This window comes from Haliotis rufescens, unplaced genomic scaffold (genome assembly GCF_023055435.1).
Source record: "Haliotis rufescens isolate VD_foot unplaced genomic scaffold, xgHalRufe1.0.p SCAF_4, whole genome shotgun sequence".
In the NCBI taxonomy this organism is placed as follows: Eukaryota; Metazoa; Mollusca; class Gastropoda; order Lepetellida; family Haliotidae; genus Haliotis; species Haliotis rufescens.
This window is the reverse complement of record NW_025964112.1, coordinates 18,000,058-18,144,236: the sequence shown is the minus strand read 5'-3', so window position 1 is coordinate 18,144,236 and position 144,179 is coordinate 18,000,058. Positions and strand designations below refer to the sequence as shown.

The 144,179-nt window shown below is 38.7% G+C and overlaps 3 protein-coding genes across 4 annotated transcripts; 1 reads left to right on the top strand and 2 right to left on the bottom strand.

The window, feature by feature from the left end:
• Nucleotides 1-38,779: 38,779 nt before the first annotated feature.
• Nucleotides 38,780-91,964, bottom strand: LOC124149249 (protein PTHB1-like). Its single transcript, XM_046520707.2, has 24 exons — nt 91,664-91,964; nt 89,388-89,510; nt 88,689-88,848; nt 87,181-87,245; nt 86,757-86,870; nt 86,334-86,508; nt 83,081-83,159; nt 80,397-80,484; nt 79,703-79,798; nt 78,840-78,969; nt 77,584-77,765; nt 75,086-75,162; nt 74,415-74,471; nt 74,119-74,221; nt 73,328-73,432; nt 72,616-72,756; nt 71,663-71,758; nt 70,679-70,845; nt 68,712-68,864; nt 67,392-67,574; nt 62,101-62,290; nt 61,261-61,491; nt 60,632-60,764; nt 38,780-42,790 (listed from the first exon to the last, which is right to left on the bottom strand). Exons 2-23 carry the CDS (start codon nt 89,497-89,499, stop codon nt 60,643-60,645), a joined length of 2,826 nt encoding a protein of 941 aa, XP_046376663.1. The 5' UTR covers nt 89,500-89,510; nt 91,664-91,964; the 3' UTR covers nt 38,780-42,790; nt 60,632-60,642.
• A 1,190-nt stretch (nt 91,965-93,154) lies between these two features.
• LOC124149248 (endoplasmic reticulum resident protein 44-like) lies at nt 93,155-121,200 on the top strand. The gene is made up of 13 exons (XM_046520705.2): nt 93,155-93,309; nt 102,706-102,769; nt 103,604-103,643; nt 106,494-106,563; nt 109,735-109,780; nt 111,014-111,198; nt 111,668-111,783; nt 112,743-112,800; nt 113,556-113,672; nt 114,417-114,528; nt 114,787-114,934; nt 116,106-116,217; nt 117,327-121,200. The coding sequence occupies exons 1-13, from the start codon at nt 93,253-93,255 to the stop codon at nt 117,474-117,476; spliced, it is 1,275 nt and encodes a 424-aa protein (XP_046376661.1). The 5' UTR covers nt 93,155-93,252; the 3' UTR covers nt 117,477-121,200.
• Nucleotides 121,201-122,853: 1,653 nt separating this feature from the next.
• LOC124149247 (glyoxal reductase-like) lies at nt 122,854-142,497 on the bottom strand. Of its 2 annotated transcripts, none has more exons than XM_046520704.2 (7): nt 142,434-142,497; nt 132,496-132,700; nt 129,522-129,650; nt 128,725-128,832; nt 127,767-127,985; nt 126,112-126,259; nt 122,854-123,425 (listed from the first exon to the last, which is right to left on the bottom strand). In XM_046520704.2, exons 2-7 carry the CDS (start codon nt 132,693-132,695, stop codon nt 123,366-123,368), a joined length of 864 nt encoding a protein of 287 aa, XP_046376660.2. In that variant the 5' UTR covers nt 132,696-132,700; nt 142,434-142,497; the 3' UTR covers nt 122,854-123,365. The 2 variants fall into 2 exon arrangements, with proteins under 2 accessions (XP_046376660.2, XP_046376659.2); XM_046520703.2 differs by lacking the exon at nt 142,434-142,497 and adding an exon at nt 136,220-136,336.
• Nucleotides 142,498-144,179: the final 1,682 nt, after the last annotated feature.

Below are 144,179 nucleotides of genomic sequence, written 5' to 3'. Positions count from 1 at the left end.
ACAAGCTTTGAATGAATGAAATCTGGTAGACATTCAGCACGCCACATGTTTTAAAACAGCACATCAATAACAAACATGGTTTCAAGATTATTCAAGAAGTTTTCATTTATACCTTACATATTCTAACTAAATTTTTTAATTACGCCCAGTGTGTTATTACGGGTGTGTAAGTTAGGTTCAACTCCGACTAAAGCTGTGTTTTGACTAAATCCACGAGCACGTTTATCAAGCCGAGGGCAAGCCAACAGGGGCAGCACATTGGTGCTGATAGACTACTGATCATGAATGGGATTAAACTGGAATTCAAACCAGAAGAATGCGGATCCTTGCAACTAAGGGACATAACTCTAACGATCTGAACCCCTTGAGTCAGTGGGGACACTCATGAATCCTTCAAAGAATAGACATGTTTAAGGAATTTGAAAACGAATGACTAATCTGCCCAAAACATCCTCAGGTACTTGATGGAGGTTGTTATTAGTAGACTACGTATAGAAAGTTCCATAATGTCTAGCACATAGCTTATCAACATGCGGTTGGTGAGTCACCGTCCAGTGGCGTGTTGCACAGCATGACCCATCCTATCTTCTTAGCCACAGCCCTTGCCATCAGCAACCATTACTTATCAATATCTGGCCATATATCACTTCAACAAGCAAGAATCAAAAAGAGATTGCCCAGAGTGCGGGCGGTAATCTTCCGAGGTCGTTAACTTCAGATGGCTGTTTCTTTCATGAAAGTCTTCTCTGTCAACAAAACTAAAAGTTAATTTACGCGCATTGCTGTCCTCCGTCGGTTGTACACGTTATACGTGGCGGCTGCGTGGATGCTGCGTGGATGCTTGGCGGCTGCGTGGGGCAGTCGCTGTATCGTCCTATTATATCTACACGATATCGTTACAAAGCAATAGTACGATATGGCGATATTGCGATACAACCACAAACGAAATCGCCATAACACGCAATTAGAAACGACATGACGATATATCGACATCACGACCATTTCGCTTTATCGTCATTTCGTGTTGCTTTGTCGTTGATTGTTAAGCTATTTCGTGTATCGTAGTATAACTATAATATATCCCAATGACGAAATATTGTATCGTATTATCGCTTTGCCGTTATATCGTGTGGACGATATATCGATGGCCCTTCTCAGCCACCATATATATGAAGGTTTTGGGGAAGTTGGCGTCAAAGGAATGTGACTACATATCATTACACCTGGAAATAAATCAGGCACTACTTACTGCATATTACCATATGAAATAGCCTTTCATAGCAACTGTATGTTAATTTTCTTATGAAATCATTTGTTTTTGTTTTGTAACTGTCGCTCGTTATTTGATCTGCTGTTTCTACTTCATATGATATTGAAGTAGTTCTTGTGTCCGTCTGGCGAAACTTACTTTCTTGTTCCAGTGTTTCAACATGTGTCAGTAGTATCTTAAACATGTTGAAACACGTGCTCACCATGATACGTAGATAGGATGACGATACACGGAGGTTCGGAATATATGGAAATGAAAGAAGGGTTGTGTTCTATTCCTTGTGTGTGTAAATGTAAGGTGATCGGAAGTAAGGCTACACACAAAAGTTACGGATTGAAAGTTATAGACTGGATTAGGTTCAACACCCACTCACCAACCTCTCCCTCTCTCTCTCTCTCTCTCCCTCTCTCTCTCTCCCTCTCTTTCTCTCAATTAGCTGAAATATACATGGGTTCGCACACCCTCAAGCATAGTGTACACCAGACAAGGCCGTGTACTTTTTAATCCGTCCCCGTCAACAGGTCTCTGTCTCTGTACCGAAAGCCCGCCTCCATCGCCGGGGATTACGGGGGTGTAGGGTGAACGCGGGTCGGGCGTGACCCACACAGCCAACCGTGTCCAGTCGGCCCTTGTTTTACAAAGTCCATCGGAGACCGCGCGTCGCGTGTGGCAGTAGGCTTCAACACTGATTAGACAGCCCACTTAAGGTCACTTACCCTTATGTTAAGTGACCAGATGACTAGTGGACAGACTGGACAAAAGTGACCACTCAACCCTCTGACCTTAGATGGTCGACGCTAGGTTGTGCAAACACTCACTTAATGTCAAAACCTCTCAGCTCCGAGGAGGGGGCTTTAAAAAGGAGAGAGGACGAACTCCATACAGCCACATCCCTCAGTGTCTTTGACATTACATAGGGGCCGCAACGTCAGACACACAGTCTCCGATGATGTCTGTGTGTATGTTTGAGTGTGTTCTGTATATGTGAACGTCTGTTCTTGTCATATTGACTGTCTATCGCGTCGTTTCTCCATACATCACACCAACCGCAAAGGTTAAAGTATGATTATAAAGTAGCTCCTTCGTCATCACAATGAAGTAAACATATTACACTCTGACATACCTGCATTTAAAAACATCAAAAGTCATTCAAGGAAATGAAAAGTAACGATACTATCACAAACTGCTAATTATCTCAGGCAAGTTGGACATATGAAAATGCGGCGAAAATAATTAACTGCAGCTCATTAACAGTTTTTCAATCCTTTTACGTAATGGACAGACGATAAACAGTACCATTATTCATACTATTTATGTCAGTTGTCAACCTTTATTCTCACAGAACCAGTCAGTGGCACAAGAGCAAATATTATACAGTTAACTACGGTTATAACGAACTAAAAGGGATCAATAATTTTAATTCGTTAAAACCGTAGTTCGTTATAAGGATATATACAGCATACATACAGCAAATGGACGGGACCCCAAAACAGTTCGTTATATCAGTCAGTTCGTTATAAGGGTGTTCGTTATAAAGGTAGTTTACTGTATATTGATAAATTACATAAAACACATGACAAGATGGTATATAACTAGTTCCTATTTACAGTACCAAGTATCAATTTAGAAATTTAGACATTTGTTCAGTAGATATTAATTTCTGTGAAAGTAAACGTTTGTATAGTTACAAAAAAGCTGGGCACAAATAATAAGATTGATCTAAATATGTTGATAATTCATTCTCGAAGGTGTTCCATTCATGAAATTCGTCTCCAGCTAGTGAATTGCAGAGATGGCACATTCTATGCTTCCATGACAGATCACACCATCTGCTAGATGATTATGATTTATTATTATTGTGATGTTCTAAATTTAAGAAGGGGATATGAAATACATTTTGGGAGAAGTAAGTTTATTTCGAAGGATGGCACTTTGTACAGGACGAATAGAACATTACCTCAGGGCTTGGCTGTCAAAAACTATTCCATGACTTGAAAAACTAATCTTTCAATGTATTTTTTTATATTCTTGTTTCAAACCATGACGTTTTAAAGTCCTTGGGGTTATGGCACACTTCTCACTGGGCACAGAACGGGTGTTGTTAAAGTGATGGTGACTTGTTGCATGTAAAGTAAGTTGATAAGCTGATACTCAGTTCTATCCTGAAAGCTCCATCCATCCATCCATCCATCCATCCATCCATCCATCCATTCATTCATCAAATTATTCATTACATGTTAACTTTGCTAATGTCAATACTTTTAAGTATTTATTGAAAGGACAAAATGCTCGTTAAAATATCGATGTAGAAAGATTGTTGTTGCCTGTGCTAAAGAGGAATAATAGTATAAGGTTATTTTATGAAACGACAACTGGCATTACCAAACACATTCTCAAAAACTCTTGTTGACGCTAAGCAATGCCACCTCACTTAATCACGGACCTACGAAAGTCAGTTGCTCAATTTACGAGTTTGTTTCTTCTACAAAGGCAAAAACGAATGATATTTGTCGGCCATAACAAAAATAGCCCGGAGATAACCATAAATAAATGGTTAAGAAAGAACAGTTTGCCATATACAATCTTATCCCACTACCATTATGTTTGCATTCGCCCAAAGCCCTTTGTCACATGACGTTACGATGGATTTTCGACATAAAATGTGATCGACATCATTCGACATGGACACACTGATATATATACAGGGCGGGTTATATACAACTTTCTTTACCTCATCTGCCCGTAGCAAACAGGTCGGATAAATCAAAGACGAGTGATACATCTTCTATGACGGCGTACGTCAGGGTGATACTCTTTGTCGGACTTGATTAGCATTAATCGCACGTTTCTCTTTGAACGAACGCGAGACATATTTTATTACTGCAGATCTGTGACACCGCTAGTGAGGGCTGTAATTAAGGCTGAAATATATGCCAGTCTACTGAACGTGCGAAAATTCAAAAATGTTATTTTACATGCTTATACACAGCCATATTGTCTAGACCTAAATCAATTCCTTTTAACTGAAACATAACTTTATGGCCTATGATACAGTCATCGAGTCTAGACTATATACATCTATGTCAAACAATAGTATGAATGGTACTGGCAAAGAGAAAACTGTAATCTGTACATGGTTTTCATGCAATGATTTATGGACATAATGATGTTTGATATTGATGAAATTAAAAAATAACGGAAATATGATATTGATTAATGTTTTTGAAATGCACAAGGTTAATAAATGCAATAAGATATAGATTAAGTGCAGTTGTATGCCACCTTTAGCAATGTTCCAACAATATGACACCGGGCGACGCTATCAACGCGCTTCACACATTGTACCCATGTGAAAATCAAGCATAGGCCTTCGGCGTGATGAGTTTACACTTTATCAACTAGACTACCCTACCGACCCTGCAAGATATGGGCCCCACGAAAACCCGGGTAAGAATTTGTCTTCAGCAACCCATGCTTGTCGAAAGAGGCGACTAACGGGATCGGGTGGTCAGGCTCGCTGACTTGGTTGATGCATGTCATCGTATCTCAAGGGCGTAGATTGATGCTCATGATGTTAATCGCTGTATGTCTGGTTCAGACTCTGGTTATAGACCGCCGCAATATAGCCGGAATATTGCTAAGTGCGGCGTTAAACAACAAACAAATAAAATTAACTGTAAGATCAAGAGATGACACTGTTGATACAGTCACAATAAACACAATACATGAAACATTACAAATTAGCAGTGTGTTTGGCCGTACGATGTAGTTAAAGGAGTAAGTCATAAAAAATATTATATCAAATATCCCGATCAAAAGGGTAGTAAGTACTACAATGAAGGTGTACACATTTCTCTCACACTTGCTGAACAGCAACAGCAGCATGTAAAGTTAACAATACCTAACTGACAAAGCAGAGGTTTATGTTAACAGGAGGATATGTGATTCAACAATTATGAATCCATGTGATGATTTCCTCACACAGATAAAATTACAATAAGGTGTAAGTGTGTGGTGTTGGTATCTAATAGCCCTTAACTTATGAAAATAATGAATTAGTATTTTTCATACACACAATATCACTTAGTGCAATGACATGTTGTGACAGGATGAAAAATCTTACAAGAGATGTAAATATATATTTTCATGACAAATAATCCATTTACACATATCGTGAACTAATCTGATTTCAGACAGTAGATTATCTCCCTGGTCAATGTGGCTAGACCATTAACATTAATGCCAGAAAGCGAAAAGAAAGGTATTTTAAAAATATTCTTAAAACCTGCCAGTTATTAAATACCATCCGTCGAAACCAATTTCGTTGGGTGCAAAAGTCGATACAGAGCTGAAAAACACATAATGGGCCACTAAAATTTAACGAAGGCAAGAGGTGCCCTCGAAAAGGGTTAACACATTCCTTGTTAAATGTTCACTATGGCAAGGAAATGTAACATTTCTATCCATGAATGTCCAATTGAAAGAAGAAAATCACCTAAATGGACCACTGAAAATCAGCGATGACACCAGGTGCTTACGAAAAGGGTTAAAACACTCCTTGTAAAATGTTCTTATGGCAAGGAAATGTAACATTTCTATCCATGAATGTCCAATTGAAAGAAGAAAATCACCTAAATGGACCACTGAAAATCAGCGATGACACCAGGTGCTTACGAAAAGGGTTAAAACACTCCTTGTAAAATGTTCTTATGGCAAGGAAATGTAACATTTCTATCCATGAATGTCCAATTGAAAGAAGAAAATCACCTAAATGGACCACTGAAAATCAGCGATGACACCAGGTGCTTACGAAAAGGGTTAAAACATTCCTTGTATAATGTTCTTATGGCAAGGAAATGTAACATTTCTATCCATGAATGTCCAATTGAAAGAAGAAAATCACACAAATTGACCACTGAAAATCAGCGATGACACCAGGTGCTTACGAAAAGGGTTAAAACATTCCTTGTAAAATGTTCTTATGGCAAGGAAATGTAACATTTCTATCCATGAATGTCCAATTGAAAGAAGAATAGGGGGACGATGTGTCAGGGTGTCCTGACAAATAAATGAGTTATTTCACCTCAGACATAAAACAGGAACACATGGATGAAGAAACCAAACTTCATCAGTAACAATTATGTCATGCAGATCAGCAGTTCCTTATCCACACAAATCTAGTTCACGTTTTGTTTTAAAAACACACAAAAACCGGAATAATATCACGTAAGCGCGACCTTACTGCTGCGAATCAAGTCTCTCGGTGGGATATTTCCGCGTTCCTGTGTTATGGCTTCATAATTGTGGCATGGAGATTATGTTTATTACAGGTACTCTGTCACAGGTGTTTATGATGACATAAATATGCTTCTCACCTGCATACACTAAAAGATGCTGTGACGTAAGTATTTGACGTTAGGTGAATCTTATGACACAAGAATATAATGCTTTTTGTCATATTTAATAATTCATTTCATTGTTCTATGGGCGGCTGCAAGGTGTTGTTGGAACCAGCATTTATACTTATGTATCATTTATGAGGGAAACGCAACATATAGAGAAAGAACTTAATAAAACACGTGTTGAGATGTCATTGGTGTATAAAGACGTCTGTATTCATCATGTAATACAACACGGTACAAATACATATGTATGTGAGATGTTTCAATTGATTGTAGTTTATCCAAACAGTACATTTTGTATTCATAAAGCATAACCACATCTGACGTTTACACTTGTATTTAAGTTTGTTATACGAGGAAAACATGAGTTTATTTGCATTATTACATGCTTTTGCAATTCCTTACTCGTTACAATATAAGGCATTGGAACATTTTCTGACATGGATACCCTGAATGTTGTTACGCGGACAATGGATCACAAAAGTGTTACAAAACTGAGGACATCGCGAAAGGGTAAGAAGTAGACCTGAAACGTTACTTTTTACAACTTCTTTATTGTTTGTTACAGTGCAATTGGGGGCACGGGTGCCCAGTCGTCTGAGGCGCCGCGATTCGCTGTGCAGAGTTGCATCCCTTAGGCACACCAGAAACCTATGATTGTGGGTTCGAATCCCGGTTCGCCCCGATTATGGTTCTAGGTTTGTCAGCACCATCCCCGTCCTCGTGGGTTTTACCGAAGTGGTAAACATCTTAAACCTGCATCACTTCGGGCTTTCCTCCCACATTAAGCTGACAAGCCGCGATACAACCGGAGTACTGTTAAAAGCGGCGTTAAACCCAACCCACTCACTCACTCACCACAATGCAATTACCGTACGAAGGGGTAACACTTGGAACTAGAACGTCGTTACAAGCAATATAGCAGTTGTATCCATGAAAGGTTTCACGTCCTCATATTTTTCCAATTTGTAAATGCCAATGAAGGACTAGACAAAAATCTACTTTGCCAATGTTAGGTACCTTTAGGATCTCATGCACACTGTGAAAATGTGTTAGAATGTGAACATTTGATGTGTTCTACCTAAACCCGTTAAGCGTCTAAAAAAATGAAATGAGCTATCGTCTCTCAGCCTAAACATCATCTAAACACAACATCACCATAATCTAAACATGCTTAGAATTTATACATTTTTAACATGTTTAGAATTTAATCATGGTTAATGTTTAAACATGTTAAGAATTTAAACATGCTTAAAGTTATAATATCAAATATAGTGCATACCATTGTGCAGTAAGTCAAAAATGGATTATATGAATTGTGTATGTTGAAAATAGATGTGCAAAAATCAGATTCACAGGCACCTGCAAAACACAATACGACCAGGACTTACAAAGAACTTGGGACAATATCAACAACAAAATGTACAAATAAACCAAGCTCGGTTAATGGTGGCTGGGGAAATTTACATTTCCGACGACAAGAGTCTCGTAGCACAGGTGGTAGTGTGAAGGACTAGTAATCAGTAAGTTGCAGGTTCGTATCCCGCCGAGTTTTGAAAAGTGTTGTATTTATAAATGTGTGTTCATACACATTATAGCTGTTAAACACAATCCTAAACATATTTAGTTAACATTTCATAGGTATTGGACATGGAACGTGTACAGGTTTGAGCGTAAGATCTAAACACATTTTCATAGTGCAGATGATGCAAATAAGCATATTTAAATAATTATTAAACTTTACTGTACATATTGGATAAATTAATGCTTATGATACCCACAGACACTCACATGAATTTTAATGGTAAGGGACTTAGCTTTGCCACTTTGTCGTATTGAGGCGGATTTTACAATTCTCAATTAATGTACCGTGTCATTTTTTCCCGATACCTAAGGAATGTATAATAAGTAATAATATGGTGAGTACCGCGACATTACAGGAATATATACCCTTTTCATTATGCGAGTGAGTGAGTGAGTTAATATTTAACGTCACATCGGCAATATTTCAGCCATATCGTGACGAGAATTAATACATTAATAACAAGTAAGTATATATAATTTATAAAAAAAACTGTCAGCAAAGGACAGTACAATAACTGGAACATCACAGAGTGTATTAAAACTAGTTGAGGAACATATAAAAGCAATAAGAATTAACAACACAATATAAAAATGGGCTAGAGATCGTCAGTAACTAAAGGGAGAACACCATACCAGGGACCATGGGGACTTACAGTGTCTTTGCTTCCTGCATGGACCCTGGCTGGATTTATATCAGTCCTTCAGTCACTGGCGATAGTTTACCAGTTAAGCCTTAGATTAAAATGACAAAAATACTACGTTTTAAAATTCTGGTATGCATAACAATACATTGAATGATGTGGGACTTACATACCCTCTTAGGGGGACAATAATTTTACGCTACTTCAACCCCCCTCGAGGGTACAGCCACTAACAATCTAAGTTATATATTAGCACTACCAATATATAAAAACATATGAGGTACATCAAAATTTATGTATTAAATCAATTTCCTTTAAAAAGTGCAATACTAAATGAGAATTAACTTGACTAAAAAGGTCCTTGACTCATTATGCGAGGAGTAGTGGGGTAGACTAGGGGTTAAAGCGCTTGCTTGTCACGCCGAAGGTCCGTGTTGGATTCTCCACATAGGTACAATGTGAGAAGCCCATTTCTGGTGTCCACCGCCGTGATATTGCTGAAATATTGCTAACAGCCGCGTCAACCCTACTCACCCGGTGGTGAGTACAGTTATGAAGCGTGGGTATGAATACGTTACATAATGTTGAAAGTGAAACAATTTCATATAACATGGAATAGTTCCACAATAACCTAGAAGAATCTGTGCCTATCCATCACAAGGCTATTCACCAACACTCTTACGGTCATGTAGACGTACCCTGCTACATATGTGCCCATCCGTTTAGAAACTACTCAAATTTGGCACCGAACGTTCACCAGGCGAGACAGGAATAGGATTAGATGGGCGGAATTGTCATGAGCAAGCAACATATTTACTTGTTTAAAACACATATATTTCATAACTTGACTGGATCGACTAACAAGCCTCTCATGGCTTACCTTAAAGCTGTTACAGTCCAGGACGCATTGTCTTTCTTTATGTCAAGCAATATTCCAGCAGTACCAGCCTTTGATGTCTACATTTCAAACTTTTTAGGTACAATAAAGCTCTAGAGTTGTTTCTACTGAGACTTTTATAGAGCGTCATGCTATTCTTGCTCGAAAGTTGTTTAGTCAAGGTTACAACATTCATCAACAAATGATTATGGTCGACATGTGTAAGACAGTTTGATTGGTATTCTAGGAGTTGGCAAATAATTAAGAAAAACGTACAATTTAAAGGATAACAACTTCTGGTTTATTGCACACCGTTATCAAGTTTATAACTCCAGCTTTATAACGGTGTAAGAATCTACATCGAAACGTCGCAATAAACCAGACTTTGTTATCCATAAAGTTGTACGTTTTTCTTAAAGTGCAGGACATTTCCAAATTTGACGCATCAGTGACGAAAATGATGTCAGATGCAATTCCCAATTTTGACTTATACTATATGTTCCGGTGTTTTTTAGGTGAACAATTGACTGTTTGTTTGTGACGGGGGCCACCGGTGGGCCATCGCTATTTAACAGTAATTCATAATGCATATAGTCAGAAGGGTACAATGGCTTAAAGTCTAAATTTCTCATGATTGTGAACATGTTTTGTCGCTGTTATAACTAAGTCAAGGTACTCAAACAGAATAGGAGGATCAACGAAATCATCTAGTTAAACCTTCTTCAAAGTACAGTAAACTACGGTTATAACGAACTCGAAGGGACCACTAATTTTAGTTCGTAATAACCGTAGTTCGTTATAAGCATATATACAGCGTTTATACAACAAATGGTCAGGACTAAAAATAGGTTCGTTATATCGGTCAGTTCGTTATAAGCGTGTTTGTTATAAACGTAGTTTACTGTATATGATATATTGTCAGCATTTATATTATGTGGTCCACAAACAGGGGTGATTGAGTTTGGTTTAACCCCGCTTTGAACAGTATTTCAGTTATGTTAACTATCAGAAAAAAAATAACACTTGTTTGATATGTTGGTCATGTTGATGAATGGATTCCTAAATATATCTGTTAATCTCAGCGCTGACTTGAGAATGTGTTTGTTCAGTGTGTAGGTCGCGTTTACAATGCCATAAAGTATTGTATATATAGTCTTCAGGAGAAAAACAGTGTTCTCATTGCACTTTATTCTGGACAAACACAAATGAATTGGAAGGGGTCTTCGTAGCAATATACGTATTTGACTCGCATAGTCCTTGTCTGTTTATTGTGATAATAAAATATGCGATGTCAACATTTGCAAAAGTAGACAAGTATTTGAACAAGACAAGGAGAACGACCCTAAATACATATGAAACATGTCTTGACACTGAGAACAAGACTCTATCCTAACAGTAAGTGAGTTGGGGTTTCATGCTGCTTTGAACAACTTACCTGTATCTTTGGTGAAAATAGAAACGTCATATACCTAATGGAATCCAAACAAAATAGACTTCCGACTTCCCTTTAGAATGTCAGCATTAATATTATGTGGTCAACTAACAGGGTGAGTGAGTGAGCTTGGTTAAACCCCGTCTTGAACAATATTCCAGTTATGTCACAGCCTCAGCTAACAGGAAACTACCCACCGGTGTCATCCGTCACAAACACATGATAAGGTAAGTCAATAGTTCACATGAAAAACAACAACAGGGGAACCTATGGTACAAGTCAAAATAGGGAATTGCATCGGATATCATTTTCGTCACTGATTTGGAAATTTGGAAATGTCCTCCACATTCTCCCATAAATCGTTTTGACAGCTTTGTTAGGGCATTGAATGTTGTAAACCTGATCAAACAACGTTTTGTTGAAACTAATGCTCCAGTCAATTACGCAACTCTGCAAATAAATGCTAATGGTTTTATCACAAATGCATGGATACGTTCCTATGAACTTCACCTCGTGTGTTAATGCACCATGCATATAGGATGATCCTCGCGTTTCGTCGTTGAAAAGAAGTATACAGATGTTCATATGACGTTAAACACCAAGCAGAGACCCTGCTTGCATAGAGACGTGAATGTGATGCTACCTCAAATAAGGAATTGACAGATATACTTTATACACCAGCTAGGATATAGTCCACACCATAATGGGAACAACAATATATACCTATTAATGTATATCTATTCAATCATTCAATAAATATAATATATTTACATGACAAAAATGAAATAACATGTTCTTTTATTTATGTGAAAGCTTGCATGTTATGTATACAGTACACTTATCTTTACTTGAGGGGTAAAATGAATTAGGAGTATATTTCTCTCCTTGAACCAGAGTCGTATCTTTCAAATTTAAGATATAAACACCTCCGCAATACCTTTATACGTTTTAGACTTGGTATAAGTGACCTTAAGATGAATAAAGGAAGATATTGAAAAGTCCTTAAAATTTACCCCTTCTGTAACCTTGGTGTTGAAGACAATGTTATGTTCTTCTGCCTGGTATATAACAAAATATGAATGGGATATCTACACGCCTGGTCGTATTCATTTATGTCTACTAATAACTTAGAATGTTCGCTGTCAACCAAAAAGTATAGCATTCAACTACAAGTATCTATATACCTTCAAACAACATTTATGTTACGTCAGTTGTTGCTGTTGTCTAAATTGATACTCTGTACAATTCAATATATGTTACTATTACTGTATATGGGCCAATGACCTTTCATACAATAAACCATTGAATTGAATTGAACAGTATATTTACATTAAACTTCAAAATGTAACAAGACATGATATATGAAATAGCGTGGTTTCTGAACTAAAATGTTAAACATGTATTGGCTTACGTGTAACAAGGAATACCAGTCATGCCACTTTTGCCGTATCTTGACAATATAAACATGTTCACTGCAACAAACAATACAATACAATACAACGAACCCTTTCATTGCCTAAACAATCCCTATCAATACCAAACAACAAAATTTCAACAAAGAAATAATGTCCCATAAAACTGTTTGTTGCTATTCATGTTAACTTTATTAAAACCATTTAAAATGCAACGCTGAACTCTATATCATGAACATCTAAAGCGACTTGATAGCCATCTGACGGATTTAATGGTATGCTAATCTCGTTAAATGCCACTCGCGAGCATCTAAATTTCTCAAATTAGAGAAAGGTTAATTCTAGAAGATGAAGGCAATGAAGATAGATCGAAACTGTCAACTAACTATGCGATCCGTTTCAATTTTGATGAAAACCACGACGGCCCTGAGAGAAGGAACCCCCCTAAATCCTTAAATCTCCATTTAGAGTTCTAGGACTGTAATTATGAGCTTAGGAAGACAATAAACCAGGTGACGTTTAGGCAGCTTTTACAGCTGATAGTGGCGGCTGATTGTTGTGTTACTGTATCACTACGCGGGGCTATTTTTTCAACATTAGACAGCCGGAAAATGAACACTCTTAGAAAAAGTTACATTATATTACTAACAGGGATATAATGGAAGAACGAAATTAGAGAAAAGGTCTATATTAAAAGGAAATACCAACTGTCAGTTGCCGAAATGGCTATGTCTTGTTGGGGAAGGTGTGGGTTTATGGCTATTCATCTTTAATCCTTTTTCATTGTACGGCTATGTCGAGAGAAGGGCTGGTGAATTCAAAACCTTAAAGTGACAGCCGGTTGCTGTTGAAATGAGTTGCTATTTGTGCATTAGCCTATACTTGCCTCGTTACTTTTAATCCGATTGATGCTTTCAGCTGCTAACAAGTGTCCTTTTGGTCAGCTAGGCGATGATAATTGAGTGTCTCAACCTGACTTTTACAGCCTTGTCCACCTGTTGGGGCGTGGTAACCACTTTTGATCAGTTTGATGACAGGGTAGTCTATTTTATCATTTCATCATCATCATCATCATCATCATCATCATCATCATCACCGTCGTCGTCGTCATCATGATGTAATATGTCATCGTCATCATCGTCAGCAGAAGCAGCTTCATCGTCAGTATTATCCTAATGTGGGATGTAGAATCTTTACTTGTATGCTTCTTGTAAAACATTTTTTAATAACAAATGATGAAGGTCGAAAATTTGGTTCTATTGCTTTCGCTGCAAGCCTTATCCTTTTCGCTACACACACCCTTACGTCTCGGTGTAATGACGTCATCACATACATACGTTATACGTTATCCGTATGGGGCAGTGTTCAGTTGTTTCTCTTAACAGGTCTCTTCTATTTAACTTGCGATAAGGCAAAAGTCGCCTCAACGTAGTACAAGCTTTCCCTGGGAAGTAGAAATTACCGGAGAATAGAGAAGTTTGAATATACTTCCCAACATGCATAGGAATACTGAGATGCATGTCTGAAAGCCTTCCTCGTTTAACCACTATCTATCTAAACTTTGGCAAGAGGGATGTCTTCAAATTTCCTACAGTCAACTTTCCCTTTATGTCGAGCAATATTCCAGCAGCTCCCGTCTTTGGTGTCGCAACTTTTGGGGTCCAGTCGAGCATGCTCATTCTTCGAAGATTTCAAAGGACGTCATACGAATCTTACTCAAAAGTTGTTTAGTCAGTCTTAAAGCATTCAAGACCTTAGTGAGGCTTTTAAAACTGTTTAAGGTAGACATGTGGGGAACACTTGACCTGTCATTGCACGTATTTGTGACGCGTGCCATCGTTGAGACAGAATACACCAGGCACCTTTTCGCGAACACCCGTTATCATCAGCAGTATTTGATAGCGACTCATAAACACATGCTCATGATAAACTCGAAATCATACAATGGACTGCTTTCAGCAGAGATTTCTTATCATTATGAAAAGGGCTTTCTCGCTCGTATTCCAAATAATAAGTAATTTCTTAAATGCATCACAAAATAATATTAATATCCCTATCCAAACATGAGCAGCAAATAGCAAATATATTCAGTTTGATTCTATGTATGCAAAAAAAGCAGTTTATTTACCCAAACATACTTAAGACGTGCTGTAAATTTAACAATCAAAACAACTTTACACAATTGAAAAATAGTATTTTTTATTTACAACTGCGTTGACATTATGCTATTCTCATAAATTTTATTTGAAATTAATTTGACATGAGAAAGCCACTCACGCCCTTAAAACAATAAAAAGCAGGTAATCATGTCATTATCAACTCAAGAATGACAAAATTTGATTAATTTCATAATTAATCGCCTTGTCTGGAAGCTAGTACCATGATGCAGGTTGCGTGCGACGGAGACAGCGATTGGAGACATTGTTTACCTGGAGACAATTTGATTATAGCCTGCAGGTTTTGTACATGAATGTATGAATGGGTTCAGCATAGCGCTCTGTCTCGCTGACTTTGAGCTCACGTTCAGAAAAAGAATCACGTCGCCCTGACGACTAGCTCCGTGTATTCGAAGGCACGGGAAGCGTCAGTCAGACTAGGTGTTGTGGTTTATGGCTGTACGTACACTGTTCTAGACTTCACCCGCGCCTCAGAAAATATGGCCTCCCAGCGTAAAGACATCGGCATATAAAGTTTTTGGGTATGTTATAGACATTGGGGCTCCAACGTGGTTTATTTTGACTATTTCAAACGTCAACACGTCTCGATAACAAGATGTTTCGTTTTTCATTTATTTTTATCAAACAGGAGTATTTGGTCTTATTATGAACGTTGTTGTTTGACATGTCACGTGATTGTTGTTTATGAGAGAGAAGTCATGAATATTAACTGATAAGACGTTTAGTGTGGAATATGTCATTTCACTATGATACTATCATTTTGAAATCATGTGTGGCCTTTGTCGGGTACGTGAACGTCATCTACTATAAATTAACGAAGTGTATTTAAAAAAACCCAATTACTATGATAACACTGTGGGCGTTATACCGGGGGTGAACTGTAAACATTGGTAAACTACCTTTTCGTTTCACTGTACCTTCACAAGTCTTTCATTTTCTTTCGCAAAATGTTCCGCAGGAATGACGCGAAATGACTGCTGAACCACCTCATGACGATCACAGTGCAGCTGCAATGTTCCGCAAGACCGCCCGAGAAGCGGAAGGTCCGGGGTTCGATCCCCGGCCGCGTCATACCAGAAGACGTTAAAAGATGGTACTTGTTGTTACCCTGTTTGGCGCTTGGCATTAAGGGGCTAAAACAAGGACTGGTCGGCTCGGAGTCAGTATACTGTGTCTGAGTGGGGTATTCATGTTAAACTGCGGTATGGTATCTCAGTGGGCTAGCCCTATAAATCGGCATCAGCCCGGACTAGTACAAGTAGCGTGGTACTCATACACGTGCATGCACGTCGCTATATAAGTGCAATAATCTTGGACGCGACGTTAAATCCCATTTCACCTCACGCAATGTTCCGCGAGACCAACTGGGCTTCCGAAGAGAAGAGATTATTCATTGAGTTTTTACAATATGTCCATCGCATTATTCAACAGATATTTTTCAAAACCAATGACTTAATTTATGCAACAATGGTTTTGAAGAACTGACTAGTATGATAAATATTGTCCCATATTTAGTGTCATACAGGTTGAAGGAGCAGACCGTTTTCTTTAGTGGTAGTTGAAAAAACATGAAGGAATTCACAAGTAAGATAAATAGACGAGATCTAGCGGTTAGTTTCGTTTGGTGATAATTATGTATGGCGACTACCACTAGTCGTGTTGGAATGACATTGTACCCCGACGACTTAGATGGATACAATCATCGGACATAGTTGCTCCGGGTCTGACTACTTTTCACATGTCACTAACTCAATCACTCACTCACCCATCCGTCCACTCATTCCTGAGATTGTACACCTCAACACTAAACTCAACACTCCTTCTCATCCACCGCAAGTCCTGCAGATATACCACAGAAACTAACAATAATGTTGTAATGATACTGGAGAAACTATGCAATATTGTTATCGTACTGCCCCAAAACTTATGCAATAACGTTGTCATATTACCGCAGAAACTATGCAATACTGTGTCGTGTTACCGCAGAGGCTATGTAATGCTGTTATCGTATTACCGCATAGACTACGCAATAATGTTATCATATTTTCTCAGAAACTATGCAATAATGTTATCGTTTTTTCTCAGAAACGGTGCTATAATGTTGTCGTATTACCGCATAAACAATACAATAAGGTAATCGTATTTTCTTAGAAACTATGCAATACTGTTATCGTATTACCGCATAAACTATGCAATAATGTGATCGTATTTTCTCAGAAACTATGCAATACTGTCGCAAGCTCCGACGTACATACAGTTTGGCCCTCACTCTATGAAGGTTCATACTCCAATGAACTCACACAAAGTGAAGGTCAATTCTTAAATAATTAACTGTTTCAAATCATGCCCCCACAGCACAGACACGATGAATTTTAGAGTATGAGCAAGCAATAATATTGAGACAAGTGTATGTACAATCCAGTAAGAGCTTCATCTAGGATTGTCGGCGCCTCGCTGTTTTATGGGTGGAGATATCGGGGATAACTCCACACTATATTGTCTTTGGCATGTTGACAATAAATATTTGGCTCATCGAGCATTAGACCATATTTCATATGGCAATTAGGTATTAATTATGTTTGATATAGTTCATCGATTCCTGACCATGATTTATTGTTCAATCAGCGGGTTGCTGACGTATTCAAAATGCGTCCATGAGTCCATGAGTCCTAATTTATTGATATTGCATAAGGATATATATGTACTTAAATCAGTTATGATATTGTACTTATATTGAGTAATTTGTCACTCTTAGCTCATGTATCGTTTAATAAGTTTTGAAAACATGTTATCTATGACCATCCATTTCACAAATTTGAAATTTCACTTTTTTAGAAAACCTGTTCGTCGTTAAAATTGAAAACCCCAACGCCAGATAAATACGTCTCGAATATCTGCCGATACGGATTCCACTGGACGTAAAAGGCAAATTAGCTTTGAAAATCATATTAGTGAACTACTGAACATCAGTGATGACAGTAGGTGTTCTGATGGAAAATAGAGAGGTTTTGGCAGTTATCGCGCTGTGCTTCTCAGATGTTACAAAATGAAACAAACAAACAAAATGAAAAAGAAGTACATGAACGCATCTGCTTTAGCCATCGCGTATTGCTAATACCCTGTGTTGCGAGGGGGCACGGGTGGCCCAGTCGTCTAAGGCGACGCGATTCGCTGTGCAGAGTTGCGTCCCTTGGGCACACCAGAAACCTATGATTGTGGGTTCGAATCCCGGTTCGCCCCATTATGTTTCTAGGTTTGTCAGCACCATACCCGTGCTCGTGGGTTTCACCGAAGTGGTAAACGTCTAAGACCTGCATCACTTCGGGCTCTCCTCCCACATGAAGCTGACACGCCGTGATATAACTTGAATAATGTTAAAAGCGGGCGTTAAACCCAACTCATTCACTCACTGTGTTGCGAAATATGACATTTGACGAACGGTGTGCAAGTCAATGATCAGCTGACATGCCCATAACATTGCGCCTTTACATGTGTATGCCGAACACGTTTTAATTATAAATTATAAATCTCTTAAAATTATGGTGTGAAATAACATATATTGTCATTGTCACAAAAACTTATTATTTGAAATAACGAAAATACAATCATTATGAAAGCATTGTCATAAAGTTTTCATTTGATTAATTATTTACATATTTTATATTTGTAAAATTCATGAAATGCAAATTGTTCTCAGGATGTGGGAAAATATATTACTTAATAATTACCATAAAAGTAAATTTACAACATGTCTTGAATATGTATGGTTTTTGAAACGCCTTTTGTCTCGCTTTGTTAAGTCTGGCGATTAATATTTTGTAATTCATCTTAAAGACGAAGCATTTCGAAAAGTGTAAATTTGTGTTCACATAACCATTTGGGTAAATTTCCATAACATGGCCATCTAAAAATATATCAGAGTGTAACCTTTTCAATGAAAACATTATATATAAAAACTCTTTTGTGATTTACAAAATACTTATCACGTGGTAGATGTGAAAGATCAAAATGAAATTAAATTAATGACAATAGAAATACGATCTGTTATCTGACAAGAACTGGGTTGTACTTTGAAACTCAAAATAACAATAAATAATTAGAACAAGTTATGGTCGAAAGAAACATTTTATGGTACATGAAAATGCTATTAAGTAGCATTAAGATACACAAAACCATTTGCACCAATCTCTTCAACACGGTTATCAGATACAAAACGACAAAAGTAATTTCTGATTTAACAAGCCTGATGCCTCGTGATTATTAATGTAAACAGACGGAGTAATAACTTTCAAATCTGAAGCTTTCAGACACTTATGAGAGATCGTTTTTTAAGAACGAGACTAAAAGTTCAACTGTCAACTTGAAGACAACCTCTCATCGCTATGACTACAGCACAGAGTGAAACAGAGGGCCTGAGACGCGTGTAACTTGTGTCTATAGATCTATCATGAATAATCTGACTTTAATAACTCAAGTCGGACGCTACAAGTAGCCTTGGTGGCGCTTTTGCCAGACTATATTGTTTGGCATTGTAGCTTGTCGAGACGTCATTTTGTATGAACAGACTTTAACTGCCCATGCGCAGATTTGTCGCTGCCGGGGATTATAAAAAAGGAATGCATTGTGAAACGGCTTAAAGGGATAAGAAGAATGATATATATAAGCCTTTAAGCTCCATTTGACTTGGCATTTCAAATCGGTGACACTTTTGCATATTATATATATTAAATGTGAGTTCTCGTTTTGACATGCTATTCTCTAAGGGGTTTTTAAAGTTGAATTTAATTCAAATTATATCTGTTATAAATGTAGTTTTCCTTAAATGAGATTTCATCGCCGGGATGTGTCCAGGGAATTGGTATGTTACATAAAGGTATGCCTCGGGCTGCTGAAGTTGAGCGCGTGTGTTAGACCCAGTTTAATAAAGTATTTACCATACCATGAAATCGGTGAAGAAAACAAAATGTGCTATCTTCGTGTTACAGTCTAACACCGTATATAACAAAAAGAAGCCGAATTCCTCCCATGCCAGTCAAACGTTAAAAAATTTGAAGGCATATCAAATGAAGTTTTTGCCCATCCCCGTGAGTAAATGGCACCCCCAATAGCAGGTTCGCGGACCGTTCCGGCAGTCTACATGCACGTTGGAAACATATTCAGAACCGTATATACACAAAATAACAAGCTTCACTGCTGTGCGTTCTACACGATCGCCAATATCCTAAGAGGGCGGGAAAGCCGCGATTATATTGGTATATAGTTCTGCTATTGGGACTGTAAATCATCCAGTGTGGCTGGACAAACAAGAGGTCGATAGCATCAGTAACCACGGCATCAGGATGCGATGACCATCACAGAGTGTAACCGCATGACAATCAAACCTCATATATATATATATATATATATATATATATATATATATATATATATATATATATATATATATATATATATATATAATCATACCTGCTATGTAGACGGTCTCTAAATGTACGAGCTAACACATGCTCATATGTTAAATTAAAAGTGAATAAAACGACACGTGGACACCATATGACTTACACATTTCCGTGTGGTGTACAAAATCTTTACACTTTTATTTTGGGATGACATTGTCAAACTTATGTGACTATATTATCATATATGTATAAAACCTATTGTTTTATACATATATGATAATACAGTCATATATATATATATATATATATATATATATATATATTTAGAGACCGTCTCATAATGATTTATATGTAAAGTAACTTGTTACGTATACCAAAGTCGTCTAAGGCGTCGCGATCCGCTATGCAGAGTTGCGTCCCTTAGGCACACCAGAAACCTATGATTGTGGGTTCGAATCCCGGTTTGCCCCAATTATGTTTCTAGGTTTGACAGCACCATACCCGTGTTCGGTGGTTTCACCGAAGTGGTAAACGTCTAAGACCTGCAACACTTCGGGCTTTCCTCCCACATAAAGCTGACACGCCGTGATATAACTTGAATAATGTTAAAAGCGGCATTAAACCCAACTCACTCACTCACCGCCTAAAATCACCAAACTCCAAATGTGCACGGCAAGCAGTTGCCATTATTAAATGAATGATTCATATGGTAATGTTTTTACGAACCTATGCAAACTCCGGTCCGATCACCAACACAGGCCATCCAACATTATCGACCGGACTTTAACATTTAAACACCCGCTAATCTGTAACTCCCAAGTGATTTTATGCGATACAATACTGTACCCCCAAGTACTATTCAACTCACGTTCATCAACAAGTGCTCAAGTCAAAAAAAACTTTCCAAACAAATGTTATTTTAAGTTAATGTCATCCTCATCCAAACACACCTAATAATTGTTAAACAGATGCACTGCCTCTACGGAGCCGCTCACTGACTCCAGCTCGCCCTCGGGGATCAGGCGTGATCCGTTGCTGTAGACGTAGTTGGATACACTTGTCGTCGCAGTCGTAACCCGTAGTCAAAGAGTTGTAAATAATCCCCGAAATAAACAAAGTCAACAAACAAATGTCGAAGCCGCTCTTTAAAGTCCCGTGTGCATCTGGCGATAGGTGAGGGTGAAGTTACGTAATTAGCAAACGCGGTTAGCAGACTTGAGAACAAGGAAAAACTTTACCGTATTTAACCCTTAAATAATGGTTAGTGATTGTAAATAGAATTTAAATGGTGACACCTTGCTTCCTTTTGTTTAATTTCTATCTATCAGTGGCCTGTCTGGTTCAGACCCGATTTCTTTTACGGATAGTCGTCATATAGGTGGAATATTGGTGAGTGCGGCGTTAAACAACAAACAAACAAAACGTAATCATCATGTCTCATTTCTCTTTATTATTTTTATTATATCAAAAATTAAAAACAAAGACTTATAGCTTATGCATTGAAGTATTGAGTATGATTCTTCATAAAGTGAGAGTCATACTGTATTAAAGTCGGGTCCGAATTTGAACTTATACAGTTGAATCTTTAGAATCTAACAGGAGCTAGATATTTACAGAACTTCTTGAACAACGCATAATCCCCATCTTGTTGTCTTCTCTTACCCTCTTGCCGAACTTGACTGGAATTTCTGGACTCGATCGTAGCCTCCCTACTATGTCCCTCCTATTGACAAATCAGATTCCACTTCTCATATCACTTGCATTTGCTTCAAACAAAATGGTGGCGCCCAGTCAAGACGATATGATCGATAATCAAGTTCTATATTGTAATGAAACGGGTCTTACCTCGCGAAGTGCATCAAATCACTTGAGCACTTTGATAAAAAACATAAAAAGATTAGGAAAATATCTGCTGACGCTAAGTTAACACATGTTTTGCAAATCCTGCAGTCGACCGAAATCTGCACAGCAGTCGCCATGTTGTTCACGAACCGGATGTCGATTTCGTTACGCGATTTTTATTGGATTATGCATAGACTCGTCAGACCAACCAAAATATAACTCCATAATTCCAGCCTAGTTCGGCAAGGGTTCAACTGAACTGTGTCAGTTAACTCCCCTGCCTCGGGACGATGCCTCTTTCGAAAATCCTGGGACTCTGAGGATCGGTTAAAACTCGGAAACCACACATGGCTACATTGCCTCAACACACTAAAAAATCAATATGTTTTCTTATACCATAAAAAAACAGATATTTGCGTAATATCTGCTTAATAAGATATTAACATTATACAACATATGATATTCTTTTGTGTATATTTATCTGTAAATTATGAAAACTACCCTTTCATATTCGTACCATTTATAACTGCATTCACGAACCATGGTTAGTTGGCAAAATGAATTCAATGTGAAAATTGATTTGAAGTATTTAACACAACGGAAAAAGCAGTAAAATTACTGCTTCCCACTCTGTTGAGGTGAGGAGGTTGAATGACTATACCCTCTGAAATGGCTCTCATAAATTCCACACTTGCACATTACAACACTCACCACCCAACGTCACATTGTTGCATTCCTCCGAGGAGCATCCATTTCCATACTCTTGTTTTGGGGATCTAAATACGGTACCTAAGGAACACGGGGATTTAGGGAGCGTCTGCCTGCATAGGTGATCATGTTTATGTTTTGACTGGCTGGAGGCGTATTTGGCAGAGGATGACGGCTACTAACAAGGAATCTACACTCTGCCAAACCCATGGTACTTACAAAATGTGTGTAATTTTCCGGAAACATTTGGTAGGCATAAAAGAACGATATGGCTAATTTCGTCACCGTAAAACAATGCGTTCTATATAACACCCCAAAGGCTCAGATCTATTTCAGTATTGCATCTTGTTTAAGAACACTCACAGTTCCTCCCGCTGAAGGATAAACGAGCCGTGCTGGAACACATATTTACACCTTGATTTTCCGTAAAACTTTAAAAAAAGGGCTCTGGGAAATTGATTTGGAAGGTAACGTACCGAGAAGTGCCTTGAGGACTAAATGTATCACTTGCTAATGTTGCGTTCGTTTAAAAAAAATGTTTATTATCATTTCATATTTAACAGAATGTGTCATCTTTTTTTAAGCTTTAACATGTCAACTGTTTGATTGGTGTTTTAGAAGTCGGCGAGTGAACACAAAAACGTACACTTTATGAACAACAATATAGCAGAAGATGTTATCCTTAAAGTGTATACTATCTTATTTAATATATCACTTAAAACCACAATGTAACAATGTTTGTTAGATGCTGATATTTGAACTGTATACTTAACGAAATCAAAATATACAAATATATTCTGGGTTAAAATCGTAATGTTCATGTTTTTCACCTTAAATTTTCAAATTATCATCTTATCACCCGAAACATAAGCCTTATTGTCGTATATCTATTTGATGTAATTCGTTTTGGCACAGCAACACCTTTCTTATAGCGAACAACGTCTACACATAGTTTCAAACGCTCACTCCTAAAACCTTGACTTTAAAGAGGCGAGTGAAACGCTATCAGCCATTGCAAACCTGAATTTTAGTTTCGACTTTTGGCTCAATGTAGAAAGATGAAATTTCATTGCCTTCTGTTTGTTTTAAGTTTCACGGAGAGGTAATTACGACGTGTAAGCAGATAAATTTGTATCTAACAAATTAATATGGATCCTTAAATTCATTCTGATAAGATAATACCCGCTTCAAGTTTCAGTCTAGAGACCTTTCTGTCTGAACAATTTCAAATACCAGAATACATGCGGTGTGTCGGCCACACGTGGTATAGCTTGAGGATTGTGTGGGAAAGGTTTTGTCAGCTTGTTTTGTAATTAAGCGCTTCTTTACACGTCTCTCTGGTTTTATTAGTTGGGGTTCCTATCCTTGATCACGTTCTGGTGATATGAAAATATAATATTTACACGTTGTCATGAACAACATACATGGTATAATTGGTAAAGGTAACCTTACATTGTTCATTGGTCTGTTTGAAAAATAATAATACAATATTAATAAAGTTAGAAGAGAGGTTGTGTGAGTGAGTAAGTTAAAAAATAATGTCGCATCGTCATTTGTTTCCGCCATACAGCGATAGCGTGAGTGAGTCTGGTTTAACGCGGCTTTAAACTGTGTTTTCACGGCGTGGGAGCATGGTGTGGAAGGAAAGCCTCAAGTGATGCAGGTCTCAGACGTTTGCTACTTTGGTGAAACCCACGAGCATGGGTATGGTGTTGATAAACCTCGGGTAGGGTAGCCTAGTGGTTAAAGCGTTCGCTCGTCACACCGAAGACCCGGGTTCGATTCCCGACATGGGTACAATGTATGAAGCCCATTTCTGGTGTCCCCCGCCGTGATATTGCTGGAATATTGCTAAAAGCGGCGTAAAACCATATTCACTCACTCAGTCACTGATAAGTCTAGAAATATGAACTGGGATTCGAACCATGGGTTTCTGGCATGGCCAAGGGACGCAACTCTGCACAGCGACTTGCGGCACCTTAGACAACTGGGCAATGTTTCGATAGAGGCTGTATGAAGAAGAAGTATCCTAACATTGCCTTGTCGTTAAAGCCGAACACCGGGTAGGGTCATATAGGATCGTTTAATAGGACGAGCGAATGCTTCAACAACTAGACACCCCCGCCGCCCTGTTACTTTTGCTGTATGTATCGTAATACGTGCCCCAGGCAGTGTTCTAACATAGATTACTGATCAATATACGTACAATGATCATCGGATTTGGTGTGTGTGGTTTCTAAGTGTCGGCAGGGAAGATCTTTTTTCCGCCCGAGGGTCATTTTGTGTGGAAAGTTGTGCTAGCGCGGGCCATTTCCAGATCAACTGAGAGATAAACTTTATAAGACCCTAAACGACTTAGTGTCTGTGGTCAATACACAGTTTAGCTTATCAAGATTTAATATTTTTGTTACAAATTTCATAATAAATAAATGCACCATACATGTCCATTACCTAAGCTTTTGCGTGAACCTTTGCTTGAAATGAACTTGTCTTGAAATTTTCAAGAGCTAACCATTATCCATGTTTTGTTTGTTTGTTTGTTTGTTGTTTAACGCCGCAATCAGCAAATATTCCATCTATGTGGCGGTGGTCCGTAAAATAAATCGAGTCTGGACCATAAAAAAAAACAGTTGTTGACATCATGAGCATCAATCCACGCAATTAGGATACGATGACATGCATCAACCAAGTCAGCGAGCCTGACCACCCGTACCAGTTAGTCGCCTCTTGCGACAAGCATAGTCGCCTTTTACGGACCTTGCTAAGACATATTTTCACCCCGGATCTTCACGGGTCTGTTCCCCTTGTTTTTCATGATGAGCTTTGACGTGTTCCAGACTGTAAATATCAAGTTGGGCTTTGCACACAAGAGATTTATATGTTTTATGGTTTACATCTGAAACTCATGACCACCCCACGAGGGTGTGGAATGTTTATGGTTTGAACATATTTATGTTTTGTATATGCACAAATGCAACAAACAATATCTTATGCATGCACGCAATTACAATATACCACGTGGTCTTGAGTTCAGTAACATGGAAGAATTAATTCAATTATAGTTGCACACTTCTATAGTTAGCACATGTTTACAGACTATATTCGCCTGGTGGTCTAAGACGCCTGAGTTACATCCCTTGGTTGAGACAGGATCTTGGTTTCGAATCGCAGACACGTCTCTTGGCCAGTGGGCACCAACCCGTGCTTCACCAAAGTGGTATAAGTCAACAACTTCACCACCACCACAATACACTGACGCGCCGCGCTGTTAATAGAGAATAAGAAGCAAATCCTACTTAAGTTTTGACTGAAATTAAGCATTGTCCGGGGCTGAAATTGGATTTTAATTTTATATTTTATAGATATATATTTTTAACTAAATGCGATTTAACTGAAATAGTGTTCAAAGCGGCATCAAACCCAACTTGGGGTGGCGGGGGGGGCCCAGTAGTGAAAGCGTTCACTCGTCACTGCAAAGGCCGGGTTCGATTCTCCACAAGTGTACAATGTGTGATGCCCTTGGTGGCGTGTACCGCCGTGATACTGCTGGAATATTGTTAAATATCTAACTCACTCACTCACTCACTCCTTCGAATCACAATTTAGACAGAGAAGTTTGACTGAATTGATGGTTTAATTCTTACATAGTAAATACATTAATTGTTCAAAATGTACTTGTAGATTTAACCCAACCTCAATGGCTTAGTATATACACCATGTTGTTTTCAACGGGCCGGGGATAACGGTAAAATCAGGATATCATTAAATAATATGCCAACTATAATATCTCAATCGTAATACGCTAAAAAGCAATGACAACATATTTGCATATTTCAGTTGTGAGTCTTATCTTAGTCTGTCATACAGAACCTGAAAGAAATATATCCAATACAGGCCATGACTATTATAATTGGCAAATGAAGAAAGTCTTTTGGCTCCTTTTTATTATGTTTTATAACAATAACCTAACAACTGATTTTTCTGTAAAAGATATTAATATCAGAGACTAGATGTTAGTCTATACGCACAGGCTGTGGTTATCGCGACTTGTGTGAGGCTAAGACGTATCACATCGTTCACTATAGAGGCGACAGAGCAGGCGAGTCCGTGAACAGTCATGCCACAACAGTGCGAACGCAGCGAGCTGTACTCCATATTCAACACAACTAAGAATAAAACAGCTTTATTTCTGCTTTTACCAGGGGAAGCGTTTCGTGGATAAAATAAATTCCTTAGAAAAGATACAGGTCATACCATGTGGTGATATGAAACGTCTAGTACTGCTGACGTCACAGAAGGTACATATCTGGCGGGCTTTGTCCACGTACGTGTAAATCAAACATTGCTAGAAAATAACATTACATTGAGGCTATTTAACCTTGATATTATTCATGTGGTTAAAAAGAACGAATTCACGCTCCCTTCGTCAGTTTTGTCGTAATCCAGAAATCTTACTGATTTTACAATGAACAGCTGAGAACATTTTATACGTAATTTGTCAGACTTAGATAGAATAATCTGTGCTATATTATCGTTATGGGTCACGACAAGCGATAAGGACTTTCCCGAATCTCACAATCTCAAATGTAACATTTGATCCTCATTAAAATCAACACGATTTTTTTACATAAAAAACGGTAAGGGCAATCCCTTTGAACAAATGATCAACACTTTCGAGCCTTATAAACCTTTCGCTAAAGATCGTGACTAGATACCTGCAAATATGCCGAGAGCAGACCGCCAGATACTGAGAGAGATTACTATGACTTTGGTGTTCTTTAGTTTTCTCATAAAAGTTAAATTATGACACATAAACCTTTTAAAGCTGTAAAACTCAAATCTCCATTAGGGTTCAACAAAGCCTTAGTTTGACTCCATGGATATAAGTATGGGTCAGGATTATTTCTGAAATTATACTGAACAGATTTTGTCTCATGGTAAAGGTGTAACTGTTATAAAATGCTTGGTCGGACGACGTACGTTGGCAGCGAAAACAATAAATCTCTTGTTCGTTCCATATCTTTGCTATGTATCAGATACAGACAAGACATGTATCACAAATATATGTAAGTGATACTTCATAGCATTGCGATAAACTTGCTATGATGCTATCACAGACAATATGCCACTTTAGTAACCGAGCGTTAACCGTTCCACGTAGTAATGCTAAAAGCTGTTCGTCTGACGGCAATGTGTAATGTCTGATTATGTCGCGTGGTAATTGCTGTTTATTTGTCTGGGTTGGGACGAGCCGATTAGTACCGTTTAAGTGGTTTTGCTACTCCTCTTTGACATGCCACTTCCGACCTATATTGATGTCAAGGGGAAACTTGATGTTGGCGCGCACTTTATCTATATTATGTAGAAGACTTTTTATATACACGCTCTTCAGACAGTCTTGTCAATTTCTGTCTGTTGTCGTGACAGATGAATACTTCAGGTTTGTTCAAAACAGCATTGTATCGATTAACAAACCTCGAAACGTATGCAAATTTCAAATGACAAATATAATTGACGAGCGTCTTCTATTGTGACATCACTGTAAAGCTATGCAGTGCAAATAGAGTAGATAAATAATTTAAACAATGAAACTATTGTTCAGTTGTTTTGTAATCTCGGGGATTTATCTAGGGTGACAGGCAAAATGGGAAAAAGGTTGTTTTGACCCAAACTGGGAAATTCACAAATAATTTTCTGAAATTAATATACATGAAAGAATGTTATTCAATGAAACGATCAAGCTTCGCCGTTATTTCTCGTTATTGGTCCTTGTATCAGTCTATTACAAATCACTTTTGTAAAACGTTAACGTTCATTTCAGCATGATTTAGTCCAATTTGTCATTTTTGTAGATTTGAGGCCGAATAGCGTCCTCTTGGACACGTCTATAAAACACTATGACATTATAGTTTCTACCTTATATCGTCCAAAATTAAATGTACTTTTGAAAGTGTAGAAACCGCAACTGATCCTCAGATAAAATATAAAAGTGAGAATGTATTGAGGAGTAAGAACATATGCTTATTGTTCATGTGTGTACACGCCAGACTCTTATACAGTGCACATAAAATGCAATTTATATACAGTCTGGCACATAGACACATTTAGGAAGGATCAATCTCATTAAAATCAGATCTTAGAGCTCGCTATCGCTAAACAAAGCTTTGTTTAGCGGTAGCGAGAACTTTCATCTGATTTTAATGAGATTGAATAAGGATTGTCTTCTCATATTCATAATAGATGAATGTACATACAGGTCTAACAATAACTATAGTTGAGGATGTCAGCTGAGTCTTGAACTTTACCACGTTATTCTTATGTCACTATCCTTTGAGGAGATAGTGCGTCATATAAATCATTACAGCAAGTACATGTTTTCAAGAAATTATATTCGCCTCAGAACATATTCGTCATTACGGATCAATGGCTAACCATCCACCTAGTTCATCTGTAACGTTAACGAAATAGATTCCAATCGTACAAAAATATTTCTACATTTTCTCTCCTTTATGCGATTAAGATATATTTCTGTTTAACATGAACTCTTGATGTTTTATTTTACTTTATATTTGGTGTATTATTCTATGTACGGAAGAACACAGTGGCACATGCTAACCATCTGATATGTTTCATAGTGTTTCATAAACACATGCCTATGATATAGTCGGAAACATATAATCAACTCAACAAGATTTTTCTTATGAATATGGAAAGGTTTTTGTCGATGTTATTTAAATGTTTAAGCAAAGACAGTTTTATCGTCTAAATTTTAATATGTAAATACAGACACAAACGGAACAAGAACAACTACTGTTCAACTACACGTGTAATTAAATCCAAGGGACGAGTTTGGTTTAGGGCCATTGTCGGCAGACTATTAAAGTCAAATCTAAAGTTACTGAAAATATTGTAATAGTGGTTTGAAAATTATCAGTTTTCTTTAGATAGTTTGCATTTATAGTACTGTTGAAAATAGAAATAGACTGAGTTTTGGCCAGCACTTGTGATTATTTAAAGAAAGAAATTTAAAGTGTGATGTGTAACGTACAGTAAACTACGGTTATAACGAACACGCTTATAACGAACTGACGGATATAACGAACTGTATATTTTGGTCCCGCCCATTTGTTGTATATGCGCTGTATATATGCTTATAACGAACTACGTTTATTACGAACTAAAATAAGTGGTCCCTTTGAGTTCGTTATAACCGTAGTTTACTATTAAAAAAAACCTGTGTTACTAATTGGCCGGTGGCTTTAGCCCCAAGCATCTGTGAAAAAAACATCTGACAAAGGTAAAAATAAGTATGTCTTGAAATGACATTCACATATTTGATAAATTTCATGAACAATTTTTAAAATATGTTGGCAATTTCTTAATGTATAAAGATCCTCTGGGATAGAAAGAACCCTTGCGATACCTTGCACTTTAACAGGTGTATCATTTCTAACTATATTCCTACGCAGTCATTGTGTTCCAACATCAACAGTGCGAGTGTTTTGACATACATACATGCCACTGCTGCGCTGCGCTGCTTAGCAAACCATCCGAATTCCTTAGTGAATGTGCGCAGATGTCTGTGGGTTTGTATTCACTATTAAGATTGTTTGTCGCAAACTGGGTAACCAGTCACTTCATCAATAACCAATTACACACATGTTTGGTTAGATCTGTGTATCACAATTAATTACTGTGGTGGTTTCACATAACCCCCCTTACAAGGTCACAATGCGTCAATGCGTTATTTAATATTCCTCACCAAACCACAACCAGTCGGTAAATATTTCTAATTAAACCTTTTCAAAACCACCAAAGCGTGTTCAAATTACCAAATCGAAAAAATACCCTTTCGCATTTACCCTTTTAGCGTAAGTAAATTTTCAAGTTTGAAAACCGCACTGGTTTACCCTCCAAATTTAATTACCACCTGTTGAATACATAAATTCAAAAATCTGTCTTACAGAAGCAATTCATCCGAGCGGAAAATAACAATTTGACATAAAGCTTTCGTCGGCTGAGACAGAACAAAATGGCTGAGCGAGACCGGGCGAACGCTACACGTCCCTATAAGCATGTTGATTGTTGGGCCCATTGCGGCGTAGTGTATGAACACTATATAAGGCCCAGCAGGGGCCCAAGGGTTTCCGATAGAATTGTTATAATCACGTGATACCCCACAAGGCTCCTTTGACAATGAGGGTATGATCCCAAGGATTTAACTCTGGTTTTGAGAATCTGAGTTAGGGCAGATTTGTAATGCTTACTTTAGTTGATGGGTAGATCTAAAACCTGTATTCTTTGATGATGGGGATAGTGTTGTGTGTAATTTATATGAAACGAACCCCGCGTCTTAGTGTGGCAACCGGTCTTGGTATTCTGTGGGACTGTGTTGGTCGTTGATAAGTCCTGGTGGTCTTGGCTACCAACGTCACGACAAACAAGGACACGGACTTGACGAACAAGATAGGGTAACGCAATAAAGCCGAGGATTCAAAATAGATGTTGTCAATAAACCCACGCGTTACGTTTCATGGGCGGAAATGAATATAAATGTATTTGACATAAACGTTAACGTTATGTAAACGGGTTTATTATTTCTTTTGAAAATCCAAGTTTAAATAGAAACTTTGGGATTTTTATATTATAAGCTGATACTGTCTTGAACTTTGGATGTCCCATCAAGGACGACATATGAAAATGTCACAGGTTAACAATGCAACGGTTTAAACTCTACATTGCGAGTTAAAATATTTGCAAATAAAACACATGTAGACATGTACGTATCGTCTTTGGAAGTCAGTAGTTTATAAGGAAAATTGTACACTACCCACCTCATGACAGAGAAATTTCGGTGATTGTTTATATATATGTATATACAGAAATGTCTAATCAAACTTTGTGTAGTATACATCTTGTATATGTATTTGTTTGTTTGTTTGTTTATTTATTTGTTTGTTGCCGCACTCAGCAATATTCCAGCTATATGACGGTGGTCTGTACATAATCGAGTCTGGACCAGACAATCCAATGATTTACATCATGGGCATCGATCTACGAAGTTGGGATACGATGTACTGCATCAGCAAAGTTCGCGAGTCTGACCACCCGATCCCGTTAGTCGCCTATTACGACAAGCATGAGTTGCTGTAGACGAATTCTAGCCTGCGTATATATAGATTAAATATAGATAGTTAAGAGACCCGTGAAGATCCGGGATAGAATAGGTCTTCAGCAACCCATGCTTGCTGTAAGAGGCGACTATGCTTGTCGTAAGAGGCGACTAACGGGTTCGGGCGGTCAGGTTCGCTGACTTGGTTGGTGCATGTCATCGATCCCAATTGCGTGGATCGATGCTCATGATGTCAATCACTGGATTGGTGGAATACTGCTGAATACTGCTAAACAATAAACAAACAAACAAGGTTATAGGTGGTTTCGAAACTAATTAATAGTTCCCACGACCAGGAGCAAGCTCTCCATACAACTGTACAGGAAGGTCACAATGGTGCCGCACCAAGAACAAGCTTGTTTCTCAAGTCTCTTGGTTGCCGCCCTCAAGCCTGCCAGATGGTTACATGTATGCATGTATTGATCGCGGTTTCGAATCACGAGGCCTTTATAACGTTTCTAGGTTTGTCAGCACATGTCCGTGCCATGTGGAAAACGTCTTGCTCGTGACAGGCAGTGATATAACTGACATACTTTTCTAAGCGGCGTTAAACCCAATTCACTCACTCACATGATGACACGACAATGTGTAACGTCGAAACGTGTATAAATAATACAAATGTTGAAATCAATATATATCTTGTGTCGTTCTGCGTTTACGTCGGATCAGTTTCAGAACTGAGCAAAGTTATGTGGCTTATCGAGGTTCAAGGTAAGATGAAATGGTGTTTAACGTCGCGTTCGAGATTATTGCACTTATATAGCGACATGCATGCACGTGTGTGCGCGCGCGCGTGCGCGCGTGCGTGCGTGCGTGCGTGCGTGTGTGTGTGTATGCTTGCGCTAGTCCGGACTAATGCCAAATTTATAGTGCTAGTCCACTGAGATACCATGCCGCAGTTTAACACGAAAACCCAACTCAGACACAGTATACTGACTCCGAGCCGACCAGTCCTCGTTTTAGCCCCTTAATGCCGAGCGCAAGGCAGGGTAACAACAAGTACCATCTTTGAACGTCTTATGGTATGACGGGGCCGGGGATCGAACCCCCGAACTTCCGCTCTCCGGGCAAATGCTCTACTACTAGACAACAGAGGCGGTCTATCAGGGTTCGAAATTCCTTGTATGCATATGGCGCGGTTCAAATCGTAACGTCAGTCAATATAATGTACAGTGCGCGAAGTTAGTGATGAATGTTCCTTCGCAAAATAACCAGGACACACACAAACGCAGTGTGTTCATAACATATGCCTCAGGATGCAAAAAATGAATAGAAAGTTGTCGGTTTCAATGAAAAGGAATAGCCACACTTTATAAACTGCAACTATTATTTAACACAAAGCTCCAAAGGGCACATCTAATAAGTCTATGTTAATCGCTTTTTGCAAACTTGAAACAAACTACTTTCTAAGGTATGATTTTCACTCTTAATATACAGCGAACTGTATGCATACTGATGGTTTCCAGCAAACTCGTGACAGGCTTCACAGCTGGACAGTGTACCGTTACAGTAGCTCACTCGGACACCTGGGTCTGAAGACCCAATGGGAGTGTCCAGAGATTGTTATTTAATTAAAAGATGTTATCACCACTTGATGACCAACTGCATATCCAGCTGGACACAAGCTGTTTTCAAACGGAAGCCTGCCATTCAAAGAAAAGCGTTGAATTGCTTGACATGTTTTGCGATGATTGTAAGAGAGGAATTGGTTTTATTTATTGCAGTATTGACTTCAATACATTTTACCTTTCTGGAAGTATAAACGTATAAAACGGTGAACATACTGTAAACACGTGAAGAGGATTACCCAAAGTGTGCACACCTTTCTTTCACATTTACACCCCCAGAAAAGTAAATAAACATACCTAAATCCATTCGTATAAACAAATAAGTCATCAATAATAACTTCACAGACTGCTTTTTAATCATTAACACAAACACAAAATGTAAACAACAATACGAAATCAGTGATATCGTTAACGCCACCCAAGCCCTGACCATCCTATTATGAACCAATCAGGGAACAGTAGACCACTAATGGGCGTGGTCTAAAATAAATTCTGGTTAAGCAAAAGTATTTTTGCGAGATTAACCAATCAAATGCAATGGAATCACTTAGTTATTAATTATGAAATGCACCTGGTTATCATCATAATGTTCCAGGTTGTATATCGTGGAAAGTGATAAACCATTTCAGACCGAAGACTTTCGAGTGTCCAAAGTTTGACAATCTTCATGTTTCCAGGTCGTGTTTGTTCCATTTGTTTATTTCTGATATAATTAATGATATAAAAGATGTTCTGTCGTTATTTCGGGAATATGTTTGAAATAATTGATATATCAATCCAGGAAATACCTATTGTTGGTCACTACACGTGTTTGACAGACGGCCTGGGATGCTAACAACTGTCAACGATATCACGTCAACAGGTACTGAAGCTCTCATCACCTGGATATTGTAACATTTGAGTGACAACAGACTGAATGTAAGATACAATTAACTGCTATGATGTGAGTGAGTGAGTGAGTGAGTGAGTGAGTGAGTGAGTGAGTGAGGAAGTAATTAAAACATTATGAGAACTGCTGATATTCAGCTGATTATCATTTTGAATGTCGCTGTGGCGTCCATGATCATAAACAAATATCAAGACTTTTTTTGTGTATCCTAGGATGTTCATTATGCTGTGTATAACTTGAGTCCCATGGCAGACAGCACTGCCGATGTCAAGATCAGGTCAATACGTGCATGGTATTCAAAGGCCGTTACATTCATGTAACCACTCGTGAAAACCTTCGTGATGGCAAAATATAGAAAACCTTAAGAGTAACCAGGTAACATGCTTTTCGCGATCAGACATACAACGTAAGGATGTGAATTGGGAAGACTTCGTATTCGGTATGTTCTGTGCAACCTAGTGGTTAAAGCGTTGGTTCTTAAAGCCTGAGATTATGGTTCGATTCTCACAAGTCTGGTACAATTCAAACAACAACAAAAGCAATAACTACACCAGCGAGATTGCTCACCTTTGTTAAACAATATGCGCTGTGAACAGATGCGTTAAATGTACAGGCAGTTATGGTCGTCATAAACATTACCTTCGGGGTGGCCGGACAAAATTCTCAAAAGGCGTTGAAGTTATGACAAAGGCAGGAAGTATTTTTATTTTAGAAATATGAATGTTTCATTGTTATTACTTCAGCAGTTTTCAGTCCCGGGAATGACAACGAATATGATAAGAAAGGGGTGAGCATATACCCGCATTCCAACTACAATACGGTGGCCTGGAAATAATAGCCCAGTATGGCGACGAAACATAGACAATCATACAGATCAAGTCTGTCTGTTGCCTAGAGCCGCACTCAGCAATTGTCCAGCTATATGACGACGGTCTGTAAATAATCTAGTCTGGACTAGACAATCCAATGACTGACATCATGAACATCAATATACGCAATCGGGATGCGATGACGTGCATCAACCAAGTCAGCGAGACCACCCGATCGCGTTAGACACTTCTTACGACAAGCATGGATTGATGTGTAGACCAATTCTAACCTGGGTTTTCATGGGTAACAGATTAAGTTACTGTAGACATTCTAAATAATATTTTCTTACATTCATCGTGTGTAGTCGCTGGCCAATTCAATCCTCTCATAAAGAGAACAAAGCCTACTTACAAATATATAAATATGCATAAAAATACACTTCAAACAGTACAAGCGAGTCTGGCATAACGCTCCTAGTCTTTGGGGTACGATGACACGCAATCGACCAAGTCATAGAGCCTGATCACCTGATTCAATTTGGTTAAATCATCTCGCGCGACCAGAAGTAGAATGTAGGGGACCTGGGAATGGGTGAATTTATCAATGTAAAGTTTTCAGGTGGGGGAAAAATGCAATAAAATGGACCGTGTTAGAAATCATGATTCAAACACTGGAAAAATTGTTTCCTAGCTTGGAAATATTTGGAAAGGACTATAGTTTCCAAACGTTTTTGAAGCTTGTAAACGTTCATAGATTTCAAGATTGTGTAATCAGTGATAGTTTCCAAATATGAACATCTTGCAAACTATGATAGTATACAAACATTTAAGCAGCGTTCGCAAAGTATTTTGTTTGGTTGAAAGCTTGGTGAAAGCCTGCATTCTTTTTATGAAAATGTGTCTTTATGTTCGGTCATAATTGGGTTGTTTTGTGTTCATGATATTTTGCCGTTTTGTTTGAGATTTTATGCCTTAACTTATATTAATTGATTAAATTCCCACGTTATATATCTATGTCTATCAAACCAATGTTTACGACGCTCCGTGGAATACAAAAGCTCATTATTCTTTCACCGATCAGTCGAGGCCCCGAACACTAGACACATGACATCTTATCAGAGTTCAGAATCTGCGTCACTGGATATTCCTCAATATATTTGGACGTTTCGTATATGAAAAGCTAACAGCCAAACATTCACTCCTGTGTGCCATTTTGCATAAATTTCACGCACTGCCCGTATTAATTTCTTCTCTAAACATGGCCACAATGACCATGATGGCAGGGGATCCCGTCAACTGTCTAGTAAGGGGCAGAGGGTGCATACTGGGCTCAGATTAGCGGACTACTTTAGTGTATCGGTACATCGCGACCGTCGGGGATAATCCCTTATGCCTGGGTGCACGGACGCTACCTGTGACAATTACCCGTAATTGAGGGGACCATCTCATTCCTGATCACTTATCTGAGGCTGGGGATATACATTTGAGGCGCTCCAATTGTGTGTTGTATCAGTATATATGTTCACGGTTTTCTTAATGAGCGATTTGCGAAATACGGTTGAAATACCTCATAGTAATACATTTTATTTCTTATCTGCTTACGTATGTGTCCCTTGGATAATTCATGAGAAGTTCAAATGCTGTTTGATTTGTCTATGAGCGCTTTCTCAGGAACATAAACTTGTGAATCGTTTTTTAATCGGTATCATATATTAAGTTCCAAGCGCAAGCTAACGTTGTTTAAGACTGTATTTTGCATATTTAAAACCTTACCATTACATGACAACAGGCAATGCCTAACGAACTAACCGACTGTGTTATCGTTAATTTCGTAATTAAATTCAAGTGATCGAATAAAGAGAGTATTTGCTGCGTGTGGGAGACCAATGCAATGGGTAAATCGGTCAAAATCCAGACAAACGATTCATATATTGCTAAGTCTATATAGATTCTAGAGACACATATCACATATTTTCAACCGCATAGTGTTTTAAGCATCCCCGGTGCGTCTTTTGTTTAAGAAATATGTTTTGAGACGACCACCTAGCGCCACGACCTGTCTACCCTGCCAATATATGTACAGTGTATAGAGAGGAGTAGAAAAAGAGATCACCCTTGCTACACTCCAACCGCGATGAATAAAATCGTCTTCAGGGATATTAATAAGCTTCTCTGCCTTCTCAAAGTGGTTCAAGATGTATTTCTTATGTTGCAGACAAGCGTGTGGAGGGGGCGCAATTGTGTATAACTGATTTTGGGGAGATGACATTTCTTTTGTGTCTGATTATCTGCCATAGCAAGTCGGCAAATTTAACAAGATTTCTGTATCGTTGAGATGTCTACTGACGATAGTCGTGTCTTGAACGACGGTCGGGGCTCTGTAGGGAGCGAATACTCTCAAACTTTGACACTGATGTTTCAACGTTACCGACAGGAGACTCGCTGTCGCCCCACGTAAATATATTGCCCCCAAATAACGTGGAATTAAAGGGGTTGGCGGGACATTAAAGGAACACCGGCGAGGGGTCAGGGAATTTAGGAGAAAGAGAAGACCTTGGGTAATCTGGCGGTTATGTCGGTCATCTGTTAAGGTTGAAGACCTTAAGTGCGCAAAACACTGTCAGATTTAGACCGCAGAGTGCTGACACGGGATGGGAGTAAAATCACTGTGAGAAAAGGAAGAGGTATCTGAAGGGGAATCATTTATAACACCTCGGTCGAGCCTATTTAATTGAGAAACACAATGGAGTTTCCATGTTATTGAAGCATAAATCTGTCATGGCAGTTCGGCACATACGTTGTGGAGTATACTACCAGGTTTGTCATGTCCAGACTCGGTTATGTACAGGCCATCGTCATATAGTCGAATGCGGGGTTAAACAATCAACAGATATAGTGAGTGAGTGAGTTGGATTTAACGCCGCTTTTAACAGTATTCCAGTTATATCACGGCGTGTCAGCTTAATGTGGGAGGAAAGCTCGAAGTGATGCAGGTCTCAGACGTTTACCACTTCGGTGAAACCCACGAGCACGGGTATGGTGCTGACAAACCTAGAAACATAATCGGGGCGAACCGGGATTCGAACCCACAATCATAGGTTTCTGGCGTGCCTAAGGGACGCAACTCTGCACAGCGAATCGCGGCGCCTTAGACGACTGGGCCACCCGTGCCCCCAACAGATATACAAACAAGACAAAGACTAGATAATTTAAAGGCATCAATGATGAAAACTGACTGCAAGGTAATGCAAGATCCATAAACCATAATCGGTTAGCTCAATCAATTACCATTTACTATGCCTAAGTATGGGATTCAAGAGATCTATTTCCTCCTTGACTTTTTTTCTGATAATACACTCTGGAGGGAGTGACTGGTGTTGAACGCATCAGTCAACGTTATTCCGCCTATTGGGGAATGGCTGAAAGCATAACCACGCCATCAGTCACGATGTCACACAGGCAACTATGTCACCGGGCCTAACCACCCGTCCTACACTCTAACAAGTATGAGATACTTGGGAACAATTCTGACCCGGCATCAATACGAAAGATGCTCTGGAAATATCCATTCTTACAGAAACCAATGAAAAAGAGACATCTATATAACAATTTTATTCAGTACATGAACAAAATGTTGTGAAATTATGGACAGACTTTCAAGTAAAATGGACGGCACAAGTCACATATCATATTATATAAATTATGATATCTCCATGTTGACAATATTACCAAATACAAAATAGCTTATTTTCCTAAAAGATAGGAATTAATAAGACAATCTTTAGGTGAAGACATTTGGGGATAGAATATAGCTATAACATAGCTAGTTCGTATATAATACACATATGATCCACAGCACTAACATCATTGTGACCTTATTGTTCATGTTTCAGGGCAATCGTTCCACGAATTTGTGATTGTAATAACAGTGTGTCAGACTTGACAATTACAGGTAGGGTTACCTTAGATGTCATCCATACATAGCACATTTACATATCTAAGAAGATCAATATAAAACCTCTGTCATTTTCTTAATCACTTGGTTTACAGATCAGCAGACCTGATATTTCACAAAGTGGAATAAAACTTTAGGAACTGTCATTTTTCTTCACACTGAGCTCAAATATTAATCTGTTTTTACAATAAAATGTCACTCTCTGTATGCTACTGAACAACCAGTTGCATGCTTCATAACCCAAATGCCATGGACATAACATTACATTAAGTTTGTTGTCATGCATACATTTTTCAAAACTGAATGGTTGTTTTCACAAATACACATACTGATTTCTCATTCATAGCTCTGTACAAGTGCATATAAATATGCTGCAATATGCAAATATACTTTATAACTTACATATGTGGGACTTGCATTAACAACAAATGTTTCTGGACTTGTGTAAAATTTACATGTAAGGAATAAGGTTGTTAAAGGGGTTGAACAAAAGACTCTGAAGTTATCGTTTCCTTTCATCATTATTCAGCGAATGAAACAGATATTAAAACCCCAACATGAAATGGAAACATATGTCATAAAAACCACAGGTGCTTGTCTTGTAACATCCCAAACTAATTCTATTGATCACCAGTTACTAACTCCCTCACCAGACAAGAGTTCATAGTGCACTTTATTTCTTCCGTTATTTTAAATACTGAGTGGGTAAAAACCCTAATGACAAACTCAGAAATCTGAACTTTTGCACATGCTGTTGGCCTTTCCTCCAACATATAGTTGAGGATGTGATACAACTGAAATACTAAACCAAACTTAATATACTTTTCCGTAACTATTACCTTTCTTGAGAATCTTATTCTTCGTAAAATTAATTCTGAAAATGGAAACCATTTCTGTTCCATGGACATTTGGTCCAGATTGTGTATATTGTCAAAACAGATATCAATATTTCTCTTGAAAATACTACACTACTGTTATATGTGCAAAAACAAACTGCACACTTGTGACCGATACATGACATAATATATAAATAATTCATTACTATGAAGAGGAATTTTGGAAATCTATATATCTAACACATCTATCCAATGTTTAAGGAAAGTTTTATATTACTTTATGCACAGTTCCAAACCTCTAACATTATTTTCATCTTTGATAAAGAGAAAAATGATAATATAATCAATGGTACATAATATCTGTCCAGATAACAATGAAAGAAATATTCAATGCACTGCCTCAGATTATGCACATAGAACACATGAAAATATCATGAAATACTTGAAACCGAAAATTCTATACAATGACAAAAATGCAGACATTATAGATAACAGGGTTAGAAAATGCACTTCATGAAGAAGAAACCAGAATGTAAACATAATCATATCAGTCGCCATCAGTGAAACTGGTTGAAAATTACAAAAGATCTGTGGGCTTGGTATATGACAATTGATAACATGAATATGGAACTGGATACAAGCATCAAATGCATCTGTAGACCTACAGACATGTTCATCAACAACCAGTCATCGGAAACAATTGTTCCCTCATAAACCCTGCTTCACCATCTGACCATAAGTAAGCTCAGTTGATAAACATTTCTGACACAAAAACACACATTCAAAATGCACCCTATTTACAAGATTCAACAACCAATAGCAATATATGACATATGAAAATACAATCCAACTTATAAATATAATAAAATTGTGGCATTATACAGCAGGTACATACAGTGATCATTATGTACACATTTGTCATAACCACCATCTTCCCAAGGCAAAGGAGTTATCTGACTGTAAACAAACAGTTTCCATCCTTGCTGAACTAGACTGGAGTTTATGGGCCTGATCGAAGCGCCACCGGCTTGTACAAGTTTTATTTTGTAATAACACGGTTCTTACATTGCGAAGTGCATCAAATCACAAGAGCACTTTGATTAAAAACATGAAAGGAATTGGAAACTATCTGCTGACACTAAGCTGACGGTACAAAGGCTGACCGAAATCTACACAGCAGTCGCCATGTTGTTTATGAAACAGATGTTGATTTCTTACATGATTTTGATTGGACTATGCAGACTCGTTAGTCCAGCCAAAACATAACTCAAGCCTAGTTCAGCGTGGGTTGAAACTGGACTGGTATATTCAGTTAACTCCTTTACCTCAGGAAGATGCATAACCACTTGCAATTTGTAGTAGAACATAAAGGAATGATTGCCTACAAAATAATTAATAAACTAAAATAGCAAAAACATTCCTCATTCCAAAAAGGAACCTGTACAAGATGAGTTTTGTGGCTGTGAAAAAATCCTAACAAATTATATGATTCAAAGCATCATAAAGATAACATTGTCATTATCTTCTAACATCATCTTTAAAAACACCAAAATCAATATAAAGACAATGAGGATTAGTAACTTTATATCCACATCTGTATAATGTGAACGTGTAATGTACTCAAATTGTGGACGGATATCTCTACAATGAGATTCAGATCAGAATCTTGACATGTGATAAATTACACAGCTTGTTATAAAAAACATGTTGGTGAAATGATCATTGCTTTTTTCTCAGAGTAATGACATTGCTAACGATGATGGTCCAATTTCAATGGTTTTTAATATGACTGATGAAGACAAAGAAGTTTGAAATAATGAACCTTTAATATACCTATCAATCAAATTTGAATTTTATTTCTTGTTTTTACATCATTACTGCTCAAATCATCTAGAATTTACAGGACATCAGAATCACATTCTGACAGTGGGCCATTTATCCAAATCTGAGAAGTAATCATTATTATAATCTAGTATTTCAAAAAACAATATCATACATATATGAGAATATTGGTACAAATCATCAAGTCACAAACAGATTATTGATTATCTCCAGTTTCAAGCTTGGTCCTGCCAATATATTAAACATGCTCGTGGTAGAAAATGAATAACAAATATTCAAGACTTCAATGTTTTGAAGATCTATATGAAGTGCATAACAGATTTTAACAATTTCCTGTTTCTCTCTACAACAGTTATCTGTTAAAAAATAGTATATATTTGAATTTCATGTCAACAATTATTTATTGCCATCTTCTGGGAAGTCATCAAACTGAGATGTGTTTGTTTTATTGCCACCGAGAGAAAATGTGCATCTAGACACCATGAAGCTCCGAACCCCGGCTTGGCACCCATTGATGCAACACATGCATAATAAGACATAGATTGGTACAATTGGCAAACAGTTTCAAAACCTGCCCTACATTAGGTGGGTGGATTTTCTAAATCTTTGTCATTCACAGTTTGAAAATCAATGCCTTCAATGTCAGTCCACATCAAAATTGGGCAAGAGGCTTTGGATTTCCAATATGTGATAACCTGCACCAGTTGAATTATTAACATCAACACATCATACATTATTCCAAGACCAGTTAGGAAACCACAAACTAAGCTTTCAGACCCAAAGACATGGTCAAGCTTGTGGTTAATAAACAGTTTTCACACGACCACAAGATCTCTTTGGCCATTAACCATACACTCTATCACAATAATCTGATGAGATCATAAGCTGTCACTATAACCATTCTGCTCTCTTTCTGGACACTTCGTATCTTGGCACATATTCTTTGAGGTGATGTCAAGCATCCACATCTATCACCTGAAACAAATAGGGACATGACAGATCAAAATAGAGATGACAAGTGACATATACTGGCTTGTACTTAGAAGGCAAAGGCCAGAGGCAAACTGTCCATTGGGTGTGTTAGGATGTCCCCTTCACAATTATAAGTGAGGTTTTATTATAAGAAGTTCTTCAGGCTACCAGCACAACCAGAACCACAAAACATTCACCGATACAAAGGAAAATATGCTTAATGATGTCTGCTGGGAAGACTTGTGTTCACTGTGCAACACAAACTGTTCATTGAGCTGCATAAATGAACTGTGCAATTGGACCACTGGTCCTGATCAAAGTTGACATGCATTTGCCCAAAGCATCATTGTATTTGTTTAACACTGTATACCCTGGGAGTTGCTTTATATCACTGTCTATGATGTCATGATTTTTCTATACCAGACTCAATCAGGAGAAATGTCAGTGTATTGATAGATCAGTTGCTCTCTGTAAATGACACACACACACACAATGACTGATGCAGTTGTGCTAATCTCTTTTGCTCAAACCAGCAAAACATCTCAGGTGGTGGTATTTCAGTGACATCTTTATGAACATATTGCAGTGCATGCAATCTTAAAAACAGCACCATGGTACTGTAGCTAGCCAGGATATGAAGTCAACAAAGACAGCCACTCAACAAAAGTTGCTGTCAGCGTTGACATTCAGATATTTTTAGCATAAATACTGAATTCTAATGGTTAGAACAAAATATGATGACATCATAACAAGAAACAGCTCAGCAGCTCAGGATCTCTACATCCAGGTCTTTTACCTTCAAAACAGGACTCTCTCTGCATTCTACACTACAACATAAATTCCTGGTTTATGTCCCATACCTGCACAGATTGTCAGTAACCATTTCTTAACTGCTGGAAACAGAGCAAGAAGGCCCTACATTAACGTTATTTTACCTCAACATAGTTGAGCATAGCATTTGGATTTGTGATTCCGTGTCTTCTTCCAAGGAGCAATGAGGGGAACTGTGTGTATCAGCAATGAAATGAGAGATATACCAAAAGTGAGTGAGTTGCTTTGAACAGCCCCATGTCAGCTTGAGGTTGGAGGGAAGTCCCAAGTGATGCAGGTCTCAGCAGCTTTCTTAAGCATTGCGGGACTAGTTTCAAATTAGCGACTTCCATTCCAGACTATGCTTTCCAATCAGTCAATTTTGAATCAGTCATACAGTCAGTAACAGTAGTTTTGTGTTAAACTTTAGTGGCTGCATGATTAGAAAACATATTCCGCTGGCAATGTAACACAACAATATGAATATTTCATTTTCCTACGTGTTCGTATCGTCATCTGTCGTGTGGTTGTCCAATTTTCGATCACGAACGTTTATACTACCTAATTTTGTTTATCCGACATACTCATTAATCCGACATAATCATATGCAACCAACAATGTCGGATTAATGGGACTTGACTGTATGTGATCCACTGTTTGTAAGCTACTATCACCAACAAACTTTTGTGACTTGGTTGATGCATGCCATCCTATCCCAAATACGTAGATGCTCATGAAATCAATCACTAGATTGTCTGGTCCAGACGCGATTATTTACAGACTACCATCATGTAGCTGGAATATTGCTTAATTAATGCGTTTAACAAACAAACAAAACAAAAGAACACCAATCACTGACATATATCACTAAATCAGTAAGACCTTACAGTTTGGTGCTCTCACATCACATTGATTTAAATTTGGTAAAATTTAACTCCAGATAACAGTAATTTTCACTTAATGAGTAGTCTAACAACAATGGTAACTGACATCCAAACTAATCTACATACATGTGTTAGGGGTGAATATTGCCTGCTAAAATCATAATACCATATATCAAGTGTATATATTTCTGTTTCCTGATTGGCTGATAATAAAAGGGGTGGGCTTTGTGTTGATATTACTGATCTCGTAGTTGTGTACAGTTTTTTATGTTAATTATTAGATTCACAGTTTGTGCAGTTAATATTGTTGACATCTACATGCTTCAATATAATTTTGCGTTAATGGAGGCATAAATATGGTGTGCACACTTTGCATATTTAAAAATATTGAAGCCAATACTTAAATACATGTATACAGAATATGTAATCTTAATAGTTCTTTCTTTTTATACAAAGCTGAAAATATTATCAGGGTCCGCCAAGTAACCAAATTGCAACTCTTCAAGATTCATCAGAACTCCAGTCATGTGTAGTTGTACGTTATTCAAAGAGGGAAGAAACCCAAAGCAGCCACACAAATTCAGTTAACCCTGCAAATCCTAGCTGTACATAAAGTTCAGTTGATCATATACTCTTTTGTGAGCCCATCTAAAGTTGTAGCTGGGAAAATATTCAAAAGGGTCTAACAGAACTTCCCCTAGTGACTCACAGCAAAAGTATTCTAGGATAACACCATTGTAACATGTCTTGATGGTTAACTCAACCCATTGGCAAATATAACATTTCATCTGAGCATTTTGACATTTTATAAAGGGAGACAAAAATTGACAAAACATACATATGGGAAAAGAACCTAAAAGACCGCAATGACCGTAAAAAGTGTTCATATGCAACAATGAGCAGGGTTTTTTTTATTCATGTACTTGTAAATCTGGACATACAACATCAAGTCCAGAGTTATGTCTGCATAAAATAAGTAGAATTTTTTAAAATCTAACAAGTCAGTGACAAAACATCTACCTCTCCATAAAAGATAAGTTTTGGTGAAGACATTGTTCTTCTTAAACAAATTATGTCTTTTACAGCTAACAACAACAACAACAACAACAACATGAAGAGAATTTATATTATTTTCATGTTTTCTGCAGTTAGGAAATTTAGCAGTTCAAGTGACCCAAAATGAGCTCTTGCTTACCATACCTCTTAGAAATTACATTTTAATAAAAACCCTTTATCAAGGTTACCAAAGTTATTCATATCAGCATGACTTTGCACATGCTAGTCATCTGAGTGCAATTGGATATGATTTGATTTCTCACACAATGACATACAGCTACTGTATTTGCTGTGATAAGCTACCTGGTCACTTAGAAAGTTGACAAAGGTGTGCGCATATTTCAATGACACACAGATCAGGCAGTAATGAACTAGCTTTGCTCAAATGTTGATGAAACTTAAACTTCTTCAATAATAGTTACTTTGCAAAAATATTTTTGCAGAAATCAGCAACGCAGAAGGGACATATTATATATATATATATATAATAAGTAATATACACAAAGAAAATATGTACTGTCAAGGAAATTGGTCTTAGTAGGAGGTGTTTACAAAAAGTACTTAAAGGTTGGTCAAGAAGTTGGTAAGGGTGAACATATAGAAGTAGGGTGCTTAATACTGCAAATACGGCATAAGGATAAGCCATGCAACACTCAAAAAGACATGCTTCACAATCTCGAACATTTAGAATTAAAAAGAACAGAAATGGTGCAGAAAGTAATTTTCTCCCTTTTCAACCAATCTTCAAGATGATCCATGTGAATGCACTACCACAATAACTGTAAGTTCCATTGATTTCCGCACAAATCTATCTTCAGACATCCTAACTGTTTCACCGACTTTTCTCAATACTTACTTATGTACTTCAATCTACTAAAGAAAGCAAGTCCTAATCTTGAATGGCGTAATACTGCATCACCAAACACCATCCTGCTCAATTACACTGGAGCTTCTGATTGATTATGAGACCAAATGTGCAACTATGTACAGGGCTGTGAATGTTTCACTTTGCATGAAATGGGAGGATTGAGTGATCACAGTGAATACATATCATCACAAACCCCATCGAGGAGGGTGCAGACTTGGAAACATAGTATTACATTTTACTACTTGAAATTTTCCATCTGCCTTCACTCATTCATGGAGAAACAGAGCATTGAATAAAGTTGCTCATATGTTGCGGTTGACTTTTTCAGCTAAGTGTATGGCTAGAATGTGGTGAATGACTACAGGGTATTAAACACAGTGTGCCCGCCACTTAAAACATCATGGGGGCAGTCAGGCAAAGAATCTGTCTTTCAGGTCTTGCTCGTGATAGAACTTCCCTCACAAATTATCGCCTACGATCTGTACACATAAATCCACACTTCCAGTGTTGTCACTCCATTCGCAGAATATGGCTTTTTCCCATCCTCCAAATGAGAGATAACAATACCATCTTAATTGGTGTGGTATCAGGGGAATCTACACCTTGAGACTAGCACATCTGATCTCCCCTGACAGACCTCATCTGCTCCCTGAGTTTCAGATTATGTGCACCTTTTGTTGTCTCCCTTGTGCAACTCTTCATGCTGCCCAATCGCTCCCTGCTCCCTCTGGCTGCACAGTTTCCGATCTACCACAAGGACTATCAGGTAGCGTGCCCGGGTCGTGAGTTGGACCCCGTGGATGATGACTGTCTAACACGCTTACATGCATACCCTGCTCAGGACATTACTCACGAGACAGTGATACCAGTTTCACACACATATTAAGTCACTCAAACTGTCCATTTGGTTAACTCTTTCTCCGTCCACACTATCTGGTAGTGAATCTTGCACACACATTTACAAAGTCACAGTTTTTTTGTTTGTTTGTTATTTAACACCGTACTCAGCAATATTGCAGCTATATCTTGGCGGTCTGTAAATAATTGAGGCTGGACCAGACAATCCAGTGACTGACATCATGAGCATCGATCCACACAATTGGGATAACATTGTCAGGGATCTGACCACCCAATCCTGTTAGTCACCTCTTACGACTAGCATAGTCACCTTTCATGGCAAGCATGGGATGCTGAAGACCTACCGGTATTCTACCCCGGATCTTCACGGGTCTCACTGGGTTGTAGAATGAGTGAGTGTGGAAGGTTTAATATCACTTTGAACAGGATTTCAGTCAGATCACGGCATGTCAGTTTTATGTGCAAGGAAATCCCAAAGTGAAGCAGGTAATAAACCCTTACTTTGGTAAATCCATGAGCACCTTAAAGGTGTTGACAGATCAAGGATACTATTTGAGGCGACTTACTTATCATGCTTATCTATGACAAGCCAATACTAGAAGAGTCAAATAGCACAACTCTGCTCAGTTACAATTGAAGTGTATGACTACCTGTGCTCATTCGTAAAGGCATCGTTTGTTTGTTTGTTTGTTGTTTAACGCCGTACTCAGCAATATTCCAGCTTAATGATGGTGGTCTGTAAATAAGTTAGTCTGGGCCAGACAATCCAATGATTGATGTCATGAGCATCCATCCATGCAATTGGGATACAATGACATGCATCAGCGAGTCTGACCACCTGATCACGTTAGCCGCCTCATGCAACAAGCTGCAGTCCTATTCTAACCCGGATCTTCGCGGGACAATAAAGGTGTTGGCATCAGTATGGAATCATGCATCCATGATGAATTGTACATGCTAATATCTGCACCAAGATGTTACATAGGTGTAAATAATATTTCAGCTACATCCACTAGAATCTCAAGCAGATGCTGGAAATGAATAAACTGTAAGCAGCTCCAATGGAGACTATTTACAGACTGCCGTCATATAGCTGGAATATTGCTGAGTGCGGCGTTAAACAACAGACCGCCGTCCAACAACCAATGGAGACATACAGATCAGCACCCTTTATTCTACATGTGACAGTCCCTTTGTTTACTTTGTTTCCATTATTTGTTTAAAGATTTCCAAATCTTGATGAAGACAAAAAACTCATGATCAAACACTATGTTTTGCAATTTTGACATTTTTCACTCTTCTGGTAGTACAAGTACAGTACTGTTGCAATATCAGCCACTTCACCGACGTCCAGATCTAGTAATATTTCTTCCAGTCCAGAAAGCTCATTTCATAAAAGTCCATTTCACAACAGACAGTCATATTGTTAAGTGAAACAAGCCAAGGAATTGCCAGGCACATCTATTTCATAAAATTGATTTGCTATGTTCCGGTAACCTGCAGTACAGCCCTGTCAGATCCAGCAAACTCATGAAAGCAGTGTAAAGGTTGGACTGTGTCCTAAGGAGTCAGTGGGTTGGGTTTTATGCTACCTATTGTACCAATGGGAAATTTATATACGAACCATCGCAACTACTAACCGACCCCACAGCCTGTGTCTGAAGAAATACCTTATTTGTTATATCCAATGAAACAATGTGAGGGGAGGTGAGGTGAGATGGGGTTTAACATCACGTTAAAGACTATAGTGACATACATGTGTGTTTGTGTGTGTGTGTGTGCGTGTGTGTGCCTGTGTGTGTCTCTCTCTTCCTCTCTCTGCTTGTACTAGTCCAGACTAATGTCCATTTTATAGTGCTCGCCCACTGAGATACCATGCAAATTTAACATGACTACCAGACTCAGACACAGTATACTGACATCAGAGCCAACTGGTCCTTGTGTTCGCCCCTCAATACAGAGTGCAGGCAGGGTAACAACAAGTGCCATCTTTAAATGTCTAATAGGCACCACTAACTGTATGCACCACTAACTGTATGCACCACTAAGTGTATGCACCACTAACTGTATGCACCACTAAGTGTATGCACCACTAACTGTATGCACCACTAAGTGTATGCACCACTAACTGTATGCACCACTAAGTGTATGCACCACTAAGTGTATGCACCACTAACTGTATGCACCACTAAGTGTATGCACCACTAACTGTATGCACCACTAAGTGTATGCACCACTAACTGTATGCACCACTAACTGTATGCACCACTAAGTGTATGCACCACTAAGTGTATGCACCACTAACTGTATGTTCCATCTCAACAATCCTGTCAAATAATAACAGTTGGTCTAACATCACACTAGAGTTAATAACCCATAATACACAATGCATTCTTTACATCCAAAGCAGTCCTTTAGGTAATTTCACTGGCCCAAGCTGTATTAGCAAATTTGGGGTTAAATAACTTTTACGGCAATCATGCTAACCTGAACCACGGAGATCCTGGCAAGGCATGTGAAGAAGCCTTTGAAGCCTCTGAACGTCTAGTTATCACAACATACAGGCCACACATAATCAGCAAACATGAAATGATGGGACAAAAAATGCATCCCATCCAACAACAAAGCAGTTTCCCAACATCTTCACAGAATGCGTCAATGTTTTCATTCAAATCTTACAATCACACCTTCAACAAAGCTTCCACAAAAGTCCAAACAACTTTTAAGCTTTAATGATACATTTTTATCCACATAGTGAACCAAGAGTGGGAGAAAAGAGGGCACACTGTCGATCACAGCTTACATGACGCAAGATGGATTGTGATAAGATGCAGGTGTATGGTGACCTGAATAGAAATTGCAGCAAAGAGGGGATCCCTGATCACCTTAAATCATGAGAGATATGATCGTCATTGTAGGCCTATCATTGACACCACTTTGAAGACACTTAACCAGACAGAACGAGGCAGTAAATTATGATGATCATCTTCCTCGCCTTTCCCATTTGTAAGCCCTGTCTATCTTAACGTAAGAGGGGCAACGATATTAGGCAAATATGTGTTCTTTCATATACATACACGCTAGTGTTGACAAGAAAGTCATTATTTCATAAAAAGCAACAACCCATGGAAAGGTCAGGCATAATGAGGGGTGACGAGCTCAACTGGGTTGTACATCTTTCCTGTGTAGAGATTCCCGATGTTTTTAGTAGTTCAGGAGGTACATGATATAGATGTTTCTCTGTCTATGTATTGTTCAAAGATTATTGACGGGATTTTCTCTAACAGCAACAGTGTAAAGTAGTAAACAAACTCTGAAAATGTGATTGATGCTTTGAAGTTTGCCTCACTCATAATTTATTGGAATTTACGAACTTAAATCAAGTACAAATAAACAGGTTTATATTGACAAGTTTTCTTTAAACTCAAATCAGACAAAGAACCAATAGTTTGTTCTATTTGATGAGACCAGGTCAACTATTAGTTCTCATAATGTGAACAAAAAAGGAGAAAAAAACAATTTGTTTCTTAGAAGTAACTGAAATAATAAAACCTCACATCATTTCCTTATGTTTTGCCAAGAAAATCCATAAAAACAAAACAAATGGGTCCTGCCTTATGAAATAAGCATGGTGATAACAAAGCTGCACTGAAACATGCACGTGAAAGTGCAGCTTTGTTCCTCAGCACGCAGCTCTTAAAAGATATTGACATATTTCTTTAACTGTCCTTTAGCATTTTCCAAAAATCATCATTATCTAAAAAGTCAATGAATTTCCATTGTCAATAAAAACTATTTACATTAAAGTTTAAAGATAAATTTGCTTCACAGAAAATAGGGTAATAAAAACTTATAACTTAAAATGATCTTTATGGCTCTGGTACTACCGGTACATTAAGAATATCTTGCAATATTTGAATTTTTTTAACACAAAGATGAACCCTCTCTTAAAAAAGGGAAGTGGAGAGGTAATAAAAAACATTCTAAAGCCCCATCATCAGTGTGTTACTTAGCGTAGCCATTATCATAATTATGTTGCAATACTTAAGCTTTAAAGAGTTACCTAGGAATCTGGCCTAGTGGGCCTGTACGCAATATCACCTACCCCTCTGTAATCTGTGGTTATCACAATGCTACGCTTTGAAGAATTCTATAGGAAGCTGAATCAAGGACTGTAGTTTTCACATAAGATTACGATCTGCCTGGAGAGAAAAGGCTCAGTTAACTTTGTCAAATGTGAACAAGGCCCAATAGTAAATGTTACTTTGTCATGAGAACAGGAATGACTTGCACGAATATTCCATTCAGATAAAGAAAACAAAGCAGGTTTTTTTTGTTGAGTAAAATAAGCTAAAATTCAGGTGACTTGGTCATGTGTTTGGCCACACACACAGGTATATCCAAGGGTATCCGAGACATTAGTCAATGTCCGACAGGTCCAGATAATTCTATTCCGGTTGGTAGATATACAATGTACCCATATAAAAAATCCATAGAAAGTTCTTGCTACTACCAACAAGGCTTAACATGAAATTAGTGGAAAAAAGTGATCACCATTAAATCCAACAAGTACACAGCTCATTATGACCACGTCAAACTCTATGTATCCAAATTGTAATCAATGTAACTGTTAAGGTATAATTCATAAAAGTATTCATCTTGAAATTACATCTTTACAGTAGCTGTGAAACATGAATATTTTTAGCACTGAACATCAGTCACAGATACAATTCAAACAAAATTTATTTCAAAATGACATACTAAACCATACGGATAACCATATCATATTTCATATGAGTTGACATTCCCCTACCTTGAAGAACAGCTCTCATACATGCAATCATAACATCTGAAATTTGGACAAAAGCTTATGGATAATCTGCAAACCTATATATAATACAGTGATCACATATTTGTACATAACTGATATACCTTAAAGGATACAAAATTCCGAGGGTGAACTGGTGCTCCTTTGAAAATCGATGACCACTCTGTTCCATTCTCTCTTGACAACCTACGGTTATCGATTAAACAAACATATACAGTCCTACTGTCGGATGGTCACTTGGATATTTCATGCTGCTCATAGTTATCTTCTTGTACTACAAAAGCTGATTTCACATGATGGATTTCAACAATGCATAAAGATAAAGCATATTGTGGGTATGTCATTCAGATATATGTATGTGGTCTTGGATAAAATCTAATAATTACTATGAAGAATATTACCGGTTCCTGGGTAATATTTACACCTGAACATCCTCATGGTTAATACAGGAAGTTATGTGTGGAGTCCTTCATCAATGAATCCTGGATCTGACCTCAATATGATCTCTGAATTCCAGGGACAAATCACAATCTGTTGCCAGTAGGCAAACAAATCCTTAGATAAAGTACATACTGCAAGAATTGACTTAACATTTTGAATCACACCTGATAGAGAAAAAAACAAGCTGCCAGCCATAGAATAACATGACAACATTATCCTGTGGTTTTCAGGACCTTTGACATCCGGTTTTGCATTTCTTTATCACATGAATCCAATCTCTAAGGTGTCAGTAGTCAATTCATCAGTTCATGGAGGACTTCTTGGCTTCCTAAACATATGCTGTCTAAGGATCTGTCTTCTGCATACTTTGGCAAAGTGGTTCCGCTTGTTGCAGATCCGACACACAAGTCCGAATGCCGGGCATTGCTCATACCTCTTATGCTTGCCATCACAGTTGTGGCAGACGGTCTTGTCCTGTCGTCTGCTCTCAGTGCCTTGGCCCAGTATGTCATCCCTTGGATTCATCTTGCTGTCTTCACGATGGAGGTCATCAGTGGACATGGGACTGTAGGCCATGAGAAGGTCGACTTTGCAGGACATTTGTTCCCCAGCCCGACAGATCTCAATAGCTTTCTCCAGGTAGAGGTCCTCCTCCCTCAACAACTTGCTTCTCACCTTGTCATCATGGATACCACAGATTACCCGATCACGGATCAGGTTTTCTGTCAATGTTCCGAACTCGCACGACCGAGCCATGTTTCTCAGTTCAGCCACATAATTATCGATGTTTTCCCCTTCTTGTTGACAACGCATGTTGAACAAGTACCTCTCGTACATCACGCTGGTGTGGGGGTAACAGTAGGAGTCAAACTTCTCCAGGATCTTACTCACATTCTCCATGTCCCCTTCCCTGTCCCAGTGAAAGCTGTGGTAGACATTCAGTGCCTCATTTCCAATGGCATTCAGAAAAGTACTAGTTTGAATATCATCATCTTTCTCGGACATTGTTTCTAGATACAACAAAAAGTGTCCCTTCCACCTTCTCCAATTTTCAGCCATGTCTCCACCGAGGGCAAGCTCGCCAGGGGGAACCATAACATTTTCTCTAACGGTGGTCATTTTCATCATTATTGCCAGGTGCTTCACAAACAAGCCCACAGCAATCAAACACAAATGTTTCAGCTACAGTTGAGAGTAAACAATAATCCTGGTGACTGAATCTGCTGCACTTACTCTTGCTGGAGGTCCATGTAACTGACTGAAGTACACATGGGCCACCAAATAAAGACTACATGTCTTGCTAACAAAACATCAAAACCAACTTTGTGCAACAAATCATTCACATTCTTACACACACCAACACTGAGAACTTCAAGCATACACTCGACAAGCCACAGCCCTTTGATAGTAAAATACAATATACATGTAATCTACCAATAAAAAGTCTATAAAGTCTCTGATTTACTCACACGCGAAAGACAAATGTTTAAAAATGATTCGTCAATCAGATTCAAAAAGGTTCCTTCAATGGCATTTGACAGCTCAGGTAATAGATGTGGTCTTGAATGACTATTGTGTTTCCTTCACAATAGTACAATCATCATATCAATGGACAATCTCTGAACAGACTTAACTTTAAGTCATCTGAACACTCTGGACATCTGTCATGACCTAGGGTGCAGGAGTTTCTGAATTTTTATGATCTTGGAAATAGACAAGGAATGTTATTGGATTTTAACATCCACATTTTGGGAGGTGACACAGTGTAAATGTTCTATATTTTCAATTTATTTTCCCTTCACTAACCTGCTACAGACCCAGCTGGTCCAACCTTAAACGGTCAGCACATGTTGCATGCACCATATGAGCAGTACTGTCACACCTACAGACGGTTAACCAGAAGCCCCTTCACCTTCGTCAATAATGTTCACTCTGGTGTATGGGCAGTACATCTTTTGCCAAAACAAGGATATGTCTATTGTCATGTCCTGAACTATATGTTCTGTGATACATCAGGAATGACCACGACTCATAATAGTAAACCACTTGATGGCAGTCCAAAGTGATACATGGGATCAGCTGATCGTTAATTCCAGTTCGCTTTGTTGACAGTTTGCTATGTGTTATCCTCTATGTTTGAATTCCTCACTCTAAACATGACATATACTTCATGTATCCATAGATAAGTCATATTATTGCCACATATGCTATATGCATGCATTTCAGAACAGCATCTACTGCCAGCTAGGTGATAAAAAGCGAAATGTGAGCATGTAAAGTTGGAGAAAAAATTGTGTATTTTGACTGCAACACATATATAAAAATTACTAAACACTGTTCATTACTCAGAGGTGTATAAAAATTACTAAAAACTGTCCATGAAATTGTGAAAGAAACTAACAAATTGTGTCATCAACTACACATCATAATACAAAGTTCAAAATAGAACTAGCCGGGAACAAGTGCTGAGGCAACAGGTTGGACTTCAACTATATCATTTCAATAAGGTTGTCCTCAAGGACAATAAAAGAGCTGGAAATCATTTTGGTGTTTTTGATATCCATGGTTGGTGCATGATGCATAAAAAGTATATAGGGATGACTGGTAGCTGTTTGTTGCCAATTACCATGATTACAACTCAATTATGATCAGGAATTGATAGATATTAATGTGGCAAATTTGCATTTATAATATTTGATCCTAAATATATTTCAAATACAAATTTAATGACCAGTTACCAACTATACTTAGTCATCTTAAATATCATAAATAATAATTTATACTTATTTTCAATCACTAAAATACCGGTAATGATGGTACATTAACAGTGTTGCAAACCTCAAATGAATATTTCACATTTCACTGCTTACAGTGACTTCATCCCATTTGTTTTGACAATGATCAGATAATTACAATAGATAAAGCTCATTTTGATTTTCATTGAACCTCAGTCTTTTATGTTTCCATATTCCAAAATGATGATTCTTCAAATACCCACACAACACTGAACACGTCATAATAATGAATGATCTATTGTATTTTATGTCTTTGTATATTTGTGCATGTATATTGCATTATATATGGCAACAGGTTAGACTTTGATTATATCATTTCAAAAAGGTGTTATCGCCCTTAAGGACAAAACATTACCCATTAAACTGGAAATTTTGGTAGATGCAAAGATGTACATACTGTCTGATTGAGTGAGTGAGTTGGGTTTGAACTGTATGCCCATTATGTTACAGCATGTCAGCTTAATGTAGGAGGATAGCCCAAAGTGCTGCAGGCCTTACTGTCTGACATTCATAGACACTATGGAAAAGATTTTGGAAAGAGAGCTCACTCAAAAATATTATGGAACAAATATTTTCAAATTATTCCATCAAACAAATTCAGATATCAAGTTACAAAGACAGATATCAAGTTACAAAATCGAAACAATCCATCTGAACAGGAAACAAAAAGTACTTTGAAGATTTCCCAAAGCAATATATACACAGCAGGCAACCATAATAATGTTAAAGGTAGAAGGTATTTTAGATGAAAAATTGCTTTTTATCAAAAATGTAATCAGAGAAAAACAACAAATCATTATCCTCATCTCGTTTAAGATATGCAGGTGTTTCTTTCAAAAACTGTTTTTAAACTTTGACCGTAATGGCAGTTGAGTGATAAAGACACCCCAGAATGCATGAACATCTCCGCCATAAGATCAGCAGAAACAGCCTTACTATACCTACTGCCATAACAACTTGTTGATTCCATCTAGAAACACAGTAACCTGTCCCTTATCACAGACATCAACAAGAGAAGGTTACCCTACAAAATGTTACAGGTTTTAGCGATGTCATGCAAAAACATTTGCGGGTAACTGTACCCCAGAATTAGCAAGATTTAGTGGGCGTCGCTGACTCGTGTTCACACAATTGTGATCCCGGTGCTGTTTCCGAGAGGGACTTGCACGTCAGAAAACTGTAATTAACTTCAACAGACTGGAGTATCAGGTTACAAGCGGAGAAACTCGAACCTTGGGAATGGAGAAATTTAAGTAGCTAAGTACAGGTCTGAGTAGTGACAAATGTACAATAGGAAGAAAGACTTCAATTGTGGTTCAAATTAACAGTATCAGTTTTACTCCCACTGGGAAACTTATTCCGTCGGGGAACCGTGCAGGTTTTTTTTATCTGAACTGTTTAAGAGCTGAAGTGATCCATTCATCTGCCCATCTAATGGGAGATTAGGCTAATTCAGGCTAGAAGGCCAGTTATTGCAGGAATTCTAATTGATTATCCTTTCAATGTATAATGACTAACAATGGACCATAAGTGGACATATGAATAGAATTTGCACTCGTGTAGCCCTCTATGTTAAAAGTTGTGTACTGCACAAGGGTTACAGATCAAATTAAGATAGTTTTGTGGTGAAAAGATGGCTTTACCTGCTCAGGACAAGCCTTGTTTCTTTGCCATGAATTATAGTCTTGATATAAAGAGTGAAGTGATTTACAGATTTTAGTTGCTGGGACTTTCTCTTGAATTATCCGAACCCGAGCATGCAATGATAGGCTTCATGAGAAATACTTCCTGTTGCATAATAAAAAGAAAATTATCATTTAATAGCAGTTTCTTGGCTTTCTAAATCTTTCATCCTAAAATGTGTTTTGAATTGCAAGAAGACGTCATGGTATCTGGGATAAAATCACATGATTACTGTGTTGGATTATAATCTCATTGAATCATAACATGAATTAACTTTTCTAATGAGCGTGCTATTTTCCTTCTTTTGCAACTGATCTTATCTTATACTTCATTACTGAAAATGCATATTACATAGTGCATATTTATGATAATTAGCTCACATAGGACCTGAGGGTAAACAAGTACTGAGAGCGCAGACTGTACTCACACTGCTAACTCCAACTGTATGCCGACTGCCTGCCCAGACAGTTAACTCTGTCTGTACACTCTGACTGTTAACACAGACTGTCTGCCCAGACTGAAAACCCTGTCTGTATGCCCAGGCTGTTAACCCTGTCTGTATGCTGACTGTTAACAGACTGTCTGCCAAGACTGAAAACCCTGTCTGCATGCCCAGGCTGTTAACCCTGTCTGTATGCTGACTGTCTGCCCAGACTGAAAACCCTGTCTGCATGCCCAGGCTGTAAACCCTGCATGTATGCTGACTGTTAACACAGACTGTCTGAGCAGACTGAAAACCCTGTCTGCATTGCCCAGGGTGTAAACCCTGTCTGTATGCTGACTGTTAACACAGACTGTCTGCCCAGACTGAAAACCCTGTCTGCATGCCCAGGCTGTTAACCCTGTCTGCATGCCCAGGCTGTAAGCCCTGTCTGTATGCTGACTGTTAACAGACAGTCTGCCCAGACTGAAAACCCTGTCTGCATGCCCAGGCTGTTAACCCTGTCTGTATGCTGACCAGACTGAAAACCCTGTCTGTTCACTGACTGTTAACCCTGTCTGTACACTGACTGTTAACCCTGTCTGTACACTGAATGTTAACCATGTCTGTACACTGACTGTTAACCCTGTCTGTACACTGAGTGTTAACCCTGTCTGTACACTGAGTGTTAACCCTGTCTGTACACTGACTGTTAACCCTCTCTGTATGCAGACTATTACTGTTTACCCTGTCTGTATGCTTTGACTGTTAACCCTGTCTGTATGCTTTGACTGTTAACCCTGTCTGTACACTGACTGTTAACCCTGTCTGTACACTGAGTGTTAACCATGTCTGTACACTGACTGTTAACCCTGTCTGTCCACTGACTGTTAACCCTGTCTGTACACTGTTAACCCTGTCTGTACACTGATAACCCTGTCTGCATGCTGACTGATAACCCTGTGTGTATGCTGGCTGATAACCCTGCCTGTACGCTGACTGATAACCCTGTCTGTATGCTGACTGTTAATTGTTTACCCTGTCTGTATGCTTTGACTGATAACCCTGTCTGTTTGCTTTGACTGATAATCCTGTCTGTATGCTGACTGATAACCCTGTCTGTAAGCTGACTGTTAATTGTTTACCCTGTCTGTATGCTTTGACTGATAACCCTGTCTGTATGCTTTGACTGATAACCCTGCCTGTACGCTGACCCATAACCCTGTCTGTATGCTGACTGATAACCCTGTCTGTAAGCTGACTGTTAATTGTTTACCCTGTCTGTATGCTTTGACTGATAACCCTGTCTGTATGCTTTGACTGATAACCCTGCCTGTATGCTGACCGATAACCCTACCTGTATGCTGACCGATAACCCTGCCTGTACGCTGACCGATAACCCTACCTGTATGCTGACCGATAACCCTGCCTGTACTCTGACCAATAACCCTGCCTGTACGCTGACCGATAACCCTACCTGTATGCTGACCGATAACCCTGCCTGGACGCTGACTTTTAACCCTGTCGTACGCTGACTGATAACCCTGTCTGTATGCTGACCGATAACCCTGTCTGTATGCTGACCGATAACCATGCCTGTACGCTGACTGATAACCCTGTCTGTATGCTGACCGATAACCCTGTCTGTACACTGACTGTGAACCCCATCTGTACACTCTTACTGATAACCCCGGTTGTACACTGACTATTAACCCTGTGTACAGACCGGGTTATCAGTCAGCATACAGACAGGGTTAACAGTCTGCGTACAGACAGGGTTATCAGTCAGCATACAGACAGGGTTAACAGGCAGAGTGTAACCATACTGGCACACATAAGAACACATCCCATGGTCTTAAGGTGTTGTTTTTGGCATGGCACTGCCTATTAGTTTCAATCATGACACAAGAATTAACGACGCGTGGCAGCACGGTTTTCCATCACTAACACGACACACACTTGCCAACATCCTTCACTTGCATGTATGTTTACAAAGAAAACTCCATCCCATTGCATGCCACAATCATTATCCTCACATATTAGAGCCCAGAAAATTTAAATTCAAGCATAACATCACCGACTGAACTGTGGTACTTCAATTCTGATTTCAATGATATATATTTAAAATGATAAGTCAAAGAGTGAGAAGATGACAGCTCTGCTCACAGTTTGTCCCAAGATAAGCTATTGCCTTTGTGTTGTTCTATTTCTAAAAATAACCCCATTTTGTGGCTATTTAGTGGACAGAAGAGCTGTACATTCTGAGCAGCTTAGGCACAGATATCAATGACAAATCACAAATGTACTGTACTTGAAAACAGGACAAACACAGAAAATGGTGAACATATGGACAGGCTGAACAGAATAGCAAGAAATAGTTATTGAAAAGGATTCAGCTGTGGGTAAATCTAAACAGTGTCTGGCATGGCATGTCCACATCGTAATGAATAAAAGGTTAGTTACATCTAAAAAAACCCACAATAACAACAGCAGCATTCCTTGATGACATGACATGACATCCTCATTGTGTCCATCTATGACTGGAGACACACATACATACATCTTATGGTTAGTTAGGTATATAAAAAAACATACAGACAAGACAGGTCTTCGTACAGACCAAGGGAAATAACTTGGTATGAAAAGAGACTATTCAAATCAGTTTCAGACTGATGAGAATTCTTATGGGTCACTCATTGTTGAGAAATACAGGCATACATTCATTGCTCAGAAACAAGTGGTCATGTGTTTTAGTTTTTCAGGGTACATGACCCAGGCAACATAGCATCTGAAGCACTCTAATTGATCTTCATTCCATTTTAACTTTGAACAATCATAATAACAATCTCTGATTGAAAGAGCTGATTTTTGACAACCACTGGAACCTTCTGTCTCAATCATTGTCAGAAGGTAGTTCGAATAATATCAACAAATGTTGGAAACAAATTGCTTGTTTTTACCTGATCAAATTCTAATATACCCATCCAAGAAAAACTTATACATAAGAAATAAATTAGGAGTGTGTACTACAAAGTTAAGGGACAACCATTTGAATATAGATATTCTCTATCTATTGCATCTAAAGGTCACATATCTCAACTCTACAATGAAAACAGTATGTTTATCTCCTTATTGCCAAAATGAATTGAGCATAAAATACATTCATATAACCATGGTAACATACTCCTTGCAATACTTACAGTTGAAATCCTCACAAAGCAAAGACGACTTCCTTGCTGTCATCATTGCCGTTGCTGAGGTTTGGTCCATCCATATCGCCCAGGTCTGGCACCATGTCTTCAATGTGTTGTTGTTTCCTGCTGTCCGACATGCCTGCCAACACAGAGGTGTGCTGTTACAAGTTTACCATTTGTAGCACACTAGCTGGGCCAATACGTGTCTACACCCTGAAGGCGTTTCAATAACCACTGCTCAAAGCCAGTGTATTATAATATTTATTAGTCTGCCAAGGCATCATTTTTGATGGTGAAGAAAAAGATTTTATATAGCAGTCTTCTGAGGTTGACCATAAGGGCCTCAGTCAAACCAAGATTAATACTGCCCTATAGAGACATGATGTAAACGATCACATTTCTATGTCCATGCTTATTAAATAAACTGCTGGAATAAAAGCTCATCCACACACACAGGACAGGGTGCATTCTCATAAACTCACGCTGCAAACTTAATCCCAGCAGCAATTCCAACCTTATGGTAAACAATAATAATGCAAGAGAGTCGGGGTCAATATGACAAACACCCGTATTGAAAACTGTACACCTTGAAATCTAGTGTTGCATCCAGACTTGGGCACAGTATGTAAGCCTACCTGCATTAGGTTTGTCCATGACTGGCAGACCCATCGGCTCCAGTTCATTGAGCGTCCGGCCGTTCTTCATCCCTTCATCTCTCTTGTGCTTCTTCTTCTTCTTCTTGTCTTTGTACTTGGTGTTGACAACTGAGTCCAGTGCAGATGTGTCGCCCATCAAGGAATCTGTTTCTCCATTTTCTGTTATGCTCTTGTTGGATGGAGGCAGTTTCATTTTTCGCTCTTTCCGATCTACATTGAAGAATGTATATATGAAGTTCATACTATCCTGACAAATGCTATCACCTCTTATCTACAGCCAGAATCTAACAGAATTGCACTTGCCAAAGTAAGACTGGCTGATACTTGTTAATATAAGACTAAAATCTACTGAAAAAATTCCGGCATCCCATTTAGTGAATGAGTGGTTAACATCACCTTGAGGCTTCTCTCAGTTATTTCACTGTGTGTTAGTTTAATATGGGAGAAAGGCTTACAGTAGAACTAGTCTTACGAGCTTACTATTTTGGTGCATGGTTATGGTGGTGACAAACTTAGGAGCCATATCGGGAAATATCTGGGATATTAACCCATGAAGAGCGAATATGTGTGGATATGTTTAACACCGCACTCAGCAATATTCTAGCTATATCACAGCAGTCTATCCACAAACAAGTCTAGACCAGTCAATCCAGAGATTGACACTGTGAACATGGATCAAACAATTGGGATATGATGACATGCATCAACCAAGTCATCGAGCCTGACAACCACCGTTGGTCACCTCTTACAACAAGCATGGGTTGCTGAAGATCTAAGCCAGATCTTCATGGGTTGATGACTTTTCATGTATTGACTCACCTGACAACCCTTCAACAAGCCTTACACCTTTCCCAAGTCTATCACAGAGTAACGCTATATGCTTCTTCACTTTGGTTGTATCCTGTGGAACAGTAAGGGGGGAGGGGTTCACAGTCTGGTCCTTCGCTGACTTGGCCAGTGTCGTCCGCAACAGATGCGTCACAGCTGCATCTACCATCTCCTGCCACCCCTGCAAGATTCAACCACTCAGTACATGTATACAATCTACCATCTCAGGCCACCCCTGAAAGATTCAACCACTCAGTACATGTATACCATCTACCATCTCAGGCCAACCCTGCAAGATTCAACCACTCAGTACATGTATACCATCTACCATCTCCTGCCACCCCTGCAAGATTCAACCACTCAGTACATGTATACCATCTACCATCTCAGGCCACCCCTGCAAGATTCAACCACTCAGTACATGTATACCATCTACCATCTCCTGCCACCCCTGCAAGATTCAACCACTCAGTACATGTATACCATCTACCATCTCAGGCCACCCCTGCAAGATTCAACCACTCAGTACATGTATACCATCTACCATCTCAGGCCACCCCTGCAAGATTCAACCACTCAGTACATGTATACCATCTACCATCTCAGGCCACCCCTGCAAGATTCAACCACTCAGTACATGTATACCATCTACCATCTCAAGCCACCCCTGCAAGATTCAACCACTCAGTACATGTATACCATCTCCCATCTCAAGCCACCCCTGTAAGATTCAACCAATCAGTACATGTATACCATCTACCATCTCCTGCCACCCCTGCAAGATTCAACCACTCAGTACATGTATACCATCTACCATCTCAGGCCACCTCTGCAAGATTCAACCACTCAGTACATGTATACCATCTACCATCTCAGGCCACCCCTGCAAGATTCAACCACTCAGTACATGTATACCATCTACCATCTCAGGCCACCTCTGCAAGATTCAACCACTCAGTACATGTATACCATCTACCATCTCCTGCCACCCCTGCAAGATTCAACCACTCAGTACATGTATACCATCTACCATCTCCTGCCACCCCTGTAAGATTCAACCACTCAGTACATGTATACAATCTACCATCTCAGGCCAACCCTGCAAGATTCAACCACTCAGTACATGTATACAATCTACCATCTCAGGCCACCCCTGCAAGATTCAACCACTCAGTACATGTATACAATCTACCATCTCAGGCCACCCCTGTAAGATTCAACCACTCAGTACATGTATACCATCTCCCATCTCAAGCCACCCCTGTAAGATTCAACCACTCAGTACATGTATACCATCTACCATCTCAGGCCACCCCTGTAAGATTCAACCACTCAGTACATGTATACCATCTACCATCTCAAGCCACCCCTGTAAGATTCAACCACTCAGTACATGTTTACAATCTCCCATCTCAGGCCACCCCTGTAAGATTCAACCACTCAGTACATGTATACCATCTACCATCTCAGGCCACCCCTGCAAGATTCAACCACTCAGTACATGTATACCATCTACCATCTCAGGCCACCCCTGCAAGATTCAACCACTCAGTACATGTATACGATCTACCATCTCAGGCCAACCCTGCAAGATTCAACCACTCAGTACATGTATACCATCTACCATCTCAGGCCACCCCTGCAAGATTCAACCACTCAGTACATGTATACCATCTCCCATCTCAGGCCACCCCTGCAAGATTCAACCACTCAGTACATGTATACCATCTACCATCTCAGGCCACCCCTGCAAGATTCAACCACTCAGTACATGTATACCATCTACCATCTCAGGCCACCCCTGCAAGATTCAACCACTCAGTACATGTATACCATCTACCATCTCAGGCCACCCCTGCAAGATTCAACCACTCAGTACATGTATACCATCTACCATCTCAGGCCACCCCTGAAAGATTCAACCACTCAGTACATGTATACCATCTACCATCTCCTGCCACCCCTGAAAGATTCAACCACTAAGTACATGTATACCATCTACCATCTCCTGCCACCCCTGCAAGATTCAACCACTCAGTACATGTATACCATCTCCCATCTCAGGCCACCTCTGCAAGATTCAACCACTCAGTACATGTATACAATCTACCATCTCAGGCCACCCCTGAAAGATTCAACCACTCAGTACATGTATACCATCTACCATCTCCTGCCACCCCTGCAAGATTCAACCACTAAGTACATGTATACCATCTACCATCTCAGGCCACCCCTGCAAGATTCAACCACTCAGTACATGTATACCATCTACCATCTCCTGCCACCCCTGCAAGATTCAACCACTCAGTACATGTATACAATCTACCATCTCAGGCCACCCCTGTAAGATTCAACCACTCAGTACATGTATACAATCTACCATCTCAGGCCAACCCTGCAAGATTCAACCACTCAGTACATGTATACCATCTACCATCTCCTGCCACCCCTGCAAGATTCAACCACTCAGTACATGTATACCATCTACCATCTCAGGCCACCCCTGCAAGATTCAACCACTCAGTACATGTATACCATCTCAGGCCAACCCTGCAAGATTCAACCACTCAGTACATGTATACCATCTACCATCTCAGGCCACCCCTGTAAGATTCAACCACTCAGTACATGTATACCATCTACCATCTCAGGCCACCCCTGCAAGATTCAACCACTCAGTACATGTATACCATCTACCATCTCAGGCCACCCCTGCAAGATTCAACCACTCAGTACATGTATACCATCTACCATCTCAGGCCACCCCTGCAAGATTCAACCACTCAGTACATGTATACCATCTACCATCTCAGGCCACCCCTGCAAGATTCAACCACTCAGTACATGTATACCATCTACCATCTCAGGCCACCCCTGAAAGATTCAACCACTCAGTACATGTATACCATCTACCATCTCAGGCCACCCCTGTAAGATTCAACCACTCAGTACATGTATACCATCTACCATCTCAGGCCACCCCTGTAAGATTCAACCACTCAGTACATGTATACAATCTCCCATCTCAAGCCACCCCTGTAAGATTCAACCACTCAGTACATGTATACCATCTACCATCTCCTGCCACCCCTGCAAGATTCAACCACTCAGTACATGTATACATTCTCCCATCTCAGGCCACCTCTGCAAGATTCAACCACTCAGTACATGTATACAATCTACCATCTCAGGCCACCCCTGCAAGATTCAACCACTCAGTACATGTATACAATCTACCATCTCAAGCCACCCCTGCAAGATTCAACCACTCAGTACATGTATACAATCTCCCATCTCAAGCCACCCCTGCAAGATTCAACCAGTCAGTACATGTATACCATCTACCATCTCAAGCCACCCCTGCAAGATTCAACCACTCAGTACATGTATACAATCTCCCATCTCAGGCCACCCCTGTAAGATTCAACCACTCAGTACATGTATACCATCTACCATCTCAGGCCACCCCTCAACACACTCAACAGCACCTGCACAATCTACAGTGAGTGAGTGCAGTTTGTTTTATACAACAGTATGCAATATTCAGGCTCTATCATGGCAGCCTATAAATAAGAGTGCAGTTTGTTTTATACAACAGTATGCAATATTCAGGCTCTATCATGGCAGCCTATTAATAAGAGTGCAGTTTGTTTTATACAACAGTTTGCAATATTCAGGCTCTATCATGGCAGCCTATTAATAAGAGTGCAGTTTGTTTTATACAACAGTTTGCAATATTCAGGCTCTATCATGGCAGCCTATTAATAAGAGTGCAGTTTGTTTTATACAACAGTATGCAATATTCAGGCTCTATCATGGCAGCCTATTAATAAGAGTGCAGTTTGTTTTATACAACAGTATGCAATATTCAGGCTATATCATGGCAGCCTATTAATAAGAGTGCAGTTTGTTTTATACAACAGTATGCAATATTCAGGCTCTATTATGGCAGCCTATTAATAAGAGTGCAGTTTGTTTTATACAACAGTATGCAATATTCAGGCTCTATCATGGCAGCCTATTAATAAGAGTGCAGTTTGTTTTATACAACAGTATGCAATATTCAGGCTCTATCATGGCAGCCTATTAATAAGAGTGCAGTTTGTTTTATACAACAGTATGCAATATTCAGGCTCTATCATGGCAGCCTATTAATAAGAGTGCAGTTTGTTTTATACAACAGTATGCAATATTCAGGCTCTATCATGGCAGCCTATTAATAAGAGTGCAGTTTGTTTTATACAACAGTATGCAATATTCAGGCTCTATCATGGCAGCCTATTAATAAGAGTGCAGTTTGTTTTATACAACAGTATGCAATATTCAGGCTCTATTATGGCAGCCTATTAATAAGAGTGCAGTTTGTTTTATACAACAGTATGCAATATTCAGGCTCTATCATGGCAGCCTATTAATAAGAGTGCAGTTTGTTTTATACAACAGTATGCAATATTCAGGCTCTATCATGGCAGCCTATTAATAAGAGTGCAGTTTGTTTTATACAACAGTATGCAATATTCAGGCTCTATCATGGCAGCCTATTAATAAGAGTGCAGTTTGTTTTATACAACAGTATGCAATATTCAGGCTCTATCATGGCAGCCTATTAATAATCCTTTGTTTGATAGCAGGAGCAAAGATCTACACCGTCAGGGCATAATAACACATGGTCAAGGCAAGTGTCCATTACACATCAGTACTTTTTATTCCTGTTACCAGGCAGTGAGAGAGTGAGTTGGGTTTAACGTCGCTTTTAACAGTATTCCAGTTATAGCGCGGCGTGTCAGCTTAATGTAGGAGGAAAGCCCGAAGTGATACAGGTCTCAGACATTTACCACTCAGGTGAAACCCACGAGCACGGGTATGGTGCTGACAAACCTAGAAATATAATCGGGGCGAACCGGGATTCAAGCCCACAATCATAGGTTTCTAGCGTGCCCAAGGGACTCAACTGCACAGCGAATCGCGGCGCCTGAGACGACTGGACCACCCGTGCCCCATAATCCATGCAGGGATTGACCATTTACAACCTATGTCAGCAGAGTGAGTGGAAGAGTGAGCATTGTTAAAGGCCCCTTTAAGCAATATTCCAACCACATAATTGCAGGGGGACAACAAATGGGCTGCACACATTGTGGGAAATTAAATCTAGGTATTCCTGAGGACAAGCTAACACTGAAACGACTAGCCTACCCACCCCCCCAGCCTCACTAATCATAGTGAGTAACTCACTAAGGGATGTTCTCAGTTTACAGAACTAAAGACAGGAGACATCATCTCACCTGTTGTTCACTATCATTCACTATGGGGGACACCGCTGACTCCAAGACCTGGAATTCATCATCAGTCATGTCCGTCCAGATCTTGATGAGGAAGTTGAGCAAGTGTGTAGCTGAGCTGAGGTTTGTGGCGGCCACCTCCTGGGCCCGTCTATTCTCCTCCACACCATCTGCTAGAGCGATGATCTGTACACACACAAAAATAAATCGGTGAATGAGTGAGTTTGAATAGTAAGCTTTATGTGGGCAGCAAACCCAAAGATATGCAGGTCTAGGCATTTTTTATGGCATGGTTATGGTGCTGACAAACCAAAGATCAGAATCAGAGGGAATCTGGGCATCAAACCAACAATCGTTAGGTGCACAACTATTCAAAGCAATGGCATTGCTTTAGGGACCCGTGAAGAACCGGGGTAGAATAGGTCTTCACCAACCCATGCTTGCCGTAATAGGCGACTAATAGGATCAGGTGGTCAGGCTCGCTGACTTGGTTTGATGCATGTCATCGATCAAAATTGCGTTGATCAATGCACTAATGTCAGTTACTGGATTGTCTGGTCCAGACTTGATTATTTACAGACCGCATCATATAACTAGACTATTGCTGAGTGTGGTGTTAAACAACAAACAAGCCACAAACAAGCATTGCTTTAGGACCATTCATGACCAAATTTGCTATACATAAAAACACATAGTGAACCTTCTATGTATATTCAATAGCCATTTATATTCCAAACACTGACACTGTCTGTTGTTTGAATGAGTAGTTTGCATTATCTCTACCTAATCATGGATGTCGACTTGTAAAAGTGACTGTAGTGGTTTGTTTGTTGTTTAATGTCACACTGTAAATAATCGAGTCTGGGCCAGATAATCCAGTGATTGAAACCATGAGCAATTGGGATGGATTATATAAATCAACCAAGTCAACGAGCCTGACCACCTGATCCTGTTAATTGCCTCTTACGACAATTATGGTTGCTGAAGACCACTTCTAACCCAGATCTTCAGGGGTTGACTGTAGTAGTACTAGTACTTCAACTACAGAAGCTCCCATATTTTGACATAGGCTTAAAAAAGGTGCAGTCCCATTACTGCTCCAGGCATCATTGTGACACTGGATATAGCCAATTTGATTACTGCCATGGAAGCATATGATATCATAATTAGATGCTATCCCTATATTTAGTCGTTGAATGACAGTGCCCTGTGTTACACAGCGTTACAATGTAGATAAATGTTGTTGATCCCAGGCATCCAATACTAAATGACAAGCACATATCTGATGCTGCACTCCTTCCTGCTGCCACTAGAAATGCCCACCTGTCTGAAAGTGCCTTCCAGGAGAGTGTCCAGGTTCTGTAGTGGAGATGGAGTTTTGTCCTTGAACTTGGTGAGCAATCTCTTCTGAATCATCCGGAACTGCTGGGCCCTCTGCTCCAGAACCTCCTTACATTTCTCAGCACTCAACCGAAACTAGAAAAATATTGACCCATTTTACCATTATCAATACAGTAATAGACAGTTTGAAGCAACAACCTGGACAGCTAGTCATGACACTGTGTTTAATATGACAGGAATAAATATGATATCCAGACAACAGCTCTTCCAACACACATTGTTTCATCCACATCATTTTTTAATGTCTACATACGTAGAGAAAACATACCGGTATTCAATTAAATGGTTAACTTTCATCTATTTTCACTGGTGTATTTTTCCTTTGTTTACAACATATACAATGGTTGTATGGTTCTCATGCTGACATTGAATCCTTATTGATAATGACAGAGCCACTTTGATACATAAAGATATATTTTCAAACTTTCATGGGAGTGTTTTGTTTGTTGTGTAACAAATACTCAGCCATATCAGCGGTAGAAACTAACATTTTTAGTCCACTAGTCCTAATGATAATAGCATATAGTAAAATCCTTAAGAATGGCAAATTTCTACTAAAGTACTCATGGAAATGAAAAAAACCTGTTTTGCGCGATTTAATAATTGACACAAAGCATTACGTAGATGTAAATACGAAATAACAAAACAACTGGAAAAGTACTAGTCTGGATTTGCTAGTGCTCAATACAAAATGTACTTTACAGGAGGTAATTTGTAGGCACTTTCAACATTCAAAAATAAAACTAAGTCCAAATTGACATGGCAGAAACAGGCTAAATAAGCCTGGAAAAAAGTTATCAAAACAACAATAAAAATAACAGCTATGTTTATGTACATAGTAATAATGACATGTAAGTTGTTGTTTGAGAAGGGAATATGTTACTTTTACGTTCTGATATTTTGACGATGATTCACTATCCCACAATGCCACTCACAAATCACTTACCACTGACAAATCACATGCACGTGGGTTTCAAGCGTCTGTTTTCACCTGTCGTCAAGGTGTCATAGGTCATGGACATTCACCTTGATCTACTAACACCTGGTTATGCTCAGTTTCACAATAGTCTGTTTGTTCATATTTTTACACACTTTTACATGTAAAAAGACATAAAAACCTTTGATACGCTGTATTTGTGCCAAAGCCCAATTAGTACTAATTGAGTTGTTTGAATATTTATATATTTTGTATATTAACTGCAATTATTTAAAATGAGATCGAAAAAACAGGGTTTTTTTCATTTCCGTGAGTACTTTAGTCCTTATGGTACCTTAACTATTGAGCAGTTTGGCAAGGACTACAGGACTAGTGCCAATTTATAATGCTGCATATGACAGTAGCCTGACAGTAGCCTGTAAATAATCCAGTTATCACCTGATAACATAGGTCGTCTCTTATGACCAGCACAGGTTGTTGTGACAAATTCTAACCCGGATTCCTCATTGAAGCTGTTGCTGTTGTAGTAGGGCAGTGGCTAATTTCCGCAGACAGACATCCATTAGCGGCGTTCAAAACTAAGGGGGGTTCCTTGGGCCCTTGAGGTTTGCTTCTATAGTACTAGGGTCACCCTTACATTTCTTACATAGGCTATGACATGGAACCAACAACTTTCAAACGTAAACCATGATTACACTGGTTACCATGGACTTCTCTGATATCAGCATATCCAGATACCCTGTTTGTTTACAAACCAGAGACAATTCTGGTCATTTGACCTGATTGAAGTAGCATGTGGCAGCAGTATAATGATAGCATGATGATAAATCACTACATCACTGAGCATGTATGATATTAGGAATACATGAACATAATTTCTTCCCAATGCAGTGTTCCTGAGTCACACAAGTCCTGTACAAGAGAGTCAGGCAGATGCCTGTTTGGTGCTCACCTCAAAGTGAACATCCACCAAATCAAAGTACTCCTGAAGCGGCAAAGCTCCATCAAAGAAAACCTTAAAGTCTTTGGCACGATTAAAGTGGTTGCTAAGTCGACCAGCTAACTCCCTCATCGGCAGCCATAATGCTTCAATTTGGTCACACTGTAATCTGTATCGTTCTGAAATTAATATGCAAAAGAAACAAATGAATATAAAGTACAGGTATGTAATGTTAAGAAGCATCTTTGTCAGCAAATTTCAACCATACTTTTATTGAAAAGCATGTACATGATGTATGATGACTAGTGTCATATAAAGTTCAACACAATGTTGTTATCACATGGGCAAAGTTTCACTAGAAAAGGGACACATTTTGAAACATATTATCCATCCCTTGATTTGTTGTTCATAACTAACTACTTCGTCCATACTTCACAGGTTTGTAAACGTTGTGTACATTATGTTCCTTTGCCATGTGATTGAAAGATAACAATATAGATTAAAAAGGGTTTTGGGGCTGCAAACACCTAACTAGGTCCATGATTGAGCCGTGGTCACAGTGTTTAAAAAATGGAAATTCGACTTTAAATGGAAATATCACAAACCTGGTTCCTCCATTACCCACTATGTGGTATAATCACTATTTTTAACCAACATATCTAGCAAGAGCCAGGTTCCAGTGATTGTAAAGCCGACACAACACAAACAGCAATGTTTTTCACTTAATAACATATGCAACATGTGCTGTAGTCTCGCTGCCTTAATGTCAGGCAATGGTAGTGTTCGCACAAAAAGGGCTTGGTTGACCTCCATGAGTTTCAAACAGCCTCATATCACAGGCATAGCGGTTGTGTGTATTGATGGAGAAACACTATGGAAACATGCCCACAAAGTATTGATGATGAACCATTGAACCCTTGATCACATCTGAAAATGGATACGATAAGTATCTTGTAAGGGCTTTGACTTCTGAGCTTATTAACTGAGAACACTCACGTGATGTTTTTGAGGCAAGGACAGTAACAACAGGTCCTCCATAGAACTGGAAGCCCAGAGCAGCACCCTGGCCTCCTGCATTCTCTCCCAGCAGATCTGGAACAGTGCAACAGATAAATCAGATAATAACATATCAATATATATTCTGAAGAACCCCCGAGCTAATGATATGTACATCAGACATGAATGGTGTGTAGGCCACACCATGTAATAAATGTTTTCAATGCAGTCCACCTTGGTGAAACCAATGCATATTGGTATGGTGATGACAAACCTACGAACATAATCAGGGCGAAGCTGGGATTCGAATCCATGATCATAGGTTTCTGGCAGGCCTAAGGGACACAACTCTGTACAGTGACTTGCAGAACCAGAGACGATTTTACCACCTGTGCCAAACATAAACACCAAACCACAGTGAGAGGGTGAGATTCGGGTTGTCAACAGTAAGTAAGTCTTTTCACACCAACACCTTGACCTCCTTCGTGAGGACGGAAAGCTAAAGTGAAGTGACAGGTCACACATATACAACTTTGATAAACCCTGCAAGTACAGTTTGTTGATGATGAAGGATTAAAGTGAATGTATATCTGAAATCTGTGGTCACAAGAGTGGTATCCGCTATCTAAGGGACACAACTCTGCGTTGTCTTGAGTTGTCACAGCTCAAGTAACCAATAAGCATCAACAAAATTAATAGAGCATGTCATAACAATAAATACATCGTGTTGCTGACCATGTCATTCTGCATCAGACAGTTGTGAAATTGTAGCAATGTATTGCTTGCTTTACTATCCAACATCTACTGATTGCAAATACAAACCTATGGTTAAGCAACTATGGATGAAGAACAATAAATGGGCAACACTGCTGATAAAAAATCATTTGATCAGTAATGCAAAACATCAACAGAAAACATAAATGGGTAAACAATAAACAGTTCACTAGACTCACCTGGGAAAAGTTCATTGAGATTGACTGGTGGCTTGTTGGTATCTATTGTCAACTTGTGGACGGCAACTTTGACAGGGAACACTGGCTTCACCACCAGGTTAAAGGGTAGCTTCAGTTTCGCTGTGCTGACTCGCGGTGCTCCTGGAGAAGCAGAAGGGAGTTTCAGGAGACTTGCAGTTGAATCAATGTGTGTCATAAATAAACAGCATATCTAGAACAACCACATCTGAGAGTGCACCAATCACTGGCCCTGAACTTGTGAGAAGATCACTACAGTTAGTGTTGATTCTGACACCATGATCAATTTCAAATTAACATGACAACTACATGTAGTAAACATGTGAATACCATTTTAAGCCACATCAGCAATATATTAGTCATATCACAGCAGCATGTGATTAATCTAATCTGTCAAGGCAAACACTGGGTTTTAAATAATGAACAATGACCCATGATGACCGGGCACAATGTAAATCATGAGATCCTTGTAGTTTTCTGCTACAAAAATTACATCAAGGGATAGGATGAATCTGTATCTATCACATCAGTGTTAGGACAAGGATCACTCTTAATTTTAAACACTACTTAGCATAAGCATTGTAATTGTTATGTTTTCTGAATGCATACAGCATATGAATGTGTACATACTCCTCCTAAAGTCCATTATAAGAATTACAGAAACAACAAAATGCATCATGCAACACTACGCTACCTGAGGCGCTTGTATATCTGGCGGAGACTTCTGCAGAGAGGTGGGCAGGCAGGCCAGCACCGCACATGAAGAAGGCACAGAAACACTCTGTAGGTTTATTGGGGTCTGCAAGAAAGGGTGCAGTTGGTATTATCTTGAAGGTGAGGTGAGGTGAAATTGGGTTTAACGTCGCGTTCAAGATTATTGCACTTATATAGCGACGTGCATGCACGTGTGTTTGTGTGTGTGGCTGCTTGTAATAGACCGGACTGATGCCGATTTATAGTGCTAGCTCACTGAGATACCATGCCGCAGTTTAACATGAATACCCCACTCAGACACAGTATACTGACTCCGAGCCAACCAGTCCTTGCTTTAACCCCTTAATGCCGAGCGCCAGACTGGGAAACAACAAGTACCATCTTTTAACGTCTTTTGGTATGACGCGGCCGGGGATCGAACCCCGGACCTTCGGCTCTCCGGGCGGACGCTCTACCACTAGACCACGGAGACGGTCGTATTATCTTGAAGTCATATTCAGCACAAGTGTAAATCAAGTATTCAAAGTGAATGGCTGTAACAAATGCTTTACACACAGGGAACAACAGTAATCGGTTTGGATCACAATCGATTGATTCAGTAAATATTTTGGCACAATAGGCTAGCTAGGTCATCCACTGTAACCACAGGATGCTCATTTTAGTCAACTTATACAAGAAGCATGGTGTACTGGGAACCTATTATAATCTGGAATCCAAACACAGCTTTTAGTAATGAGAAGATCAAGTTATTTTTTACGGTCCAACACTCACCCACTGACGGAACTGTGAAAGATGTTTGGTTGGCCGTGAGGGGCCAGTTGGTGTGAATCTCAATTCTAACATTATCCAAAAGAAGTCGAGATTTCAGCTGGATCTGAGCAACAAAGAATACAAGACTGATTACTCCAGTAACAATTCATATTTTCAATACTCATTTATTTCATTTTATATTACATTAGATTTGAATGTGAATAAATAGATAATATTACAAGTTACCTGAGCTACTTTGAATATTACTTGTTACAATTCTGTTACCATTACAGCATACATGTATTCCCTATACTTACTCTTGCTGTTATGGAAGGAACAATATCTTCATTTTCAATCTCTACCCCTGCAGCCATCTTGAATTGAGAAAATCAAGAAACATATATATGTGAGAGAGAAAAGTCAACCCAACAACAAGTTTAGCAAATTTGCAGCTGGATAGAAAGAGGCAGTATAACATTATCAACAAAAAAACAAGGAATAGATAAATGATGCATTTCATGTGTATAAATATCTTTATTCCTAGTGTCTTGTATAAACAGATTTATTTTTAATAACATGTACAAATTGAGATCTGCAGTACAGTGTGCAAGAGCACTGTTACAGTCACTAATACACCATCCTCAACACATCGGTCTGTGCAAAACAGGGGTAGCAGACTAGCTTGGAATACAAGCAACGTATTTTATAGGTTTTGGCAAGATATTTGTGGAAAAAGGCTATTTGGTCTTTTCATTCGAATTCTTCTTTTCTAACGCTCCAGGGTATTTTAACATAGTAATCAGTGCAATAATGACATGAGTCTCAAAACACTTTTCTCCTTATTTGATTGTTATCAACAAAACACAAGTAATATTTGTTCAATACAAGGGTCTGAATGTCCTGAAATTATTAAGTACTTCTAACCAGAAAATTAGACCCTAAATATTACATGGCCCTCAACATGCTCAAAGGAGAGGTACCCACTTACCGAGGAGTCATCTAAGGCTGGATTGACATGGATGGTTATTGTGAGGTCGTCATCTGTTTTCAGGTTTGGCACTATCACTGCAACACACAAGTGGTGATCATGTCGTGGCTGAAGTATACATACATGATACATCCTCTAAGAACCAGGGTACTGTGTATGCAGTAGTCAGCAATTTCACCAGGGTCGGGAATGATAGCTTCAGTAATTTAGTTGCTTGCCAGTGGGAGCAATGCCCCGAGTGATACAGGTCTTATGGCATGGGTATGGTGCTGACAGTCCATGAATCAAAGTCCAGGAGAAACATGGATTCTACTCACTACTAGCAGATGTTACTTCCCACAGGACAGAGGTGACAACTTCCCACAGGACAGAGGTGACTAACTTCCACAGAACAGAGGTGACTAACTCCCACAGAACAGAGGTGACTAACTCCCACAGGACAGAGGTGACTAACTCCCACAGGACAGAGGTGACTAACTCCCACAGAACAGAGGTGACAACTTCCCACAGAACAGAGGTGACTAACTCCCACAGAACAGAGGTGACAACTTCCCACAGGACAAAGGTGACAACTTCCCACAGGATAGAGGTGACTAACTCCCACAGGACAGAGGTGACTAACTCCCACAGAACAGAGGTGACAACTTCCCACAGGACAAAGGTGACAACTTCCCACAGGACAGAGGCAACTAACTCCCACAGGACAGAGGTGACTAACTCCCACAGAACAGAGGTGACAACTTCCCACAGGACAAAGGTGACAACTTCCCACAGGACAGAGGTGACTAACTCCCACAGAACAGAGGTGACAACTTCCCACAGAACAGAGGTGACAACTTCCCACAGGACAGAGGTGACAACTTCCCACAGAACAGAGGTGACAACTTCCCACAGAACAGAGGTGACAACTTCCCACAGAACAGAGGTGACAACTTCCCACAGGACAAAGGTGACAACTTCCCACAGGATAGAGGTGACTAACTCCCACAGGACAGAGGTGACTAACTCCCACAGAACAGAGGTGACAACTTCCCACAGGACACAGGTGACAACTTCCCACAGGACAGAGGCGACTAACTCCCACAGGACAGAGGTGACTAACTCCCACGGAACAGAGGTGACAACTTCCCACAGGACAGAGGAGACTAATTCCCACAGGACAGAGGAGACTAATTCCCACAGGACAGAGGTGACTAACTCCCACGGAACAGAGGAGACTAATTCCCACAGGACAGAGGTGACTAACTCCCACGGAACAGAGGTGACAACTTCCCACAGGACAGAGGAGACTAATTCCCACAGGACAGAGGAGACTAATTCCTACAGGACAGAGGCGACTAACTCCCACAGGACAGAGGTGACTAATTCCCACAGGACAGAGGAGACTAACTCCCACAGAACAGAGGAGACTAACTCCCACGGAACAGAGGTGACAACTTCCCACAGGACAGAGGAGACTAATTCCCACAGGACAGAGGTGACTAACTCCCACGGAACAGAGGTGACAACTTCCCACAGGACAGAGGAGACTAATTCCCACAGGACAGAGGTGACTAACTCCCACGGAACAGAGGTGACAACTTCCCACAGGACAGAGGAGACTAATTCCCACAGGACAGAGGGGACGAATTCCCACAGGACAGAGGGGACTATCTCCCACAGGACAGAGGCGACTAACTCCCACAGGACAGAGGGGACGAATTCCCACAGGACAGAGGGGACTATCTCCCACAGGACAGAGGGGACGAATTCCCACAGGACAGAGGGGACTATCTCCCACAGAACAGAGGGGACGAATTCCCACAGGACAGAGGCGACTAACTCCCACAGGACAGAGGGGACGAATTCCCACAGGACAGAGGGGACTATCTCCCACAGAACAGAGGGGACGAATTCCCACAAGACAGAGGGGACTATCTCCCACAGGACAGAGGGGACGAATTCCCACAGGACAGAGGCGACTAACTCCCACAGGACAGAGGTGACTAACTCCCACGGAACAGAGGTGACAACTTCCCACAGGACAGAGGAGACTAATTCCCACAGGACAGAGGTGACTAACTCCCACGGAACAGAGGTGACAACTTCCCACAGGACAGAGGAGACTAATTCCCACAGGACAGAGGAGACTAATTCCTACAGGACAGAGGGGACTATCTCCCACAGGACAGAGGGGACTATCTCCCACAGGACAGAGGCGACTAACTCCCACAGGACAGAGGGGACTATCTCCCACAGGACAGAGGGGACGAATTCCCACAGGACAGAGGGGACTATCTCCCACAGGACAGAGGCGACTAACTCCCACAGGACAGAGGGGACTATCTCCCACAGGACAGAGGGGACGAATTCCCACAGGACAGAGGGGACTATCTCCCACAGGACAGAGGGGACTATCTCCCACAGGACAGTTGACAATTTCTCATAGGACAAAGGTGACTTATTCTCACAGGACAAAGGTGACTAATTCTAACAGGACAGGGAGTACAAATTCTCACCAGATTTATGAGCATTATCTTTGATTTTCTTTTGCAATCTCCTCATCTCCCCATCCATGTCGGCATAGTTGAGTTCCCTCGCCTCAACCGTGGGAGGGACAAATATTGCAGGATCTGTCCCCAGGTAACCACATTCCAGCCGCCCAGAGTCACTGAGTGACACCACCACACCCTTCAGATCTCTGATGGGGAGAATAGAAACACACTTCAATCTACAATATAACCCTTAACAGTTATGCTCCTGGCTTTCACCTTCCAATCATATGCATATGCCATGCAATATTATAGTTAACTTAGCCATAAAAGTCACAGAGCTATTCAGTAAGTCAATGTTTTTTTACTGTCAGAAATCCCCCAGCTACACCTAGGCAACCTGTGATTTATCCAGTTTGGACCACGCAAACCAGTGGCTCACAAGATACACAAAGATCCACACTGTTCCCTGGTCATACCATGTAACCACCCTGCCTCATATGTCAGCACTTACAAGTCCACAGGGAGTCCATTCTAACAGTATAGGGTGGTCTATTCACTTTTTCATCTTGTGTACTACTTTGCAGGACCTCCCCAAACTATTTTGTGAATATTCTAGCAAAGATTATAAACTGACACATGTGCGATGCATGAACAGTATATTTGAAGCGTATACAAGATACTCAGTGCTATACTCAGTGCTGAACTATTTCAAACAATATAACAGTGTCATCCCAAAATAGGAACCCAACTTAACACTTAACATGCTTAACTAAGGCTTAATTCTGATTGGTTCAACTATAAGCAACAGGCATACCATTAAAAAATCATTGTTACATCAATGATGCAGTAAATAAGCTGCATATAATGTCGCAAGTATTTTGACCTCAATATATTGGTGTTTTATTTCCAAATTTCACAATCAAGTAATACAAATAATCAACACCAGCCATTATGGAGTATCTCTCCCCCCCTGCTCCCCAAGACACATACAACATTAATTCACTTGAAAGAGAAAATCCTTCATTTCTCATGCTTGAAATCATTAATACATGACACTTTCTTATGGATAACAACTTTTTAAATTCTTTTTAACATTTCAGAGCTACTTCTTGACCCTTCATCAGGTGAATACTGAGTAAGCATACAGAGTTGGAAATCAATGTCAAAATAAATCATGTTATCAATGCCATATTGTGTACTTAATGAAGAGCCCCTTATGAGATGAGACAAATCTTCTACCTAGCTACCGTGTGATACAATGATCACAACTTTCTGCTTACTTCATGTTTCCTGTGCATATGTGGACAGGTATGTGCTCCATCTTGGCGGCCCACTTGAGGGTGACATCTTGGTAGATCATGAGAGACGAGGTGTGTGTTGCCACCATGTAGTTGATGGTCCCCTCCGTTACTGAATCAAACACACAGAACACACCTCAAGTCAACTCTGTCTTTCTCTGAATTCTTCACTACATGAAATTTCAATATTTCTTGACCATAACCTAAAACTCCTGAATGTCTTAGTTCACCCTTGGGCAAGAAGAGCGGGATATTAAATGTATTTGTTCATAAATGCATCCAGTGTAAATACATCAAAACCTTGGGAATATTTCAGGTCTCACACCATCTTTTCTCTGACGTGTGATGATTACATGTTCAGACACATTGCCATCATCACACAGCATAGAACTGCAAGAGACAAATAACCCAAGGTAATAATCTCAATGTCAGGAGGACAAAAGTTCCAAACAATGTAAATGTTATAGCTAAGCTTATAATGTTGAGATGGTTTAGAAGGCATACATCGTCATTGTCCTCAATGAGTGAGTGAGTTGGGTTTAACGCTGCTTTTAACAGTATTCCAGTTATATCACGGTGTGTCAGCTTAATGTGGGAGGAATGCGTGCAGTGATGCAGTGATGCAGATTTTAGACGTTTACCACTTCGGTGAAACCCACGAGCATGGGTATGGAACTGACAAACCTAGAAACATAATTGGGGAGGAATTATAAACCAAAAATTATAGGTTTCTGGCATGCCCAAGGGACATTCTGCACAGTGAATTGCGGAGCCTTAGATGACTGGGTCATCCGTGCCCCCTTGTCCTCAATGATTATGTCTGACAAAGTCAACTGTTTACATACTTGATGTGTAAGGCACAAAGCAAGCTGGATCAAATTCAAACTTCTTCATATAGCGCAGCTTCCCGCTGTCTGTCAGACAGAACAAATTCCTTTCCCCTGAAATACACAAAACATGACAATGCATATATAAATTGCATAATATTATCAAGTGAATGAAATGAGGAGTCAAAGTTATCATCAAAATGTAAAGGCTAATGATGTCCTCAGGTAAAACAGGGTATTACAGGAATTCCCAAACCTCAAGTGAGTAAGTTGAGCTCAACACCGCCTTGAACAGTATTTCAGGTACATCAAAGCATGTCAGCATATTGTGGGAGGAAAGCCAGAACTGATACAAGTTTTGGTTTGGTTTGTTTCTTGTTTAACGCCACTCTCAGCAATATTCCAGCTATATGACGCTGGTCTGAAATAATCGAGTCTGAACCAGACAATCCAATGATTGACATCATGAGCATTGCATCCATGCAATTGGGATCAATGACAAACTGATAAAAGTCTTAGATGTTAACACTCTGGTGAAAGCCATGAGCAAGGTAATGGTGATAAAAGAATCACAATTGGGTTGAATCTGGGATCAAAAACCAATGCTTGTAGGATTCTAGAATGACTGAGGAATGCAAATCTACACAGCGAAAAGCACTGCCTTAGATGTCTGGGCCACCTATGCCCACAGCAATCATCATCACACACATACCTAGCACCATCACACATGGTGGAGCCTGCTGGAATGATATCACAGAGATGTCTATTGCCTGCTCTCCAATGTTGAAAGCCCAGTCCATCTGAAAGGCACAGAAATAAACATAAGCAACATGACAACACAGCCGTACACAAAATGAAAAACAGGCCATAACAACCCACCTGTACATTGCTCGACTCCCATTCTGCCATTATGTCCTTTAGCCCCGGCCCCTTGTTGCATGGAGTGGAAATTCAGTACCTATTTAAATTGACTTATATGTTATTTCAAAAGTGCATATTCATGCCACTGACACTGCAAAATGGGATTACAGTAACAGTAGAAAACTCTTGACTGGAAGTGTAAATGAAAACCACAGGAAACCTGTGTTACTTACAGCCCTTAGTCCCAGTGTGAGGAGTTGAGTGTTACTTACTGCCCTTAGTCCCAGTATGAGGAGTTGAGTGTTACTTACAGCCCTTAGTCCCAGTGTGAGATGAGTGTTACTTACTGCCCTTAGTCCCAGTGTGAGGAGGTGAGTGTTACTTACTGTCCTTAGTCCCAGTGTGATATGAGTGTTACTTACTGCCCTTAGTCCCAGTTTGAGGAGATGAGTGTTACTTACTGTCCTTAGTCCAAGTGTGATATGAGTGTTACTTACTGTCCTTTGTCCCAGTGTGAGGAGATGAGTGTTACTTACTGCCCTTAGTCCCAGTGTGACATGTGTTTTTTACAGCCCTAAGTCCCAGTGTGACATGTGTTATTTACAGCCCTAAGTCCCAGTGTGAGGAGATGAGTGTTACTTACTGTCCTTAGTCCCAGTGTGAGGAGATGAGTGACTTACTGCACTTAGTCCCAGTGTGACATGTGTTATTTACAGCCCTAAGTCCCAGTGTGACATGTGTTATTTACAGCCCTTAGTCCCAGTGTGAGGAGATGAGTGTTACTTACTGCCCTTAGTCCCAGTGTGATATGAGTGTTACTTACTGTCCTTAGTCCCAGTGTGAGGAGATGAGTGTTACTTACTGCCCTTAGTCCCAGTGTGACATGTGTTTTTTACAGCCCTAAGTCCCAGTGTGACATGTGTTATTTACAGCCCTAAGTCCCAGTGTGAGGAGATGAGTGTTACTTACTGTCCTTAGTCCCAGTGTGAGGAGATGAGTGTGACTTACTGCACTTAGTCCCAGTGTGACATGTGTTATTTACAGCCCTAAGTCCCAGTGTGACATGTGTTATTTACAGCCCTTAGTCCCAGTGTGAGGAGATGAGTGTTACTTACTGCCCTTAGTCCCAGTGTGATATGAGTGTTACTTACTGTCCTTAGTCCCAGTGTGAGGAGATGAGTGTTACTTACTGCCCTTAGTCCCAGTGTGATATGAGTGTTACTTACTGTCCTTAGTCCCAGTGTGAGGAGATGAGTGTTACTTACTGCCCTTAGTCCCAGTGTGACATGTGTTATTTACAGCCCTAAGTCCCAGTGTGACATGTGTTATTTACAGCCCTTAGTCCCAGTGTGAGGAGATGAGTGTTACTTACTGCCCTAAGTCCCAGTGTGAGGATATAGTGTTTCTTACTGCCCTTAGTCCCAGTGTGAGGAGATAAGTGTTACTTACAGCCCTTAGTCCAAGTGTGAGATGAGCGTGCTTACTGCCCTGAGTTCCAGTGTGAGGAGATGAGTGTTACTTACTGCCCTAAGTCCCAGTGTGACATGTGTCATTTACAGCCCTAAGTCCCAGTGTGACATGTGTTATTTACAGCCCTTAGTCCCAGTGTGAGGAGATGAGTGTTACTTACTGCACTTAGTCCCAGTGTGAGGAGATGAGTGTTACTTACTGCCCTTAGTCCCAGTGTGAGTAGATGAGTGTTACTTACTGCCCTTAGTCCCAGTGTGAGGAGATGAGTGCTACTTACTGCCCTTAGTCCCAGTGTGAGATGTTATATCTACAGCCCTTAGTCCCAGTGTGAGGAGATGAGTGCTACTTACTGCCCTTAGTCCCAGTATGAGATGTTATATCTACAGCCCTTAGTCCCAGTGTGAGGAGATGAGTGTTACTTACTGCCCTTAGTCCCAGTGTGACACGTGTTACTTACTGCCCTTAGTCCCAGTGTGACATGTGTTACTTACTGCCCTTAGTCCCAGTGTGACATGTGTTACTTACTGCCCTTAGTCCCAGTGAGGAGATGAGTGTTACTTACTGCCCTTAGTCCCAGTGTGACATGTGTTACTTACTGCCCTTAGTCCCAGTGTGAGGAGATGAGTGTTACTTACTGCCCTTAGTCCCAGTGTGACATGTGTTACTTACTGCCCTTAGTCCCAGTGTGACATGTGTTACTTACTGCCCTTAGTCCCAGTGTGACATGTGTTACTTACTGCCCTTAGTCCCAGTGTGACATGTGTTATTTACTGCCCTTATTCCCAGTGTGACATGTGTTACTTACTGCCCTTAGTCCCAGTGTGAGGAGATGAGTGTTACTTACTGCCCTTAGTCCCAGTGTGACATGTGTTACTTACTGCCCTTAGTCCCAGTGTGACATGTGTTACTTACTGCCCTTAGTCCCAGTGTGACGTGTTATTTACAGCCCTTAGTCCCAGTGTGAGGAGATGAGTGTTACTTACTGCGCTTAGTCCCAGTGTGACATGTGTTACCTACTGCCCTTAGTCCCAGTGTGAGGAGATCAGTGTTACCATGGTTACTTACAGCTACTTTCTTGCCAGACTTGAGGTTCTGAGACTCCTCCTTGTTGCTGGAGTCACTTGCTACAGCCAGCACCTGGTACCTGGGGGAACAGACTTCTTTATATAACAAGCATGACATACTCTCACACCCACAAGAACATTTTGATGATGTAAGTTTGAATTATGTACTTTTCCTTCAGTAGACAATAAAAGTAGGAACAAAGTATTGTACCACATCCTATAAATCCATTTTTGAACGGTTGTTTATTAAAGTTTTGTTTAATACACCATGATATACTCCATCAGCAAATTCTTTGAAAAATAGCTTAATGCTGAAGTCAAAGAGCTACAACCTCAACACATAAAGCCAAGTTTGCTAATTTATGTATACTTTACACCACTGGAAAGTGTCATTGCAAGATCAAAACAGATTTATTTTTATCCACACAAGGAGACCTGTAATTCTAGATTTTTCACAAATACAGAGGTGAACAAAATAAATGTTCAGGACACCCTTCTATTTTAAGTAATGTCCGCGCCTAATGGTGACTGAAGTGTTGAAGGCTAAATAGTCTCTACAGATGAGTTAATCCACCCTCCAAAAGGGACTCGGTCTGGGAAAGCAGAACAAACAATAAAACATTCAACACTAAGGTTAACATTTAAAGATATATACAGTCGTAAAACAGGAATCACATGTACATAATGTTTCTATCTGCGTTTGCTTTGCAGTGACAGTTGTGCTAAAATTATAGGGCTGAACTTGTGGAGATCTTGTACAACCGTGTCGCAAAGGTAGTGAGAGGTGAAAACTGTGTCTGACTTCCAAGAGGCACCCTTCCATGATGGAGGAGTGGGTGCAATTACTGTATAAGGCCATGGGGGAAGCAACCACTCGAATCTTGTGCAGGTTGGACGATGCAGGCAGAGGCAGCCTAGCAAAAGTATACGCTCTAATAATGATGGAGCTAGGCCAAAAAGAGAGTGTAGTACGAGAAATCTCCAAGAAAGAAGTGGTTGATAGCGGAATGAAAAGTCTCTTCCATGACTTTCTAAGATGACGAGAAGCAGACAAATAGAGACGAAGTGTTCGAAATTGGACAGAGGGAGAGATCTTCTTAGTCATTTGATCCCAAGATCGACAAGAATGGGCAAATTGTAAATAACTGATTGGGATGCCCCGGAAGTTGATTCTTTGCTATAAAATCCTAACGAAGGCCTAGGAACGCCCTTCCGCTTCCGAATTGTTCCAACTGGATCCTGGTGACATCCAGAGCATGTGTCTCACTAACGTGAGTGAGCTGCTGTAGCCATGGACAGTAGGAACACGGTCTTTATTGGCCAGTGGATAAAAAACATGGGAGGTCAAATGTTTGCAGGATGATGTTGAGGTCCCATGAAGGGGGGCTGAATCATGAGGATTGGTCTGCTAGCTAGTAGGAGCAGATGAGTGGATGAGCAATTGGAGTTCCGCAACAGTGGAAACCTTTGCACTCTGAGTAGTGGCAATAACAGAGTTAATCGCTCCTAAGCAGGGGGCCAGAGTGGAGCCCTTAAGCTTACGTTTCAATCACAGGTGGTGTAACTATTCAGTGATCCGTTGGGGTGAAGCCAAGGTTGGAGAGGAAATGTCACAAGCGACAAAATTTCTTGAAATGCTGTCCACTTATGGTCGTAAAGGTGTTGGAGTAGCCTTTAACAAAAAAAAGGACAGGAATGGTGATGTGCCTGAACCAGGACCAGTGATGAATGCTGATCCCTAGATGGAGGGGTTTGAGGCATGTTGCTGTAAGGTCAAACACTGGGAGCATGATGAAGCATGGATCGAGCGTAGACAGTAGTAGAATACCTTGGAGGGTACGCTGGTAGTATGGATCCCAATGGGAAGGATAACTATCCCACCTCTGCGAATGATCTGCATAGGCGCTGAACCATGGATAGTCCAAATAGTTGAAATTCCTACATTGATTTTGATAGTCTATCATAGGGGACTCATCCCGGAAATAGGAAGAACTTCCTGAGGGCGAGGGAGCCAAGAAGCGGTCAGCAGAAGTCGATCCCGACCTTGAATCACAAGGATAGTCCTCCAATCCTTGTCATTCTGGGGAGCATTGAACGTAGCAGCAATGTGATTGATCGCTCTCTGCAGATCATCCGATGGGAAAATGAGAATGGCAGCCCGATCCTAAATACCGATCTCGTGGGAGGGATCGCTGATCCCTATTGGTGGATGCTGATCGTCGATCCTGCGTATCCTTGTGAGTCGCGGCACAAACAACCAAACTGTCGTCCCTCACACGATCTTCTGCAGGAACGGAACGTGGTTGATTCAGATGCGGGATCTTGAACAAAGAAGCGTGTTCGGTCATCTGAATGGATCGAACGTCACCCTGCAGTGGAGACTGAGGGTTGGAAATGTTGTCGATAAAGAAACTGTCTGAGACAGTGTCGTCAGTAACCAATAAGATAGGCTCTTCTAAACATGCTGCCGATGCAGTTATAGATGTCTTAGATGACTTCTCAACAGAAACCTTTGCTTTAGATGATTTGCTTGAAACGTCATTATATTGCTCTTCGACATGTTCGATATGGACCTATTGTTGAATCATGTGTCACAGATTATTTCTTTTCAATAACATTGCGGGGAAATAGTTCATAATTTTTAATCTACTGATAAGTGATAGATTTAATAAATGAATGATACGACAAGAAGGTTCATGAAACTATATACTAATAATTTTAACGTGGCTATGGTGTGGACGGCACACCGGCCTGCGGTGATGAAAGAGTTGACGAGCGGAGTATTTTGAAGCTGGACCCTGTGTCACCAAGCAGTCTCAGTGTTATGGTTCAATTACCATGACTTCAGCTTAAACTGCAGGCCGTTAGGGCATGCTGAAATTTCAAACTATCAGCCCGGGAACAAATGTGTCAGGGCCAAAGTCTCTTTCACACACTGATCACACCTCTGCCATTATCCTGATGTTGGCCTGGACCTGACCATAACCTACAATTACAATCTTCACAGCACCACGGTAGTATTGTGGAACGAGGTCTGGCAGGCGACAGATCAAATCCAGACTCCTGTTATCATTGTAGTGTTTACACTAGTTTGTCAACTTTCATTCTGTGTCATAAAGTCTGATTTCGAAAACCAGAAAGTTAAAAATGAAATACAACTGAATTGAAACTTCTGATAAGAAATTTTCGTCTGCCCAACAGTGAAAAAATCATTGTATCATAACCATGATAACAAAAGTATATATCCAACTCACTTGTAGCTCTCCACCTGTCTCATGGAGGACACAGTGATGAAGCTGTCTGTGCGGGACATGTACTTGATGGGGCCTGGCAACAAGGCCCCCGGGAGGAAGCGGCTGAATGCAAAACTCTCCTGCTCGAAGACTGACACAGTTCCATCCATAGATTGCACACACAGAAAATCCCGTCCTGAAAGAGATCATGACAGTATGTTGAAAGACGTACTCTATACTCCACTACATCACAACCTATGAAGTACAAGTGAGACATGTCAATACAGCCTACTCACCATGGACTGCTAAATTGCCACAGGGAAGGTAGTAACCTAAAATGCTTCCACCATGGTGGTGGTGATATGAGTAACAACTAATACTAGTAATAGTAACAATAGTGTCAATTACATTTTGCCCTAAAGTGTAGATGAATGTACCACTCACCCTTTACTCCACCAAACGGCCCAAAACAGAAGTTGAAAGCCGTTCTCTGCAGGCTGTGTTCATACAGCAGCTGTATCTGGTAGTGGCTCCCGTGTCCCACACTGCCAGATATAGCTGTCAATGGAAATCATACAAAGCTCATTAGACTGAGCAGTGCTCGAGAGGGAATAATGTTTTCCTACAGTCAGTAATATTCCCGTCTATCATGACAGCCTGTGTATAATGAGGTCTGGAACAAGCTGACCAGTGCTTGGTAGCATCAGCAGTGATCAAACATCTCCCATCATTACCATCCCCTCACCATATTAGTTGCTTCAGAAACAACACTGAGTACCATTCTCACCCATGATGAATGGCTAAACATTGCAACACTGACCACTTGGTGTTGGCAGGGTTAAAAAGTAATTGTCTTAATCTTTCTTACCTGATACACCTAGCACTGAAATCTTTCTTGGATGGAGTATGGCTAATGTCAGATTTTCAGATCCACTGAAAAACAAAACAAATGCATTTGTTAAATCTTGTTTATTTCAGCTGTTAAAATATATTAAAGTCATGACAAATTGAGTCATGTCAATAAGGTGTTATTAAGGTTGTTAACTGATTTACTCAACTGTTGAAACAAATGTTTGTTTGTTTGTTGTTTAATGCCGCACTCAGCAGTATTCCAGCGACATGACGGCGTTCTAAAGATAATCAAGTCTGGACCAGACAACCCAGTGATTGACATCATGAGCATCGATCTACGCAAATCAGGATACGATGACATCCATTAACCAAATCAGTGAACCCGAACACGCTAGTCGCCTCTTATGACAAGCATAGTTGCCTTTCACGGCTAGCATGGGTTGCAGAAGACCTAGTCTACCCTGGATCTTCACTGCTTGTTGAAACAAATGAAACAAGCATGAAATATTCATATCCCCCGCCAATATGACATGTCCGGTTTTGTGTAAGGCAAGAAATATAATAGTTTCCAAAATCAGCACTACCACCAATTTCAGTATAAGTCAAAGTCGTTATTGAAAACTTTTTTTCAAAACTACAAATCAATCAAAAGGCACCAGTTCACTAGTCCTATCTATGTGCCAAGTTTGGTTAAGATATCTCTCATGGTTTTTTAGTTCTGCTCTGGAAACGTAATATCACGGACAGACAGACAGCACCCATTCCTATATCCCCCTTCCACTTTGTGATGGGGGATAATATTAAGGGAATGTATATTGCATGAGTTTAAAACGGCCATCAAAAATTGCAAAATCCATACTTTACATTAGGAAATCACTCACTGTTTCAAAATGGTTTCATTAAAGTGTTAATAACAGTATTCAACATGTTTAAGAAAACAAAATAACTTCCATATTGATGTGCTACTTTTCGCAACATGACACAATACAATGAGGTAAAGATTTAATGTCATGGTCCGCACTCACTGACGTAAGTTTTTATGAACTCAATAACAACCAATCGTAAATTTGGAATTAATTCACATGCACTTGCTGTGTTTATTATGTTTATGACAAGAGTCATCAGCATGATCAGAAGATTAAAAATCCCCTGGACCCCAGAAAAGCAAAAGGCACAAGTTCATCCCCTGGTTAATACATGTACCAAGTATGGATGAAAAGTCTTTCACGGTTTTCACGTTATGCTCCGGAAATGAAATACGAAAAGACGGATAGACAGAGTAGATGATGACAATATCCACATACACATACTATATACACATTTTTATACCCCCGCATTAAATGCAGGGGGGATAAAAATGTGTAGCTTTGACAATTAGACTCTTATTCTATGATTATTCTGCTACATCACTTCAAAGCAGCAAATAGCTGAGATGAAATAATCGGTTGAGTTCAATGATATACAACAGGTCTTGCAGTTAACACAAAAGCATACCAGCACATTTAAAACATTTCCTATACTCACGATGAGAACTTGCCCGCCTCCACCTGGAGTATTGGGTTGGGGAATGCATGTTCCAGCATAACATCCTCAGCCTTATACCCGCTAGATCCTGACTCACTTTTTGTCGGACTAGGATTGAAGATACGTAGAATGCCATTGTAACTGCCCAAAATGATCTTATCTGCAAATAAACAATCATTTATCAGCATCACTAATAAACAGTGATTTGAACAGTGCATGGTTTTACAAGTAACGCGGTGATTTTTACAGTCACCCTTTAGTTTTATTCTTGTAAATGAGTACCAATGTTTCAACAGTTTGGCTTCCAAAAACACTTTTTCAAAAAATTAGATCTACAGTTAAGAACTTAAGAGCATGATGAGAATGGGTTTAATGTCACATTAAATAGTATTTCAGTTACATCACAGCGTGTCAGTTTTATGTGAGAGGAAAACACCATTCATGCGCAATTTGTTCACAGTTGGGGGACTGGTAATTGTTTGAGTAGCCAGTCCACTGTGACTGACAGTTTCACCTGGTGGGAACACTGATGTCAAGTACTCTGAGGAGTTATCACTTTTGCATGTTTTGTGATAGTTCAAATATTATGCTGACAAGGCAGGGGTTACATACAGGGTCCTAAGGTACAAACAAGTTATATATCAGCAACTACAAAGGATCTCAGGACTCCCCTTAAATCCACCAATGCAACCTACTGACCTATGCCATCACTGCTGTTGTCAATATTAGCCACACACAGACATCCCTGGTCAAACTCTTCATCTTCTCCCACTGTTGTTGACCACCAATCACGGATCTTGAACAACGACATCACACCTCAATCTGAAAGTTCAAACCAAATTACAAACCAATCAATATTCCATCAAAATTTAGATGCTTTAGAATTTATTTGGTATAAACTTCCAGTAATAACATAAGATAAAGTATAGTTTCATTGCATTTGTTATTTTTATACTTATAGTTATACTATACTTTACTTAAGTTAAATGCTAACAAATATAATATTTCTCAACCAAGTGTTTGACAATGGTGCTGTACAGTCTGAAATTTGAGCCAGAAGTCTCCAAGTACAGTCTGGTCATATTTGGTTTGGTCCAAAAACCTGAGAAAAGAAAGTCCAAATAGTTCTGCTAAAATCTGCAGAAAAATGATGGCAAAAGACGATTTTAGGCTAGTAGACTAAGAAGTATTTGCCAGACTGCTTATATATACATCACACAATTCATAACATTGGAAACACACAAATATGATCGTCTTATCATATTTATTACTGAATATATCCTTCTTGAATAAATGTCCAAATAACTTAGTGCAGTCCTAAAAGTTTAAAATAAATTAAAACTTACCCTGACAAGATGAAAAACACAACCGAGCAAAAATTATAATTTGTATCAAGTACAATGACCTAAACAATGACATGAAATATCAAAGACAGTAAACTGTTGATTGGCTTGAGTAAACATGGTAAAGGCTGCCACGATTAAGCGACTCGACATGTACTCAATTAAAGATAAATCTGTAAAATAATAAATAGCAAATCCTTCAATCAGGGAAGAAGAGATGACTTTGAACACATCTGAGACAATCAATATTCACAAACAACAATTGGTGGTCACATAATGTTCTTTCATTCAGGATGGCTTTTGTTATCTGTTGTTCCTACTTCGAAATTTAATAAAAACATGTCGGAGCAATCTACAAGTGAATATGGCTTAACTGAGGCGTAACTGGATCAGATCATGAGATGTTGAGGTCACATTTCAATTAAGTCAGAAGCCTGACTCTTATTTTAGGTGTACATAATGTTACTTATACAAAATGTGCAATGCTTTCTGTAGCCTGCTGGCTAGGTCAGACAGTTAAAAAGTCGAGTCAGATGTGTCAAACTATTTCTCTAGTCTCCAGGATTTCAAGACAAAGGGGTTTGACTGTATCTTGTACCATGCCACATATCATATCACAAAGACTTAGACAATAAAAAATGATGTGTATCAGGAAGACATGTTATAATAATAATGACATATACTTATTCACTGCTGTGCGAACAGAGGCACATTTCGAACAAACCCACTGATGCAAGAAGACACCACATGTGCTAAAGTGTGGGGCAGGGCCGAAGGAAGTACTAGAAACTCTCAACAGTCAGGCTGCCGAACACGTTCACCCATCCAACTACTCTCCGGAACCAAAATTATTCAACTTCTCCTGATGTGAGACTTGTGCACTGTACACAGGACCATATTCTATATGGCACCATACATCAGAACAAGCATGGCATCATCACAAACCCACAGAGAAACATTCTGGCAACTAGCTACTCGAGTACTCTTAATCTGTACATGTATTTTCTTACAATGTCCTATTGCCCCTTACACTTTGCATATATAAATAACACCCGATTCACGACAGCCATGAATGTATCTGTCAACCTATTCAGAGAAGTCCTAGTTGTATTTATAACTTACTTACCATAAAGTCATAAAGGCAATTTCTGATGAATACTTATCATGTACATTTCCAGACGGGATCATTGGATAAAATTTGAATATAATGACAATCACAAAACAGTTTCAGTGCAATGTTTTGTTGGGAACTAGTATGACGGAAGTGTAATTTGCTTCAGTTACACCTGACTTTATGGTGCAGATTGCATCCACAGATAACATGTTGCATCGTTTTTACCCACATTCTGAATATTTTGGATATCAGTTGTCTTAATCCATAATATCAGATTAAAACATTATCTGACAGTGACAGACAGTTGAGAGTAATGACATAAACAAGATTGAAAGTGTTTCGAGCCACGACTGCATGTTTTTGTTATGACTAATAGAGCAGTGGGGTTATTCAAATATGCTTTCATTAGAACTACTCTGAATCATAGTCTAATGTTTTCATTTGCTGCGGCCTACTACCCGACCACTTGTTGGCTATTTTTTATAACACGTGCCCCCAAATACATCATTCGTTGTTACCTTTTTTCAACAAACAGGTTTCTTTACTCGTGGATTTGGTAATTTGCGGGATAGTACAGAAAATCCAGTCTGCATAAAGGCACATTAGGTAACTGTCACATGATAATATTATGTTTCCGCAAATGACAAATTGGTTTCCATCAAAACATTTCTGCTACCAGCTATGCGACGGAGTGCGCATGTATGGGCGGAAGTACACATCGCGAGAATTATACAAATTTGTTTCTTCGTACTGCCTATGCATAACACACGACATCATTGTCAATGGCTGGTGTATCTGTGGTAGAAAACTTGATTAAATACTTCCTCAGAACTTTAACGACATTATTTTTCTCTCTTTTGCGAGATCATAGAACTACTACTTGTTGTACAACTAAGCATTTAATGACAGGTGCGCGAAATACCTCAGTTGAACGTATGCGACCCTACTTCACTTTTCGAGTATTTGAATCTTGTTATATAAAACGGTAAGATATATTGTAATAAATGAAATATTGTTTAACATTAAGTGTAGATATTTTATAAATTATAACATATGAAAATGCCATCAGCTAGAAGTCACCGTGCCAACATAAATTGAAGCGAAAACGTCCTGCAGGGCAGGGCAGGGCATCAAAACTGTTTGACAGAATATTCATTCAATACAAAGATATACATGTCCACACATGTACACACACACATTCATATTTTGATAAACGTTTTCTCTAGCGATTAGTGACTTAATACACATACAATTCCCGGATCTTAACGTGTTGTTTTATAAGTAAAGGTGAAATGGGTTAACTTGTTTGATAGTCATTACTTATATAGACAAGATAGACACAATTTTATGGTAACAACTTCTTTAATACTGTAAAAAAAAGCGACGTTTCGGTATAGATCCTTATACCGTTGTCAAGCAAGACTGAATGAGGGACATAGTGCAGAATATATATAGCAAGTGGAGGATTAACAGTAGAGGATTAACAGTAACAACAAGGGCATACAATAAATGAAAATACAAAGTCATTAAGTCTAGATTCCGTTTAAGCCATTAAAATATATAATGTTGTATCTTTCTTGCTTTTAACCTATTTTGTGCGATGCTGTCTCAACTATGAATAATTTCTGACTCGTTTGATTGCAAGATTGTTTACACTTGTGACGTAAAGTATGTAAATATTTAGCAATAAACATTTTTTTATGTTCCTGTTGTTGACTTTCATATATAAGATTCTTGAAGTCTCACTTCTACCTCGATATCCAGCTGCAGAAATCATTCACTTGCAGTCGTTAAAAGCAATGCATGAGTGACAAAACGACGAAAACATTTATTGGTTTTGAGGTAAACATTACTGTAAAAAATAAAATTCCCGAATTCCCAGCTTCGGTGATTGTATGCAAGGGCAACCAGATTATCAATGCAAAACTACATGATTTCAAATTTCGCGCTTTGAACAGGTCATCATTTAACGGAATCTGTCATGTAGAATATAGTATCTGTACGAGATTACACGCACACACTCGGCCATATTTGTTTGGACTCAGGTGTTGAAAGCATCTGGTTACCGGTGTGTGGGTATTTACGTCTGCAGCCGATAATTGCAACGATGAAATCGTTGATACGAAGACAGTCAACGCACTTCTTGTGCATCCTATTAGCATGGGTACGTAAAAATTACAACTGATTGATTGCACGCGAGCAATCTGCTCCTGTCGTTCTGTCAACAAACTCACCGTGGTGTGACATTCTTTTCTAAGCAGTTCCTATTTTAATTACTGGTTATAATGTTGCGAATGCAAGTTTTATTTTTACTTAAGATAAAAGGTTTAGTTATCCTAATTGGATAACCTTGCTTACTTATCATAAGCATGCGTTGGTGGGTGTTGGCAAAAGATTATTCATTTCCTCTTTGACGTGATCCCAAATTAAATACTGAATGTTTGCACTTTGAAGTTCACGGTTCTATATCAAGTATGTTGAATATGTCGGTCATAATTATAATATAAGTAAACAACTGAGACTTTTTAGAAATTCAGCATGCCTATATTCCCTAATAATAATAGTGAGAAGAATATGATCAAGTTATCTATTGCCAAGATGTCTATAGTTTGGGAGCCAAAGGATCATTTATGTAGCAGGTATATCCTGTACGTAATATGTGTGCATGTGAAGATATGACTATATATTTATGTTCATATGTTTTAATGTCTTTTTGCATTTGTATCAACATCATTTGGCACAATTTGCCCTTCTCGTTCTATGTTTTCCAAAACACCTGTTGATACTGAACATGCTGAATGGAATATCAAACTTGAAAAATGTGCCACATACTTGTTAAAGAAAAGTAACTTTGAATTATTTTTATATCAGAGTTATCTGTAAGGATAGCACTTCAGTTTACCCAATAAGTTGTCTGATTACTGGTCTACATGGTCTACTTGTCTGACATTTTAGTGTCGCTTTCAGAAAAGTTTATTCTTACCATACTAGCCATATGGAAACTTATTACCTGAGAAAGGCTGTCTGAAAGACAGGTACTTGATTGTAAGATTGCAGCTGGTCCATCACTCCCAAATATGTCATTGTGCCCTGATCATGCTGATCAATGCTGATGTGATTCAGCTACAATTTACTGTTAGCTGACCCCAAAAAGGGCTGACTCCATCAGAACTGTGGTTATAACTAGTAATTCAGTTATTGTTTAGAAGAAATTCCCATGCTATTTGTTTATCTTCTTGGGACTTAAATTGGAGACATTAAGCATTAAAACTTTACATGTTAAATACAACAAAGCAAGATATTTGTTTCAAACATGTTTGCAATAGCTGGCATCTTCTTCAATATCAACAATAGGAGAATGATTACTGTATCAGAGAGATAAGTGTAATAAGATGTGTGGTCTCATCCATGACTAATATGCTGGAAGCAGCTATTTAAACAGTCATACTTGCCTTAAGGCTAGGTAGGGGGTACTTTCCTTGGATATGTAACACTGTATATGTTGTAATATGTTTATTGGGTTGGATGAGTTTTTGCTTTGTATGACCTTTTTTTTCACTCAATTTTATTACACTTTGTTATTATGTTCAATTAAAACCTAATAATCATATACATCGGAAAAACAGTTTTGTAATATTTCAACATCCATTTTATTAGGTTCTAATATATCATCCTATTTACGGTTTAAATAAATATTGTGGTTCCAATTATATTTCATAACAGGGGACTGGTGCTAATTGAACCTCGCCTCCCGTTTGTCCGTTGTCCATTACCTATTACCAATCAGTGATATTTTAAATCTCGGGTTCAAGTTGTCCATTGCTAATCACCGCCAAGTAGCTGCTGGCCTCCTTTGTTAAGTTTCCACCTTTGTTATCTTATTACTTTTGTTGTTCATACAAGAACATTTACATATATGTTCTCTGCTTCATAGCATTTATTCAGGGGCATGGGTGGCCCAGTCGTCTAAGATGCCACTATTCACTGTGCAGAGTTGCGTCCCTTGGGCACGCCAGAAACCTATGATTGTGGGTTCGAATCCCAGTTCTCCCAGATTATGTTTCTAGTATTGTCAGCACCATACCCATGCTCGTGTGTTTCACCAAAGTGGTGAATGTCTGAGACCTGCATCACTTCAGGCTTTCCTCCCATATCAAGCTGACATGCCATGATATAACTGGTATACTGTTAAAAGTTGCGTTAAACCCAACTCACTCACAGCATTTATTCACCTGTGATAAAGAAGTAAGTATATATACTCCGAAACGTTGTGTTCCTCATAATAAAGAAGTTGACATCCATAAGTTCTCTTATAAGGGTATGTTTTTATTTTGAACCGCAACTCTTTCTTTTTGGCCTCATGTTACAATAAACATATTTGTGTAATATAATGTACTTTGCTGTGTGGTTAACTTTCAGGGCATCAATGTTTTCTGTCAGAAATTGTAGGCAATCTGTTGCCTTCATAGTGCAATAGTGATGATATATTGATTTAGTATTACGATTATGAAGTTTGTATTTTCTGCTTCAGTGGTAGTATAGCTTTTTAAGTACAGTCCATCTCCGGGGCTAGCATTTCAGTAAATCTACTCTAACCCCTGGACCCATCCCCATTGCTACCACAGTCTCAAATTGGCCGCCCTTGATATTCATTAGCATCCTTTAGCCTGCTGAATTGTTTTCACTCTTCTTAGCCCTGCCTGCTGGATTAATTTTAGCATAAGGTGCTGTAAAGAGGCCGGGTGATTTCAAACAGTTGGTGCTTCATTATACAAGGGTCAATTGAAGAAATATTTTGCACATTTATTCTTGATAGCAAAATACACATTACTATGTAAAAATTTCCTGATGTTTTAATCATACCAAGGTTAAGACCAAAACGAACACAGAATTTGTAAATTTTCATGATCTTGCCTGAATTACGTTATTGAAGGTGGTTTACATTTCACGTTGGGAACCTTTTGTGCAAACTGATTTCAATAATCACATTTCCGATATGTTAATTTTAACTGAGTATGAATTCGATGTTTCTTATTGGTAAATAACAGCGCGATGGTAACTTATGAACCATTTCAGTAAATTTATTATCCAAACGTTAAACAGAAAAAACCCTAAATTTTCGAGGCCATCATGTCAGTTGCAAAAATACGAACATTCAAGTTAGTCTTACATGTCATGTTATAAAGTTTGCAGGAAACAATAAATAAACTCAAGTGTTTTGGTTGAATATTTACAATATACGAAAATACGAATACTGTGTCATCATGCAGCAGACGTTCGAACATCAAACATCGTGCGCTTTGCCGAACCTTGGCATAACTTATTGCTATTTTAATATCAACAAAGTTTACACTGTCTTCATATATATATGCCTTGGCAAAAGTTAAGGTTCTTCTCAATCGAAGAATGTTTCATTTGTCATTTTCCATTTAATATGAGAGTAGAACGAGCATAAAGATCATATATTCTGACAGCAATATTTCAGTTTGTGCAAAGGTCCCTGGATGTGATGTCACAGACAGGGGTAGTCTGCTGATAGTCACTTTTGAAATATTTTGCCTGTAACATGCAGAGTAAACACAAATCATTACATATTATCAGTAATCACCACTGATATGAAATTACAAAGTGACTTTCATGATATAATTGGCATAATTTTTAATCCGTTTGACCTTGCATGTTCCTGTGACCCGGAAACGGGAGAAGATGAATTAACACGCCACATGCAAGTTTCTCGGTATCATTTATTTGAACTTTTGTTGATATATAAGGATCACCATTCGATGTTACGTTGAATATAAAAGGATGTGATTCATGTATCTGCGATGTACATGCTGATGATTTTGTTTTCACCATAATAATTATGTGTGCGAAGCAATAAGTCTAGAAATCGTCGAACGTCAATGATTACCCTCCACAGCAGGTGCGCAAAAATAGGCGTGACAAAACATGTTTCAAAAGAGCATTCATGCGATGCCTAATATGATAGGATATACACAGGTGTGTGATGTATATATCAATAAAATCCTATATACATATTTTCAGTGTTAGTTTCAAATTAAATGTGGGATAGTTAAATTATTTTTCCTTTTATAATATATTTATCGATTCTAGCATGACTTTACAACAATTCACGGAGCATCTTAAAATCTATTCCATTCCACCATGATTGCGTATTGATGATAGATTTGTTAATGTTTACAGCTGTTCACAACTTCTAAAATATTAACATTGATTAACTTCATTAAGTTATATTTTTATATTTAGCAGCCATTTTTTGTCCCACAATGATTATGTGTATGTATACCTCATATTGGTCAATGCATCAGCAGTGTAACTGATCAGACTTTAATTAGTATCTTTAGATTAAACATATTTTATTCAACAATTGTCATCTTTCACCTGAACATCAATAATGTGAATAAGTAACAGTACTATTTGATGTCATTATTTAAGTTTATTATTCCATAAAAAAAAGAAGAAATAATTAAGATCCTTATGAACCTATACATACACAACTCATATGGACATTAATCTTGTGTATGAAGTTGTTTGTATCCAAAAGAAACCCTAATTCTTAAATATAATTTTTATATGAATACGATACATTAATTTCTTGTAACAGTACATGATATTTTTGTTTGTTTAATCATAAGAACCAGGGTGGCACTTAAGCTGGTGAGTTAGCCATATATTTATTAGGGAATGTTATCTTTTGAAAAAGGAGTAGGGCACATATATACGTACATTGACAATTCTTGCAGTTCTGTTCTGTTGGAGAAAGATACATGGAAATATCCTACCTTATGTATTTTTTCAGGGTTCTCACTAATGAAATAATGTACTAAAAATCAAAATAAATGCAGATCATCACCAGCTTTGGATCTGACATCCTTGATCATTTGACTGGTTTCTGAATATCCAGTCAGTATAGGTCCTTATGTTCTAAGTGTCTCAGCCTTCTGGGTGGAGTGAAAAGAAATGTCCCTGTATACATGATTGCCTTTGTCAGATGTATTTTATCCTGTCAGCCACACATCCTGACTTTATGTCACCTTATGTGGTTTATTTTCGCATGTATACATGTACTGCTGCAAACTTGTTTTTCCCTTGTATATGCAATCACAGTATCAAACTTCATCAGCTGGTGTGTCACAAGTTCCTCAGTTGGTGTGTAAAAAAGTGCCCTTGCCATCATGAAACAAGAATTGCTAAAAACAAAAGTATTTGCAATAAAAAAAACACACATTTGTCCTTCTTTGAATAATCTTAGGTTAAGTGCTTGAAATTTTCACTGTCATAAATTAGTATTTTTTAAATTTCGTAGGGATTTTTCTTTGATGGACCAACGTCAAACAATCTCATGGACAAGTTAGATAGAATCTAAACTTTAAAAGCCCTCATTTCTGAGGTGTCCATATTATTTAGATTTTTTTCTACTCTTAGGACGAAACATGAGCCGTCTACCTGAGCTTGGTTACGTAAAAAAACAAACTTGTTTTAAAATGTGAAATGGAATTCCACTGATTAGAAAACATTTTTTTATCCCATCGTTCCATGAAATCCTTTTGAAATGTGCTTTTTCTACGTAAAATGTCTTGAGAGTTTGTACCGAAACAGGTATGTGCTTTTGTATCCAGAATAATTTTGTATTACACTTTTGTAGTTTCAAACTTACACATTGCTTTTTGTATGAAAAGGTTAATTTATTATCACTTTCCTGTCAAAACACCACAATTAACTAACGGTTTACCAGTTTACTGGCCTCCTCTCCAGTGACCAGAATTTATTACATTCCTATCACAATCAATCAATTTGAGTAGTGCCAATGTGGACTGACTTCACTGAAGGACCAGGTACATTTAGGAGAGTCAGAACTTGATGAAATGTTTAATCATAATGTTCAGCTCATTGTTTGCAATAAACATGAAAAATAAATGATCATACAGATTTTAGTTTAGTTTTCTTGGGTATAAAATCACCAAGTACTTTGGTACAATTTTGTTTTGGGTACAAAATCACATAGGCCCTACATTCATCCAGTTGAAGTGTGTTACCTACTTTCCTCATACAGAAAATATCGGAGGAGGGGGAGTAAACATTTTAAAATCAATCCTTAATATTCCAAATTGTCCTTCTTCCAATGACAGACCAATAACAACATTCTGTTGTTATTATTATGGCATATCAATATGTTATATCGCTCTCCACTGCTGTCGTTTTCAGAAAATAATTTTCAAATCATCGAGCATGGAATCCTTTACGGATTTGGATTTAGACAATCAGCAATCACGAATAAATATGAAGCCAATAGGAGTTAAGACTGCTATCCAGATCAATAAATAGTAAACAGTTGTCGAAAAATAGTAAACTATGTATTTTCTTTTGTATTTGAATCTATTTCAGAATTTATTTTATGATAGCTTACCAACTTTTGCATATTTTGCTTCGATGTGTGATGCGGTACGTGCTTCCGTTTTCAGAATTGATAACTAAAATTGCAAGTGTTTCATTATTTTACGTCAACTGCATTATTTTGCTGTTGAATGGTTTACCTAGAATGTATATCAGTTTAGATTTTGCGCATCATCCAACTAAACAAATCACGAGTTAGGCCACGCCCAACATGCCCAAACGTATCACTGATGTTTGTCTGCTTGTCAATGTGTCCGAAAGATTATCAAACGAAATCATTTGCAAACTCTATAAAAATGAGTTATATTTTTACACAGATTTATACATGCGTGTCAATAATTCTAGAAAATTTAATTAGATGTAACAAAATTATTGTAATAGTATTACCATTGCCATGATCGTACAAGTTCCATCCCATCGATGATGTTACAATTCAGATTGTTTTGTTTATAATTAATTACATCAAAATTTGCTAATTTTTAGAAATTAAGGAACTTGAGTGTTTATTTTTCGTCAGCAAACAAAAAATCATGTTCGAATTTGAAAAATGAGATAACATTATACAGAAAATATCGGACTGCATGCCGCTCAATGTGAAGTGCCAAAAGTCAACAATGGATGTTTCTGGTACTTGTGTGCCGAGAAGTTTTGCTGAAACTTTTTAAACTCACAATATTTTCTTTTTGCGGTAAATACACTACTGAAAGTTTTGATATTGAGCAAGCTCAGCATTTATGCAAAGCCTTCTTGGTAAATAGATATGGCGAGTTTTGTTTGTGGGTGTCCTTATGCAATTCGCCTGTTGAACAGGTTCTACAGTAGCAACACGGCTAGTGACACTCTGTCGAACTAGTTCAAGAGCTTTAACTGAACAATCAAACATTGAGGAAAGGGTAAGGGAGTTAACTTGTATCATGTTGTATTACCTAGAAAACGAAGCCACTGCTAGTTTTGCAGGGCATGAAGACATTTTTTCCATCAAAAGAATTTTGAGGGCTTTCATCATGTTCATTTGCGTGTCGGTTGCTTTTTCAATGGTGAATTTTCTCGCAAACTTGATTGTAATCAATGAGACTGTAAAACCCAACATTGAGGCTGGTTTGTAACTCGCATTCTGATTGGTACGTTAAACCTAGTAGCATAGCCAATCAAATTGGCAAATGGAAATCAAGGATGGGTAATTTGAGATTGCGAGAACCACAGGGATGTGTCCAGGTTTACTGAAATGCTAAAAATGGATCATGATGGTGCATAATGTGTCACTGCTAGTACTTACAAGACACTCCTACATATTCATGACCATACACAAAAACATGTCAGGTTTTCTTTTAGAGATGAAATGGGCTCCAAATCATGAAAAGCATTGCTAAGGATAGGTATATTTATTATCAGTGATCTAGCACACTTTATTTGGTCCAAATTTCAGCAGTCAATTTGTTCATTGGCCCACATTTGGACAATTTTAGAATGAACACTGGTCCTTTTTGTTGATATATAGATAAGGCAGGCAAACGCAAAACTCTGGACAACAAAACAAATCCTGCTGATAATTTGTAAGATTTATTTGTGAACATTAAAATCAAATGTTTATGGTCATGATGGTATTTATTTTTGTTCAGTACAAGAGATTGGATATAATAATAAATTCCATCTAACCCTTGGGGTGGGGGAGGTATGGCCAGATGGCCATCACTCTCTGTCGTAATGTCAGGAAGTGCCCACAAATTGTGAGTAGACAAGCAGCTTAGCCTCAAGGAAGTTATGTTAAGTATACATATTGAACTGTCTGTTTGGGCTTAATTAGTGCCCTTGGCATTAATTAACCTAGTCACTAGCCAAATGGTGGCACTTGAATTGTTGAATGAATAATGAATAATGTATTCTAGACCAGTTTTCATTCTCAATTAATTTATGCTAACGTTATACTTATGACATCCACCAATATCATTTATCAATACAACAAAAGTTATTCTTAATTATTTTACTGTATCAGACTACTAATGAGTGGCATGTCACTTTTAAGATTCAAACTTCGAATTTCTTTCACTTGTCCGAAGAAATCATCTTCCATATCTGTACGATTTCGTGAAAGAAAATGTCACTTGTCTTCCCAAATATATTACCATTGGACATGCAGACTTGTTCGAATTTTGTAACATCCAGAGATGTTTTTAATAATTAAACACTGGATATTTACATATTGTATTCTGACCAGTGATGATAAGGTATTCCCAGGGATTTAGCCGGGTCTATATATTTCTGTTTGTGAGGGCTTTCAGTAATTATGGTAATAATAGCACAAACTGGGGTCCCATGGTTACCATGGTTACCAATCATTTAACAACTTCTAATATATCAGTATTTGTGAAGCCTTATGCTAATTATTGTTGAAGTTATCCTTGTTTGAATTACGTTTGTCATTAAGAAGTATTAACAACATCACATGGCTGTGATAACAGCATTGTCAGCTGGTTATAAAGTTGTGCAGGCTGTGATGATGAGGTTGGAGAGTTGATGGTCAGTTATTAGCACCTATACTATGGTCTTCTGATACTCAGCTGGTTGTCAGTTATGAATGATAATTGACTACCAACAACCATGACTGCTGTGACATACTGTCATAAATCTATGCTTGTAATTCAAGTACAAATATATTAACAACTTGAATATGAGAATATGAAATTTCAGTCAATGTTATGCTATTAAGAAGAATGTTCCTTAAGATGTTGACAGGGTACCAAAATGTCTTCCTAGCATATTTTTCAGCTATGATTATGATACGGAGTCTTAAAATATCTTATAAAGTTGATAACATTATGAAACTGCCCTAATGCCATGTGTCTCTTGCAAAATATCTGCAAACATTTCTATTTTTTCAGAGGTCTTTTGGCATTGTATTTATGACTAGTTTTCATTGACATGTTAAGTTTATTTTGTTTGTATGAGTACAGTTTCAATTTCAATGTTTTTCATGTATAATTTAAACCTTTTTCTCTTTAATGGCCGTCTTAGCTGTGAACTCATCATGTGAGAATTTTGTATTTTTTCAATTCCAATTTATGAAATTTGACCGACGTTTGCCATCGATTTGGGGACAAGTTCCAACCTTTGGGCATGTAGTTATGTTGGCTTGTGTATTTTCCAGCTGGTGAGTGTTGTCAAGACAGAGGTCCAGCCCCTCAACGACGGCAATGTCAATAGTATTTTAGGTGAGTAACCAAGGTAACATCATGTCAAGTGGCAACTTTCCTCAGCGATGTTCTGAAGTTGAGTTGCACTTAGCATGCGTCACTCTGTATTTATGTCACACATGCCAGCAATAAAAACTAACAGTTTTGGTCCACTAGTCCTTATAACAATGTTATAATGATAACATAAAGCAAAACCCTTGAAAAGGGCAAATTTCTTCTAGTCCTTGAGATACCTTAACTATTGGGCAGTTAGGCAAGGACTGTAGGACTAATGCCAATTTCTAACGCTGCTTGTTGCTCAATTGTCAGTAAGACCTAATTAATCGTTCATAACAGCAGATATCATTAATATGATCTAACATTGTAATTAGCGTAGATGATGGTCTCTGCAAAAAAACAGTTGGTTCTTTCAAAACTAGGAACACATTTTTTATTTTCTTCTCTTTTCTTTGGTTCACAAATCTTCCTTTGAAAAAGTCCTTGGTTGGTAGTTGGCATGGTTGTAATGTTTAAGTAAAATGTTAAGAATGTTTATGTCTATGTGATCTGTCAGGAAAGAACATTATGGTAAGTTATATAATGATAAGTAAAAAATGACTTCTCAAAAATTAAGAGTTGTTCAACATTTGCAACTTTTTGGATCAGTGGGATAAATACACAATGTGACTAATAAACCCGGCCTCAATTGAGATGCAAGAAGTAGGGTTTACTATCATAGTCCAGCAACGGTGTATCATTATTGAAGTAATAATATTCGGTTCCTGTTCTAGTTGTTATGGAAAACACCATTTCCATCTGTTTATTGTGATATCAGTGGTATAAACCCTCAGTATATATATCTATCTTTTTCAGGTACACATGAAATAGTGTTCGTGAATTTCTATGCTGACTGGTAAGTATTAGGAAGTAGTTACTGAATATTCTAGAAAGTCATTTCGAAATCATGCGGGTAAAATATTATGTTTCAGGTTGTAAAGTCTAAACACAGGATATGAAACATGAGTCAACTGTAGTTTATTTGCTCAATATGGAACTGCCAACTGATTAACTGTAAAATAATCTTATGGTTTTTGAGTACAGCTTGCAAGATATGCTGTTAGCTGGGTGCTGCATGTTGAATTAAGACTTTCACCATGTTTACAATTCAAGTAAATATGAATATAGCAGTAACTATTGTTATGGCTTTCTAGAGATGCTGTGTGTTACATTGATAACATGACCAAAAATAGAGAAAGAGTCTTTAACAAATAACAATGCTTACTTTTACAGTGTTAAATATTAGCAATGTTAAAATACAGTTGAAATACACCTGAATATTTTTTTAGGAAAATAAGAACAAGTTATTGATTTTCTCCAAGTTATGCCTGCCAAAGGCACTTTGTTAGAATCCTAGATTAATCTGTGTACAAACTCTCTCTCCTTCATATATTTATGAACAAACTGATGCTTACTCTTCAATGATAATGGTTATCCTTATTTTTAGCATTTGTTTAGGTGTGTTGCATATGCCAGCAAAATGAAGTTAATAAAATGACATTTTGGAATCCAATTTGCTGTCTCCATTATGAAAATATGAGAGATATTTAAGAAGATACTGGCTCATTTGTCTGAATCCCATATTGTCTCGGGGACTGACATTGTATCCGGCTGATCAAGCTGTAGATGAATTCATTGTGAGATATTGAAGCAACAGGTGTTGACAACAACAGGTGTCTGGATTGAAATGAAGCTTTGAATTGACGCTGAAAATCCTGTTGATAATACATGTATGCAGCTCATTTGACTGGAGACAGAATGATGCGTTATCGGCTGTTTAGCTTTCATCATGTTCTAGGACTTCCAGTGTGTAGACGGGGCAGTCGGGTAGCCTAGTGGTTAAAGCGTTCGCTCGTCACGCCGAAGACCCGGGTTTGATTCCCGACATGGGTACAATGTGTGAAGCCCATTTCTGGTGTCCCCCGCCGTGATATTGCTGGAATATTGCTAAAAGCGGCGTAAAATCAAACTCACTCACTCACTCCAGTGTGTAGACAGGGAAAAGGGTGTGCATGTGTGATATGATAAGTTTATTGGACTATTCCATTTCATTTCTTTTTTTTATTTAAAAACAAATAAAAATATTGTATATATATATATTTTATTTCATTTTATTAATTTTTTTGTATGTAACTGTGCGTGTATGTAACAGCTTACATACCTGTATTTCGTACCTGATTGAATTCAGGCATTGCATATACGTGAACTTGTTGGTGCAAAAGTTTCTGCTGTTCCATTTGACATTGAAACTGTCATTGACAGCTATGAGTGAAAAATGATGTATCTATATATTGGGTCATTTCAACATTAAAAAAAACGCAAACCATGCAGATGTAACAGTCTGTGTCGAGTGAAAGCTGTGAATTTTTGCAATTGAACACAGGTGTAAAACTACTAACATTTACGGGATACAGCTCGGGATCAATATCTGGTGACTAGCTGAAATCGAGTGGCTGGATATTATATGCTTGTAAACAGCTGGTAATCTGACACACTCGCTTGGCTCCAGCTATGACTACCCTGTGTGAAAGACATTAATGTGATGATTTGTTTGGTTACAAGAATACTTTCTAATATAGTTTCTTATTAAATTCAGTAATATAAGTGTGGAGAATGGCTTGGAATTGATGAAGACTACAGTCTATAATCATTGATCACTGACTGTCACCTTTTGAAGACTTCTGGATGTAGTAATTTAAGAAATATCAACAGTATGTCCTGCAAATTTGATATGCCATCTATTCTTATCTGTTAAATTTGTAGAATAGTCTATGCCTTGTAGATGAACCAAAGTATTTGAATCAAGCTACCCTAAATCTTTCACGTGGCAAGGATCCCTAGACTGGTTTGTCTGCACCAAACACTAACCCTTGAGGTTCATCAACATACTCAGTGGTAGACATACTAAATGTCTAACTTAACTCTAAGACCTGCATCACCGAGGGCTTCACTACTGCATGAAGTTGCACATGTATACATTCTGACAATATGCTTTGGTGGTTGAAACACCCAAATATCAGCCAAAGATCATCTACATATGTGACATCAGTTTTTGAAATTCCTGGAGCGCTAGCTGAACAATTGCAATCATTATGACACGGTGTAAAAGAACGTTGCCTGAATGGCCCACTTGAAATGAGTATTTTTGTAAACTAATTTATTTATTTAGGATGTCTATGTCCCAAGCATTTTTATGTCAGGGCCTCATGGATATACAGTCAAACACTGTTGTGTCGAACTTGAAGGGACGTATGTAAATTCTTCACGTTTAACTGTCGTTATCTAATGAGGAATTCACTGGAATATTATTTCAAAACATAGAAAATACATGGATAAATAAATCTCACTATTTATAAAATTTGTGTAATCTTAGGAACACAAATGGCTAGAGCAGGAAAAGAAAATGTAAGACATTGAGGGATTTTCTTGTCCTTCGTTTCTTTTTGATCAAGAAATCCCGAAACTTCAAAGTAACTTGCTGTACTGATTTACTGGGGTAAGCGTGATTACATGAATGTAGATGATGGAAGGATATGCACCAGCTTGGTCAGACGATTAGAGAATCAATAATGTCCTCTTTGTCCTGAATAATGTACTATTTTAAAATCAATTTGTTATGTTGATACCTTATAGATTGGAGTTCAGGCAAGAATTAATGAATTTGTATTGAGTAATAATGACATTGAGTAATATTGTACATTTGCAGGTGCCGATTCAGTCAGATGTTGACACCTGTGTTTGAAGAAGCATCCAACAAAGTGAGGGAAGCATTCCCTGTAAGTAGACCTTCTAAGTCTGCGTAACATATCAGCCCTCACATAGCAACTAAACACTAATTTTAACATTGGCGGCCTTATTTTAATTTAGCTCCCCAATTATGGTCATATTTACTGTAGAATTAACTGATGCGCAGCTGGAAGTTATTTGCAAGACATGCTTGAGGAACCAATGTTTTCCACAGCACTCTGGCATGTAAACACTGCAATTTCACAAACTCTGTTTGTCATAAATGCTTTTCAAATACAAGTCGTAATATTGCAAGCACATTTTTCATCTAAAGTCTAGTTTCATATGATGTGCATCCAAAGAAAAGCATTTGTTTAGTAAGTTCCGTACATACTGCATAGAATGTCACTACTTGAGTTGTTTTTATATAGTGGTGGGGCAGTGGGATAGCCCAGTGGTTAAAGTGTCATGCCCAAGACCCGGGTTTGATTACTCACATGGGTACATCTCTGGTGTCCCCCGCCATGATATTGCTAAAATAAAAGTGGCATAAAACAATACCCACTCACACCATCAATCTTACCTCCAAGTCAAGACCCGTGAAGATCCGGAGTAGAATAGGTATTCAGCATCCCATGCTTGCCATAAAAGCCGACTATGCTCTTTGTAAGAGGCGACTAACGGGATCGGGTGGTCAGGCTCGCTGACTTGGTTGATGCATGTCATCGTATCCCAATTGTGTGGATCGATACTCATGATGTCAATCATTGGATTCTCTGGTCCAGATTTAATTACTTACAGACCGCCGTCATATTGCTGGAATATTGCTGAGTGTGACGTTAAACAAACATACAAACAAACCTTCAAGTCACATTGTTGAGATCTGATTGGTCCAGGTGATTTTGATAAAATAATACAGGGAGGGAAATATGTTTCTGTGTGGGAAAATCGGTCCCTTATACCCTGCCGCTAATAAAACAGGCTGCATGTGGATTTCTGAGCAGGATAGATCTCTTGCACCCTGCCATAAAGTGAAAAGCCTCACATTATTCATGAAACAGGTTAACCTCTGCTCAAGCAAACAACTGATTTCTATCAATTTTCAATTTGTATTAATTCTTTAACATTGGCCATGATGGCAGATTAAAAGTTGTTGACTAGATAAATTCATGTTACACAATGTGTGCACACTGTTTTAAAAAAAAGAAGTTTTTACCTCTGTAATACCAAATAATATTGAAGTAAATTCTTATAATAAATTTGTCAGCAATAATAACTTTACACACTGCTTATTTAATAAACAATATGAAAACAGTAGACAATAAAACAGTGTCATTGAATAATTGATGTACAGAAATATCAACATTTCTAGCTGAAATCTATGATCCACATGTACAGATGTATACACTATTTATTAACTGAGCTGTGTGCACTGAGATATCAACAAGTGTGAAATCGACTTACCCCGGGGTAACTGAAGTTTGGCATGGAATATATTATGTATATGTTCATTATTCTGAATTAAGGATGAAAGTTTAGCAATCTTTGTTACAACTTTAAAAACTAATGATAAACTGAAAAATTATTTGCGGGTTATAGCAAGAGATCTCTTGAACACTGGAAATAAATTGATGGATTGCTCTTACACTCAATGTTACAAACATTTCTAAGAGATTTTCATGATCACTTTGAAAGGATAGAGTGTTTCTGATCTAATTCTCTAAGTCCTTCCTGCTTGTATCAAGTTATTATAATAACACCTACTTCCTTGTTAGGTTAGCACATATGTCATGACAGATGGCCAGAGCTCCAGATAACTTTTTGAGCAATTGAGTTTTTACATCTTAATTGGGTAACCAATATTTTTCACTGATCTAATCATCACTGTATTAGGTTTTTCATGACATTTTAAGATTTGAAAAAAAATGAAATATTGTTTTAGATGTATATAACTGTTCTAAATAAATAGGCTTGACTTGAAAAGTAAATCAGCTCGTAATTGTGTTTCGGAAATTAGCTCTTTTGTACGCATGCTGGAAAAGCTTCATTGGGTATTTATGCATGCTGTTTTGATACATTTAAGTTTTTCATATAATGCATGCATTTCTGTACGCAAGTTAATTGAAAGTAATTGGGTTTGAATATATATTTTTTTTTTTGGAGGGGGTGGGGGTATTTTACGCAAATACGCAGCCTATCTGTAGCTCTGGATGGCATTGCACCTTTGATAAGTTTACATAATTTCATAGTTTTGACTTGATGAATAGTGTGGGATTTAAAGTTTGACATTTCCAGTTGTCCAAAAAGGAACCTTATCCTGCCTTGGTTTTTTTGTTTCTTCTTGTTTTCAGTGATAAACCTAGGGTTTTAATAGGTTGGCCCTAGGGCACATTGAAAATTGTGGGCCTTTTCATGAATATTGTGGGGCATGTTGTAGATGTGACAGCTGTTAAAAAAAAAATGAAAAAAAATGAAGTGTGCAAGACTACATAAAAATGCTGTAAAATGTATCAAATATCATGTTTAGAAATTAAGACTACATCTGTGCATCCGTCAGCGTGGGTTACTTCAGTAAAAGTTCAAAGTTATATCAGTACATTAGACATGTAAGAAAGACTATTACTCGATCAGAAAAAAATTACAAACCGAACTTTGTGATCCAGAAGTTAACTTAAAACTCGGAATAAGTTTTAAATTGAAAGTGATTGTGTAAAACGAGTAAGACGTATGTAATTTGACCTAGGGCCCACGATATCCAGGTTTGATGCGTTAATTTTGATACAATAATGCATCAATGTCGCAAAAATGCAGCCTGGATCTAACCCTGTTCTTTCATAAATCACAGACCTGTGAAGATCCGGGGTAGAATAGATCTTCAGCAACCCATGCTTGCCGTAAAAGGCTACTATGCTTGTCGTAAAAGGCGACTAACGGGATCGGGTGGTCAGGCTCACTGACTTGGTTGATGCATGTCATCGATCCCAATTGCGTGGATCGATGCTCATGATATCAATCACTGGATTGTCTGGTCTAGACTTGATTATTTACAGACCGCCGTCATATAGCTGGAATATTGCTGAGTGCGGCGTTAAACAACAAACCAACCAACCAACCAAATCATAAATCACAGTGTTCCTATGAGGAGTGTTGTCTCCTTGTGAACCAGATGTAACCCTTGAAATGAACAGAATCCCAAATTTGTATGGAATTTTCATTTTCAGATGCCTGGCAGAGTTGTTTTTGGAAAAGTAGACTGTGATCGAGAAAGTGAGTGCAGCATTTGTTGTTACTAAACAAGTTCAATGGATGCCCTGTGTGGACAGAATAGGTCTCCATTTGTACCTGTTTGTATTAAGGGTCTCATAAAAGTCAGGGGTTACAATGTGTGACATGGCTAATAGGTGTACCCATGTTTAATTTAGTTGAAACGAACCATGCCGAGGATGTGATTAAGTGGTTACTGGCTGAACTATAGACCTTGCTAGTCATCAACTATCATTTTGGCACCTGTATTTTCACAATTATTTTCCATTTCCAAACTTTCATTTCATGATAGTATGTGTATTCTTAATGGAAAATAATTGTGAAAAACCAGGTGCCAAAACAATTGTTGACGGACTATAGTGTTGAATTAGTACATGTGGGGCTGTCACATTTTGATGATGCATTACAAGTACACACCTGACGATACAGTACACGATGTGCCTACCCATGTATTGATTCATATTTTACTTAGGCTTGCATTTTGCACACAACAAAATGTTAAATCTGATTGCCTACAACTCTCAGAACCAACCTAAGTTAGGCATTCATGCAGCATTCTTGTCAGCTGGGCCACATGGAACATGGAGAACATCACACATGAAACTTGGAGAACTTTACACATGGGACATGGAGAATCTCACAAAAAGGATGTGGACCGCCTCCGTGGTCTTGTGGTAGAGCGTCCGCCCGGAGAGCGGAAGGTCCAGGGTTCGATCCCGGGCCGCGTCATACAAAAAGACGTTAAAAGATTGTACTTGTTGTTACCCTGTCTGGCGCTCGGCATTAAGGGGCTAAAACAAGGACTGGTCGGCTCGGAGTCAGTATACTGTGTCTGAGTGAGGTATTCATGTTAAACTGCGGCATGGTATCTCAGTGAGCTAGCACTATAAATCGGCATCAGTCCGGACTGGTACAAGCAGCCACACACACACATACACGTGCATGCACGTCGCTATATAAGTGCAATAATCTTGGACGCGACGTTAAACCCAATTTCACCTCACCTCACAAAAAGGATGTACAAATTGCGAAATGTGATAAATATCATAGTATGACTGACTCAAGTACGATGATATGTGTTGGTACATGATATAAGCACAATGTGTTGTTTCTATGCACATGCTTCGAAAAGTGTTTGATCCTGTTCAAATAATCAGACTTTTTCTATCTGTATTATTATTATGGTTTTCGTTGTTTTTCAGCATATATAATGTTTTGTTTTGTGTTTGTTTTCAGCCACTATTGCTCAAACATATAGAATCAACAAATATCCCACTTTAAAACTTTTCCGGAATGGTGAAGTTGTGAAGAAAGAATATAGGGGTCAGAGGTCAGCCGACTCCCTAGCTCAGTTCATCAAGGATCAGTTGACCGACCCTGCGGAGGAGCACACAGATGCAGAGTCCTTGGAGGAACTAAATGTGAGTACACCTCAGCATTGGAGGAGCTAACTGTAGTGATGTCATTGTATGTCAATCTGGTAAATTATAAAAGGGGCTGATCCAGTTTAAGTATTAATCTACACCAACAACAAACTTGAAAGTATTTACATAATTTGGCGAATGTTTTGTGTAGAGTGTACCACAATGTTATTTCTTTGTTGTCTTATCAAAAGCATTCCCAGTATCCTTTAGCGAAAATGTAAATGTATAAATGTGTTTCTAATACACATGGAGAATCAGTCATTTTTATGTAACATTTTGTGCAATTGGAAAATTTGTGAAATATGCATTTTATTTGCCTAGTTGTTTGATTCAGGAATTTATTATAATCAGTATATTGATATATCGTCATACTTTTGAATAAATAAATAGTAATTTCTCCATCAGTGACATCTCCATCTAAATGTAAGTATACCAGTGTCATAATGACGTGAATGCTCTGTTTCAGAACAAAAAGAGGCATGTTGTGGGATATTTCCAAGCTAAGAACTCTGATACATACAAGACATTTGCCAGAGTTGCAAGTTCCTTCAGAGATGATTGCAAATTTCATGCTCTGTTTGGGTAAGTCAATGAAGAAATAGGTGTTAGAATATTTATAGGCCTTTATGTTATGTTTGGTTGAACTTTCATTGAGTAAAGATAATACAGATGTGGCATCACAATGGGTGCATATTGTTAGTTATGTTTGTGTGAAGACATTCTTAACCCCAAAGTCTGGTGAAGGGTAAGGTTCCTTACTCTGAAGGGTGGAGCTCTGTGGTCTGAAGGGTGAGGCTCCGTGGCCTGGTGAAGTGTGGGTCTCCATGCTCTTGTGTAGGGTGGGGCTCCATGGTCTGGTCAAAAGGTTGGGCTCCATGGTCTTGTGAAGAGCTGGGCTCCATGGCCTGGTGAAGGGCTGGGCTCCATGGTCTAGTGAAGGGCTGGGCTCCATGGCCTGGTGAAGGGTGGGGCTCCATGGCCTGGTAAAGGGTGAGGCTCCATGGCCTGATGTAGATGGGGTTCCATGGCCTGGTGAAGGGTGGGGCTCCATGGCCTGGTGAAGGGTGGGGCTCCATGGCCTGATGTAGGTGGGGTTCCATGGCCTGGTGAAGGGCTGGGCTCCATGGCCTGGTGAAGGGTGGGGCTCCATGTCTGGTGAAGGGCTGGGCTCCATGGCCTGGTGAAGGGTGGGGCTCCATGGCCTGGTGAAAGGCGGGGCTCTATGGCCTGGTGAAGGGAGGGGTTCCATGGCCTGGTGAAGGCTGGGCTCCATGGCCTGGTGAAGGGTGGGGCTCCATGGCCTGGTGAAAGGCGGGGCTCCATGGCCTGGTGAAGGGAGGGGTTCCATGGCCTGGTGAAGGGCTGGGCTCCATGGCCTGGTGAAGGGCTGGGCTCCATGGCCTGCATATTTCCACTCTTGTGGCTCTTCAGGCATTATTAGTTCCCTGTGACACACTATTTAGGGAAAATATGTATCACTCTGTTGATCATTAAACTTGAGTGAGCAGACAAGTAAGACATGGTTCATGTGATTGTTGCAGAACAGCATCAGAGGCTGAGAGGACAGCTGGAGACCGTGTTGTGTTCAGACCACCTGGCGTGAGTATTTTGAAAAACTTTTTTTGTGAAATGCCAACACAAATGGGTGCAAGTAACCAAGTTGATACTAAATAAGACTTTGTCTTTATATTAAGGATGATTTATGTTAAGGATGACCGGTAGGTACATTCCCGTCTGGTGATGCCCATTCATTGTTGCCCTCTAGCTGAAATGGTGTGTACAAAATATTATTATGTACACTTTCACATCGTGCTCATTCATCATCTTCAATGTCTACAAATGATTACAGGCTTTGAAAAAGGTAGATGAATTGTTTTTCTCACTGCAACAGTTTCCCAGAAATGTATGCAATTTTTGTTCTACCCACACACAGTTGTCAAGTTTAAAATTGAGCTATTTGGTAATAATATATTTAATTTAGGGACAGCAGACGAAATCAAATGTCAAAATACAACCAACATATGGACTTTCAAATTGATGCTCAGTTAGGCTATGAACCTCCAACACATCTACCTCCGTCCTCGACCCCTAGACACCTCCTCCTGCCTCCATTCCCAAGAAGACCAAATCCCCATCCCTAAAATGTTTCAAGTCAAACTGGCAATCCGTTGTGAGGAATGTTTGAATTTGCTGATGATGTGGTAATTGCAAATTGTGTGACCACACTTCTGTAGTCACAGTAAAGGTGTGCATGATCAATAAATAGTGTGAGCTGGTCAGGCAAAAATACCTATTTTGTTGGCACAGAAAAGTGTCGCCATGTTTTCTAACCAACTGTTTTCTTGTCCCATTAGACTGGCAAACAGGACATGATGTTCATGGGCAGCCTGACCGATTTTGAGAATCTGCGCGTGTGGATTCAGGACAAGTGTGTGCCCCTTGTCAGGGAGATTACTTTTGAAAATGCAGAGGTATGTAATTTTGCAGCTGTGCCATGGTGCTGACATAGTCGGATAAATGTGATCATGGGAAATTGAGTTTAGAATTTTGGACTGAGGGGACTCTGGTAAGAATATAGATCTCAAACAACCTATGCCAAATGTAAGAAGCAGCTATCGATCAGTTGGTCTGACTTGGTTAATGGCATGCCATATAGCTGGAAATATTGCCGAGTGGGGCATTTAGCCAAAAAAGTTAAAAAGAATTTTGGACAGTCTTGTCAGATTGTGATGCTATTTTCCTGTTGTATATGTTACAACTCCTTAGTTATTTTAAGCTCTAGATTTCTTTCATTAAATGAACTTTCATTCATTAACTTCTGACCGCCTCCATGGTCTTGTGGTAGAGCATCCACCCGGAGAGCGGATAGTCCAGGGTTGGATTCTTGCCCGTGTCATATCCTGCCTGGCGCTCGGCACCAAAGGGTTAAAACAAGGACTGGTCGGCTCTTAGTCAGTATATGATGTCTGAGTCGTGTATTAAACAGTGGTATGCATGGTATCTCACTGGGCTAGTAGTATAAAATTGGTATTAGTCCGGAATAGTACAAGCCGCCACATACACACACACGTGCATGCACATCGCTATATAAGTGCAATATTCTTGGATGTGACATTAAACCCCAATCCACCTCCCCTCATTAAGTTGTTGCCCATATAGTTTGCTTATTATGATGACAGTGTTATTTTATTAATATGTACGATTTGCTTTGTCAGGAATTGACAGAAGAGGGTTTGCCGTTCCTGATATTGTTTCACAACCCTGAGGACCATGCCGTGGTTGAAAAGTTTAATCATGAAGTTTCTACACAGCTATTGCATGAGAAAGGTTAATATCTACATGGCTGCTTATCTGATTTCAGATGGCATAAACTTGAAGTTACAAAATCTTAAATTATATGTCCAAAAGCATGAAAAGTCACAAGTGATTGCAATCACCTATTATATATTTATATATGTATGTATGTCATGAAAACATTCTTAAAATGTATTCAGTATATGTTTGCCGATGGAGTTGGTATGAATTCAATATTTGTTACTGTGTTTGTTTACAGCAATCACACAAAGACATTGTTTTGTTTTCCAGCAAATGTTAATTTCCTGACTGCTGATGGGAGTAAATTCACCCACCCTCTCCACCATATTGGCAAGACTCTGAGTGACCTGCCTGTCCTCGCCATTGACAGTTTCAGGCACATGTACATCTTCCCCCATGATGTAAAGAAGGATTTAGAGTATGTACACCTACCAATTCCAAATCTACCATGTCCAAATACATGTCAAATATGTAAATATGTGACTGTACTTCACCCCAGCGGAGAAGCTTGGTGACTTCATGGATCAGGTGGTCAGCCTAAGGTGCTTTGGTCCATTGTGTGTCATGTTACACCAATAACATGGGATCTTGCCGATAATTTCAGTCACTTGATTGTCTGATCCAGACTTGATTATTTACAGGCTGCCATGTTACAGCTGAAATATTGCTAAGTATGGCATTAAACATCAATCACTACGGAGCATCTCAATTACCACCTTCCCGAGGCAAGAGCATCTATTAGCCTTTTTTTTTTTTTTCATCAAAGTCATGTTTCCACTTTCCTGTGCTACATATGATTGGACTATATATATCGATAGAGAACGTTTCACAAAATCAACACCCACGACTGTACACGTTCGTATGGAAGTGATCTACTGCTGCCTCTCTTTGTTGACACGAATATGTCTTTTTCATTTTTTAAACCCCCAACAATTGCCTATGTTTTTGTGTCAGTGATGAAATTGCGAATGTTTTCGTTATCTCATCGACCATGTTGTAACCTATGTTAGTCGCCATCTTTGTGAAGCTATACATGATAAGAACAGCAATCTGATAGGATATTGCGTTTTCATTACAAGGGGCACAACTCATGATCTACGTGAGGTGGCGCCAGGGTCGAGCAAGGAAAAGTGGCCTTGATGTGGCAAGCGTAGAAAGTAGTCTTTGATATTGGCTAGTGGACATGCTTGTCTCAGGCAGATGCTCAAATACATACTTAACTATATTTGATTCTATCGTCATGATCATGATAGGCATGAGACTTAGTCATTGAATGAACTGTTGGATGATAGAGTTTGGTTGGTTGATCATTGTTGATAATGAAAACAATGCATGAGATGTAATGTAGCTTGTCTTTTGCTCCAGGGTGGGGTTTCCTGGAAAGAATAGGCCCAGTGTGTCTGTTGTTGAATATATACTGAATATTGACTGGTAAAATATGTGTACTGGTAAATGCAAACTGTTAGTCGCTGGTCGACTGCCTGTCTCCATCGTAAAATGACATTCTCTCTCTCTGCACTGATGGTTGTCAGTTGTTAAAATAAGGTTCCATTTTCTGTGTAGTCTTGAAATACCTTTTTGTTTTACAGTAAGCCAGGCATACTTAAAAAGTTCATTGAGGATCTTCATTCCGGGAAACTTCACCGAGAGTTCCATCATGGGCCTGATCCCACAGAGGCTACACCAGCACAGATCGCTAATGTAAGTATATGTGGGAGTTGTCTCCCCTGCCCGCCTAATTTGACATTGTTCAACAATGACAGATGATCCTACAAAGATACTTGTGCTAAAGATATGTTGTCACTTGACCAAATCTGACAATTAGACATGCATTTTTATTCCCCCGTTTTGAAAAACAAACCGGGTGATATAGCGATCATCATTCCCATCTGTCCATCTGTTTTCTATACTGATCAGACAAATGGTGAACTGGTGCCTATTGATGATTTGGGATTAAAATAAAATAGAATAGTAATTATGTTTTCATGACGATAAGTTGGGAGTCACGTTTTTGCTTTAATGAAGTAAACGGCTGAAATTTTACCCATGGTACAGTTTGTGTCAGAATTTACTAAGCCTAATTAGGTTGGCATCATTTTCAGAAGAATTTAGTGTTAACATGTTGGCTATTTAACAATATTATCTGACAGAAATTGAGGACACCGGTAGCCCTGTCATAGGAGTCTAAATTAGCATTGCTAACTTGCATCCTCAGGTGTGCAAGAAACCTGTCATTTTGGGTTTGAATCCTGTTCGTCCTGATTATGTTTCTAGGTTTGTCAGCACCACACCACCATGGTGAACGTGTAAGACCTCCCACATCAGATATTAATAACTGAAATTGTCAAAGCGGCATTAAACCAACTCATTCATTCATTCACTCACTCAAATAGTTCCTGCTATTTTACCTCATTTGCATATTTATCAGACCACCATGCAGTACATATCAGATTGTGGCTTTTGTTGAAGATTGATGGTGTACTAGATTGTTTGATTGCTGTTTGTGTAATGCCGCACTCAGCAATATTCCAGCTGTATGATGGCGGTCTGAAAAATAATCGATTCTGGACCAGACAATCCAGTGATTGACATCATGAGCATCAATTCACGCAATTGGGATACGATGACATGCCTCAACCAAGTCAACAAGCCTGACCACCCAATCCCGTTAATCACCTATTACAAAAAGCATAGTCGCCTTTTACGGCAAGCATGGGTTGGTGAAGACCTATTCTACCCCGGATCTTCACAGGTTGTGTACAGACTTCAATTTTCATGCCATTACTAAATTGTTACTGTTTTGTTTGCAGGAGCAGCCTGGAGATGCAAAACATGTACCAAAGGATACAGTTAGTGGTGGAACGCCACCACTTAAAAAACCAACATCGCCCCCGGAGTCAACATTTAGAAAGCTTGCACCCTCAAGCAACAGATATACTATACTCAAGGACGAGCTATAGATCATAAAAATCTCATTGAAAATGAAAAGCTGATTTTATATGTCTGTATGAAAGTGGAGTGAACCTGTTTGGGTGTATATATTCTTCTGAATGTGTATGTAATTGGGGATTCATATTTAATGATTTATGTGTCCCTCTCTACAGGGTTCACTGTGTTTCTGTTTATCATGTTGATGTAATTCTCTCAGAAAGTTGGAAACAATCAGATCCTGCTGTCAACTCCTGATATAATGAACTCAAAGGGATGTCTGGGTTAAAGTGTTTACCTCATGTTTGTCGAACACTCATGTACTTGAGTTTGGCTTAAAAAAAAATGGTCTTGGTTCTCAGGCACCACCCACATCATCAAAATTTTTAAGGTAGTCTAATACTGTATTCCAGTATTTTACATTTATGTAGGGAGGCCCTTTCCCAGGTTGATTGTACATAACTGTTTATTTCGTTACATACAAGTTTGAACAACCAAAAGAAGAAATAAGAGACACCGTCCACCCACACTATATGTTCAAAAACCATTGCTTGAGAACCAATTCTTTTATTTTGTTAGGCGTTATTGTCATGATTTTTTCATTTGTCTTGTCTGGAGTTGACTGTAGTTGGATACAATACATAAACACAACCAGGTCTTAGCAGCTGTAGTTGCTAGATTATAAAGGAGGAATAGTTTCCTCACACTGGCTACACACTGAACAGTCCCATTAGCTCCCTTCACTGCTGTGGTAGAAACAAATATGGTATTTCACTCTTATTATTTTGTAATTGAATCTTCAGTAGTCCTTGATGTTCAATTTCACCAGTTCATGAGTCTCGGTAATTATTATTTATTTCATCATAAATATATGCGTTATTTGAAGTGAATTGAAAGGGTCTATAGAGTAAGTGTGCATCGATAGCAAACAATAGCCTGAAATCCATATTATTTATCTCTGTTGTCAAAGGATATATTCTGAATACTTCAAATCTCTCTCTTCCTGTCATTTATATTTCAGTTTTATGGATTGATTTTGACCTGAAGTTGTAAAGGATACATTTCGTTGTGATGATGTGGATTATGAATTGTAATGTGTATTGTTTTACTTGTTGTTGCATGAACAGTTAACCAGGAGACACTGTTGCTGCTGTTTTAGCTCTTATGTTGCAGTTGAAATTTGTTACTGTATTCAGTTGTGCATAGAACAGTTCAGAATTAGTCAATGAGGATGAGATCGTGTGCCATTGTTAAATGTTTCCATAGCTTGATACTCGATTTCATCGGTGATTTTGTGGAAAGTGAAGTATTCGAGAACTTGCTTTCATTCTCATCAGCGAAATATCCTACAGATCTGGACCCAAAAAAAATCTTCTGCAGTCGCACATTTTGTCCTTTCTTAAGAAACCGCTGACACCAGGTTATATTGGTGTGTGTGATCCTGCAACTTGTGTCAGCTCATTGCAAGATCAAGATGGATTCTTATTGCTGTTATTTGTGTCCTCATCCTCAATTATCCAGGGTGCAATGTGTCCATTTTATTTGGATATGATAGAAGTAGCTGGCCAGTCAGTATACATATTAATAGAAAGGAGATGTAGTACGCTGGAATATTGAGGATGATTTATACAATATGAAGTGGTGTAGTTCTACACATGCCATGTTATCTATCATAATCAGTCATAAACTGCCTATTGCTGTTAAGCATTTGTTTTGTATATATAAAATTTAAATGGGGCAGTACAGGCAATAGTTGAAAGGCCAAAGTAGCAGTACATTGGATGTAGGTACCATAAATGATACCATAGAAGCTATTCTTGATAATCCTTAATAAACTTGAGTATGCTGTTGCATTTGTTACACATTCAGAAATGTGTAAAGGAACGTTAATGTTGAAGGATTCTGGTCATAATAGCCTGGTGTACATACCGTAGCCTCAAGTCACTGTACAGTGTGATCCTCACCCCAATATGTGATCCGTGACACCATCTGTCTGATTGCTAATGTGTGATTCTATCTTTCCTGTCTCTGTTATGTTCTTTTATTTCACTTCAACCGGTTTAAGTGTAATTTGGGAGTGCAATATGGCTTTCATTACAACCTCCTTGTGAAGACACTTATAAACCTCGTGACTGGAGGCTCATTTGGTAACAATCTGTATGCTCTCCCTGATTGTTCTTTCCTAGGATATGGTGATCACTTTTCTAGCCACTCATTTGTATATAGTCAAAGAACGAGGTATTTATTGAGCCAGAAAACAGGTATAAAATATAATTACTGATACACGTAGTTGCTTCAGTTTGTGCATGATTCTGCTTTGTTTCCTCATCAATATTTAATGATAAAGCTCAAATATATTCAGAATGATTTGCTCTCCGGATAAGCTCCTTAGATATATTGAAGCTGTATTGTCTCAAGGGAGCAATGTTACTGAACTTGGGATTCTGCCACACTTTTTTCAGTTTAAAGTAAGGAAACCTACTTTCGGGCATTTCATTTTATAAACACTCTTGGTCGTTGGTATATATATTCTGTATTACTTGTAGTGCTTTCTTTCATATTATGTTCTTTGAGAATTTGGTGATTTGTTGATTGCCTGAGTGTAAGAAATGGCATTTTTTAAACTGTGTGATATGGGGAAATATTTACATGCGATAGTTACATACTGTTCGCAAGGCTGTGGAAATCTGTATGCATATATATATTTGTGCCCACATTCGAACTTGGTCAAAATAAAAACATTTGCCAACATTCACACTCAACAAGATCTTCCTTACATTTTGAGTAATTTACCTCCATATGGGAATATATTTCTTGCCAAGGAAGTCTTCAGTTTGTAATAATTTATTTAATCAAAAATGGATACGATTTGCCTTTGCCTTTTTTTTTTTACTTGCATCCAGCCATTTTATGAACTCACATCAACCACACTGATATTCCTCGACCACACCACCTGAGTAAACAAAAACGAATCACAATGCAACATGTTTTGCCCTCATACTACTGGTGACTAAACCATGTTCAGTAGCACTGAAGCAAGTGCACAACGGCCACTGGTCCTGAGTCAAGTAAACATCTGTAAGAACTACATGTGTTTTTTTGCTCCCTAAGTCAGTTATATAAACTGCAAGTGAGAAATGAGCTAGCTGCATTAAACTCATTGTGTCTATTCTGATGCATTAAATCATAAATGTACATCCTCTTCATCAATAATAGATTCACTATCCATTGACAGAATCAGAACTGATTACATACTAGGGACAGACCATTTGATATTCTATCCCCAAAAAGTCTTGAAAACGTTGAAAAAAAACAAAATTGCCTGACGCAAAGACATTATTGCTGGGCGAGTTTCTTTAAAAAAGTCGGGCTCATGGTTTTAGATGAAATGTATATTGGGTTTTGGAGCTGTAGCTGAAGGGATATTTAATCTGGAAACAAAAATCCCAAGCCCCACCACCACCAGAATACCAAATGGTCAGTCCTTTACAAAGCGTATGTTAGCATTGAACTAAAAGAACAGGAGCCTTGTGATGTCTACATCAAGTTGGATCAAATGTGAAGATCCAATGAGGCTAGTAGTCATCATCTGTTGATGGTAGAGGGCACTCGACAGAGGAGTGGGCTACCTACCCTTGTCTCACTTCAGCTCTTGTACGTATCTTGTAACGCACTTGTGTTGTTTTATCTAATGTCACATGGAGATGTTTGGGGAGGACTTTCATATGAAGCTAATAAAATCTTTCAAGAAATAAAGCGTTGTTTGTTGTATTTGTGAGAGGATGTGTATTTTCTAAACATTTCAAGAGAAATTGATAAAATGTCTATTTATCTAGCTGGCTGATAATCATGAGTGTTATTAGACCAAGATTTTGATCCTTGGCTGGTCAGCACCATAAACATTCTGAATTTTTTTTTTTTTCCCGAAGCATCCAAATTTCAATGAAGTGTTATTCGGCTCAGCCACACGACACTATATGATGCAGTGAAATTAACTTAAATTTCACTATTTGTACAAATGTTAAAGGCTTCAGTCAAAATATGTATGATATTGTGTTTACCAATACAATATACATGTATTGTATATTAACCATAACATGCACTCCTGCTCTTCCAAAAGGCTCTATCAGCACTTACCTCTATTGCCATCAGTTATTCTTTTGTGGTATTTCAGTCTTGAATATCAGAATTATATTTATAATAAAGTAGTCTTGTATATTACCACTTAATGTTGCCTAATTCTTTGCATGACCGTAATGCATGACACTTGTTTATATAGACCGCCTCTGTGGTCCAGCATCTGCCCTGAGATTGGAACGTCAGGCGTTCGATCCCAGACGCATCATACCAAAAGATGGTACGTTACCATTCTTGGCACATTAAGGGGCTGAAACAAGGAGGACAAGTCGGCTCGGAGTCAGTAGCTGTGTCTTCGGGGTATTCATACCATTTTTGTTTGTTGTTTAACACCGCACTCAGCAATATTCCAGCTATATGACAGCGGTCTGTAAACAATCAAGTCTGGACCAGACAATCCAGTGATTGACATCATGAGCATCAATCCACGCAATTGGGATCAATGACATGCATCAACCAAGTCAGCGAGCCTGACCACCCGATCCCGTTAGTCACCTTTTACAACAAGCATAGGCGCCTTTTACGGCAAGCATGGGTTTCTGAAGACCTATTCCACCCTGGATCTTCACGGGTCTCTCAGTGGGCTAGCACTATAAAAGTGCAAGCAGACACAGACTGCTAAATACTGATCTAGTAATACTATTATGGTTCTATTCGAATGAACAAAACCTTCCAAATGGCGTGCTGGTTTTCTGGGGGGAATTAGTCAAAGAGCTGGCGTCACAGGAGACTAATCACAATTTTATTTACAAGAACAAGTAACAATGAACAATTTACAATATCTTAGAATATCGCTGAGGGCTCCACAGAGAGTTGGTACAACCCTCTGGGCTGTGGGAAAGTGGTCTGCTTGGTATGAGCGTCAAACCCCTTCTGCTCAACATTTTGCTTCTGTATGTATTTAACAAAAATTAGAACAATAAAATGGAATATGATTGGTTGATACAGGATGGGGTGTGCCCTATGGTTAATGAATGGCTAGACAGAGGGGAATACTTAATCCTGTTAATCCTGTTGGACTGGCACTAATCTTGTTGACATATTTACTGGGTGCTTGGAAAGAGATTATGGTATCACTATAGACGAGCTTGTCTGGGGGCTAATCCTTAATGAGTCTAAATTGAAGTAATTGCTGAATGTTATTCTAATATAGGTGATGACAGATTTACTTAAATAAAATAGTTCAAGGCAATCTATTAGACTATGTAGACATATCTTTTGTCTTATTGGATATTATGTCTGGGAGATGGGTTCCCGTTACCTAAGGCTAGCATCTATCTAAAAACTGACTGAAACTACTGATATTTTGTATATGCATTTTACCTGATGATATGTATTACTTTCTATTAAAACTATAATTATATAAAATGTTGTATAAATGTTACACAATGATAACTTATAAAAAGCCCTTGCTGTGGACTGATTATTATATGAAAACCTAGTATAAATGTTATATCATGATAACTCAAAGAGAAATTCCATTCAAGAGAAATAAAACAATTTCATAACACTTGTGTCAGTAACAAAATAACAAAAACAACTTCAATGAGAGCACCAAGACTGGACTAACCATTGCAGTGCCATAACAAATATCAGGAGTATATAAATATAGTATCTGGAATATATAAAAATCCTTACATATACCGGGTATATGGCAGTCATCTGTCCACCGGATCTTCTGAAGGATGGCTGTTGCAGTGACTAGATGTTGGTACAGCCTTGGGGGATTTGGGGTGGAACATGTTGCCAATATCCCCTTACACACTGTTGTGACATTGCTGTGATCACCCTTCCCATGGAAACTCACAGGGGTTCCATGAACAAGACTTCTCAGGAAAGGAATTCTGGAAATTAAAAAGGTAAAATTGAATAATCAGCTTCACTGCTTTCTAATAAGGGACTGATTATTTATGATAAGGGGGCTTGGAGGTTCTTTCAGATGAATGTATACTATCATAGTTCCTTCCTTGGGTGATCCTCCCCCAAACCTTGTCAATGTTTCACCATGTGCCTCTGTCCAGTTTCATCAATACAAACCTCTTTCTTTGCTTCCAAGATCTCAATAATGAAATACAGAATCTCACTTTAATGACCCTTCTCTCCCCTTAATTATCTCCACAAATGATAAGTTCCTTGTAAAAGAAAATCAGTTTTATGTAGCACTACACCAATATCATGATCAATGACTGCAGAAGGACAAAATGGCTGATCTTTTTCAATTTGTCTTCCCTTCACTAATCCCCTAGCTGTGCTGATCAAGGGATCCAATCTTAAACTGATAGAGCATGTGGTAAGTGGCATGCAAGTGGTATGTGTTACTTTATCATCCAAAACAGGTTCCCACAGGAGATATGCTTGGGTGAGATCAAGCGATATCTACACTGTAGATATCGCAGCAATGAAATTGCATCACAATGCTTTGCAGACCATTATGATGTCATTGTTTACCATGACATCACAATCAAATGACATCACTAATGGCTCTGCTACTGAAGCTGTTACACTTAAGACACTGCTTATTACTGTCTACAAACTGAAAAAGTTGGAAGAATGATGTTGGATGATAAATTAAATCTTACCCTCATGTCTTTTGATATAAAATATATCAACACTCATTGATTCGGCAAGCCTCAAAGTTTTCCTTCTTTAATCAACTCGTCTTGATATACTAGTATTTGATATCAAAAGACACTCGGGTGAGATTCTCCATGTAATAACCAGTACAGCCTCCACTTTCATTGGTAACATTCACGCCTGTGTATGGACAATACATCATTTCGACTGAACAATAGTATAGGGGTATGTCCTGAAATGAAGGTTTCATGTTCTGTGATATAACAACACCTGCTCAAAATTGTAATAGTAAATGGTGCCATCTTGACGGGCCATCTATAGCTAAGTGGTGGAGTCCGCTGATCAACCCTTCCTTCCAGGTCAACTAGTTGACATTAGAAGTATATCCACAAAACTTGAGTCAATTGAGCAAATTATTTCACTGTGAAAAGTCAGTAAAATAAGCCCTGAGTGAGACCTTTGGAAAATGAACAAACTTGAACTGATTTCTGTTCACTTGTTAGTAAAGACCTGTGAAAAGATGTCCATGTGTTGCTGATGCATGTTGAATTTTGTATCTGCGACTTTATTAGTAGATGCTATGGAATATGGAGTATGTATGATTCAAATGATGCAATAGTTAATGTTTTGTTGTGGGAAATAACAGAAAGGCTGACAAATTAAGCCTGTCATTTCACTGATGCGATGTTACCCAAGATATCCAGAATGCCAGGTGTTTCCTGACATAGAAAAGGCTGGGACAATGCATGGCGTTTTTCGAGTTACCTTCATGTCAGTTCATATTTTAGTGGACTTAACAATTCTAAGCCACTATTGAAACTAAACATCAGTACAAAATGTGTTGGTTTCCTGACATTCGGTAGCAAACGACCATTTTTGAATGAAAGTGCAACAGTGATCTGTTTCCTCATGGCCGCGTCTCTACATGTCACAAGTTGCTGCAGCACACATTGAGCCAGGAACCAATCAGGAAGTGATAAGTTGGAGGGTCACTTATATCATTTCAAAAGGAGAGTTATCACCCTTTGTAGCAAAATTATCACCCATAATGCTGACTATAAATGTCTGGGTAATGAGGAGATGCCAACCAAAAGACTGCCAGTACTTTTAACTAGATATTGACCTACCTTCAGACATTATCACCTGTGCAAAACCAATCAATAATTACTCGTATAAGTTTGGGATTGGAAGGTTTACAGAGGCTTGGTTATAAAGTAAAATGGAACAGATGATTTATTTTATTTATCAGAACTATAGTCTGTCATGCTACATCTTCCCAAGGCCAGCATGTCCACCTGGCTGTATCAAAGTTTTGTGTCCACCCTTGCCACTTCAAGCCTACTTTTCCGTGCTAAAATTTCCGGGGACTATCACACATACCGAAAGTCAAATCAGAGAATGTTTAACAAAATCCCCAACTGTGATCCTATATGTGGTCACTGCTATGGCTACAGCCATCACCTGTAGAATTTGTCCTGAAACTATTCCAAAAATGAAGCCAAGACAAATATTTTCGTAGTTGTCCAAAGTTTTCAATGAAAGCGCCCATGTACTTTTATACAGGGGAATCTGTCCAATAACATCCGTTACAGAGGTCATCTTCGTAAAGCTATTCCAAATTAGACCAGTAATTTGACTGGATACCACGTCTTGATCACAAGGGACACAACTTTTGTGTACACCAGGTGACACCACGTTCTAGCCAAGAAAAATAGGCTTGAAATGGCAAGGGTAGAAACTAGGCTTTGATATTAGACACTCTTGCCTCAGGATGATGGTCATGCTAATAATGACTGGTAATTCGTTTTCGGAAATATTAATTCCAGACACCAATTGACCATGGTATTTCGAAATATTGTGTTGGCATCTCAGCTAAAACCCTGTACACAAAATTTCAAAATACCTCTCTTTGCTAAGACAGGGTCCAGGACTTTAGCTTATAGAGTGGATATTTACCAAAACATCCATGTCAGACTGTGGAATCTCCCAGTCGAAGACCGAGGCATTGGCCAATATTCTGTCGGGTTTTGAAGACTTGGGGATTGTGATGTATCCCATCTGGACACTGTACCGGATAAGAACTTCAGCTGTTGTCCTTCCTAACCTGAAACACACCCTGGACATAAGTATATACAGACCTGGAAAAATGCTACATACCAATCCTTCACTTCCATACATCCTGAACATCCATGCATCAACATGTGACATTGATCTATTTCAATAATGTCTAAAATTCCACTGATGATGGATGATTATGGTTTTACGCCGCTTTTAGCAATATTCCAGCAATATCACGGCAGGGGACACCAGAAATGGGCTTCACACACTGTACCCATGTCGGGAATCGAATCCGGGTCTTCGGCGTGATGAGCAAACGCTTTAACCACCAGGCTACCCAACCGCCCCTAAAATTCCACTGATTTCTAAAACAAAACTCATAAGTCTATAAAGGAGAATAATTTTTCTAATGCCATACAGTTTTTCAATTGTTCTAATTGTTAAGGGAACAGAGTATGTTCTTCTAGATTGGCACTGTGTGTTTTAAACATCTTTTATTGACATTAAAACGTCAAATGTATTGGGCAAAAGTTGTTCATTTACAACGCTCTTTCCATAAACATATATATATATACAGACAGTGGACAATAGGGTAGAAATTTAACAAGGAAATAAACAACATGCACACAAAGTTCTATACTTCCACGGAAATAGTAACAAGTTTGGAAATGGTAAAACAAGAAATGTAAAATGAGATGTATCATGATGTATATGAGTATAAATTGTATATAGAAACATTAATCATATCTCTTTGTTGACAAAATAAATGTTTGCACACTATAAAACAAACATATTTTATGTTTTAATGAGCATGAAATATCACCATAAAGAATTATCTGGATCAAGAATTGACCTCCAACTGATAAAATATTGTTACATAATGAAGTTCTAATGGCAGGATAATGAGCACATTGAGACAAAAGTGACAGGGATTTCCAGACAGGCATGGTACGTTTTCTGACAAATTGACTTAAAATGTATCTGCATTGAGGGAACTACAGGAATGACTTAAAGAGATATGAAGTACTGTTTCACATCCTATGATTCACAGAAGTAGAATAAGCAGTTGAAAGGGTACTCAAATCACTATTTCCATGGAACAGTCATACAATGACAAAATCCTACAAGCATGAGCGCAGGTGCGTCATACTGATTTTACACGCTTACGAAAATTCTTGTATTTCCTGAGCGAGAGCAGACAAGTTTCGTAAAATCAGTATGATACAAATGCGAGTGTCATAATGTCTTTATTATCCATTGTTATTTAATCCTTTTGAAGTTTCCTTAAGAAAAATGCAGTGATCACGACCACTGTCTTGGAAAACCACAATTGTCGAATGACATCAACAGTCTTCAGTTATGATGACATTCCGAGCTAATGTCACAATAACATTCGAATGGCGTCAACAATGCTGTCCAGATGACGTAAACAATACACTGGTGCGATCAGGTCAAGTATACGGTCACTGAATGTCCTAAAAATAGGGGAAGATACATGTATCACATCAACTTAAGTAGTGCAGGTAAATAACACAAAGTGTAGCACTCCATACCTCTCAGCAACTTCCATCAAACATGGCTCCGTAAATCTTTGACCTTTCACAAGGGGCGAGAAACCCATGACTGCAATATTGTTGGCCTGACAGTACTGCACGATGTCCTTCTTCTTCATCCAAGGGTGGAGCTCGATCTGGTTGACTGTTGGTGTCGGCAACCCAGCCTCTTTCATTCCTTGGAGGTGGTGCACGCCAAAGTTGGACACACCTATGGATCTGATAGTTGATGTAATAGTGAGTGAGTGAGTGAGTGAGTGAGTGAGTGAGTGAGTGAGTGAGTGAGTGAGTGAGTGAGTGAGTGAGTGAGTGAGTGAGTGTTATAGAATGTCACATGCAAACCAGTGACTGACAGAATGAGCAGCATCAACTCCTTAGGGGCCTCTGACACGCAATACGTCAAGCAACAGAGCCTGACCACCCCATAAATTCTATTTGACAGTTATGACAAGCTTACAGGGGATATATTCTCCAAAATCACCAGCGGATGTAAGAGATCACTGTGGGAGTATGGATGGCTAACATATTACCAAAAAGAGTTGTAATTGATTGAGTGTTTGTTTGTTTGTTGTTTAAAAAGTTAAAACCCAGTCAGAAATATTCCAGCTATATGATGGCGGTCTTTAAATAATTGTGTCTGGACCAGAGAATCCAGTGATTGACAACATGAGCATCGATCCACGCAAATGGGATACGATGACATGCACCAACCAAGTCAGCAAGCCTGACCACCCAATCCCATTAGTCACCTCTTACGACAAGTATAGTCGTCTCTTACAGCAAGCATGATTTGCTGAAGACCTGTTCCAACCCGGATTTTCACGGGTTTAATTGATTGAATATAAAAACTTTTAATACAATGTTTGCACTGAGCAACTCTCAAAGATGAATGGCTTCATATTGCTGTTGTAGCTGTGTTTGGCATTTTCATTGTAAACAGAAAAGGGGAGAAACTCACTTGATAAGTCCTTGTTTCTGGAACTCCATCATGGTTTTGTAGGTTTCCACTATCTTCCCCCCCGAGGGAGAGTGAATAAGGTAGAGATCTACATAACCAATATCCAATCTGTGCAAATATGGAAAAAACAAATGTTATCATAACATAACACAGCAAAAGATTTTCATCCAAAAGAAATACATTTTATCTACAACAGACATAAATGGCAGTACAAGGATGGAATTGTGGCGTTATGTTTTGGCTGGACTAACAATTCTATGCAAAGTCCAATCAAAATTGCGTAACGAAATCGACACCCAATTCGTAAACTGCCGTGCCGATTTTGGTCGACAGGAGCATTTGCAAAGCATGAGTACCATCAACTTAGTGTCAACAGATATTTTCCAAATCTTTTCATGTTTTTAATCAATGTGATCACATGATTTGATGCACTTTGCAAAGTAAGACCTGTTTTTTACATAATAGAATTTCATTATCGATCAGATCGTCTCGACGGTGCTCCGCCCTTTTGTTTGAAGCAACTGCAAGTGATTTGAGATGTAGAATCTGATTGGTGAATAGGAGGGGCATAGAAGAGACATAACTTGAAATAGCCAATGGTGGCACTACGAGGGAACCCAGAAATTCCAGCCTAGTTCGGCAAGAGTGGAAACGGGAATTTTACAGTCAGTTAACTCCCTTGCCTCGAGAAAATGAGATATTACGATGATAGATTGACTTGAAATATATCGTACTGTAATCCTGGTAAAATGCAGTTGTACAGTGAACAAAAAAATATACCGGCTTCCAAAACTTACTTTTTAAGACTTGCTGTGAATGCAGAACGACACTGAGCTGATCCGTTAGTCCAGACTTTGGTGACAACAAAATAATCTTCCCTTTTAAGTCCAGATGCTTTTATCCCTTGGCCAACATCGCTTTCATTCCTAAAATAAAATGTGTTAGACAAGTATGAGACCAAAAGCAACTTACACAAGTTCATCTCGCTGAAAAGGAAACCTCTATTACCAATACATTTTGTGAATGAAGCTGTCATTTAGTTAATCCCACCCAACATATATAACTTAATTCAGTCGACTAAAAACTAAAAACTACATTTACTAAATAATAAGTCTACCTGTAATGTCACTCTGAATATCATGAATTTCAAACTGACACAACAGTCTTTAATAAAAATAATCTATAAACAAATTTACCAATGTGATAAACCGATGTGGAAAACTTTGCATCATGATCCATGATATGCATATATGGTCACCAACACTACAACGCAAAAGTATTTTACTTCATCCGCAAAATTTCTGCAGTAAATCTGCAGGAATTTTGTAAAACTTGCAGAATGTTTTTAAAACTTCTGCGTAATTACACAAACCCTAAGCATAACTATTGCGGACTATTCCAGATATCTACGAAAACTAATTACCCCTTTTATGGGACTAATTAGGTCTATGGCCCCGTGGCATCGGCACAAGTGTTGTGTAGGAAGACAAGTTATATCCTTTAAAAGGAAACAACATTCCAACACTCAGCTGTCTAGCCAGCACTGTTTTAATTAGCCCGCACCATCACCAGATGCCAGTTAGTGTCATCTTTCCGAGGCAAGTGAGTTAACTGACTATAAAAGTCCAGTTTCCACCCTTGCCGAACTAGGCTGGTATTATGGAGTTACATTTTGGCTGGACTAACGAGTCTATGCATAGTCCAATCAAAATCGCAGACCGAAATCGAAATCCGGTTCGTAATGTCATGCAGATTTCGGTTGACTGCAGGATTTGCAAAGCATGTGCACCGCTAACTCGTTATCAACAGATATTTTCTAAATCTTTTCATGCTTTTAATCAAGGTGCTCATGTGATTTGATGCACTTCGCGATGTAAGACTCGTTTTATCACAATATAGATCTTGATTATCAATCAGATCGTCTTGACTGGGCTCTACCGTTTTGTTTGAAGCAAATGCAAGTGATACGAGAGGTTGAATCTGATTGGTCAGTAATAGAGGCATAGAAAGGACATAACTCGCAATAGCCACTGGTGGCACTACGATCGATCCCAGGAATTCCAGCCTAGTTCGGCAAGGGTGGAAACTGGACTTTTAAAGTCAGTTAACTCCCTTGCCTCGGGAAGATGGTTAGTGTCAACTGGGCTTCGGACCACCTCGTTGACAGCGAGGGGGAATCCCCTTGATTCCTCACATTTGATTGGATGATGCTTACTATAACCTTGCAAAGTCTGTGTGTGTAATTGTGTATGTACGACCCTTATTTTTCAGGCAAATTGCATATAATACAACAATTACTACTTCCTTCTTGTCAACCATTTTTTATGGTAAAACCCTACACCTGTGTATTTGTCGTCATTCACTTGAAGCTCAGTTAATGACAACTTTGTTTCAGGTAGAATTAGTGGTAGAACCACTCAGATTACCTGACAGAGACGATGCAAAATAACTCAATAACGCTCACCCCTGCCTCTGAAGTTGTCAAGGATACATATAGCAATCAATGGTTCGCATTTGACATTTCTCGTGTCTGGGGTAATTATTCAATCAAAGATTTGGTCATAAATCCAGGTCTGATGTTGTGAAGGTATTACATGTAATATGCACGTGGCAGCACAGCAAGAGAGGAATGGTCATTTTGAGTTGCTAAAAAAATATTGATCGAAGTATTAACCGATGATATGTTGATTGATTAATCACTGTTATCATGCACAGTGGATTTGTCCAATGTAAATGTTTATATGTGTAGGTTTGCTAAAGCAGACAGAATACACCCATATCTAGGCATGAAGTGCTTACCGGTACGTGAAAACAACATACTTTGTTCAAAGGATTACCCGATAGTATGTTGATTGATTGCTGATTATTGTCTGACTCCAAGGATTTTGAAAGAACAGTGGACATCATGAACATAATTATCACATAATTATAACAAACCTACGTGACCAGTTGAGAGATGAAGACAGGTTATAATATCCCGGAACGCTATATATTCAAAATATTAGATTGTTACAAAGACATGTGACATCGATCAAGTTTCTTTGTACAGTTTCAGCTGTATGGTATATTAATCCATTATGTTTATATTGACGGATACATACCTCAAACAAGGTAACTGTCTATTATTATACATATAACTTAAGCATTTGGCTTCATTCATTTGCTGTAGCAGGAACGCGAGGCCTCAATGGTGACTGATCAAATTATTTCATACATAAAACATATCTGGCAATAGATATCAGCTGCTCCAAAGTGCTATGCTTATGGTTATTATTATTTTTAATATATACAGTAATCAGTAATCAGTGGTAATGCAACTAAAATAACTCACTATTGGAATATATAATTGCTGATTAAATGATAGTTTCAGATACAATTCATCCTATCACTGCATCAAAATTCTTGGAAGTTATATTCATTAGGAATTTCTTAACTAAACCACTGGTAGATTGTTAGAATTGGTAGCTGTTTAGTGTCCTTTCGTGCGCACTGACATTATTTAGTTCACATTCTTTCGATGTGACGTCTTTTTGTAACATTTGACTATTATTGCAAACATTTGTCCTTTATTTTAACTTTGTATGTTTTGACCGATTGGCTGCCAATAGAATACCCCACTCGGACACAGTATACTGACTCCGAGCCAAACAGTCCTTGTTTTAGCCACTTAATGCCGAGCGCCAGGCAGGGTAATAAAAAAGTACCATCTTTTACCGCCATTTATCTAGATATAGATAGATAATAGTAATTAAGGTTTGCTGTGGATCTTACCCATAGAATTCAGCTGTGTCAATCATCTTATACCCATTCTTTAGGGCGTGAGTGACAGCCTTTTCAGCACTGCCGCCAGAGCCCGATTTGCTGAGGTACATCCCCAGACCAAACATAGGCATGGTGTTCCCATCATTCAGGGTGACGGTGCTGGAGAGGTTCTTGCATATCGTAACCATTGTGCTTAATCTTCTGGACATCAAATCTAAAATAAAATCATCTTACTTCAAACATGAATTTTGATCTCATCAGATCTTAAACAAAATGGCAATACATGCTTAGATCCATCCATTAGTCACCAAGACCAAATAGAGTCAGCATCTAACTGAAGCTGAAACTCTAATAGATGTGTCTTGATTGGTAAACACATGCTAAGGTTGCAGTCAGAATCACACAATGGACTTTAGTCACTTTTGTTTGCAAAACACCGCCATGACATTTTTAGAATCCTGCATTCTGATTTGCCCATCAGCGGTTCATATCTACATAAGGCCATAATATTTCTGATGACTGCATCTCTACAAAACAAATAACAAATGATTTCAAAGCACTTCTTCGTCCCCATTTAGAAGCACTATGGCCATACATCAACAGAAAGAGATCCTGGCATGGTATGGGACAGCTCTACACTAGGAAAGAATTACATGCAATATCACGGCGGGGGACACCAGAAATGGGCTTCACACATTGTACCCATGTCAGGAATCGAACCCGGGTTTTCAGCGTGACGAGCGAACGCTTTAACCACCAGACTACCCGACCGCCCACACTAGGAAAGAATTACATGCAGTTAACTGTACGCTCTTCAGAACAATATGTAACTTCGTTAAAATGAGTTTATACATTTTATTATACAGTGGCTCTCTTCCAAATTTACTGTAGTCCATGAAATTTGGTGTTGAGTAACAAAGAGCAGCTGCAATTATAAGAACTTTTCTATTTACTATCCAATAAGAATTGTATTTTCATATCCCCAAAATTTTGAACTATACAAATCAGGGCAAACATGGTGTCAAATGCTGCTTACAAACATGAAGAGGCAAGTTATTATTTCATGCTTTCTTTAATAATGCAATCATAGCTTTAGTTGCATTTACCAATAATATTTTTATCGCTACTGTGAATACCCTATTATTGTTGTGAGTATGAGTGAGTGAGTATGGTTTTAAGCTGCTTTTAGCAATATTCCAGCAATATCACGGCGGGGGACACCAGAAATGGGCTTCACACATTGTACCCATGTCGGGAATCCAACCCGGGTCTTCGGCGTGACAAGCCAACGCTTTAACCACTAGGCTACCCGACCACCCCCTTTTATTGTTGTGAAAATAAAGTATGATACATAAAAAATAACATCTCTTTAGACAATGTTCATGAATGTATAGGCAGAGGACAGATAACGACTGGAGTAGTCCATTATTCTATAGGTAGGCTAATTTTACCCCCTTCCTTTTTTGGTAGTCATAATGGGAATGTTGGTTTGTTGCTTAACGTTGTACTCAGCAATATTCCAGCTATATGGCGGCGGTCTGTATATAACTGAGTCTGGACCAGACAATACAGTGATCAGAATCAATCTACCCAATTGGGATACAATGACATGCATCAACCAAGTCAGCGAGCTTGATCACCCGATCCCGTTAGTCGCCTCCTACGAAAAGCATAGTCAGCCTCTTACACAAGCATGGGTTGCTGAAGGCAGATTCTCTACCTGGATCTACACGGGACTCATAATGGGAATGAACCCTTTCAGGCTGTCCCTTGCATGGGAGGGGTGGTGGGACAGGGTGACCATTAGGGCTGGCTGGCCATCCATAGATCATAGAGATTTATAATCGTAAACTAAATATCGATCCATTATCGATAAATATCGGAGAAGTAACTTTGTGCAAATATGCAAAAAAAGTCTGAAGGAAATCAACACACTTCATGCCACTGTGAGCCAGTGATTGATATCATGAGCATTGATCCACACAATTGGGATACGATGACATGCATCAACCAAGTCAGCGAGCCTGACCACCCGATCCCGTAAGTCACCTATTACAAAAAGCATAGTCGCCTTTTACGGCAAGCATGGGTTGGTGAAGACCTATTCTACCCCGGATCTTCACGGGTCTGGTGTACAGAGTGACTTCAATTTTCATGCCATTACTAAATTGTTACTGGAGCAGCCGGGAGATGCAAAACATGTACCAAAGGATACAGTTAGTGGTGGAACTTAAAGCAAGCATAGGTTGCTGAAGACCTATTCTACCCCGGACCTTCTCGGGTCTAAAGTCTTCAAGAGAAATTAGTTTTGTCACATCTAGTAAAACAGTAAATGAATCACCATTTAGAAGTCAAATAGCCCAAATTTCTGTTAAAAGACACTAGTTTACCAATAAACCCAGGGTCAGTATAGTGTCCGGAATCCCCACAGGGACATTCACTTGTGACTTTGGTGTCATAGAACTACTGGAAAACAGTGAAGTTGTAGCCACTCCCAGCTCCCACCAAGTTATGGTGGACCCATAGACAAACCTGGAGTGAATTCGCAGACACATTTCTTATATTGGAATAGAATCATAATAATTACTTATTAAAGAACAGTTTCTTGTACATGGCATATGATTGGTTGCGTCACTTCCTAAATGAAAGAGATATTTCGATTGGTTGCAAGTTTCAAGTATGTTTCTGAGTGTTTTGATTGGCAGGGCCTTTTGTGAATAAAGTATTAAATAAAAAATAAGGTAAGTATTAAAATTAGTATATCTTTTGCAGGATCCATTATCATAAATAAATAATTCTTGATTCTATGTAACTGTAAATAATCAGGTAAGTAATCTGTTCTATTCTCTATTGTATTTGTTTTGTCTATGAGTTCACCTTGAATTTTGTCAACAAGTTGGGAGTGGCTATGAATTCTCCATGGCTACGAATTGGTTTGGTTATGAATTCACCTATATCCATACAACTGCAGTACAAATGCTTTGGGTTACAGCGATCTGGTTTCACTGACCCTTGAAGGAACTGCACTGTCAGCAGATAATCTTGATAATGGTCCAAGAATCTACATCTAAACAATGCTAAATGCAAGAAACCAAGATGCTGTATATAAAGTTTTATGATTTAAACAATATTTAATTCCAAGAAAAAGGAATGGGATTGGTGAACAGGTTCAACCTATTTAAACACCTCTCCCTACAAAGAACATTTAACAATTAATAAGAGTAAACTGTACATAAAATAATAAATTTAGATTGATTGTGCCTACTGTTGCAAATATTATGATGATATACAAGTCACACACAAATACATGCATACATATATCAGTACATAAACAAACAGCAAACCAGCATATCACACATACAATTTACTATTTGATCGATGTAATCGTTATGAAGACATATTTAGATTTTAAATCTTTTTGATTTTGCAATGAACAAATGGACAGATTGTACAATAGTAAGGTTAGTATCAGTAGATGTTGTAGCATTTCATTATAATACTGAATCCAAGTCATATCCCTTTATATAGTAGTACATATCATTCCTAAGATTACACATGTTGCGACATGAAAAGAAGTACCCGTAATGTGTAGGATCCTAATAATGATATCCACAGGAGCAGGTAGTAGAATCATGAATGTGTCTATGATATTTGTGTGCATTTATAATGACAATTCAACACAAAACTTGCAACAATGATTTTATACCTGAGACACATTCAATATAATACATACCTAACAAAGTTTGGTGTAAGGGGATTCTCACTGCAAACATGTGACTAGAAAGCTATTGGTACATGTACATGACTGAGCATCAGTCATGCCCAGCTAGGGCTCGATTCGCCTCGCACAACTGACAACCTTCCCAAGCATTGGGTTTAAACACAGGAGAATCAACTACATGAACCTGACTTATGTGTACCTGACTGAGCATTGGTCAGGCCCAAGCTGTTGGGATCAATTGTCGAGAGTGATACATAGAAAACAAAGGTTTCGACAATTAACTACACATCTATGATTCTACACTACAGATAGAACGCATTAGATGCTAAATACCATGAAAGAAGTAATGTGTAGGATCCTCATAATGATATCCACAGGAGCAGGTAGTAGAATCATGAATATGTCTTTGATATTTGTGTGCATTTAAATCACTGCATCCTAATCTGAGGCGGCAATGGATAATTTGACAGAAACGGGTACCATAGTCTAAGTTAAAGCTAAATATTTTAGGATTTTCTGTCTTGGTGATACATTTAGTGAAGTCATTTACACTATATTTTGACTGAACATTATCCGGTAATTCATTCCACATTCGCACTGTCGGGTAAAAATGATTTGTGGTAGTTAACTGTTCTAGCATTTACAGTCTGTAGTTGTGAAGAATTCATAAATTGTAACGTGAGCCCGCTGAGACATTAGGAGGAACAAGATTACATAGATATTCAGGGGCCAACTTGTTTACCATTTTGTAAAATATTTTTAATTTATGAGATTGCCGTCTTTTGGATAAGTGTGTAAGGTTAGTTTCAGAGTATAGAGACTCGTGGCTGGTACCACGTGTAGCTCCACATATTGTTCTCAGTGCGTCTAAATTTAGCTTTTCCAATACCAACGCTTGTTCTTGAGAACAGTTATCCAATACTTGGTCACAATAGTCGAATATTGGTAAAATAAATGATAAATACAGTGGTCCCTCGACTTAACGCTCCTCGATGTACCCCTACTTCGGATGCACCGCGGGGTAAACCTTGGCTCCCAAAATGCATGAAGAATTTCCCCCTAAAAGCGTGTTAAAGCAAAAAAGTTACAAATAAACTGATGAGATTTAATTCCCAGTCAAAGTACACGTGTGTGTATTTGTAAAATAATTACGTTCATTGTATTCGGCTGCATGTGATCGAAACCATTCTGCCTTTTGTTCCGGTTGTGAAAAAACATATCGTACACAGATCTGTGTAATATATTCTGTAATGTTTTTCTGGACAGGCAGTATTTGAAAGTTCTAAAGCAGTTAATCATTGGGCTTACTTTATCTACTATATTATCTATATGATTTGACCAGTAGCCATCTTGCTGTAAAATTAGCCCTTGGTGTTTGTGCGATTAGACCTCTGTTATTGGAGTACCTTTCATTCTAAGAACAGGTTTTTCAATTGGGTTAATTTTTCTTAAAAACATTATGGTTTCGGTTTTGTGTGGATTAAACATTACATGCCATTTATTCGCCCATATGGATATCTTTTCTAGATCAACATTTAAATTAATCGCTGCTGTGTTAGGATCATCGACAATAATATAAAGTGACGTATCGTCTGCAAAGAGACGTATATTACTGTCTATATCATCAACCAGGTCATTTATAAAGATCAAAAATAATAATGGTCCTAGGACCGATCCCTGTGGAATACCTGCCGTGATAGATTTTAACTGCGATTCTTTACCATTAATAACCACTTTTTGTATTCTATTTGATAGATAACTGTCAAACCATTTCAACAACTTTCCTCGAATTCCACATGAAGATAATTAATAAAGTAATCCTTTATGCCAGACTTTATCAAAGGCCTTGCTAATATCACAAAACACTGCCCTTACTTCTTTTCCATTGTCCAGAGCCTATGTGATCTATATAGAATACCCGCATTACAAAAATGTAAACAATTATGGAATGTATGCATGTTCTTTGGGTGCATCGATGTTGCAAATATGCCCACCGACTGCCTGTAATGTACAATATCAACCCCCATCGTCGAAGTTCATTTCAAGCCAAGTATTATATACTGACACACAATCGGTGGTTGGAAGTGAAAGTGTGAGGACGTCTTCAAAAATACATTTGGAAATAACAGTGATGATATGCAAGGTAATATTTGCACAATAGGGACAGTAAAACACAAGGATTTGCTGGGGAAAATGTAAGTGATAAATATTGGTAAATTGAACAGTAAGAAGAAAGGATAAAATCAACGTCACCATAGTTTGGTGTAGAGTAATGAGAAACTAACTGAGAGGGGGAAATAATATAAGATATGTTTTCATAACAGATTGTGTGAACAGAAGTACTAGATAAATTTAATATAAAACAAAAATAGATAGTTAAATAAAATAATAATATGAAGATTATGTCCATAGTGATCAATAAACTAAGCTCACGCCCGGGGCAAGTCTAGGTTCTGGCACACCTGGATTAATTGCACGGACTCGGCACGTGCACATGAAATGAACAAGCCACAACGGCGTAATCAAAATTAGCCTTCTAACATAAAGTATTATGATTTGTTACTGTCAGTAGTCCTTTGACATGTTTAATGACTTTCTCTGAAACCATCTATTACACCTGGGTTAATTGACTCACATAGTCATGCTATCTGAAGCAGTAACAGGCATACATTGAACTTTGATCTGGGTCTACGAACAGTTTTCCTTACCAAATAATGAAATTGAACATGTTGTTCTGTACCATGACTCTGGAACACCTGTTATTGTTGGTCTCAAAACCATTTTAGATGAAAAAACAACAACAGGCAAATTTAGTGTGCTATTTCCACATTCTCACGTGTACACACACGTGCCAATAGGGACATTAGGGTCTTTTGTGAGTAGGTCCCTTTGTTTCATTTGTTCATATAGAAAGGTACATGTTGTCCATTTCAGTAGTAGCGGTAACAGGTGCCTGTATCTTTGCTCTATGGTCGTGACTGCACATACGCTCATTACCATAGAGAAAGGACTTCGTCGAGCACCTATGTCCTTGTAAGTCCGCATGGCTGTGCCGAATAGATCCCAGCAGTAGGGATCCTAAACGATTGTGTAATGTTGCCTTCTAATCAATACAAAGAAGACTACTATTAGATCTACCATTGAGAAAAGGTTCCACAATTTTTAAAAAATTAAAATATACACTCATTGCGGTATAAATGACTTTGATAGGTGTTGAGAATTAACTGTTACTTGAATGAAAGGGGGGTAACTCTTGTATCTGTCTGTTACAGTTGGCTTATTCACCCACCTTAAAAAAATACAAAAACAGATTTTATTACCGAAATAATGCAATTAATATTTTCATGAAATATGTTTTCACCTCAGTACAAAATAGAAATTACTTTGAATAATAAAAAAGCATTGTTTTATGAAAAATGAAAGACACCAAACTCTGCCCAAACAAGTCCATGGTCCACCACTGTATGGAGCTCGGGGGCGTCTGCTTCTCCAAGATATGATATTTCCTTACAACTATTAATGAATGACTTGGTCTTCATTACACAGTGGCCTCAGAAGAATAGTATTTAGAGTTATATCCCCTTACTTTCTTGACAACTTATTTTATAGCAGTTCATGCCTAATGCACCTGAAATGAACTCACTATTTGGAAAATTATGCAGATAATGTAGGACTTTAAATCATACCTTCACCACACATTATGGATTTTTTTTATCTTCCAAACATAATAAAATAAAGTTACCATGGCTCATCAATTTGTGCATCTGATGCGCAAATATTAAGAGTGTATTTTAACATATTAATTTTCACAATTATCATAAAATAAACAATAATAAACTGGAAGTGTTTCAGAGTGGTTTCAAGAGTGATTAAAGAATATCCTTATCACTATTCACTACGGTTTATTCAACTGTTATTACTTTATGTCTATACATCATATATATGTTTCTAATGTTTGGCATAACATTTCAACATATGTTTGAAGAAAATGGCAATCAATTTACAGTGCATTTAGCATTCACTTAACTATTCATATGTCTGTGTTTCACAGCATCCTTCCAATGAAATGATTTGTTTGTTTGCTGTTTAACGCCGCACTCAGCAATATTCCAGCTATATGGCGCCGGCCTCTGAATACTCAAGTCTGGACCAGACAATCCTGTGATTAACACCATGAGCATCGATCTACGCATTTGGGATACATGTCAACGAGCCAGGCCACACAATCCCGTTAGTAGCCTCTGACGTCGACGTGCATGGGTTGCTGTACATCCACTTTAACCTGGATTTGATATTACCATGACAACTTGAGATATATATTGGTAATCATCTAGTCAGCAAAATACAGTGAACATGCATGTTTTAAATTTTGTACATGTTTACACAGTGTTTAGTTTTTGCAATATTATGTCTCGATCTACATCTTCTTTTATCATGACATCATTTCTGTGAATCGAATAAGCGCTCTCAACTTGATGACGTCATTTATTGGATGACATTATTTTTTAGAGGGAAGTGTCCAGTGGGTTTTCCCTATAGATGTAGCTGTTCCACACAGATAAAGGCAGTGGCAAAACCATCACACCCAAAAGTGGGAGACATACATGACAATCAGTATTAGGAGAAATGGTACAGATAATCGACGTGAGCATTGCGAGAATATGCTGGAAATAACAAATGTTACCCTGCACTTGTCCGTAACATGGACAAGTTTCATTTCTGTTTGCCATGACAATCTGATTGTTAATTTAGTGGTAAGTGCATATTCATATCTTCTCATTTATTTATACTTAACACATCTATTTTTTAAAAACCTGCATACTTCATTATTAAATACATCCCTGTATTTATGATGTTGTTCACTAAACATCCATATCATAATAAATTAAGTGACTTAGTATGATATTCAAAATGTACGTACCAAATACACACTTTTGATTTTTCTATTTTCTTATGACTAAAAACTGTATGTATACCTATTTATACTTATAATGGTAATATTTCGGACAACGTTAAAAGGGGGAATTCCAGAAAAATTATTAATAGACACTACAGGTACGGGACCAGTTGGTACACAGTTTTGAAGTTTGCACGAGAATGGTCAAACAAGCCTGAAACAAAAACAAAGAAATTTCGAATTATTTAATAGCACAGCATAAACAGTTTCATAGACCTCAGTGTTAATATTAACTAATTTGTTTCTCGTGCTCAATGCAATTTTTTCAACCGAACTGTAAACACTTTTCTATCCCGGAATGGTCATAACTGCACCTAAAATAAATTTATTATTATACATCTAAACTAATATTTAATATCACCATTACATTATCAAATGGTTACAAATAAATGCAAAACTTACAGGGTATCTGCTACTCATATATTAGGCACTCCTCATCATATTTTGACCACATGCTGAATGTGTATTCGTCTCGTGCGATCCGTGTTGACACTTCATTTATACCCGTGCAAAATAACACCGGGCATGTCATTTCCGGTTCGTTTTATTCTTTAAATTAATTAAAGCCGTTATTATTTACACATCCAAAAAAAACAATGTTGCGTGCGATCTTCCTGTTTTATTACAGTTGTATTTATCAAATGCCTTTATCTTCAATATTGTCTCCATGATAGTTTTCTTACGTACCGACATGGAGAAATAAATCATAAAATACACAACGGTTAAACTACATGGTCATAAAGTTACACATTCGGAAGTGTAGAAAATATTTACTTTTTTTCATCTAATTAAAATCAATGTAAACCGTAAGAATAATTCCGCCTGGAATAACAAGTTGAGCCGATGTGAATGATCGATCAGCACAAACGGCAGCCATTACAGCCGAGTCGGGATCGGACGTGGGATGGGCGCTCTGCGTTTGGATCCTACTGACATAAACTGGATACTGGGATATGCTGATTTCGTGATAATTATGTTAAGTATTGCTATTATTGGTTATTCAGATTGTTTATTTGTCGGATACGTGCATATTAAAGAAGGATTGCAGCTTTTATTTCAAGCCATTTTGCAGTTCGTAAAGCCCGCTCATGGCGACCCGGGGAATCCCGTGACGTCATTAGGCTGCCTACCAGCAGCCATAATAAGCCTGCTAGGTTTTGTGTCCTTTAGTTAATTTACCTCATCAAACAATTATCATTGTATGGGATGCACTTGAAAAATGAAACTGACAAAATCCGTTACAATTACTATCACGATGTTAACACGCACCTGTCTCAAGGCGTCAGATGATCTGCAATCACGATTCGACAAGGGAGATAATATGTAAATACAATTGAACATGTTCAGATATTGTAATTTAGAGTTATGCCCCTTACGCCATGTCGCGACCAAACCAGGTCGTCGTTTCTATTTTTCACAACATGAAACATTTAGTAATATGTATTATTATTCTGTAATAAGTATTAATTTATATTCCTATTCATATAATTATCTAATTATTGACAGACTGATCAGTTCTCGGTTTTTAGGAAAAGAGAAAGTTCTTTTTTTCCCAAACAGTCAGCATATTGAAACCATATATCTGAAAATTTCCCTCCCGCTGAAACAAATCTTTTCATATTTTTTTATCCTGAATCATCCGTCATCCATCTGTATTTGTGTAGCAGGGCAGTGAATGAGCGATAGGCAAACACACGCTACGGGTGAGAGACGTTTATTCCGCCAATGGATTTGTCATATATTTATCTATCTAGTATCTACAACACATACACTCTTCCTCATACATACAATAAAAAAGAGACAGAAAAGTGATATATTAGTAATGACCAAAGCTTACAATTTATAAGCCTTGTTTACCACATTTACTTAAATATATTTTAACTGAGAATATGATAATATTAAACACGGTTAAGTTTTTAGTATTATAGGTTTAATATACTGCAACATTTAACTGCAATAACAACAATACAAATATACAGATACATATTAAACTAACCCGATTTTAGATGATTTCACTTGTCAACTTGTCTGTGTAAGAAATGTGTGCAGACTGAGAACATGCAGTGAGACAAAGGGTCAACTTTGAGGGTTAGCTTGGCCAATCAGTTGAGCACGTCATGGCTTGGGTTTGTTTAAGGCTTACAACATGAAGGACACATTAACTACATTTAATCTATCTTAACTAATGATTAAAAATAAAAGTTGAACACTTAAAAGCAGATACTGAAGGTGAATAAAATAAATATGTACAATGGTGTTTCTGTCACATTTGTATGCTGCTTCTTGAAAAAACCATCAAGTTTCACGCTTAAAAACATGTTTTGAAAACCACGGTCGCACATATAAATGACAGTATGAGTTCTTAAAGTGAACTGTTGAAACTTGGAATGGAAGCATCTCTTTGCTACTTTTATATTGCAGGAATATTACTAAAACCACAACCATCCACCCACCAAACCACCCACCCACCGACTCACTCACTCTGAAGATCCGGGGTAGAATAGGTCTTGAGGCCGTTTTGACTTGACCACTTTACCCTTTAAGGCCGTTCTGACATGAGGCCGTTTTGACCTGCTCCCGGTGATATAACTGCTGAAGATTTAATAAATTAAACTACTACTACTACTACTACTACTACTACTACTACTACTACTGGGGGCAAGGGTGGCCCTGTCGTCTAAGGCGCTGTGCGCTGTGCGATTCGCTGTGCAGAGTTGCGTCCCTTGGGCACGCCAGAAAGCTATGGTTGTGGGTTCGAATCCCGGTTCGCCCCGATTATCGTTTCTAGGTTTGTCAGCACCATACCCGTGCACGTGGGTTTCACCGAAGTGGTAAACTGGAATAATGTTAAAAAGCGGCGTTAAACCCAACTCACTCACTCACTCACTCACTACTACTACTACTACTACTGCTACTACTACTACTACTACTACTACTTACAATAATAGGGGCGGTCGGGTAGCCTAGTGGTTAAAGCGTTCGCTCGTCACGCCGAAGACCCGGGTTCGATTCCCG

Bases quoted from the DNA above. Each gene is read 5' to 3' on its own strand.
- LOC124149249 (XM_046520707.2), bottom strand. From the start codon at position 89,499: ATGTCGTTGTTCAAGATCCGTGATTGGTGGTCAACAACAGTGGGAGAA. The intron at 86,509-86,756 runs GTGAGTGGTACA...GATCTCTTTCAG, and splicing joins GCCGTTTGGTGGAGTAAAGG to GACGGGATTTTCTGTGTGTG. The intron at 60,765-61,260 runs GTAGGCTTACAT...CTGTGTTGGCAG, and splicing joins CATGGACAAACCTAATGCAG to GCATGTCGGACAGCAGGAAA.
- LOC124149248 (XM_046520705.2), top strand. From the start codon at position 93,253: ATGAAATCGTTGATACGAAGACAGTCAACGCACTTCTTGTGCATCCTA. The intron at 102,770-103,603 runs GTGAGTAACCAA...TATCTTTTTCAG, and splicing joins CAATGTCAATAGTATTTTAG to GTACACATGAAATAGTGTTC. The intron at 116,218-117,326 runs GTAAGTATATGT...TTTTGTTTGCAG, and splicing joins CACCAGCACAGATCGCTAAT to GAGCAGCCTGGAGATGCAAA.
- LOC124149247 (XM_046520703.2), bottom strand. From the start codon at position 136,259: ATGTTTGCAGTGAGAATCCCCTTACACCAAACTTTGTTAG. The intron at 127,986-128,724 runs GTGAGTTTCTCC...ATCAACTATCAG, and splicing joins CAGAAACAAGGACTTATCAA to ATCCATAGGTGTGTCCAACT. The intron at 126,260-127,766 runs GTATGGAGTGCT...GGTGTGTTTCAG, and splicing joins TTGATGGAAGTTGCTGAGAG to GTTAGGAAGGACAACAGCTG.